Genomic DNA, 139,134 nt, shown 5'->3' with positions numbered 1-139,134 from the left:
CCGGCTGCTACTCTGTGCCCATGGAGAAAACACCTCCCGGCATAACTACAGGCACCTAGCCCAGCTTTGTGCTGTTCCAGGTCCCCGCAGCCACCCAGCCAGGGGCTGGGAGGCCCCAGAGGGCCCAAGGGGCTTAGAGCCCCTTCCTCGTGGCTCTACAACATGGCCACCTCTCCTACAACAACCAAAAACTACAACTCATCTCTTCCGGTCTGGTTGTGATATGTTTACATTTCTGCAGGAGCGCCCATTGGGCAGAACTTCAAAACTTCTAGGGGTTTCCACCCCTTGGGGTCTACCACTTCTCTTAGCCTCTGGGGGAAAATAAAGTCCAAACCACTACACTGAGCTAGAGGACAATGCTCTTCCACCCACTGGGGATGAAATGGGGCAGCACAAGAGGTCTGGGGCTCTCTGAGTGCAGCAGCAGCAGCTTTTGGAGTGAGGCAGAGCAGAGGGAGGACATTTCACTGGGTTATTCAGACCCACAGGACACCCACAGAGTCCCCTTTGCCACTTTCCAGCAGGGGGGATTGTGTGGATTGGTGAGACAAGAAGGATGCAAACTACAGGGAGAGGCACTGAGGCTGCTTCACGTGGGGGCCTTGTGTCACACCCAAGGGTGATCAGAAGGGTCGTGCCCTTCACCCCGAGAAAGACACTGAGGGGCTGGAGCGTGTCCAGGGAAGGGAACGGAGCTGGGGAAGGGGCTGGAGCACCAGGAGCAGCTGAGGGAGCTGGGGGGGCTCAGCCTGGAGAAAAGGAGGCTCAGGGGGGACCTTCTGGCTCTGCAACCCCCTGACAGGAGGGGGAAGCTGGGGAGGGATTGGGCTCTGCTCCCAGGGAACAAGGGACAGGAGGAGAGGGAATGGCCTCAAGTTGTGCCAGGGAAAGTTTAGACTGGATATTAGGGAATATTTCTCCTGGAAAGGGTTGTTAAGCACTGGCACAGACTGCCCAGGGCAGTGGTGGAGTCACCATCCCTGGGAGTGTTCAGAAAACTTCTGGATGTGGCACTTGTGCTTTAGTGGTGAACATGGTGGTGGTGCTGGCTGATGGTTGGACTTAGTGATCTTAGAGGGCTTTTCCAACCGTAATGATCCCATGATTCCATGATTCCTCTTCTTATTCTCTAAGGAAACTCTTCTTCCATCCTCCCTGTCCTCACCTTCTTGGCTCTCACACATAGACACCACACTTGGTGCTCAGCAGAAATACCCTCCCAAGTCTTTATTCCAGTGATGGGCTGAAGCTGAGCTGAGGATCTGCTCCTTCCAGGCCCAGATTTCCACTGTGAGAGAGTCCCATCCTCAAAACCTCACCTAGGGCTAGGTGTTTAAAGGAATACATCCTTTAGAATCCTCTTGATGTGAGAATAGAGACCTGAAATTTCATTTATTGTTCTGCAATTCTCCCCTTGAAGCCAGAGTAGGAAATTATAGCACCTCATTTAAAAAAATTAGCATTTGTGTGCCATTTCCGAGGTTTTCCACGTGTTTGCCCCTGCTGACATGGGGCAGGAATTTCACTGAATGCTTCAAGGTCAGTGAGAGTGAGAACCATCAGAAGGGTTTCATGGAGAATGATCAAAGATCCAAGGCATGAGAGTTTGAAGATAAACATCCAAACATCCAAAAATCAGTATTTGTGACACTTCTTAGTAGGGAAAAATTAAAGCAGATATTCATTGCAGTAGCTGTGCCTGTGTGGGAAAACAGCCCTTCAAATCTGCACAAATGAGGCTGAAAAAAGATGGGACAGGGAAAGAACTCTGGAGGAAGCTGTTAGTCCAGCTCACACACCAGGACTAAGAAAATTCTGGATTTAATCAGTTTTTTACCTCCTTTTCTACCTGATAGCAAAGGCTTCAAAAGCAGGGAGAACTGGGGAGGTTCCCCTGGAGAAGAGAAGGCTCCAGAGAGACCTGAGAGCCCCTTCCAGGGCCTAAAGGGGCTCCAGGAGAGCCGGAGAGGGACTTGGGACAAGGGATGGAGGGACAGGACACTGGGAATGGCTTCCCAGTGCCAGAGGGCAGGGTTAGATGGGATATTGGGAAGGAATTGTTGGCTGTGAGGGGGGGGAGGCCCTGGCCCAGGTTGCCCAGAGCAGCTGTGGCTGCCCCATCCCTGGAAGTGTCCAAGGCCAGGTTGGATGGGGCTTGGAGCAACCTGGGCTAGTGGGAAGTGTCCCTGCCCGTGGCAGGGGTGGAAGGAGATGGGCTTTAAGGTCCTTTCCAACCCAAACCATTTCATGATTCTGTGACAACAATTGGTGTAGGACCTGGGCAAACAGAAGCACAGCCTTTGGCACTGTGAGCAGGAACACAGAGACCTGCACACACATGGCTGGGGGGGTTTGGGGGTGTTCAGGAGTGTTTAGGTCCATTCAGGTGTGTTCAGGTGTGTTTAGTTGTGTTCAGGTGTGTTTAGGTATGTTCAGGTATGTTCAGGTGTATTTAGTGTCACACACACAAAACATTTTCTACACACAGCAGGGCACAAACCCCCCTGACAATCCTTGCACCTGCCCAAAGTGCCCCAGAGATGTAACTTTGCAGTTTGAAAGCTAAAAACCAAAATGCCCAAAGGGAAAACGAAGCTTCGCTTTGTTCTGACCATAAGTCACATTGTCCTTTGGAATCTGTTCAAAAGGAATATTTCCATCTTCCTTCCACGGACTTGCTGGGAAGAATGACCTCCCCAGATTCCCATTGTTTAATTTCCTCTCCATTTGAACTGCACCTATGAGACCAGTTTTCCCTGACATTGTTCTGGAGGAGTCTGTGACTGTGCTAAAGCATCTTGATCCCAGTGCCAGAGGGATCAACCAGAAACTATGGAACTGGGAGAACTCTGGAAGAAGTGTCCTTCTCCAGCAGTGTGAACTTCTAATTCCTTTTTATCCATCTGGCTTTGTCCATCCTTTTCTGAGCTCTGATCCCTGAGTGCAGGAGGGCAAAACAGGTTGGGAGTGGGAAATAAATGAGGCTCCTTGCAAGCCTTTGCTTGCTCTACTTTCAGCATCCAGAGAAGCAAGGTCAAAAATCCCTAAATTATAATGAAAAGAGCAGGAGTTCTTCTTAGGAAAAGTACTTGATTGAGAAAACCTAATTAAGCAAACCCAGAGGAGAGATTTTTCTTCATGTCTAAAGACAAAATAACAGACACGAATCAGATAATTTGACATGAAATCAGGATTAAACATTACAAAGTGGAATTTAATGTCCCCTCTAAAACATAGTTCCTGTAGTTTATTACCTTGGAATATAATCTGAAATATTCACTGTCCCATTGTTTGTTAAATTCCTTCTCTGACAGCAATTTTTTATATTACATCTCAAAAATATTTCCTTGCCTTTCACTTTCTGTATCTGAGCCTCTATAATTATTTCTGCTCTTACTTAACAACTCCTCCGACCCTTCTCCACCTTTGCAGCTCCTCCCAGTGTTGGTTTATTTGTGATTTTTCTGAATATGCCAAACCAGCTCGGGAGGTGTTAAAACAGGCTGCTCTAAATATCAAGTCGCAGACTTCAGTACAGTTTATTTTCTCTTTTCTGATTCTTTGCAGCTTTACAGTTGGGGAAACAGACTCTGAACCAGGTGATTTACTGTGTGATTCAATATCTGTCTTCCTGTGTCTGTTTTTAACCCATTTTTGGTCCATCAGACACTTTTTCCACCCTTTTTTCTCCCCGTATTGTTAAAACACAAACACACAGAACAAACCACTTTCCCCTTTTCCACTGATTGTAGGAGATGTTTTATCTTTTATTAATCACTGCAACCTTTTTTTTTTTCCACATCAGTACTTTCACTTTGCTTTCTTAAAGTGTTTGAATATTTAATGGTTAAGTTTTCCATTACAGTAGCTGGAGCAAGACAGTACTTTTTGTGATTCCCTTTTTCATTGCCACAAAGATCTTGAGTTCCTTCCTGAAGGAATGGCTTGCATAGCTTCTTAATAGCAAATAAAACTATTATTTCCCATAAGAAAATAAAAAGTAGAACATACTGTGTTAAAACTGCAGATTTAATGAGTATTTATTTTACATGAGTAGGACATTGCTGTGCAACAATGAGGCAAATTCCCAAAGGATTAGGTGAACTGTGTATTTCTGGAAGCACAGCTCTGGGGAGCAAAAATGCAGAGGGATAAATAAGAGGCAGAGATGGACATTCACACAGAATCATGGAATTATTAAGGTTGGAAAAGACCTCTAGGATTATCAGTGCAGCACCTCCACCATGTTCACTATTAAACTGTGTCCCCAGGTGCCACATCCACGTGTTTTTTGGACACTTCCAGGGATGGTGACTCCACTGCTGCCCTGGGCAGACCGTGCCAGTTCTTGAAAACCTTTCCTATGAAGAAATTTCCCTCATATCCAACCCAAACCTCCCCTGGTCCAACTTGAGGCTGTTTCCTCTTGTCCTGTCACTCATTACCTGGAAGAAGAGACCAAAGCCCACCTCACATATTTCTTCACACTTAGACAGGATTCTCTATTTCAGGTCCAGGGCTCTTGATTGTTTGTCATTTCAGCCTAATTCCCTGGATTCTGTCCAGGATGACACAGCACAGGGATGCTGCAGGTCTGGGGAAGGAGCTGCTTCACCACATCCCTGTTTCCAGCCTGCCAAAGGATGTGGCAACTGCTCCCCCTCTGCCATGGCCCTTCTCTACACCCACATGCTGCTCATTTACCCTGGGAGTCAATCACTTGGGTTGGATGGAAATTTTCCAACAGAAGACTTTTCCACCTGAAAATGCTGATTAGACAGAATTGAAGTGTTCCATGGAAAGCGTTTGATTCTGTCAAAGCTTTCAGTGGAAACAAAGCCAGGCTTCCTTGAACCCTGCCAGCCCACCCATCTGCCTGAATATTCCTGGACTTCCTGGCTCTGTGGGTGCAAGAATTCCCAGCTGGTGGATGAGCCCAACGCCCCAGCCAGGCCACCAAAGAAAAGCAGTTCCTTTACAGTAATTAAAACAGTAATGAATTCATGGATTAACTTCATAATAACACATATTTATGGAAGGAGTTGGTTATTTGACCTGTCAACACCCAGTGATTTCTCTGCTCCACGTGAGGATGTGTCAGTCTGTCCCAGAGTTACAGTGGAAGCCCAGGATGGAGGTCACAGGTAGGGAGGGCCTATGAGTGGACAAGATCGGGAGGATCACAGGATCCCAGAATCATTTAGGTTGGAAAAAACCTCCAAGACCATCAAGTCCAACCTGTGCCTGATCCCCACCTTGTCCCCCAGCCCAGAGCACTGAGTGCCAGTTCCAGTCGTTCCTTGAACACCTCCAGCAATGGGGTCTCCAAACCTCCCTGGGCAGCTCCTTTCAAGGTCTAATCCGCCTTTCTATGAAGAAATTTTTCCTAATGTCCAACCTAACCTCTCCAAGTGCAGCTTAACACTATATCCTCTCATCCTGGATAAGGGGGGAATCTCAGATCAAGAGCCAAATTCCTGGGTACTCACGAACCCTCCAGGCTACATTTCTGTGGACCCCAAACCTGCCCACAATGCCTTGGAGAGGCAGTGGGGACACCACCCCCCTTGCCCAGAGCTGCCCGTGCAGATGGAGCTGAACAGCACCTCACACTGACCAAACCTCGTCACTGAGGGCCACAGAAACCAGCTCAGAGAATCGGTTGAGGAAACCACCCATCACTGCCTGTGCTGGCAGCCAGAGACAAAACCAGCCTCTCCTGGTGACCCGGTGTGTGTCTGCTGCTCTCTGCACCTCCCGGCTCTGTGCAGGGCCTGGCTCGGTGCCCTGGCTCCAGTGGGGCAGGCAGGAGTGTCCCAGTGCTGTCCTCCCCCCACAGGGCTGCTCCTGCCCCCGGGTGGGATCGCTGCAAGCTGGAAGAGGTGAGTGAGGATGAATTTCATACCACTCTCCAACAGTATCACGGAATATCTCAAGTTGGAAGGGACCCATAAGGATCATCAAGTCCAGAACCAACACCTCTCTTATTTTCCAAGGTTTCCATTGCTGACCAAAGGAAAATACACCCGTGAAGAATATTTACAGTTTCTCCTGCCAGCCCAGAGATTTCTGACAGGCAAAACCAAGGTAACATTTGAAAACTAGAGACAAAAGGAGAAAAGGCCTTTTGGCTCAGTCCAAGTGTCACCTGCTCCCTTGGATTTCCTGGTGCAAACAAAGTGATTTCCTCCTGCTGTGAAATGGGAATTTCTTTTCCTCAGAACTTGGATATTTGTTGATAACTAAACCAGCCCCATTACATGCACTCCTCATGTCAGTGAAGAGCATCTAATTTGGCATCTTGGTTTGCATCTTCCAGTGCCTTGAACATTCTTTTTTCATCTTGTGTAGGGGGTTGATGGTAGAAGCTTCTGCAATAAGATTTGGCTAATTAGAATCCCAGAATGATTTGGGTTGGAAGGGAACTTAATGATCATCCAGTCCCGCCCCATGCCATGGGCAGCGACACCTTCCACTAGCCCAGGTTGCTCCAAGCCTGTCCAACCTGGCCTTGGACACTTCCAGGGATGGGTCACTTCCAGGGATGGCAGCCTGTGCCAGGGCCTCCCCACCCTCCCAGGGAAGAGTTTCTTCCCAATAGCCAATCTATATTCCCCCTGTTTCAGTTTAAACCCATTTCCCCTTGTCCTATCACTAAAATTCCTGATGAATAGTCCCTCTCTGGGTTCTTGTAGCCCCTTCTGATACTTGAAGGGGCTCTGAAGTCTCCACACAACCTTCTCTTCTGCAGGATGAACAGCCTCAACTCTCTCAGCCTGTCTCCATAGGGGAGGTGCTCCAGTCTTCTGTTCAACTTTGTGGCCTCCTCTGGACTTGCTCCAACAGTTCCATGTCCTTCTTATGTTGTTGGCACCAGACCTGTACACAGTATTCCAGGTGGGGTCTCAGGAGAGCAGAGGGGGCCACTGTTGAGTATTTGGATGCCTGTGATGGCTCTGAGTGTATTTTGGCTTCTCTGAACCATGAAGGCCTTTGAACATAAAAAGGAGACATCACCTAGAGAAGAAAGTATGAAAATAAAGGCAGATGGGAGCTTTTCTTCCAGGCCCCTGTGCAACAAATCCTTCTCTTCCCTTGCCTCTCCTTCTGATGTGTTTAGAAACAAGCTGATGTGTTTAGAAACAAGCTCCCTGTCATGGAGGGAGGGAAGGGGACAGTATAGGGTCAGTGATTGACCTGAGTTTCATGGAGATACCTGACATTTTGAGGTGTATTTCTGACAGCATTCTGTGCTTTAATGGTTGCCAGATATTTAAGTGCTAGGCAGGCTTGTGGGAGAAGACAACCCTGAGGAACATGAACATCAGGAGCAGCACTTCTTGGGGGGAGAGGGGAAAACAGCCATCACTGGCTTTGAAAATACACTTCTACACTGGTTCAGCAAATTATTTAGGGGTCTGGTACAATGTTCAGTGAGCCCAGAGCTGTGTGAGTCACATCTGGGCTGCTGAACAAAACAGAAGTTCCTGATACCTGGGAGAGATAGAAGGGTGGGTTTGTCCTTGTGTGACTTGCAACTGATAATGAGGCGTGTCCTGGTGATAAGATGGGTGTCCTGGTGATAAGATAGGTTGGAATGAGATAGATCAGCATGGGGGTATGATGGAGTGTTCCATGGTGTTGATCAGACGTGGTTGGTCACCAACACTTTGTCACGTCTCATGTTATCGCTGCGGGTGCTCAGTGAGAAGATGAAGTTCATCCTTTCCCTTGCAAGATGTAGAGTGAGAGAGCCAGGAGAGTTTGAAAGGTTCAGGTAAAACAGAGGGAGATGGATGAGTGGAGAGAAGGAGGTAAGGAGAAATCAGCAAGAGAAGAGAGGATTTGGGGAAGTTTTGGGGAGAGCAGCATGAGCCACAGAGCACCGAGCTCTGAGCCTGTGCCAGGTGCAGCTCCTGCCTTTATCTCAGCAGGGCCACAGCACTTGCTCTGACACCCAGAGACTCTGGGATCAGCCAGGAGGTCCAGGAGAGTGTTTTATTATTTGGAACCACCAGAAGGGAGCAAGGAGAGAGGACCTGGAGATGTGTCTTACTGAGGGGGCCGAGCCCCTGCTGTGATGGCACACTGGGGATGCCCAGGGCACTCCCCTCAGCCCCTGCACATCCCCAAAGCAGGAATCACAAAGACTCTTGAGCCACAGAGCCCTGTGACTTCAGGACCTGGTTGTCTCCCTCCTTTTTTTTCCCCTCCAGCAACTCCTGACATTTTGTGATATTCTTGGAACAGCCAGAACAACATCCACAGCCCAGACTGGAGGATAAACCCCTGCCCTTAGTCTTCTGGCATAACCTCAAGGGATTTATGTCCTCTCTGTCAGGGTGTGGATACACACACTCGCTTCAAATTGTCTCCAGCTAAACCAGAGGCCCCTCTGGGAATATGACTTTTCTGGTACTTTCCTTCAGCAGTGACCAGTTTGCTGAAAATTTAATATGAGAGATCATTTCAAACCAGAAGATGGACTTGTTTTGAAAGCAAGATCTAAGCAAAACCCTTTGGCAGTGGTTTTCAAGTAGAAAACACACTGAACCTTCTCTTTTCCAGCTTTCTCTGGGAGGAAAATATGACATAGAGAATAATTTTTTTCCTGTCTCTGCCACTGACTGGACAAACAGCAACAAGGCAGTTTCTCCTCTGATACCTGTTTTCCTCTCTGCTGGCAGGGATAATATGTCCATAATTCAACACACAGGACAAGCTCGTGGGATTGAGAGAGAAAATGCTTTGGCACATAAATAGTTGGTGCCACTGGAGGCTTCAGTCTAAGCAAGGAGAGGGCAACACTTGGTTTTCATCAAACCTGAGTTCTCTTAACAGGCTGTACCAGAGGTTAATTCAAGCCCCACACCTGATGCTCCCCAGGAACTTTGTCTTCAGACCAAATCCACCTCCCATCAGTGCTTTAGATGGGGGCTGTGCCCTTGGACTGCAGCTGTTTGCTTTGCCTCAGGACAAGGTGCTTTGTGTGAGCTGCTGTGTGGCTTCTCAGGCACCAGGAGATGGTGAGAGATAAGCTTCTGTAGTCACTGTACCTCGGGGCTCAGATCTTCTGCTTCCTCTGTTTCCCCAACTTTCACAACCCCCCTGGGCTCTGCAGCAGGGCAGGCCACAGTCCCCCCACCACGGGTCAACCAGGGGAGTTCCACAGGGGACTCAGCTGAGCTGCAACAAAACTGCAAGAAAAGACTCCATCCCTGCAGCAAAACCAGCCCAAGGGTCACCTGGTTGGTCAAGGAGACCATCAGGGAGTGAAATCCTGGCCTAGTAGAAGGAAATTATAAGTATTTAGTTGTCAGGTTGAAGCAGTTCAATAATCTGAGCTGTAGGTGTGTTAAAAAAAATTTAGAATAGTTTATTTAGAGGATGACCAGGCTTGAAGAACAAGATGCTCATTTCATCAGCACAGAGGGGCCAGGTGGGATCCAGGAGGTGAGGAATGGGCCCTGGAATTTAGATCTTTAGGAGCCATGACCACCTTGGAGGGTGTGTGAAGCCCTGCTCTGTGCTGAACAGGGCTGGCAGTGCCCAGGGGGATAAGAAGAGCCTGGCAGGGGCAGGAGGACAAGCCAGTGGGTCCCACTGCTCCTCCCCAGCCCAGCTGCTTCTCACCCTAAGCCAAGGGGGAAGGGGACTCAGTGGTTCCCTGTCCTGTGTCACACCCCACTCAAAGCTCACCAGAAATGCCACCTTGGTGGTTTCCTGTGAAAGAATTGTATGTGAAGGTGTCTGGAAAGATCCAGATCTGCTGGAGCTAACACAGTTCATCCTTGGTGAAACTGGTGAGCACAAAGCTCTGAGGTCACAGGATCACTGAATCAGAGAATTGTTAGGGTTGGAGGGGAGCTCTGGAGATCATCCAGCCCAACCCCCTTGCCAAGGCAGGGTCACCTGGAGCAGGTGACACAGGGATGTGTCCAGGTGGGTTTTGAAGGTCTCCATAGAGGGAAGGTCCTGGGATAGCTTTGGAACTGGGCAGGAAGAAGCTCTAATACTGTCTGTACCATCCTGTGCCAGGTCAGGCTGGAGGTGATCATGGCCTGCTGCTGACAGGAGGCACATGGTCCCAGCTGAGTGTCCCCTGTGCTGGGACAGCATCGTCTCCCAGGTGCTTCGGTCTGGAACTGCTTGAGAAACAAAACCAGCATTTGAGAGATTAAAGCAAAACTTCACAAGGAGCCTTTCCAGGTCCCATGCAGGTGGGGGTGTGTTGAGGAGCAGAGAAGGAAGTTCAGGGAAGAGCTGCTTTGGACTTGTCCTCTGTCTGTGGCCCATTTTCTGTCTTGGCAGCAATACTGTAGTAGTAGGAGCGGATTGTGTTTTCCACTTCTACAAATCCTGGACGTTCTTCCCACCTGAGAGGGCAGAGAGGAACAAGAAAGGTCAACAGAGGGGACAAGAGCAGACTGATGCAATGAGAAGATACCAAACACAGAGAACCTGGGGATGAGCAGCAGCCCAGTTGTACCAGGGCTTAGGAGGACAGCTCAGACTGTTCTGGGATGGAGAGGGTCAAAGACACAGAGCTTGGACAACTCCCAGGATTGGCACAGGCAAATGGAGGAGGATGGTAATAAAAGGTTCATCATGGAGCGGGGAGTGACACCAAGGCAGGAGAGACCAGTTGCTTTGTGTTGTCACCATTCAACGTGCTCCAGCTTGGCCTGGCGAAATGTGTCCCTGCTCATGGCAGGGCTTGGAACAAGATGATCTTTAAGGTCCCTTCCAAACCAAACCATTCTGGGATTCTGTGGTTCTGATGGACCTACCACCCAGCAAAGAGCTGAGCTGGTGAGAGCCTCACCTGTAGGTCCAGCACTGCTGCATGAGGGCGAACATCTCTGCGGGGCAGTCGCTGGGACAGTCCAGGCGCTTGCCCTGCTCAATGAAGCTGTTCACCTCCGGGCCCTTCATTTTCTAGGACAGGATGGAGTAGGAAATGCATTAATGTTCTTGGAGCTGCCACAGGGTTAGAGGAGACAGGTCAGAGCTGGGCTTGGGGCAAAGCTTTGGACCCATGGGCCACAGCTGCGTCACCGTTTCCAACCCCAGCACCCACAAACGGTGTCTCAGGCTGTGGCCCATCTTGCAGACCCCATCTTGTCCACCCCACAGACCCCATCACATCCATCCTGCCAACCCCATCCCACCCATCCTGCAGACCCCATCCTGCCCAGACTCCAGACCTCATGCTGCAGACCCATCCCACCCAGCCTAGAGACCCCATCCCCCCATCCTGCACACTCCATCCCACTCACCCTGCAGACCCCATCCTGCCCAGACTCCAGACTTTATCCTGCTGATCCCATCCCACCCACCCTGCAGACCCCACCCCAGGCATGGCAGTGGTTGAAAAGTGACTTTTCAGCTCTGCAAGTGAGCAGAAGGACCAAAGATCTCCTTTGACTCAAACCCAAATGTTTAGTTTGTTTTCTGTTTCTTCTCCCTTCAATGAACACAGAGCTGCAGGATCCAACCTCATCGTGCCTTCCATGAAGTGTAAGTGGACCTAAGCCCTTTCCCCTGTGTCCAACAATGGGAACACCAACTCAAGGAAATAGGAATTGTAGTTTCTGTGTGTGTCAGTTGTGACTGTGTCATCCACCTGTGTCATCCACCTGTGATGGACCCAGCTCTGCCTCACTTTGGAGGGTTCCATCCTCACCTTGAAGGGTGGAAGGTGCCTCATTTTGTGGAGTTTCTGCCTCATCTTGTGGAGTTTCTGCTCCACCTTGTAGGGTTTCTATCTCACCTTGTAGGGTTCCATCCTCACCTTGTAGGGTTTCTGCCCGTAGCTGAAGGCCTCCCACATGGTCACACCGTAGCTCCACACGTCGCTCTTGCTGGAGAACTTGTGGTAGTTGATGCACTCGGGGGCATACCACTTGAGGGGCCACTTCCCTGCTGTCCTGGCCTGGAGCAAAGCAAAGGGGAGCATTCCCACCCTGAGACACAGAGCTGGGAGCTGGGCCTGAATCCTGCTTTGCTAAATGTTTGTGTCCAGAGCAATCCAACGGTGCTGAAAAAATCCCCTAAATCCTGAGCTCCAAACTCCAGTCCTGGAGGCTGGAGCTTGTTGTGCAGGACACTGAGTGCAGGATGCTGACCTTCCTGCCACCCTGCTCCTGCACCCCAACCCCAGGGCTGTTTAATCACAGAATCATGGAATGCTTTGGGTGGGAAGGACCTTAAAGCCCATCCAGTGCCACCCCCTGCCACCCCACCTTCCACTAGCCCAGGTGGCTCCAAATCCCATCCAACCTGACCTTGGACACTTCCAGGGATGGGGCAGCCACAGCTGCTCTGGAAATTCCATCCCAGCCCCTCATCACCCTCACAGCCAAGAATTCCTTCCCAATATCCCATCTCACCCTGCCCTCTGGCACTGGGAAGCCATTCCCCTTGTTCTGTCCCTCCAGGCCCTTGTCCAAAGTCCCTCTCCAGCTCTCCTGGAGCCCCTTTAGGCAGTGGAAGGAGCTCTAAGGTCTCCTTGTATCCTTCTCCTCTCCAGCTGAACACCCCCAGCTCTCCCAGCCTGGCTCCAGCCCTGGGATAACTTGGTGGCCTTGTCTGGACTCATTCCAACAGGTATTTCTTTCTTGTGCTGGGGGCCCCAGAGCTGGACCCAGGATTCCAGGTGGGGTCTCTGGTTCTCACTGCTGGGAAGAGCAGCCCTGGCTCACTTTTCGTCCCCTTCTCTTCCCTGCTCTTTGCTCTGGCTCCTCTCATCCCACTGCACCACCTCCCCCTTGCTGCCTCTGCAGCCATTTGAATGCCCTCCTTGGGACCCAGAGCTTTGCAAACCCCCTTTTAGTGTCCCAGCAGTGAGACCAGCCAGAGTGTGATATTGTTGTGCAGCTCCTGAGGAGTCCAAAGCTTCTGTCTCTGGGGGTCTCAGCCCCCAGCCAGGAGGGCTCCTGCTCCTCACACTCACCTTGTAGTAACTGTCATCAGCACCAAGAGCCTTGGAGAGCCCAAAGTCACTGATCTTGGCATAGTGCTGGTTCACCAGCAGGACATTTCTGGCTGCCAGGTCCCTGTGGACAAAGTTCTTCTCCTCCAAGTACTTCATCCCCATGGACACTTGGTGCATCAGCTCCACGATATTGCTGATTGCAATCTCATCTCTGGGGAAGATGAAGGGACAATTCACTAATAAAGGACCTGCCATGGTCCCCTCTGAATTTTCCAGCTTCAAGGGAGAATGAAAAGGGCTGTCCTCTGCTCAGTCCCTCTTATCCCACACGAAGAGACATTGCAGCTTCTCTGCACCTCCAAAGCTCAGCTCACCCGGCAGCAGAAAATCAGCCAGAGACATTTAATTCAATACTCACTTCTTGGAGGCCAAGAACCTGTTGAGGGGCCCTCCAGAAGCCATCTCCATCACCAGCATCAGGGACTCTGCTTCGCAGACCCCGATCATGCGGACAATGTAGGGGTTGTCCAGCTGGTGCATAATCTGAGCTTCCTTCATCATCTCATCCTTCACTGTTTTCTCGTTGTTGCTCTTCAGCACCTTTATGGCCACATCAATCTGTTTCCTGCAAGAGGAACACGTGTGGGATGAGCTGAGCAGCAGCTGGATTCAGGTATTGCAGCCAGGAATGCAAAACACTTCTCGAGTGATGCTGTTGGACCTCTCAACAGACTGTTTTGGCAGAGCCCTGCACCATCCTGGTATCCCAGGCCAAAGAGGAAAGGATCACCTCACCCTTCTAAGGGGAAGGCCAGGAGTTTCCATATGTAGATCTGAGGGCACATCACCTCACACACCAAGATCTGTGTCATTGCTGCCACTCTTCAAGGAGGAAACTGAGGCACAAAGTAGGTGAAGACCATCTGTGTGGGCTCATAGACAAGAGCAAGAGAGCCAAAGATGGCACATCTCAGTCTCACTCCTTTGCCCTCACATGGACCTGACCTCAGGAACATGGACCTGCTCCTCTGAACCCATGAAGTACCTTCAGGTATTGGAATGAGATGATCTTTAAGGTCCCTCCCAACCCAAACCATTCTGGGATTCTTCAGAAGTGGCAGTGGTGTGCCCAGGAGTGTGTGGGGCAAGTTCACCCTCAGGGGGGTGAGGCTGTCACTGAAAACCCATGAAAAGTCATAGAATCATAGTATTGTGCCATAATATCATTGAATCATTAGGGTTGGGAAAGACCTCTAAGATCATCAATGAATCCCACCATCACCCACTAAACCACAGCATGAAGTGCCACATCCACTTGGTTTTTGACCACTTCCAGTGGTGCCAACTCCACCAGAGCCACCACCACTGACCTTCCAGACTATCTCTTATACCTCCACCCCATTATCATTTTAAGGTCCATCCAGCTAGAAACAGGATAACTGGGGACACCCCTGAGCCCAGCTCGGATCTCTCTCCTCCAGCTCCCTCCTCACCCCTCCGGGTAACACTCACTTCCTCATTTTGTAGACTCCTTTCTTGACACAGCCAAAGTTTCCTGCCCCCAGCTCCACTTCATCAATCATCAGGTGGTCCCTCTTGAGGAACAGTTTCTTGTCCTTCAGTTCCTCAGGGTCACTGTAGGGGCTCTCGTAGACACTGGTGTCCATGGGCAGCAGACGGGACTTCCCGGCACCTTCTCGGGGGACACAGTTGTTTAGAACCACCTGCCCTTCCCCATCCCTCTCTCCCTCACTGATTGGGAGGCCAATTCTCCTTCAAGCTCCAGCATGTATCCTCTCTCACTGACATTTCCCTTCCTTACACAACCCATGGCCTGTCCAGGTTCCAGCTGCTGAAGGAGCCAGGATGGGGAGAGGTGGTTGAGCATTCCCATTCCACATATCAGACTCTGCAGGGCTTGGGCATGGGCAGGACATCACCCCACTGAAATACAGCTGAATCCACGGATTATTTAGGAGGCAGGATGGAAGATGGGGATAGGACAGGGCTCGATGTACTGGGTAAAACAGGGAATGGGATAAGGCTGGATTTACTGGGAGTTCAAAACCCTGAAATGACTGGGATGCTCTTGGGTGCCTTTGTAAGAAAGGGGTCTACAGGCAACCCCTGTGGCTCCTGTGCCATCCCCAGGTCCTGTCCCCTGCCAGGACAGGCTCTCAGAGGTGCTCACCTACAGGCTCCGGTGTGTATCCGTCCGCATTGAGGGGCCCCAGGTTTCTCTGGAAAAGAAATGGGGATAAAGTAGATGAAGGAGCACAGGGAAACTGCCTCAGTTAGAAGTGGAAAGGGAAGGGACAGGGAGCCTCTGCACCCCAACAGAGCCCAGATGGTGATGCCCTTAAAAGGCCCTGAGGTGGCACAAGAGATGGGAGGGGTATCAAGCCAACATTCCTCTTCCAGTCCCGGCTGGCAGATCCCAAATCAGGGATCAGGCCTTGGGGGATCCAGAGCCAGGCCCCCTGAACACAGTACCCTCCTCCAGTACAGCAGAGATTGGCAAAGATGTGGGACATTCATCCAGCACAAGCACTGCTTGGAGTCACCAGGACATGGCAGTTTTGGACACCACAGTATAAGATCTGAAGCCATCAGAGAGTGTCCAAAGGAGGGCAGTGAAGATGGGGAAGGGCCTTGAAGGGCAGACCAAGGGCACTTGGTGTGTTCAGCTGGACAAGAGGAGACTGAGGGGAGACCTCACTGCAGTTCCAATTCCTGGGCAGGGACTGAGCTCTGCTCTGGGGGGACCAGGGACAGGACCCAGGGAAGGGCTGGAGCTGTGCCAGGGGGGTTGGGATGGATCTCAGGGAAAGGTTCTTCCCCCACAGGGTGCTGGGGCACTGCCCAGGCTCCCCAGGGCAGTGGGCACGGCCCCAAGGCTGCCAGAGCTCCAGGAGCGTTTGGACAACGCTCTGAGGGACAGGGTGGGATGGCTGGGGTGTCCTGGGCAGGGCCAGGAGTTGGACTGATGATCCCTGTGGGTCCCTTCCCACTCAGCATATTCTGTGATCCTGCGACGTGGGAGCCCAGCACGGATTGTGAAAGCTCCTGAGACAATGGGGGAGTGCTCAGGCCTCACTCAGCTCCACTGGGCTCTGGGAAGGGCTCCCAGCCCCCAGACTCCCTGGTTTCAACACAGCTCAGCTCTGGGAGCTGTGACTGAGCCCAGACATGCCCCGAGGCCAAGGGAGCACAAAGACCTGGCCAAGGGCCAGTGGGCTGAGTGTTCCCAGAATCCAACCACGTCCTCCTCACTCCTGCCTGGCAAGGAGGGCAGGGGCAGAGGCCCCCCCCCCCAAGGGTGTTGCAAGGAGCTCAGTATGAATGGAAACCATTTTCAGCTCCAACAGTAGCTGTGCCCAGTGATTCCTCATCCCCATCCGAGCTGGAAAAGGGACAATGTCACAGATGGTCCTAGTATAGTCCATTGGAGTTACCAAGTTTTAGGGAAAAGCAGAGTTTGGAGAGTAGAGTTTGATCAGCAAAGCTTGAAATGCAACAGCATTAAACCGCTGAGGAACCAATAAAAGAGACCCCCCCAAAAACTTACGCTCACAGAGGGGTGGGTTGGTGGAGCTGGTGCTGCAGATGCTGCAAATCAGGAGAGAGAAATTAGGAATTTGCCTAAGCCTTAGCAGGATCAGAGCAGCCCTTGAAGGGTTGTGTCTGATCACATCCCCTCCACCCCCCAAAGGACAGTTTTCGCAGCTTTAGACAAAAAAAAAAATGTGGAAATGTGCCTGGATATGGGTGTTATTCCCAAATCAGTGGGAATAATCAGTCTCCATCAGTCCCAGAGCAGAGACTGGCTGAGGAGAGCGAGGGTCCCATGGGCAGGCTCTGAAGGGACATTTGTGACACTTGGACCAGCACAAAGTGACCCACGGTTCGGATCGTTCAGCTCCAGGGACCCACCAGGACCCAGCCTTGCAGGACATGTTTCCTGCTGCCTGAAATGCAGGTGATTTTCAGAAGCCTTTTGGCTCACCAGGAGTCCCTGATCCATTTGAGGCGCTGGTTCTCCCCATCTGCTCCTGCCTTTGGGTGTCCTTAGGCCAGGCCAGGAGAGTGGCCACTTTGAGCAGACAACATGACATGAGACTTGCCCAGTTTGCCAGAGGAGCAGAGACCTCACTGCTCCCTGCCCAGCAAGGGCTCAGCAAGGTTGGACACAGCAAGGGAAATGCGGGTTGGCACCGCTCAGACTGGCACCACTTGGTAGCAACTCAGGCCAGGGGTGGCACTGGGAGACGTCAGCTCACCTGGCAGGTTGGGGTTGGGACAGGTTTCCTTCAGGTAGAAAATCAGCCCATCTGGTTTGAGTTTTAGGTATTCCACCAGCTGCAGAAGGAATCGGAGGAAAAAGAGATTATTGTGAGGAAAACATCACCTCTTTTTTTGTTGAAGACAACTTTTGTGGCTTATGGCAATGGTTCCTCTCAGATTTATGCAGGCAAGGACTAGAATGTTTCTCTCCTCTGTCTAAAAGGAGATCTGCTCACTCAGGGATGTCCTACAGTAAGTGCTTGTATATTTGGATATCTGCCAGAGCTGGGAAGAACTTTGGAAGTTAGATAAGGACCAAAAAAAGACAAAAGGAAATCTCCAGTATGGGATTTTCAGTGTAATATTATTGACCCAGCCAAAAAAGCCTGAGAGAAACAGGCTGATAAAGCCTGAGAGAAACATTTTGCTTTCCTAGAGGAACTCCAGGGTTAGCTCTGAGGATCCCAGGCAGCTTTTCCCTGCAGCACCACTGGTCCAAGCACAGTGGGGATTTGACTCTGGCTGGAGACAACCAGCCCAGCCCTGGCCATTGGACCACAGGGACACAAGGCTTTCTCTTCTCCTCCTGTCTGGCTCAGATTTCAGCTGCAATTGGGAGCCTGACATGGTTCTGTTGCCATAAAAATGCCCCCAGGCCTTTGTTTTCAATCAAACTCAGAGTGAAAACAGTCCTGGGAATTTGGAAAATTCAGCAAAACAGAGTTACTGTCCCCCCAGGCAGCCCTGCCCAGGGGGAAGCTCTGGGATCTGCTCCCTGGAGCAGGTCTGAGGTGGGTGTCAGGGGGCACAGCTGGGTTCTGGGGGGGACATGGACTCCCCAGCAGTGCCAAGAGTTGCTGGACCATGTGTCCCATTCCCTAAAAACCCACCCCACCTTCATAAGGATTGCTGGGTCATCGCAGCCATGTCCCCTTCCCACTCTCAGGGGTGACAGGATGTGTCTCCTGCCACTGGGATCTTCAGCCACATAAAGATTTCAGCAGTTGGCTCCAGATTTCTGCACTCCTCTACTCTCTGCACCAAAACCAGTCCCTCAGAACATGGTGTGGCAAATCATTGGCTAATGGTTTTGCCAATCTTGGAGCAGTCCGGGGAACACACAGGAGGGACTACATGGGATGAGCAATTTCAGGGTTTTCTGGAAGGGAAAACAACCCATACCACCACCACCACCCATGGATGCTCTTAAAGCCTTTAAAGGTCCATATGGCCTTTCCTGTCCCTCAAGGCAGCTACGGTTGGTCAGAGCCTGGTGCTGATCACACCAAGGCTGTGGTTTTGATCCATGTATGGGCCATTCACTTCAGAGTTGATGATCCTCGTGGGTCCCTTCTAACTCAGAATAACAAGTGAAAAATGCCTGTACTTTCTTAGACATCAGTTTTCAGCACCCCCAGCACTTTACCTGCCAGAGTGTGTCAAACTTGGTGCCCTCAGGGATGGAGTATTTGCCAGACTTGTCCTGGTCCACCCTGTAGTGATACACAGTCTTGCCATAGACGAGGGACAGGGCATAGGTGCCGTTTTCCTTCCTTTCTCTCAGCCTGGAAGGAAGGAGAACTATTAAAAGTAGCTCTAGAATTTGCCCTGCAAGTTGTCATGATTGCCAGGGGTGGGTGGGCACGTGGAAAGGTGTTCCTGAAGCCACTGTTGGAATTGCCACCTTCCCGACACCCCTCTGAAGATGCCAAGGGGGATCCTTCAGCTTCTGGTTTTTGCCTCTCTCATGGATTCTAAGAATAGTTTGGGTTGAAAGGGATCTTAAAGCTCATCCAGTTCCGCCCCTCTGCCATGGGCAGGGACACCTTCCACTAGCCCAGGTTGTTCCATCCCTGCCTTGGACACTTCCAGGGACGGGGCAGCCACAGCTGCTCTGGGCAACCTGTGCCAGGGCCCCCCCACCCTCACAGGGAAGGGTTCCTTCCCAATATCCAATCTAAATTTCCTCTCTTTCAGATTAAACCCATTCCCCCTTGTCCCATCACTAAAGTTCCTAATGAACTGTTCTCCAGCTAATTCTTCCTTTCCCTGACTCATTCAGGAGATAATTCAATTAAGAGCTGTCTCACCTTGGCAGAGATGCAAAGCAAATGCTTTCTCCTGTGTTTTATGGGCCATACATTGCCAAACTGTCAGTGTTAAATGCCTTCATCAACTGAACCCTGTATTTCATATCATCCAGTGCAGTGGAAAGCACATTTCATAGAGATATTTCAACATGAGAAATAAATAAAGCTCAAGATTGGCTCTTCATGGAGTCCAGACACTGTCTGGGCAATAACAGATTTGGGGTCTTAACCCCTGTCTTTGAAATATCTGTAACCAGCCTGACCATAATCAGCTAAACCTCCTCTCAGAACTGTCATGTGAAAGCAATAATTACAGGATGGTGGAGGTGGGGAAAGGGTGAAAAGCACAAGGATCACAGCATCTGCCAGGGTTTGGATACTCACAGGAATTTCCCGTCAGGTTGTGCCCCCGAGTAGAGCCTCCGCTCAGCCTCGTCCCGGGTGATGCTGCCGTGGTACCAGGCCATCCTCTCATGGGCTGTGGTGGCAACCAGCTTCTCCACCTGTGGAGCCTGGCTTATGATGGCCTGTTCCAGTGCATCCCCCTGGAAAAGAGTGGGAAAGGAGACCTCCTGCCATTCTGCTGCACCTTTGCAAGGCTTCAGCACAGCTGATTTTGCACCAGTTGGGGCAGATGACACAGGAAACTTGGACGGTTTCCTAATTAAAGGGACTGCGACCCAACAATGGGTCACAGCAGAATTCTGTTCTGCTGCAGAGCAGAATTCCTTTCTTCTCTCAGTTGACCTCATCCCTTGAATCCAGCTGAAGTCCATTGACTGACTGGTGAGGAAAGAGAAAATCATCACATTAATGTGACGGAACTTGATGCCAGGATTGTGGGGTGTCTTTCAGCCTTGCATTCCTTGGGAGGGGGTCCTGGTGGGTGGAAAGTTGGGTGTGAGTCAGCAGAGTGTCCTGGCAGCCCAAAGGGCCACCCTGTCCTGGGGGGTATCAGGCCCAGCATCGCCGGCCAGGCCAGGGAGGGGATCGTCCAACCCTGCTCTGACCTGGGGCGGCCTCACCTCGAGTCCTGGGGGCTGTTTGGGGGCCACAGTGTCAGAAACGTCTCATCAATGTCAGAAGGATGTTGGAGAGTGTCCAGAAGAAGCACATGGGGATGGGGAAGGGTCTGAGGAGCAGCTGAGGGCACTTGGCTGGTTCAGCTGGAGCAGAGGAGACTGAGGGGAGACTCCTCGGGGGCTGCAGCTCCTGCCGAGGGGAGGCGGAGGGGCAGGGACTGAGCTCTGCTCTGGGACCAGGGACAGGACCCAGGGAAGGGCTGGAGCTGTGCCAGGGGGGTTGGGATGGATCTCAGGGAAAGGTTCTTCCCCCACAGGGTGCTGGGGCACTGCCCAGGCTCCCCAGGGCAGTGGGCATGGCCTTGTGGGTCCCTTCAAACTCAGGAGAGTCCAGAATTCCATGATTTTCTTTAAAGCAGAACGTCTCTGGTGCTCCTGCCTTCTCAGCTGCTCACCAGCTCCAGACACCAGAACTGCAAGAGCAGCGCAGTCTGGAAATCAAGTGAAGGACCCTCAATTCATTTCCCTGGGCTCACACCTGCTCTAAACTGTTATTTTTCGTTGCCAGGAGGTGGCGATGTCCTTTGTGTTATCAGTCAGTGGCCACAGATCTGGTTCGTGGAGAAACCCCATAGAACACCTGCTTCTGGTATAGAATTCTGGCATGAAATAACTCATTCTGATCCAGAATACCTCATTCTGCTATAGAAACCCTATAGAATACCTCATTCTGTCAAATACCTTTGCTCTAAAATAGGCCAAATTTAGAGAGCCTTTGTAGAAAGGCTCCATAAGGACAATTCCTGAGCTGTATGTCTGCCAGGACTTGAATTAAAACATGGAATCACAGGATCAATTAGGTTGGAAAAGACCTCCAAGATCAACAATTCCAGCCTGTGACCAATCCCAACCTTGTGAACTGGCTCAGAGCACTGAGTGCCATGTCCAGTCATTCCTTGGACATCTCCAGGAATGGTGATTCCACCACCTTCCCGGGCAGCCCCTTCCAATGAAACAACAAAATCACACTTGGAGGAGTCTGAGTAGCCACTGTCAAGGTGACAGGAGGTAGAAGAAAATTAATTACAGGGCTGCCAGTGTGACCACTTAGAGAGTTTTGCTTTATTTATATATTATATATATTCTAGTCTGTAATAAAATACAGGAACCTGTCTGTAGTTATTTAGATACTACTGTTGTAGTATCTAAATTTAAATGAGAGACCTGATCCAGTACCAGCTACCTCAGGCTCATAGGTAAAAGGTCCATTGGCAAAAAAAAACCCTCTACGTAGGAAAAACCTTCAAATAGGCAAAGACTCCACTCCAAAGAGAGAGGAAGACCTGAGCAAAAGTCTAAGTCTGGTTTCATTCCATTTTCAGCACAACATTTGGAGGCATCTCATGTGAAGAGCACTGGTCTAAGGCAGGGAGCATCCCATGGGCTGCAGAGGAGAGAAGGACCTGTGGGGAAAAGCTGGCAAAGGGAAGTCTAGGTGTTCCAAAGGGGAGTCACAGAATCACAGAGTCAGAAGGGACCCACAAGGACCATCGAGTCCAACTCTTAGCCCTGCACAGGACCATCCCAAGAGTCACACCCTGTGCCCCAGAGGATCATCCAAATGCTCCTTGAGCTCTGGCAGGCTCTGTCAGAGCTCAAGAAGGCTTGGGAAGATGTTTAGACTTGTTTCTGAAGAAGGAACTGTGAAAGAGAGGAATTAAGACTGTTCTTAGTGCCATCAGCCTCCAAGAAGGACCTTGTTCTAGAGGGGGCAAGAACAAGGGGATGATGCAAGAGCAAGAGGGGGATGACAGTGGCTGTGAAGTAAGATAACACATAGGTACCCTCGAAATGCCAGGCAGTGGAAGGATTGTAGGAAAATTTATTTCCAGAGTCAAGAACACTGGACTTCCAAGGAAATTATCGTAATGGTGCTCTGAACACTGGGCCTGAGAAAAGCCTCACTCCTGTTCTTCTTTATCATCACTGGCCCCCTGACCCTCCCCACCCCAGAGGCCCTTAGCATGTCTGTGAGTTCTTATCTCTTTCCTCATACCAGAGAAAGTTTCTCTGGAATGCAGGAGGAGAAAACACCTAACATTTTCTCTGGGAAAGATGCTTCTTCTGTGCAGGAAAGCAAAGAACTCTAATCTCCTCGCCATAAATCTTCTGGCAGGGTGGCGGCGACAGAGGGGTCAGGGTGCAAGCAGCAGGGTGTGAGCACCCCTTGCACATTCCCACTCCTGGAAAAGGCCAGTACCTCCAGTTTCCACGTCTGCCGGACGTACTCCCGCACCATGTTGTCCCTCATGCTGTCGAACACCCCGGGCTGGGGCTCCACCCCGCTGGGCCGGTTGCAGGGTTTGCGGAGGGGGCAGCACAGCCCGTCGGCGTCCTTGGAGTAGAACTCGCAGAGCTCCTCGGGTCCGCAGTGGGCCTTGCCCCCCAGGATGGCGTAGGTGCCGTTCAGCTGGCGCTCGATGGGGTAGTGGTAGAACTGCAGGTCGAACACCACGGACAGCACGTACCCGCCCAGGCTGCGCAGGCACTGCCGCAGCAGGAACAGCCCGTCCGACATCCCCGCCAGCTTCAGGTGCTCCTCGGCCTCCGACCTGGCGATGCTGCCATAGTAGAAGGGCAGGTGAGCGGCGGCATCCGGCATCTCCGGGACTTTCCTGGGACTCCTCCGGGTGGTTCACGCACTGCTGGTGTTCAGCCTGGAAGAGAAAATTCATGGAATCACAGAATCACAGGATCAACCAGGTTGGAAAACACCTCTGAGATCATGGAGTCCAACCCACAACCCAACACCACCTCGTCACCCAGCCCATGGCACTGATGCCATGTCCAGTCTGTCCTCAAACACCTCCAGGGACGGTGACTCCACCCCCTCCCTGGGCAGCCCCTTCCAGTGGCTGATCCCTCTCTCTGAGAAGAATTTCTTCCTGATGTCCAACCTAAACTCCCCTGGCACAGCTAAAGGCTGTGCCCTCTCGTCCTACGGCTGGCTGCCCAGGAGAGGAGACCAATCCCCCCGGTTCCGCCTCCTGTCAGAGGGTTGTAGAGAGTGAGGAGGTCTCCCCTGAGCCTCTTCCTCTCCAGGCTGAGCCCCCCCAGCTCCCTCAGCCTCTCCTCACAGAACTTGTGCTCCAGACCCTTCCCCAGCCTCATTGCCCTGAATGTTCTTCACTGACACATAATTTTGCAAAAATGGTTAGTTGGAATTAAGACTCCTCTGTCTTGAGGTTCTTCAGCCCTCAGCTGACTCTCTGAGTCATTTCAAACCTCTTGTGGAGAGGAACATCAGAGATAAATGTTAGAGTACAATGTTAAAAAAAACCAAGCAAATAAAAAAACAAACAAACAAAAACCCACAACCTCACACTCAGGACTTTGACCAATGCTCTATGAAAAAACTAAAATCCTTTATTGCCTTTGCTTTTTCTGCCTGTTCTAGCACTGCAGGCAAGAACTGTTAGTTCAGATGCTTTCACTGCACTTACTTCCTGAGAAGGTCAGCACCTCTTCCTAAATACGCACTCTATCCATATCCCCATCCACAGCATCCCACAGGATTCCTCCACCCTGCCCTAAATAGAGCTACAAAGTATAAGTAAAACCCATCTGAGCTTGATTTAAAGATTCCAAGCAATAAAGAATGCACCAAATCCTGCAGTGAATCACTCCAAATGGTTAATTATCTTAATTTAATTAATTTAATGGTTAATTATCTTATTAAAAAAGTGCTTCTCACATCCATCCCGAAGTTTTCAGCCTTGACTTCCTACCATTTTCTCTCCAGCCCTCTTTTCACAATAAAAGGAAATTCTTTCACCTCTCTGAGTAAATTAGTTTTGTCATGGAGGTCTCTGAGGCCAGAATCTTAAATGCAGTAAGATTACAACATGAGATGTCTAAGAAGCATTTAGATACACGATTGCACCAAACACAACACAAGGAGATAGAGATAAGCCCAAGTGCTTCTGGGCAGACATCAACCATCAGTTGATGGGAACAAGAAGAAACTTTCCTCTAATTGTCCTTTGAACAATCTATGTTTTCTTTTCCCCACAATACCTGACTCTGGTGGTGTCTGAATTTGGCTGATACTCTGATTCCGCTGGCAGAAAGGGGCACGTTGTTGACCGAGTTGCTGCAGAGGCCCTTCTTCTGTATCTACACAAGTCCTGTATCTCTATCTTGAATCATCCAGAATCCCACCCAGAGGGTGTTGACAGAGGCCAGTGTGCTGTGATTCATGGAAACATCATCAGATCCGAAGGGTCTCATTTGTTCCCTGCGCAGACGATGACCCCAAGAAAGGTCAGAGTGGTTGTCCCCATCCCACAAACATGTCACTCGTGTTCAGAGTAAAGCAGACACTGGGAGAGTAAAGAGGACACTGGGTTTTTGGGCAATTTGCCTTGGTTCTTCCCAATTTGACCCTTATTTCTGAACACTGTGGGAGAAGTCTGTGTCTGGGCTGGTGGTCAGCCCTGCTGGGGCTCCCCCAGGCTCCTTCATCCCTCTCAGCACAACAGTGGCAGTGCTGCCTCCTGCCAGCCTCTGGGATCACTAGAGCTGGGAAGGGGTTGGCTGGATTTGTGCTCTGGATGGGCAGGAATGGGATAAGGGTGAGGAGGAAACTGCTGAGGAGGAACCAACCCTGCTCTGCAAAGACCCTCATGGAGCTGGGTTTATGGCAACCAGACCATTCTGTACCTATTTGTTTGTTGTCTCCATCAAGCCCCGAAATGGCCCTGATGAGAACAGGAAGGGAGAACAGGAGGCGTTTCAGCCAAGGCAGGAAACCACAACAGGAAGCCTCAGTGGTGTTCACAGCTTGGGTGAGGGACCAGTGAAACCCTGTCAGGCACAGCACAACTGTGGAGCCCCTTCCACCAAATCCATCCAACGGAGCAGAGTGGGGTCTTGGCAGAGCTGCCGGTCTGGGACACAAAGGAAAACACCCCATGGCTCAAACCCAGACTGGAGTCGGTGCTTGGAACCAAAGCAAATGTCCTAATCCTGTGATGCCTCCAGGCATCAAAGCAGCCCAGGCACTGGTTTCCAGACCTGGTTCCCAAACCTGGTTCCCTCAGATGACCAGGTCTTCCCAACCTCATCCTGTTCCCAGGACTGAAGGACATGAGACTGAGGATTGCAGCTCTTGGGTTTAACTGCAGTGAGCTCATGAGTCACGTTCAGGAGGAAGAGGAAGTGCTGAGTGAGCAGTGGGAGATCAATGGCCTTCTTTGTGTGTTGCTACTTTCCACTGCCCACCTGGGACAAACAGCAGGGAGGTACAAGGATGCTGCACCTAAACATGCTGATTCCCTCTCCTGGAAAGTCCAGGAGCAGAACATCACAGCAAACAAATTGTTCAGACAGGTGAAAATGAGGTGGCGGAAGCCATTGGTGACATTTGAGCTCTCACAAAATTTCCAGCTGCCTACACAGAGTGTTCTGTTATAAACAGGCTGGTTTTCCTCTCCAAACACAGAGCTGTGAGTGAAGGAACCCTCACGGAGTGATCCCAGGCCTTGGTTCAGGCTGTGCCACCCATCTCATCCAAGCCTCGCTGTCACAGGTGAACCCTAGTAGGAAATGACTCCTACTAGAAAAAACTTTTAAGTCCCCAGACATGAGGGAAAGTCACCTGCTGAAGTCACAGAGCAAACTTGAACAGGATAATTTATAGCCCCTCTTACTTTTAAAAGGTTTGTCCAACCATCCTGGCTCTTCCCAGTGCTCACACACCAGCCCAGGGTCTTCTGGGCATAACTCAGCTCCTCTTCCAAACTACAGCTCTGGTCACAGAACCACAGAATATGCTGAGTTGGAAGAGACCCACAAGGATCATCGAGTCCAACTCCTGGCCCTGCATAGGCCCATCCCCAAGAGTCACACCCTGTGTTCAAGAGTAACATCCAAACGCTCCTTGAGCTCTGTCCTTGGCACTGCATCTGGGTGGACCCGAGCAACCCTGAACAACCCCAACAGACTTCCACAAACCTCACACAACCTCCTTTTCCCAAAGCAGACAAAAGTTAGAACCAATTTCATGGACTGATTTGGTGAATGTAACAAATGCCCAGAAGAAGCTGTGCAAGGGACCCTCCCCCATCATTAATTTGAAGTGACAGGACCTGATTTTTCCAGCACCTGCCTAGTCTCTGGCCCTGGGTGTTCCTGTTGGGTTTGGGTGCTCCCCTCAGGCTAGACAGAGCCCTCGGGGCTGTCACCCAGGGCCCCTGTGGTGATGGCCACGTTTGCAAGTTGGTGTCATGACATGGAGATGTCCTGAAAAAAAAGAACCCCCATGTGAAACACAGTGGGATCTGTGCCCATGGCACCCAGGAAATGTCAGGCAATCACATCCATATATAGCTGGGTACTTATTTCACTCATCAGACAGGAACCAACAGGAACTGGTTTAATTTTGTAACTTCTCAGAACAGCAGAAGCACTTTGTGTGAATACAGAGCCAGTTCCCAGGAGCACTGGTGAAACTGGAGGCAGCACTGGCAAACTTCAGCATCCTGTTAGGACCATATTTTCTGTCCCATTGTCCTGGTAGCAATAATCCCATATAACACAAACAACCCCATATACCCCAAAACTTTCCATATACCACAAATAACCCCATATACCACAAAAAAATCCCATATAACATAAATAACCCCATATATCACAAATAATCCCATATAACACACATAAATCCCATATACCACAAACAATCCCATATACTACAAATAATTCCATATAACACAAATAATCCCATATACCACAAATAACCCCATATACCACAAAAATCACATAAAGCACAAATAATCCCTTATACCACAAATACCCCCATATACCAAAAATAATTCTATATAACACAAATAATCCCATATAACACAAATAATCCCTTATACCACAAATAATCCTTTAGATCACAGCCCTGGCTGGCTGAGCTGTCCCTTTAAGGTGGTTGGGTCACCCTGGGGGGGAGGAGGGACCTGCCCAGGGGAGATCAGGGGCTGGAGAGCGGGAACCAGCACAGAGAGGTCAGGGGATGCTTTGGAGGTGGTGCTGGGAGCTGCTGCCGAGGTTTGTGGGGGCAGTGTGGGGCAGGGGGTTTTTAACCACCCCCTACATGGGGTTTGACTGGGGAAGGGGAGCAGGGGCAGCTGGAAGTGCCTGGTAAATTTAGCATTGCTGAGAGGTGAGGTCAGCCTGGGGTGGGTGGTGGGGTCTTTCGGCTCCTCTGAGGTCTCTTCTGCTGCCCCTTAGGGTTGGGAGTGTCCTGTGGCACAGGGGGGGGGGGTTCCATGGGCAGCCCAGTTTAGCTGCTTGACCTGCAGCAGGTGAGTCAGCTGGGTGGGTGTGGAGGGAGCATCACTCTGCCCCGAGCTCCTCTGGCCTGGGGAGCCTCCTTGTCCATGTGAACTGGCCTCTTTGACCACCCCATGGGAAGGGAAGATGCTTCTCGTGGTGCCACCTGCGCTCCCTCAAAGAATAAACATGTGTGTCACGGTGCTGCTCCAGCCCCTTCTGACAGCGCTGCAGGAGAGCCCTGAGCACAGGTCTGTACCCAAGGTTATCCCAACCCTCCTGTTCCCTGAGCTCTCCAGGAGCCCTGATGGCCCCCACAGAGGGGTGGCTGGATGGAGGAGCAGGGCTGAGCCTTCTCTGTGGCACAGAGAAGGGGTGGGGAGGATTTAGGGCTGGGAGCTGGGGGTGAGGAGCAAAGGGTTGGCAGAGACAGAGTGATCTCAAGCAGCAGCCTCTTCCCTCTGGACTTGCATGTGCAGGGACCTTCTGGCTGTCCCCCATCCCTTCCCTGGATTCCATTCAGTTGTTCTTGATTTGACCTGAGAACTGGATTTATGGCTGAAGATAAGAAGGGCTGAAAAATGCCTCCAGCTGCCTTTCCAAGTCATTCATCCCAAGAGGAGCTGGCACTGTGCAGGAGGATGAACTGAAGAGCTGATTCCTGGAGCTCAGGCACATGTTTTGATTTGGTTTTTTTGTTTTGGTTTTTTTGGGTTTTTTAAATATTACATAACAGAAAGCTTTAAAATAACTTTGATTCAACATGAAATGCTTCTTAGTTCAAAGACAAACCTGACAAACTTAACTTTGGATTGACCTGGCTGCAGGTTCCCGATTAATGTTTAATTTTTATTTATGCACTCCATGGCAGCTCTTCCCAAGATTTCCTCCTGAGCACTCACATTTCTGGCCAGAGCTGCTTTTCTGACCTCCCAGCTCATTGAAACCTCAGCTACTCACCCATTTGTCAGCAACTGAGCTACGTGTGAGTGGGAGTTTACGAAAGCATGAGCCCGTTTGTGTTTGTGCTCACTAACAGGCTGTCTTCTGCTTGTATGTGGAGATAACCATCTCTTCTACTTCTCAGGGAGCAGCACTGACTCAGACCTGCCTGAAGTGGTGGCTTTTACAGAAACTCCACAGAAAAACCTGGTTGCCACTAAGGGCCTTGTGTGATCTTGGCCCTGAACGAAGCAGGGAAGTCCACAGTGCAGGAATGTTCCATATGGAATCACCAAGGTTGGAAAAGACCTCCAAAATCTTCCAGTCCAATTTTTGACCAAACACCACCTTGTTCCCCAGCCCAGAGCACTGAGTGCCACGTCCAGCCATTCCTTGAACATCTCCAGGGATGTGACTCCACCACCTCCCTGGGCAGCCCCTTCCAAAGCCTGACCACTCTTTCCAGGAAGAAATTCCTCCTGATGTTCTTCTCCCACATGAAGTGAAACACTGGAGCCATTTGGCCCTGGGGACAGTCCACAGTCCTTTTTGAAAGGAAAAATATTAAATTCCACAGCAACAATTCCACTTGCAAGGCTCACGAAGGGCTCTGGTGCCCCAGTGATATGTGAAGGCTCATGACAGTGACAGGACTGTACCAGACCCAGGGAAGAGCTCATGGAGATCAGTGCCCCTCTTTCCCTTTCTAAATCCGTGTCCAGAGACCTTGTGCCACCCAGTACAGTGTTACTGGAGGTCAAACACAGAGGGAGTGGCTCTGCTCAAATGCCTGTGGCCTTGATCTTAGAGAAAAGGAGGCTCAGGGGGCACCTTCTCACTCTCTACAACTCCCTGGCAGGAGGGAGGGCCCAAGTGGGGGTCACTATTTCCTCTTATCTGGGACAAGAGGAAACAGCCTCAAGTTGTGCCAGGGAAGACTTAATATGAATATTAGGGAAAATTACTTCACTGGAAGAGTTGTCCAGCCCTGGCACAGGCTGCCCAGGGCAGTGGTAGAGTCCCCATCCCTGGAAGGATTTAAAAAACATGTAGATGTGGCACTTGGCTTAGTGATGGCCTTGGCAGTGTTAGGCTTGCAGTGGAACTGGATGATCTTAAAGGCTTTTCCCACCTTAATGGTCCTGTGATTCTGTGTACTGGAAGCAGCCAGTGCCAAGCCAGTGGCAGGGGAATGGGTGACTGGTATTCTGTGCCACCTTCCACCCAGGACCTAAGCTGGACAGGCTGCCTTGGGTGCCCTCAGCTCTGGTAAACGTTTATTCCCACGAGCCAGTGCCCTTGCTGACAGTTCATGTTTGAGGGTCTGGCGCAGATACAAATCTGTGCCCAGAGGCTGAGAGGGTGCCATGTGCCACCTCTGCTCCCACCCTGCAGCTCTCAGACCCTCTCTTCTTGCTGCTCTGCTGTGGTTTGGCCGCTCGTGGTGCTCATCCTTCCCCGAGAGGCAGCACCGGTGCAGCAGAGCACGGAAAATCGATGACACGCCAGTTTGGAGCGGGGAGATGGTAACAAAGGCCTGAGCTCACTCAGATCCTGCTGGGGACTTGTTTTCCCTCCGTGGTTATTTGTCAGATGCTAATGAGCGGAAGCAATTAGCTCTGGGAGCGGGGGGAAGGGGAGGGGGCTGTGGAGGGACAGCTCTGCCTGCTCTGCTCAGGCTGGGTTTGGTCAACAGCTGGCACTGCCCAGCTCCCAGAAAGCAGCTTCTTGGGGTTACAAACCCTGCTTCCTCTGGGATTTTCACTCGTGAGCCCTCGGTGCAGGTGCTTTAGGGGGGCACAAGGGTGGGTTTGGAACCCTCCACAGGAGACCAGGGCAGATATTCCTGTGAGAAGGCAGAGCTCAGCCCCTGAGGAAAAGCACAGTGAGAACATTGTACCAACGGGTTTCTGAAAAATCACAGAATCACAGGATCAACCAGGTTGGAAAACACCTCTGAGATCATGGAGTCCAACCCACAACCCAACACCACCTCGTCACCCAGCCCATGGCACTGATGCCATGTCCAGTCTGTCCTCAAACACCTCCAGGGACGGGGACTCCACCCCCTCCCTGGGCAGCCCCTTCCAGTGGCTGATCCCTCTCTCTGAGAAGAATTTCTTCCTGATGTCCAACCTAAACTTCCCCTGGCACAGCTAAAGGCTGTGCCCTCTTGTCCTACTGCTGGTAGGAAGGGACCTCTGGAGATCACCCAGTCCAACCCCCCTGCCAGGGCAGGGTCACCTGGAGCAGGTCTCAAGCAAGGCCACCAGCTTTTGCAGGATGTCATCAAATCTCCCCTCTTGGCTCCCTTATTTACCTTTGAATAGGAATAAAAATTAGATCCAAGCCCCGTCCAACCTGGCCTTGGACACTTCCAGGGATGGGGCAGCCACAGCTTCTCTGGGCAACCCTGATGTCCAAACTTGTTGAACATCTTATATTTCCTGAGTATTTATCAGACCTTGATAAATCAGAATGTAAAGAACCATATTTTTCCTAAAATGCTGCAATGAGGGGCACAGAAAATTTAACTGAATGGGTTTATTTGTTTAACTCAAGCTGACATTAATATTTCAGGAACATCCAGTGGTGCAGACAGGCACAGGTACCCCGATGCCTGTTTCCTGCTCTGCCACAGGCTTCAGTGGCTGGATTAGCACAAGAACAGAAGCCCTTGGAGCTGCCCCTGGTTTGTAGCAGCATCTTCTCAGAAGCCAAATGCCCCTGCTGAGCAGTGGCCCTCTCAGGGCAGCTCTGGAATAGGTGGGTGCTGTCCCCACGTGCAGGGTGACACCACCGTGTGATGCTTTTGGGTAAAGGAAAGTCACCCTGTTGTCCTAAGGCAGCCTGTGCTCCTCTGTTGGATGTGGGTTTAGCTAGAAAGGCTGTGAAAACCCCCTGCTGATCCTTTGTGGAGCCACTGAAAACACTCCTGGCTCCAGAGCCCTCGAAGCTGACCAGCTGTTAATGAGGGGCTGAGGGGCAGAGTTAAACCCCTCACACCCGTTCCTGCCTGGCTGCCCGAGTGCTCCTGTGCTCTGGGAACGCAGCCACGGCTCCAAACAAGTGATGGCAGGATGTTTGTCCTGAGCACAGAGCTGTTCCTGCCACCAAGGGGTTGATGCCAGCAGGATCCTCTGGGTTTGAGATGGAGCAGGTGGTTCCATGGAGCCAATGACCAAAAACTGCAGTAGCCTGGGCGTAAGTTGGAGGAAAAGGGCTCTGGATTTTGCTTGCTTCTACCTGCCCTCCCTGCAAAACCCTGTGAGGGGCTTTTGCTGAAATAACAACTTATGCACAACATCACAGGCCTAGGGATTGACTCACAGAATCCCAGAATGTGCTGAGCTGGAAGGGACCCCCAAGGATCATCCAGTCCAACCCTCAGCCCTGCACAGGACCATCCCCGAGAGTCACACCCTGTGCCCCAGAGGATCATCCAAATACTCCTTGGGCTCTGCCAGCCTTCATGCTGTGACCACTTCTGCCAGAGCAGAGTGTTTAGGGAGTGTCAAACTGCAGGAAGATTAAATAAAGTATTTACCTGAGGGATTGATTGTGAGTTTGTGGCTTGAGTCCATTCCCTGGCCACTTACTACACTACTTCCCTATTTCCTACTACAAGTAGCACAGCCTTCAGCAGGTTGCAGGAGAGGTGACACAGAGGGCTTTGAGAGCACTAGGTGTGACACATCTTACTGGAAATGAGTTTATTATGACGTACACTGGCCTGGGTCCTTCTGATGGTGCTGGGCAGGTCCTTCTCTGGGAGGACTAAACCCACTGAGCAGGTTTGATGCTGCTCTGAGCAACGTGCCCTTCTTGCCTCCCTGCTCCAGGTGCTGGAGGGGCTGACAGCTCTATTTCCAACCACAAAATGACGGTGGCTTTGTTACATTAACAGCTGCATTTAGGCTTTGACTGTGCCGTTTAAAAATAAAGGTGACAGCTGAGCTCAAATTTTAGCACTGTGGTTGGGTTTCCGTCCTTGAGTTACTCTGCCTTCATTTAGTTTTGAGAGAAAATGGTCACTGTGTTGCCCTAAGTAACATCCTCCTAAGCATAAGCTCTCCTCTGATTTCATACGGTGGATTCTGTCAGACATGGGTTGATGTGTCCAAAACTCCCTGCCTTTTCTGTCTCTACAGAAGTATTTTTAAGGCATTCTCACTCTGGACAATATTTATGCAAATTTAGCAGTTGATACATTTATTTTGGTTTATAGTCTTCCTCTAAAGGCACCGCTGGAACTCTGCATGTCCCTCTGGGAGAGGAGGTGGATTGGAATGGGGAATCACAGAACCACAGAATGGTTTGGGTTGAAAGGGACCTTAAATCCCATCCAGTCCCACCCCCTGCCATGGGCAGGGACACCTTCTACTAGCCCAGGTTGCTCCAAGCCCTGTCCAAGCCCTTTGGACACTTCCAGGATGGGGCAGCCACAGCTTCTCTGGGCAACCTGTGCCAGGGCCTCACCACCCTCTGAGTAAAGAATTTCTCCCTATAATCTATTCCAAACCCAGCAGGCAGTTCCCATTCAGGCCAGTACTGAGCTTGGCCTTACTGGTGCTGCACCAGTGCCATGTGTTGGTCACCCCAGCTTGGATGAGACAAAGGTTTCCATGTGACCTGAGCTGCCCCAAGCCTAGGGACAGGGGCTTCTGCTTGGGGCAGTGCCAGGTGAATGTTCCAGCTCCCCTGTGAGGAGCCAGCGCTGCTGCAGGGCCTCCAACCATCTCTGAAGTGGCTCTTGGAGATGGTTTGTCTTCAATTAAACTGCCCCAGATTTGAGGCACAGTGGCTCCCGTGTTCCAAGTGCTGGCACAGCAGTGCCCAAAACAGGGAGACAACCTTCTGTAGCACTGCTGGAGGGGATTTAGGCAGCTTGTAAATATCCAACTCTGAAGTTGGCTGAGACACCAAAGCAACTTCTCCGTACTTGCAGTAAGTGCCACGGGCTCTGACGGCCGTGAGTCACAGGGCTGCTCAGTCTGGCTTTGAAAGCCCAGATGAAGGGGGAACCAGCAAATCCCAGCACGACAAGAGGAACGTGTTGGGCATCTGGTGCTCACCACTGGTGCTGCAGATATACCACTGGCCTTTATAATCAGAATATTGCTGTGAATAGAGGGGTGGAAGCTGCTGGCAGATCTCTGGGTGCACTCATTGCTCCTCAGGCACACGAAGGGGAGTTTAGTCTGCACAGAACAGACCAATGCATTTCCTGCAGTTTCAAAATGAAAAAGAAAATCAATACCACCCATGTGGCTCAGTACCAGTGGTGAACATGATCCCAGCACCTTGGTGTTACTGAAATGACTTATTTCAGTAGGTGATTTGATCTTAAGAGTGCTGGAATCATGACAAGTTCAGGAGAGAACAGTGAAAGAGATAAAGGGCCTGGCCAGGCTGATTAATGAGCACAGCTTGTGGGAGTGGAGGACACACAGTAATTGTGGACCAAAAATGATGGGGGGAAATCTGAGAGCAAAATAGAATTATCTAAGGAGCATAAGAGTCTTTCAGAGAGGAAAAACTCTTCTGGATGTGCAGATAAGATGATCTGGGGATAAAGCAGAAGATATTAATCAGTGGAAAGCAAGTCCAGTTCTCAAGAAACATTTCCGAGCAAGAAGGATCATCAGGATGTGGAACAGGGGAAAGAGTGAAAGTCCCATTGCCACTCACTTAGCACTGGATCAGAAATTGTGCTGTAGGGAACAGGAAGAACCTGGGATGAGCTCACAGGACTTTCCCCTCTCTCATTTTTGCAGTTATGGGTTCCGTTAGGGAAAATCCTACTTTCAGTTTCTTTCTGGGGCCAGAAATGTAATTTCCAGTTCACTCAGTGTTTTTTGGAAGACTGAAAAATGCTGAATGCAGGAGGATTTTTTCTTTTGCTGTTGACATTTTTGGTGGTCTTTCACTGAAATGAGAACGAAGCCCTTCACTTGCTCACAGACTGGGGTGACGTGCTCAGCACTGAGTATTCTCTGGCACATATTTATGATGTGGCTCAGTGATCATGACTAAGATGAGAAAATAGCTCATTCTGCATGGTCTGGTAAGTTCTTAGTGTTTGTCCTTCCTGTGCTGTCAAGGGGAGGTTGCATTAATCACTGTCTGCCCTGCTCAGGCTCTCCTTACACGGGCAAAATGTCTCCCCAGACCTTTCCACCAAGGAAAACCAGCTTTGAGGTGACCTTGCAGCTCATCCCATTGCAAGCACCCATCCTCATGTCCCTCTTGGATGTAAGACACTAAAAGGAGTAGTAGAAGGTTAGGAAAACCTTCTGGTCACTTGTCTTCTGCTTCCCCCTCCTGCAGCCTCCCCTTGTCACCTGAAAGTGCAGGACACCAATAACCCACTGACACAAATTCTGCAGGAGAACATTGTGGTCCAAGGAATTTTGTGCTGGAGATCCCTCTGGGCTCCTGGGCTGCATCCAACCATGGTGGGTGTTCCTGGCAGTGTTTGGGCACTGCCAAACAACCTGGCAGTGTTTGGGGCACTGGTGGCAGAGAGATTTCGCTCACAGCTGCCTCATAGCAGCGACAACAGTTGGAAATAGGTCTTTCTTCAGCACTTTCAGCACAGACAAAATGGAAATCCTTCCAAGTTCCAGGGAATCCAGGGCACTGGCAGCTGTGCAGAGCATGTCCTGCCCTGCTTGGCCCAGCTGAGTTCCCAGAAGTGCCTGGTGCTGTTTAACATGATTTGGGAGAGATGCAGACAGCACTGAACATCCCTGAAAGTTCTGCCTGTTCCTCTGGCTCCTGGTTTTGCTGTGGCTGTGGGGCTTTTCTCTAGACTACTGTCTGGTTTTGCATAAAATTATGTTCCTTGGGGCAGGATTTGCTGGCTCCTTTCCCAGCTCAGCCACAGCACTGGTGTCTGTGCTGAGTCTGTCCAGTTTGCCCTGGCAGGACCCTCTTTGATCCCCCTCTGTGCTTTGCATGATCCCCCTCGTCCTCCAGGACCTTGAACTTCTGATATGGAATTCAGGAGGATGTTTCCTCCACTGATTTCTAGACATGTGCACAGTCTCACACTTCTTTATTAATAAAATAAGGCTCTAGCTGTAAGATATTATTCAGGCTGGGTGCTCCCACCTCTGCTTTTGAGCTCTGTGCATGAGAGATTATAGTCTCAGATAAAAATTGAGGGGCAAACCATGTGTGTAAGTCTTCTTAACTAATCTTCAGGATCTGCACAAACATCTGACAGGAAAATGGTCATGATTTTCACTTCGAAAACCATAATTTTCCACCTGCCTTGCAGATCTCAACAGCAGATTTCACTGATCTGCTTCAGAGACCAGCACTGGGAGTTTTCTAGGGAGACGGAGAAGAGGCAAGAAGGAGCAGGAGACTCAAAAACTGTTCTTCACTAGCCCAACCTATCATAACTTTGTTATTTAATAAGTTTCTGCTGAGGGATTTTTGGAATTCCAAACTTCTGAAAATCTCTCTGCTTTTCAGAAGCATGAACAAGTTGTTTTTTTAAAACAAGTTGGTTCTTTAAAAAGACTTTAAAGGTCTCAGCTGGCTTCAGTTCTCTTCTCTTTTTGGCCAAAATGAGATAGAACCTGGGCAAAATGTGGTTGTGCTGGGCATCTGGAGGCAGAAGGACTTTCCATGAGATCTGAGCTCAGGGTTTGGGTCAATGACTGAATGTTGCTGGGTCTGGTGTCTCTTCCAGCTTTGTCTCTGCCATTGGGCTTTCTGGCCACTTAATTGTTGACAGGCAGCTCTAAGTGCTTGGGAGAGTGACTGGTTTGGGTCAAATAATCACAAAATAAGGTTTGAGACTATTTTCACTAATATTTTGCAGGTGCTGGAGTGCTCCTGGTTAGTGGAGGGAGTAACCCCAGAAGTGGCAGCATGGTGGTTTTGCTGCTCAGTTGTTTCTGCTTTGCAGTTTTGCAGCTCATCCCAGTGCTGCCCAACCCAGACCTTCCAGCAGCCCCGGGCAGAATCCAGTGTGCCATCGACTCCATGCCCTTGCCAGTGCTCCCGGTGGATGAAATGGAAGGCTCAGTGTTCTGCTTCGGGCTTTTAACTCTTGCAACAGAGGATTTTCTCAGTATTATATCATTGTAGAATGTCCTGAGTGGGAAGGGACCCACAAGGATCATCCAGTCCAACCCCTGGCCCTGCACAGACACCCCAGCCATCCCACCCTGTCCCTCAGAGCATTGTCCAAACAATCCTGGAGCTCTGGCAGCCTTGGGGCCGTGCCCACTGCCCTGGGGAGCCTGGGCAGTGCCCCAGCACCCTGTGGGGGAAGAACCTTTCCCTGAGATCCATCCCACCCCCTGGCACAGCTCCAGCCATTCTCTTAAGTAATAAAGCTTTAAAATTGCTCTTGTCTGCTTTGTAACCTTGGTGTGCCTCAGAGCTCTCACCTGGAACACCTGGTTCCTAAAAACCACAACTGTTCCCTGTCCCTTCAAAGGCTTTACCCCAGGCTTGGCCAGGGCTTTGCTCCTCAGAAATGTGCTGATGGTGCTCTGTACCCGGGTCCCATGTCTCAATTCTTTATTTCTAGGCAGCTGAGGGATGATGTTGATGATCCCTCTCCTGCAGATGAGGATGTTGAAGGAGGCAGAGGATGCCAAGGGCTGGAGTTCTCCCAAGTACCACACTGGCTGTCACATTACACTGCCCAGCACCATAAGAACATTGAATCTCTAGATGATCTATGGTGGGGCTTGAAAGAACAGTCACTTGGACATCTTTACACCTGCTTTATTATGGCCAACAGGACTCAGAAGTGAAGTTCTTGTGCTGTTTTATAACCCCATAGGATTTTCAGAAAAATACAGAAAAAAACCCAGCAAAAGCATTATCTGAAGCCTCTTCCCCCACTTCTTGCTCCAGACTCCTAAATCTGTTTGAATTATTAACTCACTGCAAGAATTGTATGTTGTCTCATCCCCTCAGGGGCACCCAGGACCTGAAGTGATTGCTTTTTTGATGTACTTCAAGATCATCCAGAATAAAAAAAACCCTGTGTGTATTTCCCAAGGTACAAGTGACAGGTCTTGCCTAAAGTTTCAGCTCCTTTAGCATTCGCCCTTTGTGGCTTTCGTGCATCTGGACCTGCCAAAGTAATGCTGTCACCAGCTGAGGGGCCCCTGGAGCCTGTTGGAAGCCAAAGGCTATTACAAGGTCTGGCTTAAGAGACTCCACTCCTCTGATTTATCAAAGTAAGTCTTGGCTAAGCTGCCCTGGTATGAACTGGGAGGTGATGGTGATTAACCTCCCTGTTCCTTTCGGTGGTCAGGAGCAGTTTGAGGTCCTGGTTCACCAGGGTCTGCTGACAATGTCCTGTTGGGTTGGGAATTTGAGGTCCCTACATTTGCTCTTTGGAAGTAGTTGTGCACAGGGAAGTGGGAGATGGCTTCTGTTTTGGCAAGGACATGTTTGACATCCCAGGAAATACCTTCCCAGAGCCAGAGCAGTGACAACCTGCACTGTGACTGATGGAGACCAGGGCACTGCACTGGCAGACCTGGATTTAAGGTCAGAAACTGGGCAAATAAAGTAGAAAGACTCAGAGCCCAACAGCCACCTGACAGCAAAGTTTACTGCGTTTTGACAGCAAAGTTTTCTGTTTGGAGTTTTAAAAGACTAAAGATGAGTCTAAGATTTAAATCTAATTTGCAACAAGGATGGAAATTTTGCAAGATCCCAAAATCATGTGTAAAATAATGTCCTGGTGGTTAGTGATGGTCTTGAAAGGTCTTCAGCAGAGTAGGAGCACAAGGTTTGCCTCATCAGGGCTGCTCAGGGTTGCTTTGAACACTGTTTACTGCTCTGTGTTGTGAGGATTAAACAGATTCAGACTGGGCAGGATTACAGGGTGGTCAGAGGAAAGTCCTGAAGAGGAAACTCTGAAGAGGAAAATCAATACAACTGGAGGCTGGGGAAGTTAAAGGCTTGGAGTTCAGCTCTGCTCTTGCAAAATCTCATCAGCTCTGAGGGGTGAGGATGTGTTTCCATGTGACCAGAGTGTGTTTGGGCACGTGTGTGACTCGTGAGGGGCAGTGGAAGTTTGTGTTCACATTTCCTATGTGAAAGGTCTGCTCTGGGTGTTGAAATGCTCCACTAACAGGCAGCTTGTGATATCCATTTTCCAAGTATAAAACTGTTCAGAGCAGAGAGAAATAATGGGCTAGATCTGCCCAGGGCTTTCAGTTCATTTTAAATTATAGCAGCAAAGGGGCTTTGTTTATTTGAATAGGATGTAGGGAAATGGAGTTATTTAAGACTAGTTCATGCTTTATCCTTAGTGCCTTCCTTACTGAGGCTGGAACTGTGTTTGCTGGCTGTGCATGGACTTTGTAAAAGCTGCCCATGTTCTCTGTGGCCCCTGGGATCTGTTTCATGTTCTGGGCTCTCTCCAGCCCAGGCCTGGTCTCTGCTGTGCCCATTCAGTCCCACACCCAGCTGGGCCTTCCCTGGAACCTCTGGGATGCTACAAAGCTAAATAAGCACATTCAGTGATCAAAACTGTGTTTAAAAATTCATATTCCTGCACTAAATACTAAGCAAGGATTATATACTTTGAGTCTGTATCATATTATATATATGTATATACTTTGAGCCTGTATTATATTATAGATATATATATATATTACTCTAAGCCTGTATCATGTTACCCAAGTATTATACTTTGGGGGTGTACATCTGGAGAAGAGAAACCTCCAGGGAGACCTGAGAGCCCCCTACAGTGCCTAAAGGGGCTCCAGGAGAGCTGGAGAGGGACTGGGGACAAGGGATGGAGGGACAGGACAAGAGGAATGGCTTCCCAGTGCCAGAGGGCAGGGATAGATGGGATATCAGGAAGGAATTCTTCCCTGTGAGGGTGGGGAGGCCCTGGCACAGGTTACCCAGAGAAGCTGTGGCTGCCCCAGCCCTGGAAGTGTCCAAGGCCAAGCTGGAGTACCCTGGGCTAGTGGGAGGTGTCCCTGCCCACGGCAGGAAGTGGAACAGGATGAGCTTTAAGATCCCTCCCAACCCAAACCATTCTGGGATTCCCAACCTGTCCATTTGATGGAACCCACCTAATGCTACTGTAGGAGTCAGCAGAGATTCCTGGAACAAACAAGTGCTAAACAAAGTTTGAGGGCTTTTAAATGCTTTTGTAACATCTATTTGGTACTTTTGGGTATTTCCAACCCTCCAGATGAATTTCCTGCATTACCTCATGAGCAGCTGCTTTGGGCACCTTTCTGTTCCCAGCCCTGTCACTGAATTCAAACCCACACACTGGTAGGGGGGAAAAATATCCTCTCTTTGGCTTCCCTTGCCCTTGGTATCTCTGGTTTTGTGCTGCCAGTCCCACCTGCTCGGGGTTTGTGTGAGTTAAGCCTGGCTTAACTGACACATCTGTTGTCCCTTCAGACTTTTCCTGCTCAAGCCAAGTTTTCTGTGTGTCACTGAGAAGGCTTAGATTGTGTCTGGAGCCTGGGAATTTCCAAGTTTTCTGCTCTTTTTGGAGCCTATTGCTTTACAGGACGGTACAGAGATTGGTAACATCCTGACAGCTTCCAGGAAACCCTCTTTCTGGTCAAGATTTTAATGGGAATTAACTTTTAAAGTTATGCAGATATGTGTGAATTCTAAATACTGCTGGGACACCATCCATGTTTCTTTAGGAAATCCTATTCCTGGGAGCATCAGGATTTTCAGGGACTTGGGTCCCTCTTCTCAAGAGGAAAAAGGATGAAGAAAGGTGGAAAATACAAGAATCATGAATATATCAGAAATCACAACCTTGTAGATTAGTTTGTTCATCCCTGTCAGCGAGGAACCTTCTGCCTGATCCCTTCTCCAGCCCCCTCTCCAGTTCTTCCCTATACGATGGGGTTTCCTTGTGTGCCTGTGGTATTTATTCCATATTCTAATAGATCTGTCCACTAGGAAATGTTTTCTGAGGTTCAGACTCAACTTTCATTTGTTCTAGTTTATTCCATAACACCATGGGCTGTGTTTGGATTGATGGGACCTGGACCTTTGCAGGGCAGGAACAGAGGGGATGACAAAGAAATCCAAGGAAATAAATGTGAGTTTGCCAGAGGCCTCTGTTTTTGGGTATATTTGCTGTTACATTGATCGGCAGCAAATCTCTGAAGTCCTCCTTGAGTATTCAGATCATTATCCAGCAGGTGCCAGGTATCCTAAATTTTCCCACAGTGCCACTGAGGCTCGCAGGCAGCTTAAAGAAAATCTCCCAAAGGAGACAAATTTTGATGTCACGTCTGTGCATAAAGGGAAGAGAATGGCTGGCTATGAGTATTGGACCTCAAACCACCATTTCAGCAAGTTCTGACCTATCTAAACCCCGCTCACCTTCAAAAAGAGTGTGATGTCCCCTGACTTAGACCTAAACTTGAACGGATGGAGTAACCGGCAGAGAGCGGTCACACAATGGATTCATTTGGGCCTGTTGACACCAGGGTTTCACCCTTATTAACTATTTGGGCCTGTTAACACCAAGGCTTTACAGGATCTTCCCTCTAAACCCCCAGTGCTATTGGGGTGGGCAGGAAGGCACAAGACAAGGAACAAAGCAGCCATGACGCGCAACCGCGACCGAAGATGCCGACAGCAAAAAAAAAGTGCCTCTTACCTGGTTTGCAGATGAGCCCGATGGCTTTGGAGGCTTCCTTACAGCAGGTGTGAAGGAAGAAAGGAACAAAGAGGGAAAATCTTCTTTGTTGAGTGAGAAATGTGTCGATTTTGGGAAACAGGAGGGGAATGGGCTGCACCATCCAGTGAGTGCTCAGGCATTCGCAAACCACCGTTGCTGGTTTCTTTGAAATGTGACCTATTTCCTTGTTGCACAGGAAAGGAAAGAAGAGAAAAGAAAAGCTGGGTAGCTCAGAAGAGTGAAAGAACTCTGAGATCATCTCAGTGCCGGGGCATGGGGCTGCTATGGGAGAAAACAAGTTCTCTTCTTGCCCATTGAACAGATGCTCATGGGGAAGTGAGTGTCTTTGCATGAGTGTCTCTGCCACAGAATCACAGAATTAATTAGGTTGGAAAAGACCTCCGAGATCACTGAGTCCAACCTGTGAATGATCACTAGTTATCAACTAGACCAGTGTCACTTCCAGTTGTTCCTTGAACACCTCCAGGGATGGGGACTCCACCACCTCCCTGGGCAGCCCCTTCCAATGTCTAATCACCCCTTCTGTGAAGAAATTCTTCCTAATGTGCAATGTAAACCTCTTCTGGCACAATTTAAGACTATGTCTTATCACTTAAGACTTATGCCTGGGAGAAGCAGCCAACCCCACCCTCCTGTCAGAGAGTTGTGCAGTAGTTGTCATGCCAGGCTGTGTCCTTGGAAGTCACCAGGGAATAAGGGAAACCTAATTTCTTTAGACATTCCACATCCAGGCCAGAGGCTACTGAGAAAGGCCCTCTGTGAAGGGCTGATCTGGAGTTGTGGTTTGTGAGGGACTCATAGCCTGTTTTCCTTGCCCTGCTTTCTGATGAATTCTCTGAGGTGCCAAAATAGCCGGAACACTCCCAGCTGGGCTGGGCACCATCCAGCACCAGTCCCACCAAACGGTGTTTATGTTTGGCAGGGTTTTCAGCTGCTCCTCAGGGGAATGTCTCTCTTTCCAGAAGGGAAAAATGTCCATGTTTCATCCCCAGGGCCACAGAATCATGGAACGATTTGGGTTGGAAAGGAACCTTAAAGACCATCTTGTTCCAGCCATAGGCAGGGACACCTTCCATGAGAATGGGATCTCCATGCCCTGTCCAACCTGGCCATGACCAATTGCTGCTAATGCAAAGATGAAACCCAAGAAGAAGCTGGGATTAAGACCCTGATTCCAGTAGGCTGAGCTTGCTGATGTTCAAGACTGGTTGGAATAAAAAAAAATTGGTAATAGGGTTAGATATTCAAAAACCAAGGTATCCTTGAGCATTACTCAACTCCATGGCATGTCAGTGCCAAAACCCCCTGAGGAGCCTTTTGTTTACATTTTGACATGGAGATGTTCATGGTGTTCACTCAGAAATCCATAACAAAGGTTTTCCCAAGGACAAAGTGAGATCCTGAGATAGAAAGATGAGTCACTTAGGAAGTTTACAGTGGTGAAAAAGCAGCATCCCAACACACCCAACCTCCCAGTGCCCTCAGCAATGTTCACCTATGTGTTTTTCCTTTGCCCAAAATCCCCACAACCTTTAGGGATGGTGTACAAAGATCTTCATGATCACTTTTTGATGGCTCTGCTTTCAAAGCCTGTGGCTCCTTCAAGCTGGAGCTTCAAGTTTGGGAAACATCAGCTCTACTTTATCTAACACCTGGGACTCATTGAACTGCAGTTTTAATGTTGGGCAATTAGTTTACATGTCTCTGCACTAGTGGAAAAACAAACCCATTTGTTTACACCTTATTTCACTCGCAGGTTCTCAACCTGCAGGACTTGGGCTCCAAACAAAGCCCAGTGGTTTGTTTATGGCAGCAGTAGCTGAAGGACTGAATGGAGCTTTGTTGTGCTGGGTGCTGAACAACCATAAAAAGGGTTAGTCTGTGGCCAAGGAGCTTGTCCCAACATGGACTTGGGGCCAGACTGTGATGTAGAGCCAGAGCTGGGAACTCTGCCCAGGCCCTGCAGTTTAGACATAGCAAGAGAGAGAGAGAATATTTTATTTTATGCACAAAATGCTCATACAAAATCACCCCATCAGGCCTCAGCACTGTTCCCCGTGTGTTATAACAGCAACCAGGACAGGGTTTGCAGCCTTTTCAAGCCTCAAAACGAGCACTGCCCTGGATGTCCTGCAGGCTGGTTCCTGGCTGGATGGGTTTGGGACCCCGCCAGCACCACCGGGAGCGGCGACGCCAAGTTGGCCTGGAAGTGTTGGGATTTGTGCTTCCCTGGGGTCCAGTCCATCATCCCAGCGGGGTTTCCATCAGCCTGGTGCTGAGCCCGGGCCTGACAGGGCCCAACGTGCAGCCTGTGCCGTGTGTAGCCACAGGAGGGTGCAGCGTCACCGGGATGGTCCCGCTCTGAGCTCGGGGTCCTCTCCATCCCAGGAGCGGGCGAGGATGCAGGGGAGCCGGGCAGAGAGGATTTCAAGTCTCTCCTGGAAGTTCAACCTCATCTGCTCATCCCAGGAAGAGGAAGCAGCTGGTTGGCGCTGTTTGATGTTGGAGATGAAGTGTGGAAGTCGTTGGTTGCCTGTGAAACCCTTTTTTTCAGGCAGAGTCTGAAAACCCTCTGCCTGTTTCCTGTGAGTATTTGGTCCTTTTACCTTTTCCTGTTTTCTGGGCTTTTGTGCAGGTGATGGAGGCTTTGGTTTGCCAAGGTGTACACAGCTCTGACGTGGCTCCTTCACCCCTTCAGAGACAGGTCGAGACTGGAGTAAGACCCAGTTTTGGAGCTGGTCTGGTACAAGATGAGGGTCCTCAGTGCTGGGTTTGGGTGCTGGGCTGGGGCAATTGGCCCCAAGCACTCACATTATGTGTCCTTGTATGTCTAACACTTTATTTACTGTCCAGGAGGGAGTGAAGACCCTGCATATGAAGGAAAACCAAGTTTCCCTGGGATGAGAGAGGGACTGGCAGCTTACTGTGGAAGGGAAGATGGGCTCGTGCCCCTCAGTCCCTCTTTATCCACACTGAATGTGTTTGGGGCAAGTTTCAGCAGACAGAACATCCCCGGGGTGGCACCAGGCCATGCTTGGAGCAATTAGTTTTTCCCTGGCCAGAAGTAGAACCATTCAATTAAACCCCAAATACTTTGTTTAGTTGCTCTTTTATGTGTGTGCTTTGGGGGCTCAGACAATGGCCAGCGTGGCCTGGGGAGGAAGGAAACCACTCTGTCCACCCAACCAGGGAACTGGCCAAAAGTCCAGCCCAGCAGCTCCAGCGCCTTTGAACTCAGTTTTGAACTGGAGAGCCAGGCCTTTCCAGTCTGAGTGCCAGTCAGGGAGAGTGCTCCGAGTGGAGCTGGGGGCTGTGATCCCCCACCATCAGACGGAACCACAGGATATTCTGGGTTGGAAGGGACACATATAGACTCGAAGATCATTGTGGGTCCCTTCCAGGCATCTCCTCCTGTGAGCAAAGGATGCTTTCCCTTCTTTCCTCAGGGCTGTTTGGATGAACACACCTGACAGGCAGCACAAAATACCTGGAGACCAGAGGATGCTCAGGAGGTCACTCCTGGCATCTCCTGCCCAGGTGACACTCCAACGAGTGGAGTCCAGAGGGCTTCAATGAGGGTTTAAACAAGTTCATGGATGACCATGAATTGTGGCTGTTACAGCTCCTGGCTCAGGCCCAGCCCTGCACTGAGTTTACTGATAGCAGAAGATGGAGGAGGATACACCACAAAGAGTGCCACGGCTTCTTGCTTTGTCCTTCATCCCTTTTCTGAGGTATCCATGGCCAGCATCCCATCAGGACACAGGGCTGGCCAGGCCTTTGTGGCTTTTTCCTCCTCCATCCCCATCTAATGGTCTGGTGGTTCCAGACTAGTGCTGGGTCAGCCTGGGTGGTACCCAGGGCCGTGGCCAAGAGCCCTGGCTGCCCGGGCCTGTCCCAGGGCTGGATCCTGTGGATTTGGCACTGTGTGTACCTACGAGGGTCAGGGGAGGACACGCAGTCTGGAGGGATGTTCTGCAGTCCTGGAATCCACACAACACTCCACAGGGCTGCAAACCCTCCATCCCAGAGCCCCCTGCAATCCCCTCCTGGGCACTGGGGTCTCATGTTCAGGGAGCTTGGTTTAATATATATATTTATACATATATATATATATAAAACATCTTTCCCTGGCAGCTTTTCACCCCCTTAAATCTTCATTTAAATCCTCTTAGATTAAAAGGTGCCTTGAGGTTGGTTTTGTGGTCTCTCTGTCCCCAGAGAGGGTCAGATAGGGGTTCCCCTGCCTAGTGCTGTTGTCCTTTCCCTGTGTGCTCCCCCAGGGCCCCTCTCTCTTCCCAGGGAAAAGCAGGGCAGCACATGGCAACCCAGAAAGGCTCATTTTTATAACATTTGCAGAACTGCCAGGTAATTCTCTCTCCACCAAGACTTACAAATGCAGCTTTCAAATCCCAAAGACGCCTTCAGAAGGAAGAAGGAAATGAGCTCCTGCCTTTTATTGTTGCTTATTGTTTTATACGTCCTGAGAGGGCTCTGTTTTTAAACAAGAAGTATTTTATTATTTACAATGTTTATTCTTTACTTTGGAGATGGATTGTCCTCTGTGGGACACTCCACGGTGGCAGGAGAACAAGAGAATTATGGCATCATAGGAGCCAGCGGGGCGAAAATGATGTAACTTGAGAGGGAAGGGACTTGTTAAAACATTAGTGAATTCTTAAGGGCTTTTTTTTTTTTTTAATTTAAAGCCAATACCTACCATTTCTGTGGAGCACAGCTGCCTTTTGGGCCATTTCCTCAGACTCACTGGGTTTTTAAAAGCGTTTTGAAAGCTACGGTTAAAATGTAGGATGGGAAAAATGTTTGTTGTCTGGGGGGAAAAAACCGAACCAAAACAAATCCTGGCTGGTTTATCTGCTTTGCCTGCCACTATCAGCGTGACCTCTTTGCTTTATCGCCTTTATTGGGATGTTTTATCTGCCAAGGAGCCTCCAGGGCTGCCCAGAGGTCTCTGCCTGCTCCTCCCCAGAAAGGCTGAGCTGATTAGTTTTATATTCTTTCAGGCAAGACCTGCCTTCTGCACTGATGTCAGCAGTCAGGGCGGGACTTTTCCAGCCTTGTGGGTTTGGGGATTTTTTTTTTCTTTTTTTTCTTTTTTTTTTTTTTTTGGATAATCCTGGCAAAATTCCTGAGCAGTTTTTTTTTTTTTCTTCTCTCTCTCTTTTTTTTTTTTTTTTTTGAGCAGCCCCTATACATGCTGCCTCCGAGCTGCTCTCTTATTACTGCTCACTTCCTGAAAGGAGACTTTTTAGCAAAGGCTCGAACTCCAGCTCTGCCTGGGTCTGACAGAAGAAGGTTATTGAGGAAGGCGACATAAACCCTGAGCCTGGAAACTTTCTGACACGCTGAGGGGGAGAGAGAAGCTTTTGGCTGCTGCTGGCAAAAAGAAGAGAAATAAAAAAAAGAAAAAAAGAGAAGCTGAAGAAATTAAAAGGGGGAAAAAAAGAAGAAAGAAGGGAAAACGCTAGAAAAGGTAAAACACTGTTTTAAAATACTTTTTCCGGAGGAGACTCTTTGAGGTTGGAGTGGGGTGGTCTGGGGTGGAGGGAAGGCGAGTGTTCTTTGAAATCAGAACCGTCTCCCTGGAGAAGGAATGAGCCCAAAGAGAGCATTGCACGCTGGAAAAACATTTATGAGAATGAAAACCATGTTCACCCTTCTCCAACATTCAGAGTTTCCATAAAAACGCAGGGTTGTGTTTCAAAGTGTCTGCAGGCAGCAGGAGTCAGGCATCTGCTCTCCTGCGCTGCCTCCCTCACCTCCCCCAGCCCCACTCAGCTCCACTCCACCTTTTTTTTATTGTATTAAGCATGTTTTCTGCTCTAAAATATCGTTCTCTTCAGCCCAGCTGCCCTGGGCAAAACTCTCAATTACAGAAAGCAACAGTTCTAATCCCCGTTGCAGAATGAAACGTTCCTTGCTGCCTTCATTCCTGAGAATAAACACATCTCGCGCTCCCTCTCCCTCTTTTCCCTGTCTCTCTCCATCTTCAGGAGCTGCAATGCCTCTCTCCCTCCTGCACGATGTGGTCAGAGGATTATAAACCGTCTGCCCTGAAAAAGTTGCAATGTCATTGACTCCCTGTGCATCCCCAGGATTTTGGCCCTGCTGCACTGGTCATATATTTCTTTGCTTTGATTATGTTTTAAAGGGCTTTTTAAAAAAACAACAACAACAACAAAAACAACAACAACAAAAAACCACAAGATCAATCTCTCAGAACATGTTATTTTAAACATCAAAGTAAATATTAGTGATGGTGAAATGCCAGAAGATTATCTCATTAGAGATGAAGGAGCTGGGCTATAAATAGAAAAGAGTTTATAAAATAACCTTGGCAAATATCTTCCAGAATCAACCAAGAGGGAAGTGTGGAGCAGTGCTTGAGGCAGGTACCCTCTGTGTCAAAATTTCACACAGAGGCTCATTTTTCGGGGATTTCTTTGGTCCAGATATAAATTTCGGGGGGAGTGTGTTTTCCTGTTTCAGTCCCTGCCACTCCCCGTGTTGGTGGGGACATCTCAGCCCCACCAGAGCTCTGTTCCTTGCTCAGCCCCACCAGGGATCTGTTTCTTGTTCTGCTAGTTAATACTCTCGTTAGCAGAGCTCATGTGGTGACAGCATGTGATGTAGGGCACGGTGGGCGATAGCAGGAAGAGTTTTGAAGTCTTTGTTCCTTTCTGGTCCCCCCCCGATGGGGATGGTAGAAGGGGAAATGCTTTGTGGGGTGCCCAGGTGGTTCCCCAGCCACTGGGATGTTCCCTCTGCCTTGCCGGGACTAGTCTGAAACGCCTCCGTCAGTGAGGCTTCCTCCAGTTCTCGGGAGGTTGTTCCAGTGTCACAAAGTTTCTCCATATATGGAACGTGCTGAGTGCTCCAGTTGCTCCATCCTCAGCCTCCCGTTGTTCCTGCTTCGCCCCACGGCAGCACCCTCTGCTTTCCTCCCCTCCTGAGATCCCCGAAACCTCCAGTGCTTGTTGGTGCATCTCCAGTTGCATTCCCTGAGTGGCTGCTTGTTGGGTGGAATGGGAAAGGTCCTGTCATCTCCTGTAAATCATGCTTTTCCCAGATAAGGTGGGGGGGGGGCTGAACTGTTTCATTTGGCACAGGAAGACCCTGATAAGCCCCAGCTGAGACGGTGAAGTGTCGCCCTGAGGGAAGTGTTACTGCTCGACATTAACAGTGTTTGCAAGTCATGTAAGAGAGGCCACAAACCTGTAACATGAGAGGCGCTGTTATCACTGATGGCTCCAGGCCACCCAGAGACTGTTGGAGAGGAGGGACTGTCCTTATCATCACGTGGAGCCCTGGGCTCCACTGCCAGGAGGAGCAGGTCCATGGAAGGCTCCTCAGCATAGGTTGCATCAGGCCCACCCAGGGGATGCAAACATTTATCTAAAGCTTATCTGAAACCCCCAACTCCAAAAACCACTTTTCTTGCCAAGTTTCCAGCAATTAGTTTGTTCCAAGCCAGAAGCACCACAGGATGTGTTTGTCACGTCCTGTCCTGCCTAGATCTCTAGTTAACACAAATTAACTTAAAACAAACAGAATTGGGACCAAATTCGTCAAGTTTTAAGAAACAATTCACTGGTGATGGGATGATGTCAGCTCAGATGTGCTGAAGATATGCAAGCCACAAAGATCTTCACTTGACCCCGTGTTTGCAGGGCAAGTAGTGACAAACATTTCTGGGAATCTGTAAGGTGGGATCTCATGCAGAGACTGCAGAGTGAGAAACATGGAAAACCACCAGCCTGGATACAGACCCATTTTCCAACACTGAAGGAGGTTTAAAGGGAGATCATGAAAGCAAGTTTTCCCATCTTGGTTACTATGAGTGCCTTCAGTTAAGTCTGCAACAAATTCAGGACTTGGGAGATTCTCCATGGAGAAACTCTGTCAGAATGTTTTAGCTCCATCTGACTTGAGTGGAGCAAAGTCAGTGGCATGTGTGAAGTGCAGGGTCTCCATCCAGTTCCTTCATTGCTGCTGCTCTCTTACCTTCTCTATCCTCCCAGGCCTTGGGGTGTTCCATGACTGACTGTTCCAGTGTGTTTCACAGAATCATGGAATGGTTGGGTTGGAAGGGACCTTAAGGTTCATCTCATCCCACCCCCTGCCATGGGCAGGGACACCTTCCTGTATCCCAGGTTGCTCCAAGCCCTGTCCAACCTGGCCTTGGACACTTCCAGGGATGGGGCAGCCACAGCTGCTCTGGCTCTATACTTCTGTTTATCGCTCCAATCCACTGTTATTGATGTTGTGTTTCCTACTCTTAAAGGGAAAATCAGTTAAAATGAATCTATTCCTGAACTCAAACACTCCTAAATGTTGAGCCCAGCTGAGCTGAACTTGCAGGTGAAATCCTGGCCTCCCACTGTGGGAGTTGTGACCTCAACAGGACCAGGACTCACTCTGAGGTGGCTTCAGTTAAAACAAAAGTGGAAAGATGAGCTCAGTCCTATCAGGGTTGATGGCTCTTCATTCCCTGGCCATGATCAAAGGAGCTCCTCCCCATCTGGGCACAGGGAAAAGCACTTGGTGGCTTTTTGGGCTGCAGTTTCCTCGCGGGGAAGCCACATGTGCTCGTGAGTCGGCATATTTTCTGCTGCACTGTGTCCTACCCCACCAAACCCAAACCAGCTGGGCCATGTGTTTCCCAGAGCAGAGAACCTGCAGGGAGGGAAAAAGGGCCCGTAAACTCTCTGCACAGCAGATCTCACAGAGTTTAAGAGACTTCAGGGAGCGGGGGCCTGGAAACAGTCTGCAGATCTGTGAGGGCTGGAGGGAGTCCACACCCGATGAGGTCTGCAAGGCTTCATCCCACAGGGTGCACCCTCTCCCTGCAGAGCTCTCCTGGCATGTGGCAATGTGTTTTGGGGTCTGTGGGTGCTCACTGTCATAGAATCATGGAATATGCTGAGTTAGAAGGGATCCACAAGGATCATCAGCCCAACTCCTGGCCCTGCACAGACACCCCAACAATCCCACCCTGTCCCTCAGAGCGTTGTCCAAACCCTCCTGGAGCTCTGGCAGCCTTGGGGCCGTGCCCACTGCCCTGGGGAGCCTGGGCAGTGCCCCAGCACCCTCTGGGGGAAGAACCTTTCCCTGGGATCCAACCTAAACACCCCTGACACAACTTCAGGCTGTTTTCTCGAGTCCTGCCCTTCACAAAGGGGACCCAGGGGTGGTTTCATGGGGTTCCCATGGTCTTGCACAGACCACCTGCTTGGCCATGTCACCAAATCACTTCTCCTTGGTTTGTCCTGCTGTGGAATAAAGCCAGTAACATTCACCTCACAGGGAGACTGAAAGGTGGGAGGCCATGGGGATGGCCAGGGCAGAGCTGAGCCGTGTGTTTGTTGTGCTCTCGCTGCCCCAGGAGGCTGGTGCTGCCTGAGGGAAGCACAGAGCCAAGCAGGCACAGCACATCAGGACAAGCCAACTCTCTGGCCATCTAGAGCTGCTCTCCCTGTCTCTGTGTCACCATGATGTCACTTCTCTGAGTGGTTTTGATTTCCAGGAAGGACAGTGAGGTCCAAACCAGCTTTACTGCTTTAGGGTCCCACTCCACAGCTCACAGCATTTCCTCCACTTCAGTGACTCCCTGAGACAGCCTGGGTTAGGTGATCCTGATCTAATGTCAAACTTAACCCTGTTCTGAGAGTGGGCTGGGATCAGTGACCCCCTTGAGTCCCTTCCAACCTCACTTTGATTCAGCCTGGCAGGACCAAATCAGCACAAGGGGAGCTGGAGATGGGCAGTGCTGTGGATCCCTTCCCCTGTCCAGGACTGGGCTCTTGCTGGGTGCAGAGTTAGATGATGCTGGGCCATGGTGGTGGTAGAAAGAGCTGCTGATCCCAGTGCTCACTGCAGCTCCCATGGTGCTTCTTACAGCCCTTCTGGGTAGCAGAAGCCACCTCAGATGCTCTTCTTAGGTGATGAGAGGGGCTGTAATGGGGCTTCGTCCTGCTCTGTAGCACTTCCAGTCTGATGACCAGACATGTCTTTGTCAGAGGCTCTCAGCACAGCACTACAGATGTTGCCCAGAGAAGCTGTGGTTGCCCCATCCCTGGAAGTGTCCAAGGCCAGGTTGGACAGGGCCTGGAGCAGCCTGGGCTAGTGGAAGGTGTCCCTGCCCATGGCAGGAGAAAGGAGATCTTTAAGGTCCCTTCCAATCCAAACCATTCTATGATTCTTTGATTCTGTGTGTAGGGTATGGCCCTGCCCTATGCCCAGACTGATGAAGAGTCAAATTTTGGTGTGTGTGGGCTGGGACAGGTCTCTGTGAGCTGTAACTGTATGAAACCTGCTACTGCCTCAACTGGGACCAGCAGCACGTCCCTTCCTCAGAGCAGATCCCTCCTGGGGAGGGCCGGTGGTGGTTGGGCAGGTGAGTGGAGCTGGGTTTTGGCATAGGAGGGTGTTTGTCTTTCTGCAAGCCCCGGGCTCAGCGCCGTGCATTGCTGAGTTGTGTAAGCACCGGGACTGCTGGAGGGGAGCTGCGGGAGCCAGCCCTGCTGGGATGCAGATGGCTGAGGCTGCTTCCCTGCCTGCCTTCCCTTCCCTCCCGAGGTGGGAGTGCTCCTGGCCTTTCCCAGAGCCTGGGGCAGTTTCCTGGCGTTCCAAGCCCATCAGAGCTTGGAACTATGTTGCTTGCTCCGTGCTGGGGAAAGCGGTAGGAGCACGGGGAGACCTGCTCGTGTGGAGTCCCAGGAGATGGGGGTTCTCTCCTGGCTGTGCTGAACCCCACAGAGAGAAGGAGCGGTTAAGAAGGTAGAAGGCAGCCACGGAGACGTGGAGATGTCAGATATAAAAATGGCATTTGCACATGGCATATCCACAGGTATTGGCAGAGCGTGATGGCACACAGGGGTGCGTGGGCATCAGCCACAGACGTGCCTGCAGGTAACGTGTATCCTCATGCAGATAGTGTGTACCCATGTGCACATAGTGTGTGTCCACGTGCAGGTGGTGTGTACTCGCGTGCAGATAACATATTTACATGAACAGATAGTGTGTATCCATGTACAGTGTGTATCCACATGCAGATAATATGTATCCATGTGCAGATAACGTGTCCACATGCACATAGCATATATCCATGTGCAGATAACATGCAGCCATGTGCACATAGTGCGTATCCATGTACAGATAGTCTGTCCATGTGCAGATAACATGCATCCATGTGCAGATCACATGAACCCAAATGCAGACAGTGTGTATCCATGTGCACAGTGTGTATCCATGTGCACAGCCACACACAAACAGCTGCAGCCATGCCCTGTTTGCACGTGGATGACACATGTGTACTTCCATGCACAGTCCATGTGTGTGTTTGGTGGGGCGAGATGCACTTTCTGTTAATGACTGCTCGGTCCTCTTTGTAATTGTGCTGTTTGTGCCTGGCTGGAGCCAGCAAGGAGAGTGGTGGCAGAGGTCCAGCAAGTCTGGGTCACATGGAGCAGCTCCAAACTATTGCATAAGTCCCGTCTGAAAGTGGACCTGCTTGGTGGAGTCATCTCCTTAAAGCTAAAGAAGTCCAAGGCTGGGAGCTCTGGGCTGCTTGGTGGCCACCTTCCTTCTGCCTGGAGCTGGCTGGTTCAGCAGCTCCATCAAGGCTTACCCTCGTGCCTGACACCCTTCCCTGCGGGTGATCCCAGCTGGCACTTCTCTCCCACTTTCCTGTTGAGGACCTCCGAGCATTTTACCACACTTGGAGCAGTGCAATGACCCCAGCTTTCAGATAGGGCCAGATCCTTATGTAACACAGAGATAGGATTTCCAGAAAGCAAAGCAGGCGGTGTCAGAGCAAGGTCGGTGCTCTCAGCTCTCCACTCACATGCCCTCACTTGGTCATGGGCTTCTTTTGCCCCTTTGCTGCCAAAATTAAAGACCCTGCTGAATTTTGGAGAGGAGCAAGGGGCTAATTCAGTCCTTTTCTCACTCAGATCACTGAATAGACTTGACTGTAAAACAATTCTCGTGTTTTAGAAAAAAAAACTACTCCCACACAGTGCTGGAGGGAGCCCAAACCCCTGTGAAGTTGTTGTACAAAGGGATGGAGGGTGTGCCCGACTTGAGCACAGCAGGGCCCAGCTGGGGCGGCACAGAGAGCCTGGGAGAGGGAGCTGGTGGTCTGAAGGCAGGGAAGGTGTTCACCCAGGCTGGCACCGGGGTGCTGGCAGGGGGGTGAACACCCCAGATCAGACCCCTCACTCCTCAGGTTCAGACTGGCAGCATCAGTCTGGATTTCCCACGTTGCCTGGTTGGCACCTTTGGATGGGGTTGGAGCTGATTTTAACAGTGTGAAAGCAGCATCTCTCCTTCTGGCAAGCTCTAAACTGGACCCCACAGTGGCTGGGATGGGTGTCTGCAAAAAACTGCTCTCAGGGTGAGGTGAAACAGCCCTTATGAGCAAGGTGGGCTGCAGGAGTGTTGTGGGTCCCCTCTCAACTAGCAAGGAAGGGAAAGGCAAAGCCCTTGTCCAGTGTGGGATTGGGATCATGAGCAACGCGAGGGATGGTGAGGGGATCCGAAAGGGTTGCTGTGCAGGCAAAAGCAGTCCCGTGGCTGGAGGCTGTTGTGTTCTGCTGAACAGTGATAACTACATGTTTCTAATTCTTTGCTCGCCGTGCCCCCAGAGAGGCCACGCTTGGAGCAGCAAAGCAGATTACGGTTCAATCCTTTGTTTTCTGTTCTGCAGACCTGTGACTTTAACCCATTTCTCGCAGTTTGCAGATGCTCCCAGCATGACCTGCACGGTTAATGCTGATTTCTGTGGGTTTAACCCATAGTGCTACTCTAGAGCTGAGAACTGACTTCCCAGTGGAAGTCCTGTCGTGCTGGCAAGATGACTGCAAAAAGACTTCTGCCATCTGCAACTCAGCATGTTTTGGACTTGGCAATCCAGCCAAATATTTTGTCAGGAATACCAGGACATTCTCTTGCTGAAAGCCAGGGAGGTCTCGGGAAGCTTTGCATCCACTGCTGACCCTGTGCTGCGGGAGGAGCAGAGTGATGGGAGAGCAGGGCTGTTTATTGTGTCCTCGGGAACGCGCAAGAACCTGCCAGGAGCTGGGAGCTGGGGTGGGGACTGCACACCATGAAACACCCACCGCCTCAGGGGAGTACAGAGGGTGAGAACCCCCAGCCCTAAGCAAACATAAAACTGCATCAGCAAGTGAGGGACCTGCCTTGTGCCATTCCCTGGGGTGAGCAGAGTCGAGGAGGTGAGTGGTGGAAGGGATGGAGAAATGGGGAGATGTGATTTAGGAGCAGTTTCAAGCATTGCTGGTCGGTTGAGGGAGGGGATTGTCATGCTTTGCTCTGACCTGGGGTGGCCTCACCTTGAGTTCTGGGGGCAGCTTGGGGACCACAGTGTCAGAAGGATCTAAAACTGTTGGGGAGTGTCCAAAGGAGGGACACAGGGATGGGAACAGGTCTGAGGAGCAGCTGAGGGCACTCGGCTGGTTCAGCTGGAGCAGAGGAAACTGAGGGGAGACTCCTTGGGGGCTGCAGCTCCTGCCGAGGGGAGGCGGAGGGGCAGGGACTGAGCTCTGCTCTGGGACCAGGGACAGGACCCAGGGAAGGGCTGGAGCTGTGCCAGGGGGGTTGGGATGGATCTCAGGGAAAGGTTCTTCCCCCAGAGGGTGCTGGGGCACTGCCCAGGCTCCCCAGGGCAGTGGGCACGGCCCCAAGGCTGCCAGAGCTCCAGGAGCGTTTGGACAACGCTCTGAGGGACAGGGTGGGATTGTTGGGGTGTCTGGGCAGGGTCAGGGGTTGGACTGGATGATCCCTGTGGGTCCCTTCCAGCTCAGAATATTCTGTGATTCTATGCACAAATCTTTGATTCTGTGATTGTGGAGCACAAGTCTGATGAGGAGCAGCTGAGGGAGCTGGGGGGGCTCAGCCTGGAGAAAAGGAGGCTCAGGTGGGACCTTCTGGCTCTGCAACCCCCTGACAGGAGGGGGGAGCCAGGTGGGAGTTGGTCCCTTCTCACAGGTAACAAGTTATGGGACAAGAAGACACAGCCTCAAGTTGCCCCAGGGGAAGTTTAGATTGGATATCAGGGAAAATTTCTTCACTGAAAGGCTGAAAATAGATTTCAGCTGAGATTTATGGCCAAAACTTGTGGGCCTTCATGAAGCAGCAACAGCAGGTGAGAAGGGGGCTGTTTTATCAGAAAACATGACTTTAAGATCAGCATCCAGGAGCTACAGGCACTGTGAGGTTTGTTGTGTGTCTGTGGTGAGCAGCTATGGCACCAGGCAGTGGGTAAGAGCCCACTGTGCAGAGCAGGGGATGTGTGAGTAGTGGGTAATCTGAAAAGCCTGTCAGTGCTGCTGCCAAGTGCCCCTCATTGCACTGGCATGGCCCCTGAGCCCATATCCCAGTTCCCACTCCATTTTAGTTTCCATAAGGCCCATGGAACAAACCATGTGTTCACAGCTCTTCCCCCCAGTGATAAATTTTGAACTGGTAGGACAACTCCCAGGTTGGAATGGCTGGAGGAGCAGAAATCCCTGCAGTACAGTTTGTAGGAGCTGTTCATTATGGCCACGTTGCTGCCCCTGTAGGGGCTGAAGTTCTGTTCAGCCCCTGGGAGGGTCAAGGGCAGCTGGGACTGAAGGTGACCACAGTGTGGGATGTGACATCACAATAACTCCAATAATCCCAGTGTGGTTATGGGGGGGGCAGTTCCCCATTTTAGAGAAGAAAAAAAATTAACCTTGAGGGCTGGTGATTTTTATTTCTTCATTAACACATTCATTAAAATAACACAGCTCAGAAATGCTGTTGGGGTGAGGTGGTGCAGCTGTGGGGTCCTGCTCCCACTGCTTTCCCACTGCTCTCACTGGGGTGTTGCTCCCACCTCCCGCTGCTTCCCAGTACTCCCAGTGCTCCCACTGGGGTGTTGCTCTCAATTATCCCACTTTTCCCACTGATTTCTCACTATTGTCACTATTCCCCCCCTTCCCCCCTACTCCCACTGCTCTCTCACTGCTCCCACTGTTTCCATTACTCTCTCACCCTTCCCACTGCTCCCAGTGCTTCCACTGGGGTGCTGCTCCCACTTCTCCCATTTCTCCCACTGGGGTGCTGCTCTCTGTTCTCCCACTTCTCCCACTGCTTTCTCAGTGCTCCCCTGTTTCCATTACTCTCTCAATGTTCCCACTGCTCCCAGTGCTCCCGCTGCTCCCAGTCACTGCATATCTGGAAGATGTCACTAGAAGGGCTGAGGGGGTGCCTGGCAAGTATTTCCCCCCCCAAGGGGGGAGATGGAAGCAGAAATCTGTGTTTGTATTTATTTTTCTGTCTAAAAAAAAAGGGGGGGGAGGGGGGAAAGGACACCTGAGCTCATAATTTGCAAAAGTTGGATGAGAAACCTGGAAGCCGCCGGGCCCTGCATCTTTAAAAACAGTTAAATTCCTCTTCTCTGCACTAGGAGGCACCTTGAACCTTCCTCTTGGCCCCGAGCAGAGCCCATCTGCTTCCTATTACCTTCCCAAAACGCTGCCTCTGGAGCCGGCCAAGGAGCCGGGCTTTCAGGGAATTCTGTCTGCAGCCCCGATGTTGAAATTAGTAACAGTTGTCATCCGCTTCGCTCTTTCTTCTCTTTTTGCTTTATCCCAGCTCGGATTTTAACCCCCCTCCCAGCCCCTTCCTTCCCGTGTGTTTTTGGGGTGGGAAGAGGAGACATCGATGGCTCCGGCGGCATCATTCCCAAAGTCCCTCATCCCGCCCGGGCCCGGCCCACGGGTTCACGCGGCGAAAGCCACCTTGGCACAGGGATCCGGGAGCGTCAGCCGCTCCCGCTGTGCCTGCCAAGGACAACGAATTCCTTGGGAAGGAGCGGATCGGAAGCGGCCCAAGCGAGGGAGGCACGAGACCGGAGAGGTCACGCCGTGCCCGGGGACCTGCCCGCGGCCCCTCCATCCCCCCGTGTCCTGCTGGGCCCTCCCGGCTGGTCTGGGCTCCTCGGCATTGTCCGGTGGCCGCAAAGTGAGGTTATGGAAAACTTGAAAGGCGTGGAAGCGGCCGCAGAGTCTCCAGCTCTGTCCTCCTTGCTCCGGGTGCTTCTCCTGCGGGACACGGGCCACCGGGGTCTCGGCAGGGAAGCGCCGCTGGGAAGGGGCCACGTTTTCCCTGCTGTGAGCGGGGAGGAATCGCAGCCGGGCCCTTCCCCCAGCCCGGCTCGCAGGAATTTTGCAGCTGTAATTCCTGACTTGCGCTGCTCCTTCCCCCCAAGGTCAAGGCTGCGGGGTCTTGGCGCCTGCGGCTCCCTCCCGGCTCCTGTTCCGGGGGATGCTGAGGAGCCGGGAATGAAGGGGACGGGCAGAGGGGAGGCGAGGGCACCGGCCCGGCTCCCACAGCGCAGGGTCGCGGAGGGGCGGAGGAAGGACGGGAAACAACGACAGCCTTGAGGAAGCGGGTTCAACAGCTGGAAAACAAGGAAAGTTAGTAGTGTGAAGCCCGGGAGAAAATACACTTCAGCTGAGCAGCTCTCTGCCCGCCGACCTTGGAGCCGTGACAGGATTTAAAGGCTGGAATCTCGAGCTTTAGTAGACGCTGAAAAATGCTGACTTAGGAGAGGGGTGCAGCACGCCCGGCTTTCCTTTCGCCGTCTCCCTTTTCCGGCTCACTTCCCACAGCCCTGGGGGAGCGGGCATAGAACAGCACCCTCAGCAGTGGGCTGTGCCTTGCTGTGACTCTGCCCTCTGTGCCACAGCCTGGGGGTCCTGGTGGGTGCCAGTTGTCCCTGAGTCAGCAGTGCCCTGGCACCCAGGAGGGACAACCCTGTCCTGGGGGCATCAGGGAGGGGATTGTCCTGCTCTGCTCTGCCCTGGGGCGGCCTCACCTCAACATTGGGGCAGTTTGGGGGGACACAGTGAAAAGAAGATCTGAAGCCATTCGAGAGTGTCCAGAGGAGGCCACAAGGATGGGGAAGGGCCTTGATTTGAAGCCGTGGGAGGACACTGAGGGCACTTGGTGTGTTCAGCTGGACAAGAGGAGACTGAGGGGAGACCTCAGTGCAGTTCCAACTGCCGGGGCAGGGGCAGAGGAGGGGCAGGGACTGAGCTCTGCTCTGGGGGGACCAGGGACAGCACCCAGGGAATGGCTGGAGCTGTGTCAGGGCAGGCTCAGGTTGGATCTCAGGAAAAGATTCTTCCCCCAGAAGCTGGTTGGGCACTGCCCAGGCTCCCCAGGGCAGTGGGCACAGCACCAAGGCTGCCAGAGCTCCAGGAGCATTTGGATGATCCTCTGGGGCATATGGTGAGACTCTTGGGGATGGGCCTGTGCAGGGCTAAGGGTTGGACTGGATGATCCTTGTGGGACCCTTCCAACTCGGTATATTCTGTGATTCTGTGACACTACAGATGTTTCTGTCACCCGGATGTGTCCTCATGGACCCACAGTGCTGATCTCAGCACCCTCATGTCGTGGTGGAACAGGGCAGAATTCCTGCCCAACCCGCTTGCCTCCCCCACTTGCTTCCCTTGACCTGTCACAGGGAAACACAGCAACCCAAGATGAGACTGAGTTTTTGCCCCATCAGGCAGTTTATTCTCATGGTGGCTCATAGGATGTACAATTTTTGAGGCCACCATTGTGTTGTGTCCAGGCTTTGCAGAAGAAAACCTGGCAAATGGCTCCAGATGTGACTGGGGAGACCAGTCCAAGGCCTCACTGATGGTCTTTGACCATTTTTAACTGTAAATAAGCACCTAAGTAAGTAAATAGGCTGTTTAGAATCTCAGTATTTAAAATGTGCAACTCCAAATTGTGATTTAAAGATGAACATTTCATCCTTCCAGTCACTCTGTCTAGTAGGGAAAAATCATTGACTTAGATTAATGGCTTTAAGCTGAAAGAAGGGAGATTTAGATTAGATATTAGGAAGAAATTCTTCCCTGTGAGGGTGATGAGGCCCTGGCACAGGTTGCCCAGAGAAGCTGTGGCTGCCCCATCCCTGGAAGTGTCCAAGGCCAGGTTGGATCAAAGGAGCAACCTGGGCTAGTGGAAGGTGTCCCTGCCCTGGCAAGGGTTGGAACAAAATGGTCTTTAAGATCCCTCCCAACTCAAACCATTCTGGGTTTCGATGATAATTATTGGGGCAAGAACCATCTCCCAGATTTCCTCTTACACCTCACCCATGCAGTCTGTGTCCTGTGATGGGTGTTATTCCAGGCCCCACAGCGCAAATTGCATGAATTGCGTAGTAAAGGTGGGAAAACAGAAGTAGAAATAAACTTTCAGGGTTTCAGACTCCCCTGAGGACACGAGGTGATGGGGAGCATGACAGAGCCCAGGAGGAACCAGACTGTGCTCTAGCCAGTTGGTAGCCTTCGCTGTTTAAAACATACAACAGCAGAGCAAGGCAGGGTCTAATAATGTTATTCCAAGTGTTTCCTTACTGGGATGAGGACCACACACATGCCATGGCTGTTGACACCTTTGCAATGAGCACCCTCCTCCCATCTCCATCCTCATCTTCCCAGCAGCTCAGGAGCGTCTGTCCTGCTTTTCCCAGCCATGCTCCAGCAAGTCGAGATTCAGGATATATTTATTTATCTGTCATCTTTGCAAGGAGGTTTATGTTTTGCTACAGGGCTGCTCTGGAGCAGAGCATCACTGCTCAGATATTTGGGATTCTCCGGGCTCTGGTGAGGTATGTGCTGTATTCATCACATACGTCATGGGATCACTGGATGGAAACAAAACCCACTGGCTTTACACAACTCTCCAGCATGATGTGAGTTTGTATAATTGCCTCAGACTGAGTGGGAATCATCTGCAAGCCAAAAATCTTTCACTGAAGCAATTAGCAAACCATTTTAAATAAAAAATGCAATTGGAATCTCAGGATCCATTTGTGGATGGGGCTGAGGGTGAGTTCACTGAATGGTTCCTTTGTTCTCCATCACTTTTTTATGGTTTGACCAATACACTCTGGGAGCAAGTGCTCTTCCTTCTGTGCAGTGACAGTCATTAGGGTGTGTTTTAAATCCAGGGAAACCAGTAGAGATGATTTCTTGGTTGCTGCTGATGCTGTTCTTTCCTGCTCCCCTTTAAGATATCAGGTAACCCAGACCAGGTCACTGTTTGATCTGTGCTTCCTCGTGGGTGTTGCCACAGGACAAAGGGTTCCCACTGATTCTGATCTCCTTTCCTCAGGTATAGGGTATATTCCAGCCCTTAGTGCTGCTGTTGGAGCAGTGCTGGCAGAGCCCCTGGGTGTGCAGTGTCCCTGGAGCAGGACAACGTGGTTTTGCAGTGCTGTGAGCTGATGTGGTTAATTATGGCTGCTTTCACTTTCCATCCTGTCCTCCTCTTTTGCACTCTTTCCATCTCACTCCTCCAGCATTGGGCTTTCCTCATTCCTGAACCCCGTGTTCTCCCTCATATCCTTCTCTCCCTTTGTGTCTCTCAGTTGCTTCCCTCATTCCTGCACCCCATGTTCTCCCTTGTGTCCTTCTCCTCCGTCGTTTGTCTGTCCCATTCAAAGCTTTTATTCCTGCACCCCACGTTCTTCATGTCCTTCTCCTCTATCCTTTGTCTCTCCCTTTCTCTCTCATTCAAGGCTTTCCTCAGTCCTGCACCCCATGTTCTCCCTTGTGTCCTTCTCCTCCTTTTTTTTCCCTTTGTCTCTCCCCTTCAAGGCTTTCCTCATTCACCCTTCACCCCATGTTCTCCCTCACATCCTTCTTGTCCATCCTTTGTCTGTCCCATTCAAAGCTTTTATTCCTGTACCCCACGTTCTCTGTCGTGTCTTTCTCCTCCATCCTTTGTCTGTCCCATTGCAGGCTTTCCTCATCCCTGCACCCCGTGTTCTCCCTGGTGCCCTCCTCCTCCATCCTTTTTCTCTCCCACTCACTCACCCCACCCTCTCCTCCGCAGGGGCAATGCCTGAGGTCCGGATTAGCCCGTGCTGACCCCGCTGTGCTGGCCCAGGCCCAGGCCCCTGCAGGGACACTCCGGCCTCGCTGCCCTGGGAAGAGCACAGAGCGGCCAAGGATGCCTGCGGAGGGACCGAGCACTCCTGTCTCCACATAAGCAGTGCCTGAGGGAGAGACATGTTGGGACAGCGCCCTCCCAGCTGGCACAATTCTCCCTGCACTGAGACAAGCAGCGCTGACCATGGCAGTGGCTTGGAGGCTTCTCATGTGGACTGTCATCCTCGCTGCGGCCGTGGGCACCTTCCCTGCTTACACCTTCCAGTCACAAGGTAGGGATCGGAGTTGGGAGGGGAGCTGGGTCCACCCACTGCTGCTGGCACAAACCCTACTGCTGCCCCGGGAAGTGTTGGGGTAATGTGCTGAGGAGTGGACGGAGATACCTCCACCCCTGCTGCACTGCTCCGGAGCTGCTCCTGCTGCATGTCCTATGTTTTCCATTGCCCTGCAAGGAAAGGATGTGTTTTTTTTCTTGGATGGGACTTTTTGCAGAATTCAGAGCAGTCAGGTCTGTGCAGGGCAAGAGACACAACAGGCTTAGGAAAGGAAGGCGATGTGGTGACAGCAGGGAAGCTCCCCTTCCACTTGGGTGGAGCAGTGCATCCTTGGATGAGTAGAAGCTTAGGAGGGTTGTGTGTGTGCAGCCAGCAGGTCCTTGGTGTGTGCAGGAATGGAGGGCAGTGCTGGAGCACCCAAACCGTCTGCCCAGCTGAGCCTGGACAGGCCTGTGCTGCTGGAGGAGCAGTTTTAGTTTGGACACATGTTTCTGTAAGTGATACCGGTAGTAACTGCTCAAACCTGCTCAGGCATGAGCACTTTGTACCCATCTTGTGTGTCTGTGTGGGATTGTTGGGGTGTCCTGTGCAAGGCCATCAGTTGGACTCCATGATCCTGATGAGTCCCTTCCAACTCAGCATATCCTGTGATTCTGTAATGGTCTTGTGTTTAAATACAGAGTCACACAATGTGTGACTGCAAGGAAAGCAGAATTTGGGTCTCTTGTACCTAGATTTGTGCTTTTGTGTCTGATTTTATTCCAGGTTAGGAGTGAATGGACTGGAAAGTGAGGTGGGCTGCTTTGTGCCAGCCTAGAGTACAAAACAGCACAGGCAGGTAGCACAGGGTAGTTAAACTACTTAGTGCTACTATTTTTATGATCATTTTTTAAGAAGTTTTAAGAACTCCCATCAGGCACCAGAGGTGAGAAGGAAGAGCTCTGAAATCAGACATTTATCAGTGCAAGGTGTTAAAACTTACTTAGGCAGCCACAATCCTGACATCTGACGTGTGCCCAGATCAATCCCAGCAGGGTGAAAGTGGGTGACATTCCCTGGCTGGAGCCGGGTGACATTCCCTGAGCAGTGTAGGATGGAGTTACCGTGTCCATGGGTTGTCTTGTGAAGCAGAACTGGAAAGAGGGACAAAGGCAACCAAAACCCCACACCATCCTGGAGCTGGGCACCATCTCAGTGCTGCCCATGGAGGCAGCACAAGGAGAAACAACCAAACCCTGCTGTGCAAAGTTATACAGGCAGATTTTCTTTTAAAAAGTCACCCATTTTCTGGTCCTGTTGGCCAAAGGCTCTGGCAGTTCCTGGAGGGACTGTTCTGGGTCTGGCAGTTCACACCTCCCTCCATGTGCAGCCCCACACTCTGACAGGGATGGTGCTGCCAGATCACCCCCATCCTGACTCACAGCACCCCAGACCCTCCCTGGGCATGAGTCCCCACTCTGTTTGTTAATATACCTCATTCTAAACCCAAGGGCTCTCCAAAATTAGTGCATTTGTGCTTTCCTAAATGCCCTGAGCTGGCCAGGGGATGAGCCTTAGCCCATGACATTGTTGGGAGTGTGGTGGTCCCAGGGATTGCAGTCTGTCCCCTCCCCAGTCCCTGTCCAGTCCCAAGGGTCACAGAATCACAGAATTTACCGAGTTGGAAGAGTCCCACAAGGCCCATCCCGTCCAACCCTTAGCCCTGCACAGACCCATCCCCAAGAGTCTCACCATATGCCCCAGAGGGTCATCCAAATGCTCCTGGAGCTCTGGCAGCCTTGGTGCTGTGCCCACTGCCCTGGGGAGCCTGGGCAGTGCCCAACCAGCTTCTGGGGGAAGAATCTTTTCCTGAGATCCAACCTGAGCCTGCCCTGACACAGCTCCAGCCATTCCCTGGGTGCTGTCCCTGGTCCCCCCAGAGCAGAGCTCAGTCCCTGCCCCTCCTCTGCCCCTGCCCCGGCAGTTGGAACTGCACTGAGGTCTCCCCTCAGTCTCCTCTTGTCCAGCTGAACACACCAAGTGCCCTCAGTGTCCTCCCACGGCTTCAAATCAAGGCCCTTCCCCATCCTTGTGGCCTCCTTTGGACACTCTCGAATGGCTTCAGATCTTCCTTTCACTGTGTCCCCCCAAACTGCCCCAATGTTGAGGTGAGGCTGCCCCAGGGCAGAGCAGAGCGGGACAATCCCCTCCCTGATGCCCCCAGGACAGGGTTGTCCCTCCTGGGTGCCAGGGCACTGCTGACTCAGGGACAACTGGCACCCACCAGGACCCCCAGGGCCCCTTCCCAGCACTGCTTTCCAGCCTCTCATTCCCAGTCTGTCCATCCGAGGTTTCCCCATCCCAGAATCCAGCACTTCCCCTTGTTCTTCACACGTTTGGTCACAGGCCCATGGGCCCCTCTTGCTGTCAGAGGCCTGTTTTAGTCTCCTGCATCCAAAACAGTGTTGGTGTTACTCAACACTTCACCACACTGCTGAGACAGTCAGGACATAATCCCCACAACACCTTCTCAAGAGAGTGAAATGCTGTTATCTCCTCTGAGCAGTTGGAGAACAAAGGCCAGTGTTTTCAACACGCCCCTGATCTCCACTGAGTGACTGTCCCCAGTCAGCAGCAGCAGGACTCATGTGCCCTGTGTGCACATGACTCCAGGTCGGGGTATTTGCTTTATGCAGGAGAAAGATTAAGGTATCATAGTCATGAGCTCTAATTATCTTTATGGGAAACAGCAGCTGGTGTTGAGGCCTCTGCAAGCCCAGGAAGTGTAACGAGGTTCCAATGTAACCGTGCAGGGAACAGCAGCTGAAATCGTTGGAACAGCTTGTCCAGAGCAGTTGTGGCTGCCCCATCCCTGGAAGTGTCCAAGGCCAGGTTGGACGGGGCTTGGAGCAACCTGGGCTGGTGGAAGGTGTCCCTGCCCACGGCAGGAGGTGGGACTGGATGGGCTTTAAGGTTCCTCCCAACGCAAACCATTTTATGATTCCATGATTGTGTGAATTGACCATGGATCCAGCATGTGCTCACCAGAGCTGAGTGGTTTTTGATCCAAAGGGAATTTTCTGTTAGGTCCTTAGTTTAACTACAGTGATAGATCAGACATTCCCATTTTATGGGACATTAGGTGGGGCTGATCTTACTGTTCCTGATTACTTGTAAACCAGTGGACCCTTGAAGGACATAGTGAGGCTGCCACAGTGCTGGGGCAGCCTGAAGCCAGGGGATTCCAGAGGACTTTCCACAGCCATCCCTTGGGAATCATGTCTGGGCTGCAGCTGGGGTTCCTCTTTGGTGACAAGACCAAAGAAAACATCTGCTTCCTCTACATCCTTGAAGCAGCTCAGTCATGAGTGAGGCAATGGTGAGGACACAGGAGGGAATAAAATCCTCCCTCCTCACCTTTCCTTCTTCTTCTGTTTATTCAGCTTCCCCCTCTGCCTGCCCCGTGCCCTTTCCCTTATTCTGCCATCCCTGCTCTCTTCCCACCAGAAATGGGACAATGAGGTACCTCTGCCCACATCCCATCCCTCCTCCTCCCCAGCTTTCTCCCTTGCTCTCTCCCAGGAGGTTTGTGGTCCTTCAGGGGTGCCCAGTGTCCCACACAGCCATGGGGAGGTTTTCCTGGAGAAAGGCTTTTTATAGCCTCTCTTCCACAGCAATTTGACAGGTCTCTGCAGACACCAAGTACTTATCTCCAGTGCAGACCCTTCTGGTCCAGTGGGTGCAGCAGAGCTCAGGCCAAGGTCTATTCATGGAGTGTGAAGTGGCTGAGGGTCAGAGGGCACCTGACAGAAGGGCCAAATGGAACTCCCAGTATGGTCTGTAATGTGGGGAGTGATGGAGAAATGAGGGATTTGGGGAACATCTGTGATGTAGGATGGAGTAGACAGGGTTGGAGAGTAAGAGATCTAAACCTCTTAGAGACTAAATTAATATTTTACATTTTTAGAGAAGAGGAGGAGGCAGCTGTGACTCTGGGTGAGGACAGTGACATCTTTCCTGTGTTGAAACTCTCTCTTCATTATCAACACTCTGCATGACTGTCAGCAGAACCGTCATGTATATAACATTAGATAGTGGGAATATTAGATCTAGATTGGATATATGGAAGAAATCCTTCCATGTGAGGGTGGTGAGGCCCTGGCACAGGTTGCCCAGAGAAGCTGTGGCTGCCCCATCCCTGGGAGTGTCTAAGGTCAGGTTGGACGGGGCTTGGAGCAACTTGGGCTAGTGGAAGGTGTCCCTGCCCATGGCAGGGGGTGGAATGAGATGATCTTTAAGATCCCTTCCCAGCAAAACTATTCCATGATTCTATCTTTGGTTATTTTTTCCATTTGTGGCATTCCCACTCGAAGGCATCACTTCCTAAAACATTCCTGTGACCAGGATACTGTTCCTAGGCTCTCCCTGTCCTTCATTTCCCAGGGTGACATCCCTGAGAAGATGCACAGTGACCAACACCACAACACAATCAGATTCTCACACACAGCTTCACCCTCAGGCTCTGGACACCTTTTTTCCTCCTAGATATGCTTCCAGGTCAGGATCAGAGACTCCAGCCCAGGCTCCTAGGACCTTTGTAGCCACAACATGCACAAACCTCCTTCTGATTCACTCTTTTTCAAGCCCACATGGGCTGCAAAGAGGGAAAAAGAAAAACAAGGCACTTCCCGTAACGAATTTTTCCAAGCCTGAAGTCATTGCTGAAGTGCAAATAGTCACCCTTGTTTGCATCACAGGGGATGCAGGAGAAGCTGGAGCACAGGAAGTTAAAAAACTAATAATTATTTCTGGCTTGTTGAGGCAAGGGAGAGGTGCCAGAAGTGCTCATGGTCGGGAAGGAGGAGCCAGGAGAAATGCAGCCACCCTGGAGCAGCCTGTTTGCTTAGGAAGCAACTCCAAATAGGTGCAGAAAGCACAGGAAGGCTCTTCCAGAATGAACAGAGGGTTCAGGACACTTAAGACCTCCAGACACGAGGGGTTCAGAAAACACAGTGTGGTGGAGAAGCTGTCCTGCCCAGCATACGATATTTTACATTTCCTACTGAAGCCTCTGGTGCTGAGGGCTGTCAGAGACGGCTCAGATCCAGCCTTGCAGTCCCTGGGACATTTTCCTTTGAAAAGGAGGGATTTCTGGGGAGGTTGTTCAGTGCCAAGTTGTTTGACAGGCAGAACTGTTGCATTACCAGGCAGATAGGTCAGACAGTGACCTTACAGAGCACATTTCAGAGCACTACAGGACAGGCCCAAAGCTCAAGTGCCCCAAGAGAAGGTGCTAATCCATGCTGATATGATAAAAAATATCACAAATCCAGTGAGCTGGGAAGGCAGGATGGTACCACAGACAGAGACCTGGCCGAGGAATAGAGATGTCTGACTTCTTTTCTTGCTGCCTTTTCAGCCCAGCTGGGGAATTCCGGTTGCCCTCTTTCTTCTTTTGATAGTTACCCTCTTTCTTGTTTTGGTATCAAGGTTGGCACTACAAGGACAGTGGCTTTATGCCCCTCAGGAGGATGCCCAGGACCTCCTGCACCGAGGCAGCTGTGACTGGGGAGGTTGGTGTGGTGCTGTGATTGTGTGAGTTATCAGCTGGCAGGTCCATTTGGCAGCTGTAGATGTTCTGAGGAACCCACAGATCCTCAGCAAGACTGATATTGTCACCCCAAGGCTTGTTCTGGTTCATTTTGGGGAGACCTTATTGCTGGGTTTGTTACTGAAACGATCCAGTTAAAATAACCCTTCAAACCACAGAGTGTAGCTCTGCACAGCCTGGAGTCCCTCTGCCCAGTGGAGATGGAGGATGGAGGGATGGATGGAGGGATGGATGGATGGATGGATGGATGGATGGATGGATGGATGGATGGATGGATGGATGGGGGATAGTCCAGGACCAGAGCCAGGTCCTGAAGGGCCCCTTTACATCATCTGCAGAGGAAGAAAATTAGACTCCATAGTGTTGCTATCCCAAGGCTCTGTGGGCTGCAGGGCTTTGGGAGTATCCCAAGGATCCTGCAGCCTCGGCAGAGCACACCCTGTGTGTCAGGCCCCTGTGCTGGCTGTGGCTGTGCTCAACATCACTGGGTGTTTGACTCAGGCTGTCCTTGCAGAACATCATTCCTCTGTGTTTCCTTCCCTCCCCAGAGGAGTTCCTCTCCAGCCTGGATCACTATGAGATCGCCTTCCCCATCCAAGTGGACCAAAATGGGGACTTCCTCACCTTTGACATGCGGAGGCAGCTGAAGCCGCGGCCCCGGCGCAGCCTGGGCTCCCTGGCCTACGAGCCCTCCGAGCAGCAGGTCTTCTACAAAGTCTCTGCCCACAGGACCCAGTTTCTGCTCAACCTGACCCTGCACTCCAACCTGCTGGCTGAGCACTTCACTGTGGAATACTGGAAGCGGGATGGCATGGACTGGCAGCACGACTTCCACGAGGACTGTCACTACGCTGGCCACCTGCAGGACCAGTACCTGAGCTCCAAGGTGGCCATCAGCAACTGCAACGGGCTGGTGAGTGTCTGTGCTTGGCAATGCCGACAACTAATTGCAGCCTCTTTGATCTCTGCAACCAGCTGTGTGTCCCAGCAGGTGGGTCCATGCGCTGGGAAAGGTCTGGGATTGGAGTCAAGCGGGAATATTGCACCAGTGTCCAAAATGGGTGGAAGGTGCAGACAGCACATCCCTCATCACATCTCCAGGGGTTCCTCATCCCTGTTCCACTTGCAGTCCTCTCCCTGCCAAAGGCAGTGGGCATTCTTCCACTGATTTTAATTGGAATGGGATAATCCATTATTTTGGCTCTCGAAGAGCTCTCCCCTCCCCTTCCAACAGCAACAGCAAAAAATGTTTTGCATGTGCTGAAAGAAAGGGAGAAGTGCAGGAGGGCAGGAATTTCACAGCACCACTGGAATGTCAAAAGTGCATTGAGGTCCTTACAAATGTAGATAGATTCTTGGGTTTCCCAGGCTTGATTTCAGGAGCTAAAAATGTGAATTATGTAGGAAAAACTGAAATAATCAGGTTTTCAGTATGAAAAAGAGAACAACAAAGATGCGTTCCTCAAAACCAGCTAGGCTGCTGGAAGGAGGGTGGGAATGATTGATTTTGCAAGTCTTAACAGCTTATAAAAGACATCATGGTCCTAAATATCAGTAAGAAAAGCTTAATGGTAACATCAGTGGTAAGGTTAGCTGAGGTCTGGACTAGATTGCTTGGAGAGTGGGAGATCTTTGGAGATCTTTAAGAACAGGCCAGATAAATGCCTCTCAAAAATCCTCCAGGTATGATTCATTACTTCTTCCAGCGCTGGGAATAGACTAAGGACTTCCATCCCTATTTTTCTGTGATTTTTCTGATATTTCTGGCTCCTAAAGCACATTTCATGACCTGCCAGATGGAGGGATGGAGCAAACATACCCCGTTAGTGAATCCCAAGGCTGATGGCTCCCTTGGAGGGATAACATGTAGAAAAAGACTCTGTAGGCCAGACTCATATTTAGGCTCCAGCCCCACCTCTGAGCACTATTCTGGCAGTGTGGAAGAGCATCCAAATGGGAATGAATTCACGTTTGATTTATTGCTGAATTACACTGCCAGAACAGTGCTGTGGGTTATTAACAGAAATGAGAATCTGAGTCATTATATCATAGAGTCTAATGTTTCCACCTCACAGCCAAAACTCAGAGCTGCATAAACTCCTGGTTCCCTTTGTTTAGACATGGGAACTCTGCTCAAGTCCCAGACAATTCCCTGGTATTCTCAAAGGCACTGAGGGGTGAGCTGGATGCTGCTGGATCCGGAGGGATCTAGCATCACCCTTCCCACTTCAGAGGGCAAGCAATGGCCCAGCAGCACTTTGAACTGGGATAATTCAGTCCACAGGCTGTGTTTAGCCCTGGAGAGATACCAAGGGCTGTCTGGAGGAAAATGCAGCCAGGTACAAAGAGGGACTGAGGGTCATCCAACAATGTCTCCTTTTCCTGAGCTCTGTCCCCCTGCCCCCGAGAGCTGTGGACATCGGGGAGGGTGGGGGAGGAGGTCTGCTGGGTCAGTGAGGACAACAGGGTTGGGAATTTGGGCAAGAGGAGCCCGGAATGTTTGTAGGTGGCAGAGAGGGAGCCGTGCTTACACCAGAGACCTTTGGTAGAGCTCTGGTTGCTCAGTAACAGCTGATTCACTTGTGCCATCCCTCATCCACAGCGTGCTCAGCTTCAGGCAGGAATCATCTGCTTTGGAGGGGACGGGCAGGGACAGAAGAGGGTCCCCAGTGGCTGAGGAGTCCAGGTTCGTGTTCCTGCTGTTGAGGAGGGACTGCACAAGGTGACCCATGTTTGCAGACCCGGCTCACTGAAGCTGCCCAGGGAGTTGTGGTGTTGAAAGGGCACAAGCAGGAACCAGGTGCTGGTTGTGGGGTGAGCTGTGCACGAGGAGGAGGGAAAGGGATAATTGTGTCCAACACAAAGCTGAGAAAATGGTAATGAGCCCTTAGCCATCCTCCTGTCCTCCAACTCCCACATCCCTCAGGAATTTCTGTGTCTGCAGGGTGCACCACTAAACTGCTTTGTTTTCAAACACCTCTGACACAACCCTCACCTCGCAACACATCAGCTTTGGATGCCAGTGTCTGGGCATGTCTTCCCAATATCCAGACACGCTCCCACTGTTTTTCTAGACCATAGGCCTGAGGGCACTTGGGCAGAGAGGCTCACCCCACACATCTCCCATGGAGGGCGAGCTGGGCTGGGCTTCAGGCTGAGCTTCAGGGGAAGTCACCCAGGCTTAAGTTCACAGAATCACAGAATATCCTGAGCAGGAAGGGACACACAGGGATCATCAAAGTCCAACCCCTGGCCTTGCTCAGGACACCCCAACAATCCTCTCCTGTCCCTCAGAGCATTGTCCAAACGTTCCTGGAGCTCTGGCAGCCTTGGGGCCGTGCCCACTGCCCTGGGGAGCCTGGGCAGTGCCAACCACCCTCTGGGGGAAGAACCTTTCCCTGAGATCCATCTCAACCCCCCTGGCACAGCTCCAGCCATTCCCTCAGGTCCTGTCCCTTGGTTCCCATTGTTTAGACATGAGAACTCTGGTCAAGGCCCAGGCAATTCCCTGGTGTTCTCTAAGGGACTGAGGCTGTTGGTTCCTTATCTATAAACATATAAAATGTTATTCTTCACCAGAGTATCTTTACTATACACATATATTTATATTTTCTCAACAACCCTTATGATTTTGACATAAAACAAAGCCATAACAAATTTTGTCCTTACACAGATAGAACTTGTTTTGGGTTACTTTTGACCACAGAAGGGTTTGGGTTGGAAGAGACCTTAAAGCTCATCCAGTCTCACCCCCTGCCGTGGGCAGGGACACCTTCCACTAGCCCAGGTTGCTCCAAGCCCCGTCCAACCTGGCCTTGGACACTTCCAGGGATGGGGCAGCCACAGCTTCCCTGTGTGTGCTGAAATCGTGTTTTCACCTGAAGAGCCCCCCCTGGGCCCAGCATGGACACAAATGCTTGGAGCAAGGCAGAGATGGTCCCTGCTGAGGCAAACAGCTCCTATGTCTGTATGAGGAGCTGGAAGAGCCAAATCCCAGTGTGAGGTTGTGCTTTTCTGAACCGTGGTTATAACTAAGAACACAAACCATCCTTGCTCTGCAGTTGACCTGGCTGAATCACGGACAGGATATCCAGTTTAGCTCCCCCACAAACCACAGGGATCTCCCTGAGGACTTCTCACCACCCCCTTTCACCAGGCCTGTGTCATGTCCAGCATCTGGACCTCAGAGCTGGGTCCTTGGGGTCACCCTCCCAGGATATCCAAGCTTCGTGGTGGGAGGTGGTGGTTTGAGGCTCCAGGTTTAAGTCAGAACATCCCTTTTGCAGCAGGACATGGGTTTGGGGCAGGAATTGCTCTTCCCCCTTGGTGCTCTGCCCCAGGCTGGTGGTGACCTCCTCCTCCCCGGCCCTCGGAGCCGACAGCCAGCTGGCTCTGCTGCCGGCACTCAGCTTTCCGCCGGAGCCCTGGCCAGGGTAACCTCACAGTACCTCACTTGTGTTTGAGAAGGTGGAGCCCAGCCAAGAGCAACAGAGCCTGGGGCAGGAGGAAATCCCCCGGCACTGGGGGTTTGGTGGCTTTGCCATGCACACACTGCCCCAGTTGAGCTCTGGGAGGGAGGGAGAGGGGCAGAGCCCGGCTGGGCTGGGAGGGTCCATCCTAGAGAGGCTTCCCCCAGAACACCCTCCACAGTGCTGTTACACAGGTGGGACCTTCCGTTCAAGGGCCTCAAGGGGTTTTACAGACACCGACTTCTCCTCTCTCTGCCACAGAATCCCAGAATATACCGAGTTGGAAGGGACCCACAAGGATCATCCAGTCCAACCTGTGGCCCTGCACAGACACCCCAACAATCCCACCCTGTGCCTCTCAGGATCATCCAAATGCTCCTGAAGCTCTGGCAGCCTTGGTGCTGTGCCCACTGCCCTGGGGAGCCTGGTCAGTGCCCAACCAGCCTCTGGGGGAAGAACCTTTTCCTGAGATCCAACCTGAGCCTGCCCTGACACAGCTCCAGCCATTCCCTGGGTGCTGTCCCTGATCCCCCCAGAGCAGAGCTCAGTCCCTGCCCCTCCTCTGCCCCTGCCCCGGCAGTTGGAACTGCACTGAGGTCTCCCCTCAGTCTCCTCTTGTCCAGCTGAACACACCAAGTGCCCTCAGTGTCCTGACATGGCTGCAAATCAAGGCCCTTCCCCATCCTTGTGGCCTCATTTGGACACCCTCTAATGGCTTCAGATCTTTCTTATATTGTGTCCCCCCAAACTGCCCTAGTATTGCAGGGGAGGCCACACCAGTCCTGGCAGAGCAGGGCTCCTGTTCCCTGGGCACAGAGGGAGATTTTAAAGTGCTGTGACATCCAAAGTGCTGTGACATCCAAAGGACAGCACCAGCGCTGAGCTGGTGGCAGGGCAGGGGTGTCTCTGCACACAGGGATGACCATTCCCCACCTCTGCTTGCACACAGGGAGTGGGAGGACAGCCAGGTAACATGGGTCTTGGACGTTTGGGATCGTGCCTGAACCATGCCAGGTGTATTTCTGTGCCTTGGTTGCTTGGTGGTGAAGTTCAGCTGGTGGCACAACCACCTTCCTTGGAGTTATTGGGAGATTCAGGAGTTGTTACAGTGATAGAGCTCATGTTGTGCTTCCAGAAACTTTTTTGGTTGCTCAGACCTTTCAGGTAAGGGGAAATCTTGCTGTGAGGATGGGACTGGCTGCAGAGGAGAGATCTTGCAAGCACCTGGTGGGTTTGGCTGCTCACCCCACTGGGATCTGCTCCTGCCTGGTCATCACTGTCTCACAAGTGGCTCCACTCAGAGAGAGCAAAGTCTGGGCTCACAGCTGAAATTCAGTCAGTCAAAGAATAAAAAAACCCAAACAAATAAGGGAGCAGAAACAAGATCATCTGACTGAGGTGGCCAGTCTGAGGTGTACAAGGTGAACAACCCAGGTTCCAGGCTGCAGAGGAGGGTTGTGGCTCCTGCTCGTTGCCTCCCTGCTTAATCAGACTTCGGATTTTAAAGATTTGGTGTGTTTCTCAAAAGCCTCTGAGTATTCACACTTCTCTGCAGCTCTGTGCCCCAGTTCCCAGCTGGTGGGAATGGTCCTGAGCTGCTTTGGAAGGTTCTCAGGTGAAGCTGAAGGCACAGGAGGCAGGTCTCACTGCTGAGCTGTGCTGCAGTTTCAATGTATGGTATTTAGGATCGCACAGGCAGCTCTCAATGAGACTGAGTGGGTGGAATAAGAAACAACTCATTCATAATTTTGCAAGGAAAGGCTGTGATTTCCAGAGGACTTTAGTGAACACAGATGTCTCAAGGCATCCAGGACCATCTGGCTGGGTTTTCTCTGCTCTGTATGTTCATACAGTTCAGAGTTTGTGTGTGAATGAAGGATTCCTTCACATCCTCCAAAGTATTTATCAGTCCCCAGAAATTATGGAGTTGATTTACAGAAAGCTCATTATGAGAAGCCACCAATTCAACCCCCAGTTCTCTCTCCATCTCTTTTATTGCCTTCCCTCTCTCTCTCTTTCCTTCTGCAGCACGGGGTGATCGTGGCAGATGAGGAGGAATATTTCATTGAACCCCTGAGCCCTGGAGCCAACGTCAGCACGGGGGGAGAGGGCAAGGGCAGCCCCCACGTCGTGTACAAGAGATCATCTCTCCAGTACCCCCACATAGATGCAGCCTGTGGAGTGCTAGGTACCCGTTCCCACCAACACCCCCTCAAGCCATCCCAGAAAAGGCTGGGAACGTCCTGTCAGACCAGGCTTTGAAGGTGCACACTGCTCTAGGTGTCAAAGAACCAAATTCATCTGCATTCAAGAAAGATTTCTGTTTACTTTGACCCATGCTGAGCACTTCCGGTGGCCTGGTCTTTGGAAAGGTCTTGTGCTCTCCTCTTCACAGCAGGGCTTTTAATTGTGTAAATAGATCATGGGATAGAAGAGAGAAAAATCCACCTCTTATTTTTACTCAGAAAAATCCTCCCAGATTTGGTCAAGTTACCATGTATTGAGAAATCACAGCTTACACATGCTCAGCAGAGACTTGCCTTTGGTTTTTAGCCACTGCAGGTTGTGTCCATGCTGAGATAACTCTGCTTCTGTTGGAGACCAGGTGGAAAGATGCCTTGGGGGTGGGATGTGGGACCTGGTTGGTCACAGAGGATGTTTACAGGGAATGGTAGCTGTACTTCTACCCCATTTCTATACCTGCAAACCTTTGACTCCCAGAGGGACTCACAGGTCTGTCCTGGCCTCTCCACAATTGCTTCTCATCATCTGTGTCCCAGAGTGTGGCTGAAATCCCTGGTCCTTGGGAATAGACTCCATCTACCCAAAATGTTGCAGGTACACAGGATGGCTCTCCCTCAGTTTACAGAGGTAAACTCCCTGGCTCTATAAGGATGAGAGGCCATCCCTGCAGAGGGGCTGGATGGCTTTCTGTGGATCAGTTTGGGGGGACAGAGCAGAGCTCTCCCCTGCTGCTCCTGGAGGTTTATGTGTCCCTTCAGGGTGTTCATTCACTGCCTCAGTGGTGACACTTAACCAGATGAGGGGTCACTGCTGGAAGGGGTGGGACACCTGGAGACACGGGGGCACTGCCACCCTGCTCTGGGCAGCTCTGAGTGTCCCCAGACCCACCAGCATCTCTGGAGACACTCTGTATTTCCCTGGCCCAGCTCCTCCCATCCCAGCTCCCAAAGCTGGGACAAAGTGCCAGCAGACTCCCCTTCTGTTGACTCTGTGCCACATTCCCCAGCTTCCAGAAAAAAAAATTTAGCCTGCTCCTAATTGCTTCTTGGAAAGCAAAGTCCGTGCAGTGGGAGCCATGGGGCAAACACAGTTCAGAACAACCACAGTGCAGCTGGCTCAGCAAAGCCACCCAGGCTGGACCTGTCCTCACCTGAGCACCCCCATGAGCTCCTGGGATGAGCCAGAGGAGCTGGAGCTGGCAGGTTGTGGGGTTGCCTGTGATCTGCCCGTCTTCCCAGTCTGGTAGATGTTTGATGATCCAGCATTAGAGCAGAGGAGGGGGATCCTGGCAGGGTCGGAGGGTGGCTGTGGTCTCCCAGTCAGCTCTTCTGCCCTGTGGTGGTCTCCAGGCTGAGGGATTGGAGCTTATGATCCTACGGAACCCTCCCTAGGGTCAGGTCAGCAGCACTTGGAGTCTGAAGCAAAGTCCTACAAATCTGCTGCTGCTGCTTTGGAGGCTGCAGCCATTTCTGTGGAGGAAAAGCTAAGTCCTAAATTGAGGTCCCGGCAGGAAAAGGAAAGAGGAAATGATCTGTAGTGGCTTTATTTTCAGGTTATATCTGTGCAGCCTCTAAATCCAACCTGGGACAGAGGTGAGGGCAGGGCTGGGCACATGGATGTGTGTGGGGATATGGTGGGATGGGCACACACTCCCTGGAAGCAGGAGGGGGCAGAAGGGGGCAGGAGGAGGCAGGAGGGTGCGTGTGGTGCCAACAGGGCTGGCAGGAGCACGGGGACAGCCCTGGGCTGCAGTGGGGCATTTGCTGGGTCCACACGAAGAGCCCCACAATGGTCTTTCCTCTCCCCTCATGCTGCACATCCCAGACCTCTGTGAGCTGCCGAGTTGCTGCTGGAGGGCAACAGGAACATCTCTTTCCCTCCTCAGATGAGAAGCCCTGGAAGGGGAGGCACTGGTGGCTGAGGACACTGAAACCCTCCCCTCTGAAGCCAGCGGGCAACCACAGCCAGCGGGGGCAGCTGCCCCTCAAGAGATCCGTGAGCACCGAGCGCTACGTGGAGACCCTGGTGGTGGCTGACAAGATGATGGTGGGGTACCACGGCAGGAGGGACATAGAGCAGTACATCCTGGCCATCATGAATATTGTAAGTGTTATAACCACACCAGGAACGTGAGGGGGACTCAGACACACACCCAGCAATGACTCCTGTTCATCACCCCCAATGTCTGGGCTTGGCAGAGGGTGCTGTGTGTTTTTCCTGCAAGAAAAGTGGGGTGAGAACGCAGTGGGGGAATCAGATCTGTTCAAGGAGGACAGCGGCTTCTCCTCGTGCTCAGAGCAACAGTTTTGGGTCAAAAATCCTGACATGCTGCTGCTGCAGATGAGCAGTGGTGCCCCAGAGCCTGCAGGGCCTCTGTTGTAAAGGAGAGGCACCACAGGAGAGGCAAACTCTGGCCTGTCTGAGCTCACCACAGGCCAGATCTGGGCTGGGAGAACAAAGGCCTTTCTTTGAACAGCATCTCTCATCTCAAATTAGCATTGCAAATAGGGCCAGCCAAGCTGAGAAACACATGGGAAAGCATAAGGACAGTGAGCTCTCACGCCTGGGGGCTGAGCAGCGTGAGGGGTCGGCAGAAACACCCTCCTTCTTCCACACCACACCGCCCGTGCCCCTGGGCTTGGGTCATTGCTGGTGGCAGGATACCAGGCTGGCTGCATTAACAGCCTGAATTGGCCACGCTGAATCCTCCTGTGAGGTGAGATGGGCTTGGAAATTATCCATCAATCCTCTGAAAGCCCCTCTGTGATGGCCCTTTGTCCTGTCCTCCACAGGATCTCCTTTCATGGCTCGCTCTGTTTGCATTTCTAAAGCAGACGCCAGATTTTAAAACAATAGCGGTTCTAACTGTTTCATCTGCTCTGACACACCAACCGTGTGCTGGCAGATTTCTCAGAGATGCTGTGCCTTTCCCTCAGCAGAGCTTCATCCTTGGGGCTGAGCGATTCCATGGTCGTGGGGCTTCCCCTCCTGAGCTCCAGGCAAGGAGCAAGTGCTGGGGGATCATCTTCCCTGCTGAGTGTCCCCAGAAGGAGACACCAAGGTCTCTCCCTTGTTTTTTCAAGCCTGGTTGTGAAGTCTGTGGGAATTAAGGCTTTTCCCTAACTGCCAAAGGGGAGTTTTTGTTCAGATCCCACAGCCCTGATTCTACCCACAGGGCCCAACTGAGGGCTCACCCCCTGATTCCAGTGCCACCCAGCCAGAGAGCTCATTTTTAAGACTCCTCTTTTCTTGTTTCTTGGAGGTCAGGTTGCCAAACTTTTCCAGGACTCGAGTCTGGGCAATATTGTCAACATCCTGGTGACCAGGCTAATTCTCCTCACTGAGGACCAGGTAAGCTGAGCTTTGCTGGGCCATTTCCATCACATGTCTGCACTTTCTTTGTGGGTCTGTGTGTTCCCCTTGGATTTCACCTCCAGGAAACCTCCCCTGTGCAGCCTGTTGGCTGCTCCACATCCTCCTAAAGGCACCTGGGGACTGGGTTCAGGCCATGGGCTGAGGAGACCTCAGAGACTCTGAGGATTTTTTCTATGATAAGGCGACTTTAGGGAAGTTTAGGTAGCTTTAGTCCTCTTAAAGTCACATTTTGCCTGCTTTCTGTGTAAAGTGGGGGCATCTAGACTGGTGTCAGTGCTCTGCTGGCGTGGAATAGGCAGTGCCTTCACATCAGAGCTCTCCTGGGAACACGCTGTCATGTTGCTTCCATTCCAGCCCACACTGGAGATCAACCATCATGCCGGGAAATCCCTGGACAGCTTCTGCAAGTGGCAGAAATCCATAGTGAACAGGAATGGCAATGGGAATGCTATCCCTGAGAACGGCATAGCCAACCACGACACTGCAGTGCTGATCACCAGGTGAGGCTGAGCCCAAGCCCACACCCAGCAGGGTTGTCCTTCATGTTGTCCTCTCTGGGGTTGTCCTCTGGGCATCTGTCTGTCCTCTGGGCATCTGTCTGTCCTCTGGGCATGTATCTGTCCTCTGCCTCTGTCCAAATGGATCATCCAAGGCTTCCATAACCCACGAATGGCCTGGCAGTGGCCATCCTTCAGTCTGGCCATGTGCCAATTCCCTCAGAGGGATGTGGATTATTGCAGTTCACACAGCTATCATCTTCCACTTCAGTCAGTTCTCATCCTCCAGCATCTTCCCTCGGTCTTTGTTGGGCTCTCAAGGAGCTTAGTTTGCAGCCACGGGCATTTGCACACCAGAAGGCAATGGCATGGGGCTGTTGGGTACCACCAGAGCCCATCCTGGAGTTGTGGAGCACTGGGTATCCTGGAGAGCCCTGTCTGCCTCTGCTGTAGAGGGTGAAGAGGATCCAAGTGGGACCTGAGCATTGTGACAGTGACAGTGCTCCAGCCAGTGCAGGATTTGGCTCATCTCATTTTAGATGAATACATGTAGGGCTGAACTCTCTCCTCAGTGGACATCCTTGGAGTAGTTACTTCATTCCAACTCCCTCAGGACTTCTGCCTGTGTCCCTGTGCTCCTGGAACAGCAGCTGAGGTCAGCAACATGACTTGGATGCTGGACTAGACCTCGAGAGCTGCAAGAAGGGAGTCTGAACCTTCATGTGGTGAAGGACATGTGAAGAACAAGTGAAGAACAAATAGCCCCCCATCAGGACAGATGGGGGCTTGAGCTTGAAGCAGCAGAGGATGGCAGGAGGGACAGCTGGAAGGACGGATGGATGGTCAGAAGGAGGGAAGATGAAGAGATGATAACAGGGACAGTAGAAGGAGGAGCAGAGCATCTGAAAGGACAAGATACTGAAGGGAGGGCTGGAAGGAGTCCCTGGAGGTTTTTTCTCTGTCCCTGGAGGTTTTTTAAGATAAAACTGGATGTGGCACTCAGTGCCATGGTCTGGCAACCGCAGCAGTGTTGGATCAAGGGTTGGAGTTGATGATCTCGAAGGTCCCTTCCAACCCAGCTGATTCTGTGATGGAGGGGAAAAGGGCACTGTGAGGCTGCTCTTTGAGGTGTTGCTGCTGTGTCCAGGACTGTCCAGTGTCCACACAAACCCTGCTTGGGCAGAGGGGAAGCATCCTGGGGAGAGGCCAAAGGCAAGCCCAAGGTTTGTTTGTGCCGTTTCTCCTCCTCTCTTGTGGAGTGGAAGAAAGTCATGAAATGTAAGTGCTGCAGAGGGGAGCCTCCAAGTGGGAGCCGGTTTCCTTGTCCACGTGCTGCTCTCCTACTCCAGTTCCCGGTGGCAGTGGGAACCTGGAACATCCCTCCTGGGGAGCTCATGGGATGAGAACCCACAAGCATCAGCAGAGGAGCAAGAAAAGGACCCCTGGGCTGCAGAATTTCCCTTTCCCGGGGCTGCAGCTCCACTTTTTCCTCCTTCCCACCACAGGTGGGATGCAAACCCCGGCTCCGAGTTTTTCATCCTCCCACCAGATGTTTGAGCCAACCCCAGCGAGTGGCTGGGCTGGGACAGCACCATCACATCCCTAATAAATTCTCTGTCTCTGATAACATCTTGCTGAGCTCCAGGCTTTTTTCTCTTGCAGGGACATGAAACCTGAGCCTCCAAAGGGCTTTAACAGTATTTGCTCAAAACAGAGCAACAAATGTTTTCCACTGCTGAGGGTGAGAGGTTTGGACACTTCCAGAGAGCCAAAGGAACAGGAGCATCACCAGGAATGTGTCATATTAACCCATCATGGGCTGGCGCTTGCTCAGTCTCTACTCTCATCCCTTGGGGTCACTGGGGTGAGCAGTGTCAGATGGTCCCAACACCACGGGGGTGTCCCCAAACCCACACTGGCACAAACACTTTTGTGTTTTGGGTTTGCTTTTGGCCTTTCCAGGATGTTTCCTCTCTGCCCAAGCAGGGTTTGTGTGGGCACTGGACAGACAGTCCTGGACACAACAGCAGCACCTCTGAGAGAGGCCACTTGGTGCCCTTTGTCCCCTCCGTCCTTCCAGCTCTCCCTTCAGCATCCTCTGTCCTTCCAGGTGCTCCAATGTTCCTTCCACTGTCCCTGTCATCCTCTCAGCATCCTCAGTGTAACACCCCAACTTGTGCCCCCTCCTGCCCACCCTGCTCAGATCTCAGCATTAGCCTGGCCCCTTTCAGCCCTGGCTTTACTAAACCAAGTCTGGGGTGTCTCTCCTTCTCGAGAAAGTGTTGGCCTCTGGAAAGAGGCAGGTGGGGCATGTGGTTTACCTCTGCAATTAAATGATAATATTCACTGTCTAACCCCAAACTGGTCTCTTTTGGAGCTGCCACCACATCCTATTGTGAGGGTGCTGCATTTCCATTTGAAGGAGATTTTTGCTCTCCTTGTTATAGCTCTTCCTTGTATCCAGCTAATGATGTGCAGACAGTGGGTTCCTTGATGCAATGGCTGGAAGTGGAGGCCAGGAACAGAGGGAAGAGTCACCTTGAATCAACCTTTACTGAATTTGTTGGGAAAATTCTCAGTAAAGAACTAAACTGAAAAAAAAAATATATATATATATAAAAAAATCACTTGAGCATTTTCATGAAACCACAGTGGATTTTGAAATGGAACATGTTTTCAAACTGAAATGTTTTCCTTAGTTTTTTTAAAAAAAATCAGAATTAAAACCCTGGCAGTGTCCAAGGCCAGGTTGGATGGGGCTTGGAGCGACCTGGACTTGTAGAAGATGTCCTTGCCCATGGCAGGGGGTGGAACGAGATGATCTTTAAGGTCCCTTCCAACCCAAACTATTCTGGGATTCTGTGATTCTCTGTTTGATTAATGCAATTTACTGCAAGGGACCTGAGTTTCCAGACCAGAAACTGCCCCTCTCCCACCCTGCCCTGCTGGGGAACATCCCTGTGCCTGATGCCTTCCAGGAGTGCACATGGAGCAGAGCTGGACCTCCCTCCCGAACCCAAAGAACTCTAAGTCTGGATTAGCATTGTCCCTGCTGATTTATAGGATCATTAAGGTTGGAAAAGACCTCCAAGATCATGAAGTCCAACCTTTGACTGAATCCTCCCATGCCCATGAAACCATATCATGAAGTGCCACATCTGCTGGTTTTTTGGGCAATTCCAGGGATGGTGACTCCACCACTGCCCTGGGCAGTCTGTACCAATGGCTGACCACCCTTCCCATGAAGCAATTTTTCATAATATCTGATCTAAACCTTCCCTGGAGCAACTTGAGGCCATTTCCTCCTGTCCTGTTCCCTGGGAGCAGAACCTGAACCCCCCAGCTCTCCCCTCCTGTCAGGGAGTTGCAGAGCCAGAAGGTCCCCCCTGAGCCTCCTTTTCTCCAGGCTGAGCCCCCCCAGCTCCCTCAGCTGCTCCTGCTGCTCCAGCCCCTTCCCCAGCCCCCTTCCCTTCTCTGGACATGTCCTACCACCACATTTCATCCAAACCAAACCTCTGCCCCAGCTCAGCACTGCCCATAGTTAAAGGACAGGAGATGTCACTGAAAACCCACAGTGAATCTCAGCCTGGGGAAAGTGAGTGTTGGACAACACAGATCAGAGGCATCTTACCTGCTGCCACTGGTACTTTCCATTCCAGAAGTGTTCCATGAGCCATGGGCTGGTTTGAAGTGTTTTGGGTGTGACCACATGGGTAAAATGGGGATGTGCTGCTTTGGAGGCACCTAAATTAGAAGCATATTTAACTCTGCCTCCTCTTCTTTGCAGATATGACATTTGCATCTACAAGAACAAACCCTGTGGCACCCTGGGTAGGTAGAATTTTGCCACCCCTTCAGCAGCACTTTTCACCAGCACAGAGAACTTTGGGGGCATGGTGAGGGTGGGCTGTGCCACCCCCTTTCCCAGGGAACAGGCCAAGGGGCAACACTTGCCCAACAGTACCACAAGGACCAGCAGCAGAGCCAGGAACAGCCCAGTGGTTTTCGGCCTCCTCACTTCTGTAAACACTAAAAACAGCAACCCAGAGGACAGATGGGCTCTGGAACACTTCTCTGTTATATGCCTGGGTCAGGTCCAACCTGATGATTAAGAACCACTCGCATCTAGGGCTGGTCCATGGCCTAGTGGAGTATTCCTGGCTTAGCAGAGAGAAATAAGCCTTTTTTGTGATGACTATAAAGGGAGTTCTTTATTGAAATGGCAAGACACAGACAGACCCTGCAGCTTTCTCTGGCTGCAGCTCCTAATTTATCTTACCCTGGTCTAGACTGAGCAGTCAGGGAGGGATTACTGCTCTGAATCACTGCAGTGAGAAGGGAAAACTTGGTGGATCTCTGACCTGATGCAACTGCAGATGAGGAGCCTGAGAGGGAGGTGAGACTGGAGGTGCTGTGATGGCTCAGTTCATTCCATGAACAGAGTCAGATCCTTCCCTGGCCCAATGGAGAGGGCATAGCCTGTGCTGGTCCATGGGCAGAGGGTTGGGAGAATCTGTTTCCACTATTCAGGGGAATTGCACTATTCCACTACTTGGGGGGCAGTTCTGATGATCCAGCCCTCCAGACTGAGTCAGGCTGGATTCCTGATCCTGGTGGGTGTCAGCCAGAACTAGGGTTGGATCTTGTCTTACTCTGTCCAGGCTGCCCTGCCTGAGTTTGGATTCCTAAGTGCTTGTACAGCCATTCCCAGGTTCCCCCACCAGTGTTTAGACAAGGACTGCTCCACTCTGTGCACAGTTTGGGATTTGGATATAAAATTCAGAGGATTTTGATCCATTCTCAGCATTTCTGAGCCTGTCAGTGTTAATTTAGCTGACAGTACTGAGCCACCACATACCCAGAGCCCATAGGAGCCATGAGTCCATCCCAAAGCCCAGTGGGAAGGAAGTGGTCACTGCCAGCAGGCTGTGCTGAGCATTAGTGAGAGCCCCCACACTCCTCCCCTGTCCCCTGCAGATGCTCTGTGGTGGCTCTGTGTGACAGCCCTATCTGCCTTCCCCAGGCCTGGCCCCCGTGGGCGGGATGTGCGAGCGGGAGCGGAGCTGCAGCATCAACGAGGACATCGGCCTGGCCACGGCCTTCACCATTGCCCACGAGATTGGCCACACGTGAGTACTGTGCCAGGACAGGCCCTGCGAGCAGCTGGCACAGGGAAGAGCCCCCCTCGGGTTTTTCCTGCCAAGAGGAGCTGAAAACCCTTCCTATGGATGACCCAGATGTATTGAAAACACAGCAGCTGATCACCTCTCTCTGCCTTGGTGGTGCTTCCCAGGTTTGGCATGAACCACGATGGGGTTGGCAACAGCTGTGGCTCCCGTGGGCAGGAGACAGCCAAGCTCATGGCTGCTCACATCACCATGAAGACCAACCCGTTCGTGTGGTCCACGTGCAGCAGAGATTACATCACCAGCTTCCTGGAGTAAGGAACCCACCTCACCCTGCCCTTCCTCCCACCTCGCAGCCACTACACGCCTCCAACCTCCTACAGTCACCTGTGGAGGGGGTAAAACCCAAGAAAAGCCCCCAAAGCACCCAGCCCTTCTGTCTTGTCTCCCAGCACCTCATCCTACCCCAAGAGGCATGTGCTCTCCTTCCTTCCTTTAGACATTCCCATGTTTTTCTTGCCTGATGAAGCTCTGACCCCTGTTATGACCTTTATTTAGGTTCCCCACACCCACAAGTAGATCAGTAGCTCCTGGAGGCATTTGGATGGTTCTGAAGTTCAGCTAGGGATTGCAGGGAAGGGTTGGTGTGGTGGGGAAGGAGGGTTTGGAGTCAGGACTGGGTCTGTGTGGTGTGCACACCCTCCAGGCACTGGGGAGGAGAGTTTCCAGTGGGAACGAGCAAAGTAGGAGAAAGGTTTTGTTGTGGTTTTTTTTCCAAAGCACCTTCAGGATTTAAGAGAAGGGACAGGACAAGAGGGGATAGATTCAAACTAAAAGAGAGTAGGTTTAGATTAGATATTAGGAGGAAGTTCTTCTCTGTGAGGGTGGTGAGGCCCTGGCACAGGTTGCTCAGAGAAGCTGTGGCTGCCCCATCCCTGGAAGTGTCCAAGACCAGGTTGGAGAGAGCTTGGAGCAACCTGGGCTAGTGGAAGGTGTCCCTTCCAAGTTTTAAGGTCCCTCCCAACCTAAACCTTTCTATGAATCTGTGATTTAGGGTCCTAAGTCCCAAATTTCAATATTGTCACCATGCCTAAGTCACATCTCTGCAGCCTGAAAGAGCTGCTTATCCAGGGTTCTAGCAGCTCCCAGGTTTCTGTCACAAAACAACCAGTCAGGATCAACTTGGGTGAGGATTTTGGTAGGATACAGGCACTGTGTAATAAAAGGACTGGATAGGATTTGAGTGATGACTGGAAGAAGCACGTGTGGAGGGGGTCAGTGTGGAGGGAAGCCCCCACGAAGTCTGAATATCAGACTTCAGCCAGTGATGCTGCAGTTGGAATACAGTGAGAGGAGCAATAAAGTCTCCTCCCAAGGGGCTTCACCTGCCCCACTGTCCTGCAAAGCTTGGCCAAACCCCATGGCTCATCCCCAAATCCCACATCTGGCAGCTGAGGTTTGGCCACAGCAAAACCTGTCCCCCTCAGTGAGCCCTGAACATTCCCCCCAGCCAGGCACGAGGCACGGACAGCCTGGGAAAGGCTGCCCTGTCCTCTGGTGACCCGAGGCCTCAACAGGGCTGGCAGAGGACAAAGAGTTCATGTTGGGTCCCTCTGAGGTCTGTACTGGCCACCCCAGGGAGCCTCCACCAGGACATAGTGTGGGCAAGACCCCAGAATTTGGGGCTGGGGGGTGGTGACAGGGGCTTGGATTTAGGGAGAGCTCAGAGAACAGCAAGGAAGGGGGAGGGAAAGGCGTGTTCCTTGCAAAATTTGGATGCTTCTACAAAGCTCTGGTGAGTAGAAAGTCAGGCTTGAGGCACGGGCATCTCCAGTTGCTCTGAGCTGGGGCTCAGTTGAGCAGAGGGCAGCCCCCTCTTCCCACCCACTGCCCACATGAGAGTCCTGGGCACAGACCTGCCCTGCTGGCCCCAGAACCCGCAGGGACAGCCAGGGGCTGGTGATACCCTGCAGAACAGCAGGAGCCATGCCAGGGGGGTTGGGATGGATCTCAGGGAAAGGTTCTTCCCCCAGAGGGTGCTGGGGCACTGCCCAGGCTCCCCAGGGCAGTGGGCACGGCCCCAAGGCTGCCAGAGCTCCAGGAGGGTTTGGACAACGCTCTGAGGGACAGGGTGGGATTGTTGGGGTGTCCTGGGCCAGGAGTTGGACTGAATGATCCCTGTGGGTCCCTTCCAACTCTGGGTATTCTGTGATTCTATGAACCCTCAGACGAACACTTCAGAGTTCCCTAGGAACCAGCATGTGCTTCCCAGCCCAGAGCACACAGGTAGAAGGATTCCAGAGCACTTTCTCAGCAGTGGTTCTGCCCAGAGGAGACCCAGGTTTATCCCCCCAGGCTCAGCTCTGTGCAGAGCAGGGAGTTGCACTGCTGATCCTCCACCTCAATGCCCTCCCTCCCACGAGCCTTTCTGAGCTCTGATTCTCCTCTCTTGTTTCCAGCTCTGGGATGGGACTGTGCCTGAACAACGCTCCTCCCAAGCAAGACTTTGTGTACCCCACAGTGGCTCCAGGCCAGGCCTACGATGCAGACGAGCAGTGCCGCTTCCAGTACGGAGTTAAATCTCGCCAGTGTAAATACGGGGTAGAGAGCCTTCCTGCTTTACTATCGGTTCCCAGGGGGTGGAGGATGGGGGGACAAGGACAAAGGGATGTGGGGCTGTTCCTCTGCAGCCCCATCACTTTGCTGTCCTGCCTCAAACTGGCATGTTCTCTGTGAGCTCGTTGACTTGCTTCCCTCTGAGAGGACAGAGATGGTTTCCCGTCCACAAAGGTTGAGCCCAGCTCTATTTTGGTCAGGTTAATCAATGGGAAGAGGTGTCTTGCCTCTGCCTGGTGCCTTGGCTACTGCTGGTCCCCAGGCCAAGCTGTGTTCTCCTCATCCAGACTCTGTTCACAGACATATTCTCCATAGTCCTTGCTAGAAGTCATTGTGCTGCTCAGTGTGCTCCTACAAACTTAGGAGGAGAACCATCTTTCTTCCAGGTGAGGTGGAGCAATATGCTGTAGGTACATTTGTAGGTACAGCTGCACATCTAAGCCTCCCCTGGTAGCCCCTGGTCTTTGGACCCAGCAAACCACTGAAAGGAAAGGGTGTTCCAGGAGAAAGGAGTCTTCTTGGATCTCAGCCTAACATTTTGTTGTTCTTAACCTACTGAAGGCTGGCAACTGTCTGAGCAGAGTGATGAGGGGAAGTGTCTGTGCTGAAGGGCTGATTGAGCTCCTTAACACATCCATGTTCCTCTAGAGAAAGCACAGGCAGCAGTGTTGTCTAATGGATACATATTTTTTCATGGAAAGGGTAATTAGGCATTGGAAGGGGCTACTCAGGGAGGTGGTGGAGTCACCATCCTTGGAGGAGTTCAAGGACATGGGACTCAGTGCTCTGATTTAGCCAAGGTGGAGATCAGTCACAGGTTAGACTCAATGACCTTGGAAGTTTTTTCCAACCTTAATGTTTCCATGATTCCATGTGCACCCACCCCAGTCCAAGCCCTGGAAAGCTGTGAAGGAGGAAACATATCAGTCCAGGATTTAGCTTCTCTTAAAACCATGTAAGCACAAGCCCAGCTCTGCCATTGAGGTGAACCAGGTCATCACTTTGAACGTTCATCTATCTATGGTTAAACACTAAACCACCTCCTGGTGGTCTCACCAGCTCATCCTGGTGAACAAAGAGCAAAGTTTGGCTCTCCCAGGCCCAAAGCCTATTGGATATGAGGCAGATGCAGCAGGAAAAGGCTGGGTCCAAATAACATGGTCGTGGTATCTGATGTCAGGTGATACCAGCTGGGGTTTGTGCCCCTCCTGAGCGGAGCCAGAGGCAGGGAATGGAAGCTTCCCACGTTTACATGCCTGTGTCCCAGCTGATTTTTAACTGGGGTGGACACTTCCTGTGTATACACAAAGACCACAAAAGCACAAAATGTCCTTGTGATGACCCAGCCTGTCATGAGTGTGGCTTGGGACAAACCCAAAGGGCACAAGGGCTTGGGTAAATCCAGGTAAATGTGTGAGTCCACCCATGCTGTGCCCACATAAACAACCTCCCTTCCTCCTCCATGCCAGAGAGAGCGGATGATTAATGGGAATAATAAGGACAGAGAGAGCAGATGTCACTGATTCAGGGCTGGGCTGGATGAGGCATTGAGCACCCTGGTCTAGTAGAAGGTGTCCCTGCCACAGCAGGGGGTTGGAACTGGATGATCTTTAAGGTCACTTCCAACCCAAACAATCCCATGATTCTGTGATTGAAGGTGGAAAGTCACCAGGAAGCCCTTGGTGACAGAGGGAAGGGTCACCCTGTGGCACTCCGCTAGTCCTTGATAGCCACACTTCAAATCCTGGGTCCAGTTTTGGGGCCCTCATGACAAAAAAAACCTTGAGGGGCTGGAGCGTGTCCAGAGAAGGGAATGGAGCTGGGAAGGGGCTGGAGCACCAGGAGCAGCTGAGGGAGCTGGGGGGGCTCAGCCTGGAGAAAAGGAGGCTCAGGGGGGACCTTCTGGCTCTGCAACCCCCTGACAGGAGGGGGGAGCTGGGGGGGGTCGGGCTCTACTGCCAGGGAACAAGGGACAGGAGGAGAGGGAACAGCCCCAAGTTGTGCCAGGGGAGGTTTAGATTGGATATTAGGGAAAATTCCTTCATGGAAGAGGTGGTCAGCCATTGGCACAGGCTGCCCAGGGCAGTGGTGGAGTCACCATCCCTGGAAGTGTTCAAACAATGTGTGGATGTGGCCCTTGGGGACAGGGGTTAGTGGTGACCATGACAGTGCTGAGGTAATGGTTGAACTAAATGATCTGAGAGGTGTTTCCAACCTTAATGATTCCATGATTCTATGACAGTGCTGGGAGTGCATTACTAGCAGCTGGGGCAGTTCAGGTTCTGCTGTCAGACCTCCAGAGTTTCCTTCATTGATATTGTGAACCTGTTTAATATTTCATGTAAACCTAAGTCATGTCCTAAGTCATGTCAAGCTGCTCCCTGAAAAGCAGCAAGTTTTCCGTAGTTTTTTTTCATTAGGAATAGGAGCAGGATGGTTACTGGGCAAGATACGAAGGAAACTGGATTTTGGGTTTTGCAGTTTGCAGGTGTTGAAGTCCAGCCTGGCTGGTTGAGTGACACAGCAGGTCCAAAGGGTCCGAATTTTCTGATTTAGCTGTCTCTGACACAGACCTAACTTTTGGGTGGGTCCTGGAACAGCCAAGGGAAGATTTGTGTTTGCTGAAGCTCTGAGAGATCAGGATGGGCTGAAGCTCAGGATCTGTGGCTCAGGAAATCTCCTGGAAAGACCTGGAGTCCTCAGCCCAGTGTCACTCATTGGACCCAACTGCACCAAGCAGAGACCAAGAGCAGAAGTGCCCAATTCTGAAGCTGCTTAAGGGCTGGCTCAGTATCTGGAAAATCTTCCAGAGGAGTCTTCCCTTTGGGACTGCTGGACTGGCTGGAGATGGTGGAGGTGCTTACACTGTGAGCTGCAGTGGGAGGTGACAGATGTGCCATGTTGATGCTCCCAGAGAGTCCTACATTCCTGCAGAGGCAGATCTAGGTCCATATGGAACAGGGCAGGTGCTGGGAATGGGGCCCTTGTGCTCATCCTCCATTGCACAGACCCAAAACTGGGAATATTCCTCATCTCTGTGGCTGTCTGGGCTTTGCTTTTACACCTTGAGACAGTTTCCCTCAGTGAGAGTGTGAACCTGTTAACACTTCCAGGTATAACCTAAGTCATGGTAAGCTGTTCCCTGCAAAGCAGCAAGTTTTCCATAAGTTATTTCATAAGGAATATGAGCAGGCAGAAAACTCAGCTGTGGATTTTAGGTGTCTCCCCTGGGGAGGGAGTCAGGATGGTGGGATTAGCTCAGACCTCCCTGGTCCAAGGAGAGGTGCCCTTTGTGCCACATGGAGCAGGTTTGGGCTGGTTGGGGAGTTGGCTCTGGCACCTGAGCTCAGTGAACTTCCACATCCAGAGAATCCCAGGCCTGGGAGAAGTGTTTAAGATTAGTCTAGAGAAGGGGGTGAGCAGTCAGGGTCCCTGGGGCAGGATTTGGTCTCCTTTTACCCCCACTAAGCTGAAAACACTTGTGTCCTGTGTCCCAGCCCAGCTGGTGCCTCCCAAGCACACTGAGGTGCTGCTGTACCAGCCTTGCAGGCCCTGGCACAAGCGAATCCTAACCTTGGTTTTGTTTCTTTGTCTCTTCCCTCCTCCCTCTCCCCCCCTCTCCCCCAAAATCTCTGTCTTTCCAGGAAGTCTGCAGTGAGTTATGGTGCCTGAGTAAGAGCAACCGCTGCATAACCAACAGCATCCCCGCTGCTGAGGGGACCATCTGCCAAACCAACACCATTGAGAAGGGGGTAAGGCAGCCCAGGGCACTGCAGAGAGTTGACAGGGAGTGGTTGAATCCTCTCCCAGCAGTAACTGGGATTATTGTTTGCACTGGGGAGTGAGGAGTTGATTTAAGAGCACCCACCAGCCTGTCCGACCCTGCCTCCCAGTCTGGAGCCATCCCTGCCCTCCCCGCTGCCATGGAGGGAGGCTGGGATGGGCCATGGAGCCCAGGGACCCGTAATCACCCCGAAGGACAGTTCAGCTTGGGTAGGGCTGGACCATGGAATATGTGCAATACTGGAATATGGAATATGAAATCCCTGCTCCAGCAGCTTCTTGGTCTCTCTTGAGGCACAGTAAAGTGACCTCAAACAACACCATATTCCTTAAATGAACATCTTGTCTTCAGGTCTGCTAGGATCTCCTGGCAGCCCTGAGAAAAAAGGGATTTTTCCCCCAGTTCTCCCAGGAGGGACAATGGGTTTGTAACATGTTTTCAGAGGAACTTGTGAAAAACTGGCTAAATATGATGAAACCTTTGTTTTTCACACTCAACTGAGAGAGAAGGGCAGGATTTTTCCTGACCATATATTTTTGAACTTGAATTTTGACTTGACTGCTCATAGAACTTCATTCTCTGCTCCTCCTACACCCATTTGCACCAGTATAAAGCAAATGGGTAGCACTGCTAAGACAAAGAGCCTTTACAAAGTGAATAATGGTTGGGACAATAGAGAATCAGGGCTGGGACATTCCCAATTCGATGGATGTGTTTTATAATTCCTGAGAAATTCGAGAAAATTTTCAAATCCTTAAGAAGGTGGAGAAGCTGATGTGCAGGAACAAGGATGTCTTTGACAAATTCATTATTCTTTGTGAACATTTCTCTGAAAATTAGGTCAGAGAGGAGCAGACAGCTCCTGGGGCTGGACACCCTCCTACTGCACACTCACCAGAGACAATGGCATTTTTTTCTTCCTAGTCATCTCTTTTTACCAGCTTTTCCCACTTTTAAATCTCCCTTTTCCACCCACTTACAAGTTGTTTTATAACCAGGGTTCTTCAAAAGCTTTGAGAGAAGTGAAGCAGACACAGCCCCCCAGAACTCACAGGAGCTATTCCCAGTGATTGACTCAGTTCCCTTCCTGGGCTGCTTCTTTTCCTTTTGTATTAATTCATATTTTGGAAGTGATTTGATATCCTTGGGTGGAAGAAGATGGACCTTTGTGTTAAGTTTCTGCATTGCTGGAGCTCCTGGCTGGTGGCCTCCAGACCTCAGCCCTTGGCTGGAGCAGCTCTCCAAGGTCTTTCCTAGCTTCTCCCTTTCTCCTGGGAAGAGCAGAGGGAAGGATCAGGGTATTTAAGGTATTTCAGGAATGCAAGATTAAAGGAGAGATTGAGTTCCTGTGCTCTGACACCCAACTGGGGAAGCAGTGAGGGGGGAAGGCTGAGACAAGTTCTGCTGGATGGTGGCTGTGCCCACATCCCAGACCTCTGTTGTTTCCTCCTCCAAAATTCTCCCTGTTTTGTTTTTTTTATTAACTGATCTCCTGTGGTTGTTTGGCTCCACCTTACCCAGAACCCACAGAGAGTGACTTCAGGTCTGGATCCTGCTGCCCTCGAGGTGCCCCAGCAGCCTGGCAGGTTCAGCATCCTGCTGGTTCCTTCCCTGCCTGGTTTGCTTTTCCTTTGTATTTTTGTTTTAATTTCCATTAATCCATCACTTATCACCCAGGTTATGGTCAGTGTACCCTGTGAGGATGCTTTTCTTTACATATCCTCTCTCCCCACGTGCCCCCTACTCACATCTGGTCTCTCAGCCTGCACAAGTCCATGTTTTCCACAGGAGAGGGAGCTGGGATCTGCTCCTGGAGCAAGGACAGAGCCCATCACTGGCTCACAGAATCATAGACTGTGCTGAGTTGGAAGGGACCCATCACTGGTGCTCTCAGGATCCCTGAGTGCCTGGGGGTTTGCAGGGGCTGGTGAACTCCTGGGCCCTGCCTGCAGAAGAAGGAGCCCCAGTCCCTCTGGTCTGGAGCAGGGAACTGGTCAGGCTGTGCCTGCAGAGCATCTCCTCCACCTGGGATCCTCCTTTGCAGAGCTGCTGGTGTGTAGGAGGTCTCTCCTGCACATTCTGGGAGGCATTTTTTCTGGCTGGCTGGGCTGCCCGTGGAGATCTTGGCTCAGAGGGAGCCGGGAGAGGCTGTGCCAGCAGCTCCAGGGTGGGTTATCAGCCCCTGGAAGGAGCACACAGCAGTTTCTTCCTTCCTGGGATTATCTCAGCCCCCAAGGCACAGTGTGGGCTCCGTGCCAGGGGAATGGCAGCGGCTCTGGCACCGTCCCACTCCTCTGGCACCGTCCCACTCCTCCCATCACTGGGGACTCCAGGGGGTGTGGGACGATTTCCAGGGCCGAGGGAAATGCTTCCTAGGCAAGTTTCCATGAGCATCTGTCTCCCAGTAGGACGGGGACAGGCAGGTTCTTTAAGGATCCTCAGTAACAACAAATTGCAATTTAAACGTTATTTTAACCTGGGCCCTTTGCAGGTCAGGTTGTTTTAACACATTAACCACAACTTGAGAGCCCAGTGCACACAAAGCTCACTCTGTCCTGGGAGAGAGCAGCTGGAAGTGGAGGTGTCCATGTCCCCCAGGGATCTTGGCTCTGCCCAGCAGCAGCAGCTCCAGTCCAACTCCCACCTGGGAATTACTGCCATGAGCTTTTGTAGGCAGTGGGGTGTGTGCTCTTAGGTGTCCCTGCTCACAACACTGGTCACCCTGATTGACCCAGGACCCTTTTAGAGGAGAATCCCAAAATGCTTTGGGTTAGAAGGAACCTTAAAGCTTATCCAGTTCCACCCCCTGCCATGGGCAGGGACACCTTCCACTACCCAGGTTGCTCCAAGACCCATCCAACCTGGCCTTGGAGACTTCCAGGGATGGGGCAGCCACAGCTTCTCTGGGCAACCTGTGCCAGTGCTTCACCACCCCACAGAGGTGGGGATGTGACCCCCTTGTCTGTGGCTGCCTGTCCCATGGGATGGTGCCCCGGGGCCTAGGAGTGGGGACACTGGTTCCAGCACCCCTGCAAACCCCAAGTACACTGTACAGAGCTGGTGACAATGTGACTTGGAGGAGAGGGTGCCCAGGGAGAGGTGAGTGCCCTGTGCCATGGAGAGCTCAGCTGGTCAGAGAATGGTGCTAAATAACTTCAACGTGGTGGGTTCAGTCCCTGTACAGACCATTCACATAAGAGTTGGATCTGATGATCCCTTCCGGAACATTATAAAATAATATATATTAAATATTATATATTTAAATAATAATATTTAAACTCAGAAGTTTCTGCGATTCTGTGATTCTGAAACTTGGCTCCAAGGTGTGTGCAGCTCCAAGTCCAGATTTCCCAGGATCAAATTGCATCCCAGCCCTGAACTGTCTGCCATGTCCGACGGAGGTTGGGGAGTACTCTGGGAGGTCAGACCATGTGCTCAGGGTGTTCAGAGCTCTCTCTCTCTCTCCACAGTGGTGCTACAAGAGGGAGTGTGTGCCTTTTGGAACCCGACCTGAGGGTGTGGATGGAGCCTGGGGGTCCTGGTCATCCTGGGGGGAATGCAGCAGGACGTGCGGCGGTGGCGTGTCCTCGTCCGTGCGCCACTGCGACAGCCCGCGGTACGTGGGGGTGCTGAGGGGGTCAGCCTGGCCCTACCATGGCCAACACTGCTCAGTCCCATGGAGAAGTGTTGCCTAAAATCAGAGAATAATTCTCTGGGCTATTTTGGAGTACTGAAAGGCAAAAAGCACTTCTTTATTGCGGTGCCGATGGTACACAAGAATATTTTGCACACGCCGATTACAGAGGCTTTTACAACTTTGTACTATCATCTAATTACAATATCCAGTTTCTAATTACAATATTCTGTTTCCAATCACAATCTTTGGGCATCACCTCATCTGTTGCACCCACTTCCAAAACCATCCCTCCCATAGCACCGCCCTCACCATGCCCCTGCCACACCTCAAATTTGACTCAGTGGTCCTAAAAAGACTATGCCTTCATCTTCTTGTCTTCCTCATCTCCTCTGACCCTTTTGGAATGGTTTCAAGGCCCCTGAGTAGCTTTGGCTACTTATATCAAGTGTTAGGTCTCTTTCTCAGTACATTTTTACAGGTAGAAAACTTCACCTCATTAAAATCCCTTGTCCTTTGAAATTCTTAACAAGGAATGTTCAACAGCACTTTTAGAAATCTTGTACAAAGCTAAAGGTACTAACAAGCTGTACTAAAACCTTATAAAATATAGATTTTAAGGTATCAGAAGGTACAGCCAGGTGCCTGTGCAGGTCTCTGCTCTGCTCACGGCTCCTGCATGTCCTGTTTTCCCAGCAGCTCAGTGCTTTGTGCTGGTGTTGGATCCACAGCCACAGACCCAAAAACACTTGTGCAACCCCACTGTGCACATCCAGCCCAGTGTGTGAGCCCTGCTGGAGGCTGCTCCTCCTCCCAGCCCATCCAGGCAGGATCAGCAGGGTTGGGAGAAGCCATGGTCCTCCTGCAGACTTGGGGCAACAAACACAACTCCCTGCCCCGAGCTGGTTCCACCATCTCATTCCTGGTTTTGGCAGGCCCACGATCGGAGGGAAGTACTGCCTGGGAGAGAGGAAGAGGTACCGGTCCTGCAACACCGACGTGAGTAGTGCTGGGCTGGCAGGGCTGTGTCCCAGCCAGGATTTGGGAGCCCTTCCCACACAATGCAGGGTGTTATGTGCAGCTGTGGGACCCACAGGAAGAGGAGGAGGCTGGGGGAGGCGAAAACAGGGTGTTCCAGCAGCAATCCCACAGGGGGGAACAGCGAGCAGGACCATGCACGTCTGCGAGCTGCTCCAAGGGTGGGTGGTTCGTACCTGTGGGGCTTCAGCATCAAGAGAGGCCCAAAAAGATAGAGAGGCAAGGGAGGAGAGATCAGAGGGTTCCAGCTCTGACATGGCAGGGATGCCTCTCACACACTCCATGAGTAGCTCATGAAATGCCAGGTAGGACTTTGCTTCCCAGGGCTGAGGGTTAAACCTCAAGGGGAGCAGAGAAAGAATTTTGCTGTAGGGATGATCAGTGAAGCTTTGGACCTGGGGAGTGGTAGTTTTAACTTCCACAGGCTGATGGTGAGGAAAATAGAGGGTTCTATTGCTTCCCTGGGCTTCCAAGTGACACATCTCTGTCAGAGCACCTGAGTGCTGTTGGTCTTAAATCATGTCCAGCTTTGCAGGAGGGATTCTCCTGCTGTCCTGCAGCAGTGCCCAGTGTCAGGGCTGGTGTCCCTATCCTCCAAGGGCTGGTGTCAGTGTGTCAGCAGCCCAGTGAGGCTGCCCCAGCCCTGCCCTGACCCCTGGTTGTGTCTCCAGGACTGCCCACCCGGCTCCCAGGACTTCCGAGAGCTCCAATGCGCCGAGTTCGACAACGTCCCCTTCCGAGGAAAGTACTACACCTGGAAAACCTACCGTGGGGGTGAGTGCTGGGCTGGGCTGGGCTGGGCTGGGCTGGGCTGAGCATCCCACCTGGAAAACCTACAGTGGGGGCGAGTGCTGGGCTGGGCTGAGCATCCCCCAGCTCAGACAGAGCTGACTTTGCTCTCTGTCACACTCTGGAGGGATGGGTCTTGTGGTCCAAGGGGTCTGACGGACAGTTAGTCAGGATTCCCACTAGCCCAGGGCCCGCAGGCTGCCCTTTCTGTGCTCCTGGGATGTGCTGCCACCCCCTCACCTGCCTGTGGATTGATGTGCACCCCTCCAGGCATCTGCTGTCCCCCCATCCTGGGTCGCCTACCCCTGTGCAACCTCCCCTTAAGTTCCTTGCTCTGCCAGAACCAACTCCAGCAGCACCAGAGCTGTTCAGCTTCTTCCCTCAGGTCTTGTTTCCTGAACTGCTGAGGGAGTAAAGAGGAGGATGGACAAGAGAAGGGAGTGATGGTGTCTGATGGGGAGGAAACAGGGCAGGCAGGTAAAGCTTTCAGCTGCTGCACAGGTGAAGGGATGGGAGCTGGTGGATCCTCCAAAGAGCAGCAATTCCCTCATCCCAAGAGCAATTCTGTGTCCTGCAGAAGGTCCAGTGAGGAGAGGGGGTGGGAGCAGGCCCCTGTGGCAGAAATCTCTTAATAATGAGAAGGAACAGTGAATCTCCTTCATACAGTTAATGAACTTGAGTGGGGAAATCCTCCCCAGCTGTGTAAATAACACAGCTCCTGCAGCTGGAGCAGATGTGCTGAGGCTGCAGGGGATGGATCAATAAAAATAGAATAATTGTGAAGCAGTAAGTCACACAAAGACCCCAATGGATGCCAAGGTGCAAGACAGCCCTGCAGGCTGGAGCTGCCCTCGCTCAGACCTCTCTATTGCCCAGGCATGGCCCCACGGTGGGAGTCCAGGGAATGGTTGGTCCAACATCAGCTCTTGAGTTTTAACCTGATTCTGACAAGGATTTTTGCTTTGGCTTTTAAAAAGAGCCCCTTTCTCTTTCTGCTTCAGCTCCCTCTGTCATAAAATAAGGTAACAAAACCTGTCCCCTTCCCAGGAGGCTACAAGTGTTGGCACATTCATGCCTTGAAGAGATCTGGGGATTCCCTCTCAGCTCTCCAGGTTGTCTGTGGGGAATGATCATCCCTGCAAGTGTTCAAGGCCAGGTTGGAAGGGGCTTGGAGCAACCTGGAATAGTGGAAGGTGTCCCTGCCCATGGCAGGGGGTTGGACTGGGTGGTCTTTGGAAGTCCCTTGTGACCCAAACCCCTCTGTGATTCTCTGATTTCAGCAGCATCTTCACATGCCTGTGGGATTTCGTGATACTTGGAGTCATTTGGGTGTCAGAGGTACATCTATGGGGGAGGTGCCTTGCACCCTCTTATCTTTCCCCTTGCCACTGATGGTTTGCTGCCAGGCCCTGTGTTTCTCCCTTGCAGCCCCTGTGCCATCAGACATCCCTGCCCAGCTCTGGGGAGGCGGTGAGGGCTGATCATCACCTCCCTCACTCCCTCTTGGGCTCTTCCAGTGGTGCCCAGAGAGCTCTGGTGTGGTGGGTGTCACTCCCTCCCTCCCCACTGGCACAAGCAGCCCCCCAGGATCCGTGTTGGCAGCCTCGTCCTTGGGCATTCCACCTCCAGCTGACAGCATATCTGCTCCTCAGGTTATTTTTGGGCACTCTTAGGGAGCTGTGTTCACCACCCTGATCCTCTGCTGAATCCCTTCCCCCTCTCAGCTCAGCATCCCTGAGCTTCCCAAAAAGGTGCAGTGGCTCAGGGCTGCTTGTGCCCTTTCCCCATCAGATGCTTGACCCCATAATTACTGGGGAAATACCCTGGGCATGGAGCACCCCCACCCCAAGACAAGGAGTTTGGAGGGGGAAGGCACCAATCCTGCAGGGAATTTGGGAAGGGAAGGAGCCACCCACTGACACCGCTGGGTCACCGGCACCGAGGTCGGGCTGTGCAGGGGCGGTACAGCCTGTTTTCCTGGCGCTGATTTCCAGTGCTCCCAGAGCCCAGACCCCGGGAGTGGGAGATGTTTGGAAGAGCTGAGCTCAGCCTTTCGGAGCTCAGCAGTCAGCAGATCCCTCCTGGAATGCGGCTTTGTTTGTTTGTTTGTTTATTTTGCTCGGTTTGCTCAGTTGTTGTTCTTGCTCTTGGCGTGTGCGGGAGTCACACGGGGCAGATCCTTGCAGAAAACAGGAGATTGCTAATCAGAAATTGTAATAAGCCTTAATTCCTCTATGGGAGAGGACAGGCAGGAGGAACAAAACACACTGAGAGGCAGCCAGCTGGAAATATTCTATTTTAATAGCTGCATTAAAGATTCGAAGGTGTAACTGAGGCTGTGCTGACCTGGGACTACAAACCAAAGTGAGGAGTGGGGGGTCAAAGTCTGCAGGATGATGCCTGGCTGGGGGGGTTCACCTCTCCAGGAGCAGAGGGCTGTAGACCTGAAGGAATGGCATGAAGATGTTTCAGGGAGGTTTAAGATGGATCTCAGGGAAAGGTTCTTCCCCCACAGGGTGCTGGGGCACTGCCCAGGCTCCCAAGGGCAGTGGGCACGGCCCCAAGGCTGCCAGAGCTCCAGGATTGTTTGGACAATGCTCTGAGGGACAGAGTGGGATTGTTGGGGTGTCTGTGCAGGGCCAGGAGTTGGAATTGATGATCCATGTGAATCCTTCCTACTCAGGATATTCTCTAATTAGTGACACTGGCTGGGCAGTACCCAGGCTGGGAGGTCTCACTCGTTCTGTGGAAGTCGCTCTTCTCTCGTGGTCGTGAACACACAACAGGCTCTACAGAGCTTGTGCTGAGCATCCCACTCAAGTCCTGTGGATTCAGGCACTGCTGGGCAGCACTGAGCCAGCCTGGGGGATACAGAGCCCTCAGGCTCCCACCCTAAAAAGTGCAGCTCCCACCAAACCACCCACACGCTGGGAGAGGCTGGATCCTGGTTGCTGATGAAAATAATTCCCATCTCCAGGAATTTCAAGGCATGTTGTGCTGTTTCAAAGGATCTTTCTGGGATCTGGGCTCACCCTTAGTCAGTGTTGCTGTCATGGGGACACACAGTTGTCACTGGAGCCACCTGAACGAGGACCAGGTGACCAAACCACCCGACTACCTTTTGGCTAGCTGAGTGATGAGGACACTCCAGCTCCCAACAGATGCTGGGCAGTGGTACCAGTCTCCTTTCCTCTGGTGGGTGGGATAGTGACCTGGCTGCCAAGGGCAAATCCTGACTGGAAATTGTCACCAGAGAGGGTGTGCTGAGGACTGTTCCAGCCCTCAGGACATAGGTACTAACTCAGGGTCACTCTTCTCTCCACTCCTTCCTCTTCCACTCTCCCGCTCCCCATTTTTCTTCCATAAGACTTTTAAGTGCAGAAGTCCACCACCTGCAAGCCTTTCCCAAGTGACTAGATGAGGTGAGCCAGCAGGGACTCATCCCACATGGAGCACGAGCTCCCAGACCCCAATCTCACCTCTGTGCAGGGACCCCCAAGTCCAGGCTCTGCTCTTGGCTCTCAAAGGCAGGACAGTGGTGGGTGCTGAGTTCCCCCTGCTCAGCAGCTGCTTCCCAGGCTCCCAGACCTTCTCCAGGGGCTTGTCCAGGCATCCTGCTCCACAACATGCCTCCAAGCTGCTGAATTCCCCTCTCATGTCTCCTCCTGCTCCTCCCTCTTCCGGCTTTGCTCTTCCTTCCCCACAGCTGCTCTTGGATGCTCCCAGGCACAGCTGGGCCTCCCCTCCCCCTGCCCCTTTGATGTGCTGTATCCAGTTGCAAGTTTTGCAGATTTTCTCCCATCCCAGGTGCTTCCCAGCTCTGGCACAGGGCTCAGGACTGTTGCTGGTGCCTGCAGGAGGGAACTGCCACAGCTCAAGCTTCTCTGCCAGGGTCATGCAGGCTGCTGGGTCTCCTTGGGATGCTCAGGAAATGCAGAAAATGGCTCAATCCACACCAGCATTTGATAAAATCTAATGGCAGGAGAGAGGGAACTGCTCTGCTTTGGTATCTCCTTCCATAACTGGTCCCACATCCTGCTCCCAGGCACTATAAGCCAATATCCACCTATCCAGCCTCTGTTCCTTACCTGATGCTTTGGCGAGGGGTGTTAGGGAACAGATATTTTAGCAGTAACCTGGGCATCCTTTCTCCTTCATCCTCACACTGCTGTCATCATCTTTGCTGTGAAGGACTCAGTATCCACCAGCGTCAAACACAAACAAATGGTTGCTCTGGCCTAGTAACTGGTGTAGGAGTTGAAAAACTTGATTGTTCTGGTCTGGGAGCTGAAAAAACCCTTGGACGATTCACTGAAGAGGTGCTGTCTCAGTTTCCCTGTCTGTAAAGTGGGCACAAGGAGCTGTAACGTGCCAGAAGACCCAGAAAAGAACCAGTTTGTTTCCTTCCCTGTCACATCCAGCCCCTGCCTCCCAGGCTGTGCAGGAGGGACAGTGTCTCACCGTGGGTCGGTGTCCATCTGAAGGGCCCTGACACAGTGCCTCTGTGGGTCTCTGCTCATCAGGGACATCCTCCTGCATCTCCACATCTTTCCTCTCTCCTTAGCAGCACCATTTGACCCTCTGCTCCTTCCCCAGGGGGTGTGAAGGCCTGTTCCCTCAACTGCCTGGCCGAGGGCTTCAACTTCTACACGGAGCGGGCGGCGGCCGTGGTGGACGGGACCCCGTGTCGGCAGGACTCTAATGACATCTGTGTCAACGGGGAGTGCAAGGTGCTGCTGGGACCTGGGACAGAGATGGGGAGGCAAGGATAGACCCCCAGGCATGGGAGCACTGCCCTCAACCTGCCCACACGGACATGGCAGAGGTGGAGGGCTGGGAGAGCTGGGGGGGTTCACCTGGAGAAGAGAAGGCTCCAGGGAGACCTAAGAGCCCTTTCCCAGGCCTAAAGGGGGCTGGAGAGGGGCAGGAGAGCTGGAGAGGGACTGGGGACGAGGGATGGAGGGACAGGACAAGGGGGAATGGCTTCCTACTGCCAGAGAGATATTCCCAATATCCCACGGTTAGATGGGATGTTGGGAAGGAATTCTTGGCTGTGAGGGTGGTCAGGCCCTGGCACAGGTTGCCCAGAGAAGCTGTGGCTGCTCCATCCCTGGAAGTGTCCAAGGCCAAATTGGACTTGGAGCAATCTAGGATAGTAGAAAGTGTCCCTGCCCATGGCAGGGGTTGGAACAAGATGACCTCTAAGATCCCTTCCAACCCAAACCATTCCATGACTCTGATTCCCAGTTCCACTGGGGGGTAGGAGCTCACCCACACTGGGCTTGTGCCTGTCCTGTCTCCAGGCCCTGGGTGTGCACATGGGCCTCTGCACTCACAGCCTGTGTAGCCCTGGGCATTTGATATTCCCCTTGAAATGGGATCTGGAGGGGCCATAAAAGTTTAATTATAAGCAAGCACTGTGGGAGTGGCCAATGTCCCCCAGCAGGCAGACAGACAGACAGGTTCTGTCTATGTCTGTCTCCCTTCCTGTGTCTCTGGGATCTCTTTGTCTCCGTGGGGCTGAACACACTGTGGAACAGGAGGGGCATTGCACTACAGGTGCTGGTGACCCCCATGATCCCCCTCGGACCGTGGCAGTGGGACAGAGCCAGAGGCTCCACAGGGACACCTGAGCTGCAGGGACATGGCTTCCCTTGGGCTGCTGCAGCTCCAGCAGCTCAACACAGGCATCCCAACCTCTGCCTTATCCCACAGTCATGGGATTTCTGCCTGCACCTTCTCAGCCTTGGAGAGCCCCAAGGGCTGTTCCTGGAGAGGTGATGCTGCTGAGCACTGTATGGTGTGGTGATGGGTGTGAGGTGGAGCCAGGGATGGCCTTCCTGGGATGCTGCAGGTCAGGTGTGCGGAGGAAAAGGTCCCACCAGGATGGCTAATTCCCTGCTGCCCCTTCCTCCAGCACGTGGGCTGTGACCGTGTCCTGGGCTCGGACTCGAAGGAGGACAAGTGTCGTGTATGTGGGGGCGACGGCAGCTCCTGTGAGACCATCGAGGGCGTCTTCAACCAGTCCCTGCCAGAGGGAGGTAGGGAGTGAGTGGCCTGGCCAGTGTCACCCACCCTCAAATCCCCTCTCAGCTTCACCCAGGACAGGCAGGGACGTATCCCAGAGAAACACCCCAAGGGGTAGGACCGGGCTGCCATCAGGGAGCAAACCCGCCCTGTCACTGACCAGGCTGTGCCCCCCTCAGTGCTGGCACCCAAATCCCTGACTCAGAGCTCCAAACTCCTTCCCTCCTCCCCAGCTCACGCTGCCCTTGAGCCAGGCTTGGGAGTTTCCCGTGGAGATCCCAGCTCCACAGCACCTTCCCAGCACAGCCAGTCCCATCACAGAGCCCAAACTGCAGAGCCAGCAGGGCACTGTCCTGGTGCTCAAAATGCTCTTTCCATCATTTAGCGTTTCCCCAGGGATAGGAGGGGGCTCACTCCCACCCAGCCCAGGGCAGGGCTGGCTCTGGGCTCGGAGGTTGAGCATTCCAACTCACCAGCCCTGGGTTGTCTCACAGGTTATGAGGAGGTGATCCAGATTCCCAAGGGCTCCGTCCACATCGACATCCGGGAGCTGAACCTCTCCATCAACTACCTGGGTGAGATGGGGCTGGGGGTGCTGAAATCCCAGCCTGGCACCTCTTGCTCTGCCATTTCCCTGTGGTTAATAGGGTGCAGGAAAGGTCCAGCAAGGAGAACTTCCCACTGCCACCAGGGATGGGGCCAGGGCTCCCAGGGTGGGATTTGGGAGCAGGAGAGGGCCGTGGGGTCTACTGGCAGGGCAGTGTATCCCAAGCCGTATCCAAGTGTCCCCTCTGTCCCTGTGGTGCTGCCTCTGTCTTGTGCACCATAACTCTGAGCAAATCCTACCATTCTTGGTGCTGCCTGTGGCTCCCTGGCATTCCCCTCTCTCCCAGCTTATTGGGCTGGGCATTAAAAATAGACCTGCTCACGTTTTCCTTGGGCTTGATTTTCCAGCTACGCTCTCTCTTGCTTTTACAAGGAGCATTTTCTTTGCCCTTGTCTTCCCTTTCTGCCGTCCCAGTGGTGGAGGGGTGGGCAGGGTGGGCACTGCAGCGGCTCTGCAGAAGCAGGAGCCTTCCTGGATCGCTGGCACTGGTGGGATTTCGCAGTGGGATTCTCCTGGATCATCCCCCCAGCCCAGCTGGGGGATCAGACATGCCGACATCCCCTCCTTTTCGGTGTATGGGGACTCCTTGTGTCCATCCACCCTGGATCTTTGTGCTCTGGGGCACAGCCCAAGCTCCCATCGCTATCACCTGCTGTCATCAGGCTCTCCCTGCCCAGGATCTCTCCTGGCACCCGAGGTGGAGGGAGCATCCTCATGAGCACGAAGGATCCTCCCTGCCCCGGAGCACGGTGGCACTGGAGTCGTTGCCAGCAGCGAGTGACACAGAGCTGATCCCAGAGTGCTGGTGGCAGAGGGCGAAGGGAGAGCGTGGGAATGCGCTGGGGAAGGAGCGAGCGGTCCGATCCCCCTCTAGCGACTCGCCCGGGCAAGCACAGCCCGGCTCGGGCCAAGCTCGCTGCCTCCATCAGCCCCGGCAGCCGGGACCCCGTTTGCACAGCCGGATTTGAGCCTGGCTTCGTGGCCACAGCTTTCACACTGCCAGGTGTCCCCACACTCTCCCAGCAGCTGGCTCAGCCCCCCAGGGCACCTCCTTCCCACAGTGAAGTGCTGGGCAGGCTGAGATGAGACACTGATTTTCTGTGTGACCCTGACCCACACCCCATCTCTCCCCTCCCTGTAAGATAAGGCTGATGCCATTTACCCTCTGTCATAGCACTGCAGGTGAGAAGCACCTGGCTGAAGTTGGTCCAGGTGCTTCCAGCCCTTCTGCTGACCTTCCCCCCCTGTCCCTGCAGCGCTGAGAGGGGAGAGCGGGGAGTATTTCCTCAACGGGAGGCTCTCCATCGATCCCCCCCGACGCTTTGACATCGCTGGCACGACATTCCACTACAGGAGATCCCCTGAGGAGCCCGAGTCGCTGGAGGCCTTGGGACCCACCAATATCACCCTCTTTGTCATGGTTGGTAACATGGTTCCTTTGTGCCCCACCTGGTCAGGGCTAAAGAGAATTTGCCATGCTACGTGGGAGTTCATAGAATCACAGAATATCCTCAGTGGGAAGGGACCCACAGGGATCATCCAGTCCAACTCCTGGCCCTGCACAGACACCCCAGCCATCCCACCCTGTCCCTCAGAGCATTGTCCAAACAATCCTGGAGCTCTGGCAGCCTTGGGGCCATGCCCACTGCCCTGGGGAGCCTGGGCAGTGCCCCAGCACCCTGTGGGGGAAGAACCTTTCCCTGAGATCCATCCTAAATCTCCCCTGGCTCAGCTTCAAGCTGCCGGACCTAATCAGCCCCTGCCCTTGCTGTCTGGAGTAAAGGGACACAGAAATCAGAGGCAAATTGGGCTAAATTCTCAGGTCTCCCTCCCAATTTGCCAGGCTTTGGGATGATTTAATCCTTAAGTGCATGGGAGCTTGTTCCCTGATTGTGTCACCTTCAAAGGTGACTGGCTACTGTGCCAATTCTGAGAAGGACTGGAAAAGGGAAAGGGGGGAAGATTTCAGCTACCCTTGATTTAAGAGAGCTCGTGGGATGATCCAGATGGTCATGCTGGACTTCAGTGGCACTGATGCCTTGGTGGTGCCTTTCTCTGCAGGTCCTGGTGCGGACGGAGCCGCAGGGGATCCGCTACAAGTTCAACGCACCTGTTGGCAGGGACGGCTCCAACCAGTATTCCTGGCACTACACCCCATGGACCAAATGCTCCGTGCTGTGTGCAGGGGGTGAGGTTTGATCCCATTTTAGTTGGGGGGCATACATGTCTGCACTTCTGGGACTCCCACTGTTGTGTCTGGGCTGCACGAGGCAGAGCACGGACAGTGGTGTCTGCTCTGCTCTGCTCTGCTCTGCTCTGCTCTGCTCTGCTCTCAAGGAGCTCTTGGGTCTCTCCATGTTCCCACCCTGCACTCAGCCAACACAACCCTGTGGGCAGAGTGCCAGGGCAAACAACCTGGGGGCCACTTGCAGCTGGAACACGTGTGGGTGGTGGAAGTGGTGGGAGGTGGCATATCATAGAATCATGGAATGGTTTGGGCTGGAAGGGATCTTAAAGCCCATCTTCTTCCACCCCTACCATGGGCAGGGACACCTTCCACTAGCCCAGGTTGCTCCAGCCCCATCCAACTTGGACTTGGACACTTCCAGGGATCCAGGGGCAGCCACAGCTGCTCTGGGCAACCTGTGCCAGGGCCTCCCCACCCTCACAGGGAAGAATTTCTTCCCAATAGCCCATCTAACCCTGCCCTCTGGCAGTATCAGAAGCCTTTCCCCCTTGTCCTGGCACTCCAGGCCCTTTTAAACCCATTTACTTATGCAATGCATCAAATCATGGAATGGCTTTAGATCAGGAGGGACCTTAAAGCTCATCCTGTTCCACCCCCTGCCATGGACAGGGACACCTTCCACTAGCCCAGGTTGCTCCAAGACCCATCCAACCTGGCCTTGGACAATTCCAGGGATGGGGCAAGGACATATTGGTCAATCACAATAGTCCCTCTGGCCTCAGATCCACATGTATGTGAACAGAAACACCACTAGTGCTTCCCTGAATCCCTTGAGCTGGTTCCCATGGGGATCGACACCAAGGTTTGGGCCATGTCTTGTGGCTCTAGAGATCCTGGCTGTGAGGGACTGAGCTGGTGTTCAGAAGAGAAGAGCTTAATAATGTTCCCCGTTTAAAGCTCGGGGCCCTGACCTGGTCTTGTGTGCTCGACCTCAACCAAGAGTTTGTCTCCCTTTGTTCCAATTATTCCCCCCAGTGCTGCCCAGAAAATGTCACAAGGCCAAGGTTAGAACAGGTTTATTTGAGGATGAGATCCTTGGAATGCTTTGATCCTCCATCCTGTGACATGCCCTGGCTGGTGACCTTTAGATTCACAGATTTATAGAATCATTAAGGTTGGAAAGGTCCAAGACCATCGAGTCCAAACTGTGACCAATCCCCACCTTGCCAACTAGCCCAGAGCACTGAGTGCCATGTCCAGTTGTTGACACCATCATTTCACACCCCCAGTTTTTACTGGAGATGTCAGAGGAGGCCTTGGTGATGAATAGAAAAGTAGGTTAAGGCTTGAGGTGCAGGGACAAGTGGCTGATCTGTCACATCCCCCCACGGGAGCAGAGCTGTGGGGCCAGTTCCATGTGAGCCCTCACCGTCCTCCTCTCTTTCCTCCTTTGCCTCTTTTCTCTTGGCAGGCAGCCAGATCCAGTCTGTGGTGTGCAGGAAACTTTCTGATGGCTCAGCTGTCTCCAACCATTTCTGCAGCCCTGAAAACAAACTGCTGGAGAGGCAGAGGCTGTGCAACACCGAGCCGTGTCCCCCAGCGTGAGTCCCGTGGCAGGGAGCAGGTGGAGGGAGGGAGGGTGGGAAAGCCAGTGTGGAAGAGGGTGAAATTCCCCCCTGTCTGCCATTCCCGGGTCAGAGTCCCCCACCACAGCAAAAAAAAAAAATCCTGTTGGTCAGGTAATACACAAAATTATCCAATTATTCCAAAATTATTCCAAAGGATCCTTTTCCACCTTCTACCAGTTTTAAACCAGGATGACACCAATGTGTGAGACACTGGTAGGGTATCCAGGGGTGTTACTGCCTGGCTAAAGCAGCTCTGTTGCAGAAGAGAGGAAGATTTCTCCTCCCAGATACTCAGTGAGTCCCTCCAAAGTTGTCTCAGCCCATCTCTATCTGTCCTTGCCCCTCCCTTGAAGGGAAGGGGAGATGCGGAGGAACTCTGTGGTTCAACCAGAGCTGCCTGGGAGGCTGTGACCAGAACAGGACCAAGGACTGAGTGCAGGAGCATGAGGACAAGGACAAGCCTGGCCCACTGAGCTCCTCCCAAGCTCTGCTGTTTGTCCTGTCTCCAGGTGGGTGATTGGGAACTGGTCCGAGTGCAGCCGGAGCTGCAACGAGGGTGTCCGCACGCGCAGCGTCTTCTGCAAGCGCAAGATCTCCGCCACTGAGGAGAAGACCTTGGATGATGCTTCTTGCTCCCACCCACGGCCAAAGATGCTGGAGCCCTGTAACAACCAGACATGCCCTCCAGAGTGGGTGGCCCTGGATTGGTCAGAGGTAAGAGCCAAAGGAGGGACAGGGAGATGGGGAAGGGTCTGAGGAGCAGCTGAGGGCACTCAGCTGGTTCAGCTGGAGCAGAGGAGACTGAGGGGAGACTCCTCGGGGGCTGCAGCTCCTGCCGAGGGGAGGCAGGGACTGAGCTCTGCTCTGGGACCAGGGACAGGACCCAGGGAAGGGCTGGAGCTGTGCCAGGGGGGTTGGGATGGATCTCAGGGAAAGGTTCTTCCCCCACAGGGTGCTGGGGCACTGCCCAGGCTCCCCAGGGCAGTGGGCACGGCCCCAAGGCTGCCAGAGCTCCAGGAGGGTTTGGACAACGCTCTGAGGGACAGGGTGGGATGGTTGGGGTGTCTGTGCAGGGCCAAGGGTTGGACTGGATGATCCCTGTGGGTCCCTTCCAGCTCAGAATATTCTGTAATTCTGTGATTCACAAGAGCCCTCACCCCTCAGAGGGCCCTGGTCTATGAGGCAGTGTCACTCACCAGGTCAGAGCTCACCATAGAGAGCATAACCTGGGGAATGGTCTTGTAGCTCAGGACACAGAAGGTGGGAGGACACATCAGGGAGCCAGAGTTGCCTGTCTCTGCTCCTTGCTGGACCCCCTGACCTGTGCCCCCTGTGTCCCCTCCCTGCAGTGCACCCCGAACTGCGGCCCCGGCTTCCGCCACCGCATCGTCCTGTGCAAGAGCGGCGACCACAGCGCGACCCTGCCCACGGCCCAGTGCCACGAGGCCTCCAAGCCCCCCACCAGCATGAGGTGCAACCTGCGGCGCTGCCCCCCGCCCCGCTGGGTCACCGGCGAGTGGGGAGAGGTAGGGACACTCCTCCCCGTGGAAAACTCCCCAGCCCCTCAAATCCTCGTGCACATGAGGCTTTTACCAGCCAGCACAACCCCATGTGGCCACCACAACTATCTGGAACCCTGTGGCAGGGTTCCTTGCTCCCTCCTGGCTCAGAAGGCCATGTGATGGTGGCCCAAGGGCACAGCTGACCCAGGAGTCTCCCAGGTCTAGCAGGGCCCCGTGGAGGTTGTGTGAGGGCCACCATGGGTACCTAGGGTCAGCAGGGCTGTAGTGGCCCAGCTCCATGTAGGGCCACTGCTGGTCCCCCCACCACAGCCCAGCAGGGCAGCACTGACAGTCCTTCCTTCCCTCAACACCCCTCGAGCTGCAGGGTGACATTGGGGTGCAGGAGGCCTGAGAACAGCCAGTGGTTTAGGGCAGGATGGAGAGATCCTCACTGAGTCCTGGAGATTCAAACCAAGCCTTTTGGGAAGTGGGGTAACAGCACTGTCATGCCAGGAGGTCCCTGGGGAGGGAAGGGATCACCACACCCAGCACCCTTTGCACCTCCCAACACCCAGCAGGTGTTCCTAAAGCCGTGCTGTCCCCACAGTGCTCGGCCCAGTGTGGCCTCGGCCAGCAGAGAAGATCCGTCCAGTGCCTGGCCCACACCGGGCAGCCGTCCAGTGAGTGTGTGGAGGCCCTGCAGCCCCCGGGGATGCAGCAGTGCGAGACCAAGTGCGAGTCGGGACCCACGGACAACCCTGAGGGTGAGGGGAACGGGATCTCTGGGATGGGAAACGTAGGGCGCTGCCAGCTCAGGGGCTGCGTGGTATAGGGACATCAGAGCCAGCACAGCCCGAGCTGGGCTCTGGGGTGAGGAGACCCCATCCCTGGAAGTGTCCAAGGCCATGTTGGACGGGGCTTGGAACAACCTGGGCTAGTGGAAGGTGTCTCTGCCCATGGCAGGGGGTGGGACTGGATAGTCTTTAATGTCCCTTCCAATCCAAATCATTCCACAGAGTGGTTTGGGTTGGAAGTGGGGCCATTCTGTGTTCCAGTGCTGTCTCCCACTGGGGGACAACCAGGTCAACCTGGTGTGCTGTGACCCTGAGAAATGGAGTAACTTAAGGCCTTGATTTGAAGCCGTGGGAGGACACTGAGGGCACTTGGTGTGTTCAGCTGGACAAGAGGAGACTGAGGGGAGACCTCACTGCAGTTCCAACTGCCTGGGGAGGGGCAGAGGAGGGGCAGGGACTGAGCTCTGCTCTGGGGGGATCAGGGACAGAACCCCAGGGAATGGCTGGAGCTGTGTCAGGGCAGGCTCAGGTTGGATCTCAGGAAAAGGTTCTTCCCCCAGAAGCTGGTTGGGCACTGCCCAGGCTCCCCAGGGCAGTGGTCACAGCACCAAGGCTGCCAGAGCTCCAGGAGTATTTGGATGATCCTCTGGGGCATATGGTGAGACTCTTGGGAATGATCCTGTGCAGGGCTGAGGGTTGGAATCAATGATCCATGGGGGTCCCTTTCAACTCAGCATGTTCTGTGAGTCTGTGAACTGCACCTTGGCAGACTGAGGTTTTCAGCAGTGAGGTTCTCAGTAGCTTCTTCATCACAGCATCTTGCTGCTTCCTGGCAAGAACACTCCCAGGAGCTGGACACTGGGGTTCTCCTCACCTTGAGGCAGCTGTAACTCTGCTTCCTTCCCTCTGTCTCCCCCCCAGAGTGCAAGGATGTCAACAAGGTTGCCTACTGCCCGCTCGTCCTGAAGTTCAAGTTCTGCAGCCGGACCTACTTCCGACAGATGTGCTGTAAAACCTGCCAGGGGCATTAGGGACACAGCCTGACCCCTGTGGGAAAACTGGAAGGCAAAAGCTATGCTGGAGGGTCACCGAGCCGGGCCCTTCCTCTCAACCTGGGAATCTCCCCTGGCTCCAACACAGACACTGCTCGTGCTTGGTGGCCAGCGCCACCCAAACCCCCAAAACCAGCAACCTTCGCCCCCTGAGCTTCACGATGGCAGGTTCCCAGTTAAACCACTGCAGCTCCCAGCATGGATGAGCGGTGGGAGAGTGGGAATGTGGGCAGGGACATTACTTGAAGTTCTGATGTTGTTATTTATTAGTCGTGGGCCCAGGTCCTGCCAGTGGGGGAAGTGGCACCACTCACCTCATCCTGTTCCATGCCCGCGTCCGAGGGTACCACAGAGCACCGTGGTCTGTAGTGGGAGCCTGAGCACACCCAGGGGTGCTGCCATTCCCTCGGGATCCCAGGGGAGACAGGGAGGAGGGTCTGGGTGCCTTGGGTGATGAGCGTGGCGTGTGGCTCCTGAAGAAGAGCCGCAGTGGGAAGTGGGGTTGGAGCAGGAATTTTGTTTGCATCCTGTCACCTTGGGACCTGCAGCAGGGGAGAGGGAGCAGGTCACTCCACGGTGACACCAGTTTAGCTGGGAGAGGGGGGTTATTCAAACACTCATAACGACCTACTTTGATTGGGGTGTCCCCCTATTTTTCCTGTCACTTTTATGGCCATGTCTATTCCTCGAAGCACGAGTGTGTGCTCAGGGTTACAGTCACTTCATGGGCATCAAGGCCATGCTGGGCTGCAGGGAGCAAAGCAAAGGAGATACAGGACACGAACTGTCCTGCCACGGTGTCCCCATGGCCCTGACTCAGGACCAGCCTGCAGGTCCTGCCCAGAGAATGCCAAAGCCTCTGAGGCTGCTTTGCCTCCAAAGGTGCTTTACTTCCAAAGGTGCTTTGCCTCCAAAAGGTGCTTTGCCTCCAAAAGGTGCTTTTCCTCCCAAAGGCAGCCTGGCCATGTGCCACTGTGGCCTCGGGGTGCCAGTCCCAATGCCACCCGCTCCTGTGCCCACAGGAGACCTCTGGTGACGGAAAAAGAGCAGGCTTGACATTCCTCCAGGTCACCTCCTGCCCAAATCTGGGCCAACACGTGTCTTCTCCATGCAGAGGAGATCTGACTTCAAATCTCCAAAGCACATTCTTTCTGTTACCATTATTGTTGTTATCACTACAATTTTCAGGCCTTTCCACATCCCAAAGATGGGAAATCTCATCCAAAGACGTTTTGTTCCTTTAGGGTCATCCCTACAGTGCGGGGAGGGGTCAGCCTTCTTTCCCCAGAGCAAACCTCTGCACCCTCCCAGCCTCCCTGTGTTACTCTACCACCTGTATTTTAATTTTCACCTGCTCCTCGGCCGATTCGCAGCTTCTCTGGTGCTCAGCAAACCCTGCCTGGCTGGGGGTCCTCATTTGTCTTCCTTCCTGGTGCCATGTTCCATTCTGACATTTTGGTGAAGGGAGGGGGGTGTTTTCACCTTTTTATATAGATATATATATAATGAAAAATGTTTAACATACTAACTCTGAGGAGGAGCGACGTTAACGGCATGATTTATAATAAAGGAGTAGCTACGATCCCGGGCACAGCTCCTGCTCCCAGTCGTGTCTCATCCCCACACCACCACGATTCTCGTGCCGAAGGAGGGGGCTGGGAGCAGGGGAGGTTTTTCCCAAGGGACTGGAGAAGGTCAGAGAGGTGGAGATCCACGTGTAGGACCCCAAGGTCACAGAGACCCCGTGTTGGTAATGCTGGTCTGGGCCAGCAGGTCAAGGGAGAGGATTCTGCCCCTCTGCCCCCCTCAGGTGAGACCCCACCTGCAGAGCTGCTCCCAGCTCTGGGGTCTCCAACATCAGAAGGATTTGGGGCTGCTGGAGTGAGTCCAGAGGAGGCCACGGAGCTGCTCTAGGGCTGGAGCCCCTCTGCTCTGGAGCCAGGCTGGGAGAGCTGGGGGGGTTCACCTGGAGAAGAGAAGGCTCCAGGGAGACCTGAGAGCCCCTTCCAGGGCCTAAAGGGGCTCCAGGAGAGCTGGAGAGGGACTGGGGACAAGGGATGGAGGGACAGGACAAGGGGAATGGCTTCCCAGTGCCAGAGGGCAGGGACAGATGGGATACTGGGAAGAAATTCTTCCCTGTGAGGGTGGTGAGGGGTTGGGATGGAATTCCCAGAGAAGCTGTGGCTGCCCCATCCCTGGAAGTGTCCAAGGCCAGGTTGGAGCTACCTGGGATAGTGGGAGGTGTCCCTGACCATGGCAGGGGGTTGGAATGAGATGAGCTTTAAGTTCCCTTCCAACTCAAACCATTCCACGATTCTGTGATCTCGGGATGGTGTGCCTTCAGGGGACAGAGGGGACATGGCAGTCACAACTCTCTCAGTCCTTGGCTTTCTGCCACAGCAATGGGTCATCTCTGCTCCTCAAGTGCAGCCTTTTTTATTTAAAAGACCTGAAAGAAAGAAAAGGCTCTGAGCATCCCTGGCAGACTGCACCAAGCATCCACCTGTTCACCCAGGTGAGTGGCCCCCACAACCATCAGCAGAGGTGGGGACAGTGTTGGACAGGGCCACCCCAAGGTCCCATGGCAGCAGAGCCACTCTTGTCCTCCCCACCCCCAGCAAACCCTCACGAAATGAGGAAGTGGGAGGAGAAAAAAAAAATTAGTCGCAATTTTAGTTGCAGCAGAAACACAAAGTGCTCCGGGATGGCACCAGAGCGTCGGTGACAGGAGCACGAGCACCCCCGGGGGCAGGACACAGGGACACCATGGTGAGTGCAAGAGGGGCCCTCCTGGCCCCCCCTCCATCCCCCTTAGGCACCCTGGGGATGTCACCCCCTCTTCCTGCCACCTCAGGGCCACCTCAGGCCTGTCCTGTCCTGCACCCACCGTGCTGCTTCCTGGGAAGTGCCAGGAGCCTGCCAGAGTCCCTGCTGGAGAGAGTGTTCCCAGGCTTGGGGACAGGGAGCAGGCTGGGGGAAGAGCTGGGTCAGGACACAGAGGTGAGGAGCAGCCAGGGATGGGTGCCAGTGCTGGGCGCAGGGTTGGTGTCCCCCAGAGCAGGATGGAGCCCACCAGGGGATGAGTCTGAGCTGACACAAAGTGTGTTTGATTTTGCTGTGGTACCCACGGGTGAACCTTGTGTTCCTCCCAGCCCAACTTCCCACCAGAGCTTCTGGGTTTGGGGTGCTGATGAGGTCAGTGGGGGGTGGGCAGAGCGTGGGGTGGTGGGTGCCAGCCCTGTGCCCCAGGCCAGGAGGGACCCTCTGGGTGTTTGCCCCCATGGCTGGACCTTGCCCCCTTGGCAGATGCAGGGAGCAGGGGCTGCAGGCAGCACATGGGGCTGCTGGAAGGCCAGTGGCCACATCTGGAAGTTGCTCCGGAGGCAGAAGAAGAAGATGAAAGCTCTGAAAATTAGGAAGATGCTCAGACATCGAGGGAGAGTCTCCACAGTGGGGTCACAGCCGTGTCCTCCAGCCCATGGCCTGCTCTTGGGGGGATGCTGTTCCCAGCCACCACCACCCAGACAGGAAGGGGACAGTGGCCAGGCTGGAATCAAAGCTTCTCCCACCCACGGCCGTGGCTGCCACCTCTGAGAGGCTGTTCAGCTGCTGTCCCCCAGAGACACGGCCACTGTCCCCTCCCCACCGCCACCCAACACCTGGAGATGTTTTGTGCCTTCTCCAAGGGCCGTGGGGCTGCACAGCCAAACCCCCAATCCCTTCCAGCCCCCATCCCAACCCTTGCCTGTGCCTGGCTGTGACAGTGATGTAACAGCCCTGCTGCTCTTCTCGAGGTTTCCGGTGCTTTTAAGGTGTTGCTGCTTCTGGGCCTGCCCTGTCTCAAGACAAACCACCTTGGGCTGCATCCGCTCCCTGCTCGGGGCTTACAGGTTTTTTTGGTGGTTTAGGCCTCAGCTTTGAAGAAAAACATGATGTTTTGCAAGTGCTGCTACAAGGCTGCTCCCTTCCCTGCCTCAGTGATCCTGTCTGAGCTCCAGGGGCATCCAGAGCTCCAGTGCTGACAGTCCCCATCCCACATGCCTGGGGATGCTGCTGGGCTCCTCACGTGTCACCTGCTGTGCATGGCATCACTGTTGGAGCAAAGTCCCTCAGGCACAGAGGCTGCAAAGGGCAGCTGGAAGGTCAGGGGTGGGCAAAAGCTTCTCCCTGCTTAGCATGAGGATGAAATGGTTTCCTGGAGGTGTTTGGTCCAGGCACCCTTCCCTGGGGACCTCAGCTCTCCAGTTCATCCCTAACTTCATCCTGGGGCAAAGGAGGAGACCTGGACAGAGGAGGGGACTGAGGAACTGCTGCCCTAAACCTCTAAAAGCAAATTTTGTGCCCCCACTCCCACAGGGTGCTGCCTGCAGCCCCATCCCCTGGGGGCTCACTGGGCACCAAGCTTGGGCAATGCCGTGGTTTTGAGGGATCATAATTCCTCTTCATCCTCCCCCAAGATTTTAGTGAGCCCCGGCCCTGCAAACCCCTTGGAACATGCTCAGGGAAGCCAGGCAGGCTCTATGATCCCACAAACAGGGTGGAAACACCCAGAGCCTTGCAGATGTCCAGGACAAACCCTTCATTGAAAGTGAGCCGGTGTTTTCCTTGCAGCTGAGAGCCAGGAAAACACCTGAGCTGGCCCAGAGGAAGAGGAGGTGGTGAAGGCACACACTCACCACTGACAGCTCTGAGCAGTCGTGTGACTGAAGGAGAAGCTCTGGGTGTCAGATCAAAATCTCCGAGCTTTCAGTGCAGGAAATGCTCATATTTGCCTTAATTTGGTGCCAGAAGCAGTGCCAGAGGGGTGGGATGATGGGGACACAGAACAGAGGTGTTTGGTCCCCCATGGGCTTTTCCTGGCTCTCTCCTCTCTGCCTGAAGCACAGGGTTTTGGTTGAAGCTGGGCAGCTCCTGGGGTCACTGGCAGCTCCCTGGGAGCTGAAATGGGTGACTGAGCCCACCTGCATTTTTCCAGGTGGATTTTCTAGGGGATGTTAAGATGGAGGGCAGGAACAGGAGGGGAAGGCAAGAAAAAGACTCATAAACAATAAACAGGAGGAAGAGGAGAAGCTCCCCCAGTGGTTTCAGGCTGTGTGAGCAGCCCCATTACCCCTTGGACCCCCAGAGCTGACCCAGCTCCAAAGCCAAAAGCCCCTTCACCAGCCATGGGGTTTGAGTTGGATTTGGGGTTTGGGGGGCCATGAGTGGTATTTTGGGTTGCAAAACCCAGCAAGGACGGAGGTGGACAGGGGGAGCAGCACGATGGTGCAGAGCTCCACGTCCCATGAGGGTCCCTCCGTCCCCCATCCCGATGGGTGATGAGCCCCCAAAGATATTGGGGTCCAGAGGCCTGAAATCTTGAGAGGCAGCAGGAAAATGAAGCAAAAGGGGAAGAGGAGAAAAGGGAAATGGAAAGAGTAACAGGCCAGGGGCGGCGGGGGAGAAGTGAAATCGGTGATGGAGCAGTGGGGGTAAAAGAGGAACCACGAGGGACAGGCCCAGAGGAGCCACGGGCAGGGCCAGACAGGGTGTCCCCTTCAGCACCTCACCAGGGGCCACACGGGCACCACAGCTGTGCCCAGCATGTTCCCCCTGCAGCATTGAGGGTGAGGGGAGCCCTCAGGGGAATTTCTGCACTGGGAAATCTCACCCTCCCGCTCCCAGGGTTAAACAAGGGCTTAAACCACAGCCCAGTTTTCCTGCTCTGCCCCAGAAACAGAGCTGGGCAAGTTGGAGGACAGCTGGAAAGAGGGTGCTGGTGTCGCCCTGGGCAGGGGGAAATGGTGATGGGCGACAGTGGCACCTCTGCCCTGATATGAAGAGGATGTGGGTGGGCAGAGGATGCCACCACCACCCTTCCCCTGCGTTATTCTGGTGCCCCTTTGACTCATAAGCAGAGCCTGTGCATCAGTTGCTTCCTTAGAGCTTTGTTAAGCTCTGCAAGGAGCAGGGGTGATGGTGCAGATGTGTCCACAGTCTCAGCACCCTGTCTGCTCCTTGTCCGGTGCCAGACCTGTGGTGGGGAGGGATGCAGCCAGAGGGGTGGGGTGAGGCCTGGTGCACTGGATTTGGAGCTTTGGGAGCTCCCAGCTTGGCCAAACCCCCTCATTGCACCTATTTTGGAGCCACAGCTGAGCTGGGGGCCAATCACAGCTCCCAGCAACTCCAGGGGAGTTTTGGAGCTCCACTCCCAGCAGTGGTGGCCCCTGTGACACATTCCCTGTGTCCCTGCAGGGCAGCAAGGAGCGCTTCCACTGGCAGAGCCAGAATGTCAAGCAGAGCGGTGTGGACGACATGGTGCTGCTCTCCAAGATCAACGAGGAGGCCATCGTGGAGAACCTCAAGAAGCGTTTCATGGATGACTTCATCTTTGTATCCTCCCCAGGGCAGCAGGATGGGGACAGGGAGCAGCAGGGATGGGCTCCAAGGCTTTGCCAGGGCATGGGACAAACTGGGGCTGCCCCAGTGCTTGCAGAGTGTCCTGTCCTCGCACTGGTGGGATCAGCTGGAGGAATGTTGCCATTCCCAAACTGACTTGCACTTGGCACACAGCAACCAAGACCCCCATCCTGCCATGCCCTGGGACCCACTTTGGTTCTTCCTTTGTGGCCACAAAGCCCTGAGCAAAGCCCCTCATCCGCTGTCTCCTGCTGCTCCTGCACACCTGAGACCCACCTGCCTGTGACAAGGGGACCAGACCTCGTGGCAGGAGTGACCATTGTCCCCTGTTGTGGTCACCACCCTCCCCAGTGCCCACAGTGTGGCTGCAAACCCAGGCAAACCCTGGGTGGAGCAGGAGCATCCATGCAGGCGGAGGTACCACCCCTCACTCCCACCGGTGTCAGGACACATGGGACATCCTCAACAGAACAGGGGGCAAAGCTCCCTCCCTGCCCAGTGTTGCCCTCCCGTGCCATCCCCAGCCCAGTCCCTGCTCCCATCCCAGAGCTGACACTCAGAGCACCAAGCACGAGGCTCTGTGGCTCTCAGGCCCGTGCTGTGGGTGGGGACGTGTCCTCAAGCCTTTCCTTGCTCACCCCTCACCTCCCTGGGGACGTGGCCGGCTCAGCACCACCATCCCAGCTTCCCCTACGCCCCAGAGCCCCAGGGGGCAGAGTGGGGCACGGTGGGGGCTCTCTGGGCTGACAGCAGGGCTGTCTCCTGCCCATGCCGCTGGATGTGGTTTCCCTGAAGATGCAGCTCTGTCCTTACAAGGCGATGCTGTGCTGGCCAGCCGTGACACAACCTCCTCCCCTGCAGCCCCGGGACTTCACGTGTATTTAGGGGCTGGCTTTGAGGTTGGCCTTTTTTTTTGTTTTGGAGGAAAAGGATACCCCACGCAGCGTCTTTCTTCCTTTTTTTTTGTGTTGCTGTCTGCAGGGCTCCATCCAGCCATGACTCAGCATCCTGCACTTCTGCATTTCCCAGAAAAGCCCCTCTCCTCCTGCCCTTTGGTCACTCTCCCCCTGCCCTGCTCTCAGGTGGGACAAAAATAAGACATCAAGGGTTCAAAGTAATCCCACTGGCACCACTCTGTCCCCAACCTCCATCTCCCCATGGTGCTGGGGGCTCATTCAAATCCTGCTGCTGCGTCGTTTCCAGGTGCAATTCCCTGATTTTCCATTCTCCTGCCCACACTGAGTTACCTGGGGATGCTGCAGGCAGGGGCTGAGGCAGCAGAGTGGCAGCAGGGAAAGGCAGGAGCCACAGTTTCTTCCCTCTCAGTGCCTCAGTTTCCCTGACTGGAAAACAGGGATGGGCTCCCGCTGCAGAGTGAGTGTGAGCAGAGTGTGAATTCCAGGAGACTGTGGGATGCTGGAGATGCCCCGTTTGGAGTGGATCCTCAGCCAGGCCAGGGAGCTGAGGGGATGCTCCTACTGTGCCCTGTTTCCCTCACACCACCAGGGACACCTCCAGGCTGAGGGGGCAAAGCCAAGTCATGGCAGCTTCCGAGTGGAAAACCCTCATGGCATTCCTGGTGCAGCTTCCAGGGCGTGGCAGGGACCCCAAAACCACCTTCCTGCCATTGCTCTGATGCTGCCTCCAGGGTGGGATTGGGCAGTGGGAAGGGAAAGGACACAGAGACCTTAACCTGCCACCCAGACCTACATTGGGCCTGTGCTCATCTCCGTGAACCCCTTCAAGCAGATGCCGTATTTCACCGACCGCGAGATCGAGCTGTACCAGGGCGCGGTGAGGCTGCCACGGGCTCTTTGGGTTCAAAACCCCTGGGGTGTCCCCTGAGGGTCCCCCTCCTCCCCAGCCCTTCAGCTGCTGCAGGGGTCAGTGCTCCCCAGCAGTGCTCCCCAGCACGTCAGTAACGAGGCTCAGCAGCAAACCCACATTCCTGGGAAATTCAGCTCATAAATCCACACCAAAGCAACCCAAACATGGTAAAATCCAGCCCAAGTGGCTCTGCCTGATGAGCTTCCCAGGGAGGAGGGGAGAGTCAAAAAACCTCAGACGTGCTGCTGATGAGCTCATGTTTGTGGGAAGGGACTAATTCCCATATGGGGAAAGTTAAGGGGATTTGGGGTGGGGGCTCAGGGCGGGGGGCTGGTGGCTGTTCTGTGCTCAGCATCACTGTCCCTGTCCCCTGTTTAGGCTCAGTATGAAAATCCCCCCCATATCTACGCCCTGACTGACAACATGTACCGGAACATGCTGATCGACGGGGAGAACCAGTGTGTCATCATCAGGTACTGGGGGACACTGGGCACAGCTGGGACCCCGTGTCACTGCTCTGGGACAGCATGCCCCCAGCACCCCTTCTCCCCACACCCAGGGACTTCCCAGTTAAACACAGCAACCATGTGATAGTAAGAAGTGGCTGGAGTGTCCTAGGGGGCATTGTGGTGTCTGGAGGGACCCCGATGTCCTGGGCCACTGGGTGGTCCCAGGCAGGGCCGGAGCCTTGTGCAATGCACCTTTCCGGTGGAGTGTTGCAAGGGAAATGGTCAGGATGTGGGGCAAGGCCAGAGACTTCCCCTTGAGGCTCCCAGGTCTCCCTCCTCCCCTCCAAAACCCAGCAACAAGAAATCCAACATCTCACCGAACAATGCTCTGGTCCCACTTACACCCCAGAGTGCCTGGGCAGCCCTGTCCCCAGGGGGAAGGTCACAGCCCCCAAAACTCGCTGTCACCCTCTGGTCCTGCTAAAGCATCACCCCCTGAAACCCCCCAGGGCAGGTGACTCTGGTGGGACCATCTCACAGCCTCCTCTGCTTTGGCATTTGCACAGCGGAGAAAGCGGGGCCGGCAAAACGGTAGCGGCAAAATACATCATGGGCTACATCTCCAAAGTGTCCGGGGGTGGGGACAAGGTGCAGGTAGGTCTGTGGTCACCCCTGCCACGGGGCACTTCACCTCCCAAGCTCTCCCCAGCCCCCGACCCCCCCAAAGAGCAGCCACTTCTGGGCTGGGGACATACAAAGTCCCCAACCCCAAGGCCGTGGGGCACAGCTGGATGGCCCCCACAGCTCAGACCTGTCCTTCCTCTGCCCCCAGCACGTGAAGGACATCATCCTGCAGTCCAACCCGCTGCTGGAAGCCTTTGGAAATGCCAAAACTGTCCGGAACAATAACTCCAGCCGCTTTGTGAGTGTTGCCAGGGCAGTGCAGAGGGTCACAGAATCACAAATTTAGGTTAAAAAAGACCTTTAAAACCATTAACACAGCACTGCCAAGGCCACCCCTAAACCATGTTCCCAGGTGCCACATCCACAGAGCTTTTAAATCCTTTCAGGGATAGTGACTCCACCACTGCACTGGGCAGCCTATGCCTGTGCCTGATCTCCCTTTCAGTGAAGGAATTTTTCCTAATATCCAACCTAAACCTTCCCTGGGACAATTTGAGGCTATTTCCTCTAGTCCTGTTGTCCTGTTGCTTATTACCTGGGAGGAGAGACTGACCTCCACCTGGCTTCAGGCAGTTGTAGAGAGCGAAGAGGTTTCCACATGAGCAGGGATACACATCCCGGCAATGCTCCTCACGTGGAGGGAAACAGAGGAGAGTGAGGGGGCTCGGGGGAGTGAGGAATCCCAGCAGGGCTGTGGCTCTGAGCAGCATCTGTGACGGGGCAGGGGAAGTACTTCGAGATCCAGTTCAGCCGGGGCGGAGAACCCGACGGGGGGAAGATCTCCAACTTCCTGCTGGAGAAGTCGCGGGTAGTGAGCCAGAACGAGTGCGAGAGGAATTTCCACATCTACTACCAGGTACTGGGGTGGTCAGGAGCTGCCGGGCTGGGAGGGGGAGCCAAAGACCAGGTAACTGCAGCTCCTCATTCCCTCGCAGCTCATCGAAGGGGCGTCCCAAGAGCAACGACAGAACCTGGGCATAATGAGCCCGGATTATTACTATTACCTGAACCAGACAGACACCTACCAGGTGGAGGGCACGGATGACCGCAGCGACTTCCATGAGACCATGGTGAGTGCCCGGGAAGGGGGTCCCTAAAGCCTCCGCGGCTGGGCGGGGGGTGATGGGCTCCCTGCCCTCCCCAGAATGCCATGCAGGTCATCGGCATCCGGGGCGAGGACCAGCAGCTGGTGCTGCAGATCGTGGCCGGGATCCTCCACCTGGGAAACATCAGTTTTCGGGAGGAAGGGAACTACGCCCGGGTGGAAAACGTGGACTGTGAGTAGCCAAGTAGCTCCAGGGGAGGGCGGGTGGTGATGGTCACAGAGACCCCTGGAAATGAGGGGCAAACTGTGTCACAAATTCCCTGGCAGAGGAGGGAGGCAGCATCACGTTAGAGATGGAGAAACTGAGGCAGCAAGCAAATGGCTCAACCAGGGTTTGATTAGCAAGGGGATGGATGGCAGGAGTCACTTGCTGCAATTTGGCAGAGGAAGGACCCACCCATGTCCCCATTCACTGCTGTCCTTGGCACTCGAACGGGACTGGGGGTTCCAGCCAGGGCTGTGGGTGTACAGGCAGCCCTGACCACCTCCCTGCTCTGCCCAGCTCTGGCCTTCCCTGCCTACCTGCTGGGGGTCGACCAGGACCGCCTGAACGAGAAGGTGACCAGCAGGAAGATGGACAGCAAGTGGGGCGGCCGCTCCGAGTCCATCACCGTCACCCTCAACGTGGAGCAGGCGGCCTACACCCGCGATGCCCTGGCCAAGGGGCTCTACGCCCGTGTCTTTGACTTCCTTGTGGAGGTGGGTGGTCCTCTGGGCATCACCATCTGCTCCAGAGTAAGCCAATCCCACTGCCTTGCACCTGTGGTGATGGCTTGTCCCCTCTCCCACAGTCCATCAACAGGGCCATGCAGAAGCCGTACGAGGAGTACAGCATTGGGGTGCTGGACATCTACGGCTTTGAGATATTCCAGGTGTGTGATCACAGAATGTCCTGAATTGGAAGGGACCCACATGGATCATCAGTCCAGCTCCTGGCCCTGCACAGGACACTCCAACAATTCCACCCTGTCCCTGAGAGCGTTACCCAAACTCTCCTTGAACTCTTTGCATGACCACTGCCCTGGGGAGCCTGTTTCAGTGCCTGACCACCTGCTGGGGGAGGAAGCTTTTCCTAATATCCAACCCAAACCTTCCCTGACACAACTTCAGGCCATTCCCTTGGGTTCTGTCATTGGTCACCACAGAGATCAGTGTCTGCCTCTCCTCCTCACGGGGAAGTTGTTGCTTTGCTGTAGGAGTCCAGCTGGGAATGTTCTTCCTTGCTCCTGCAGCAAGGAGAGCAGCTGGATTAGGGGTCTGTCAGACCCCAAGAAGGGTCCCTGGAGCAGCACCCAAAGGCTCTCTTGGTTGAGGTCCCTGGAATAAGCCAGTAGGGCCGAAGACAACTCAGCCCTGCTTTCTCTTTCATCTTTTATACCTTTGCAGAAAAATGGCTTTGAGCAATTCTGCATTAACTTTGTGAACGAGAAGCTGCAGCAGATCTTCATAGAGCTGACCCTGAAGGCAGAGCAGGTACAGGGGGTGTTGGGTTGAGGGGCAGCAGGGCTGTGCCAGCATCCCAATTCCTGCACCCTCCCTCCTCCCTGGCACAGCTGGAGCAGGAGGGCTGCAGTGTATCCCACGGGCTCAGGAGCCCACACAGCTCTCCCTGTGCTTCCCCAGGAGGAATATGTGCAGGAGGGGATCAAGTGGACCCAGATCCAGTATTTCAACAACAAGGTGGTGTGTGACCTAATAGAGAACAAGCTGGTGAGTGGGGTCCCCTCTGCCAGGGGAGGCTTTCTCGGGGAGCAGAGGCACCCAGGGAGCAGGGGCTGGGTGGGCTGAGTGCTGTCAAGGATGGGTGGCAGAAGCCAGTCCTGATGGGGAGCAGAGAATCACAGAATGGTTTGGGTTGGAAGGAACTTTAAAGCCCATCTCATTCCACCCCCTGCCGCGGGCAGGGACACCCTCCACTAGACCAGGTTGCTCCAGCCTGGACTTGAACCTTGACTCTCTTCTGCATCCTTAACCTAAGCTGAGGTTCAGTGTGAAACAGCTTTGACCAGCACAGCCAGGTGCAGGATTGGGACCTTTGGACACCCATGGCTTCCCTCTCCCTCTGCCAGAACCCTCCTGGGATCATGAGTGTCCTGGATGACGTCTGTGCCACCATGCATGCCACGGGCGAGGGCGCGGACCAGACCCTGCTGCAGAAGCTGCAGGCGGCCGTGGGCACTCACGAGCACTTCAACAGCTGGAGCTCGGGCTTCATCATCCACCACTATGCAGGCAAGGTACAGCACCCCAGACCCCACACTCTGCACCCCACACCCTTCACCTGGCCACCAGGGCGTGGGGCTGAGGTCCCCTCCTGTCCCCAGGTGTCCTACGACGTGAACGGCTTCTGCGAGCGCAACCGGGACGTGCTGTTCACCGACCTCATTGAGCTCATGCAGAGCAGTGAATTGTGAGTCCTGGCAGTTCTGGGGACACCCCAAAAGGGCTGGGGCACAGGGCAGCATCCTCAACATCCAGATCATAAGGGCTGATCCTGCTTTTGTGGGAACCACAGCTTCGGATGCTCAGCATCCTGCATCGCCCCACGGGTCCCCCAGGTGACATGCCCCCACATGACATCCCAGGGCTGCAGGGCTGGGAAAAGGGGGGCTCACCCACCAGCACTGACCCTGCTGAGCCTGGGGAGCCTGGCAGCTCTCACCTGGGGACTGTCACCTCCCTTCCAGCGGTTTCATCCGGATGCTTTTCCCAGAAAAACTTGATTCTGACAAAAAGGGACGACCAACCACGGCGGGCTCCAAAATCAAGGTACGTCCCACGGGCTGCAGGACAGTGGCTGCCCCTGGGTCAGCAGCAGGGTGATGGGCTCCCACCAACATCTTTAATGCTCCAGAGGTCAATCCTTGCAACAGAAACAGGCCAATGACCTGGTGAACACGCTAATGAAGTGCACCCCACACTACATCCGTTGCATCAAACCCAACGAGACCAAGAAACCCCGGGACTGGGAGGAGAGCAGGTAACATGGAGCCCACAGAGCCCAGGGAATGGGACACAGCCATGGAGAGGTGGCCAGGACTGGCTTTCCTCCAAAAACTGGTCCCTCTGAGCTGCCCACAGATCCAGGGCAGAACGAGGAGTGTGTGTAGGCACTCCATCCCCTTTAGGTGCATCACCCATCTGAGCCCCAAGAAGCTCTCATGTACATCCCCATGCAAACAGGTGCCAAAGGGCCCCAGCAGGTCCCACCGTGACCTGCCATCCCACACTGTCCCTCCTGGCTCCGCAGGGTGAAGCACCAAGTCGAGTACCTGGGGCTGAAGGAGAACATCCGGGTGCGCCGGGCGGGATTCGCCTACTGCCGGCTCTTCCACAAATTCCTGCAACGGTGAGTCACCGTGGGGAATTAATTTAATTATTTAGATAGTAATAGTAAATTTAATTATTTAGATAGTGTTTTATAAATTTAGGATAAATTAATGCAACCCCCTGCCATGGGCAGGGACACCTTCCACTAGCCTAGGTTGCTCCAAGCCCTGTCCAACCTGGCCTTGGACACTTCCAGGGATGGGGCAGCCACAGCTTCTCTGGGCAACCTGTGCCAGGGTCTCCCCACCCTCACAGGGAAGAATTTCTTCCCAAGATCCCATCTAAACCTTCTCTTTTTCAGTTTGAATCCCTTCCCCCTTGTCCTTTCCCCCTACCTGCTCTTGTGAAAAGCACTTTATGTTGCTGTGAAGTATCAGGGGTGGTGGGAGCCCCAGATATCCTTCTCTTGTACCCCAAGTTGGCCTCCCAGTGCTGTGGATCATGAAGACACAGCCAGGCAGCACCAGTACACACCTGTCTGAAGTGGGTCCCTCTCTTTATGGGATGGGGGATGGCAGATCCCCGCAGTCCAGCTGTGTCACGGCTTTTCATTAGGAAGAAACTCCTCCTTGTGAGGGTGCTGAGGCCCTGGCACAGGTTGCCCAGAGAAGCTGTGGCTGCCCCATCCCTGGAAGTGTCCAAGGCCAGGTTGGACAGGGCTTGGAGCAACCTGGGCTAGTGGAAGGTGTCCCTGCCCATGGCAGGGGGTGGCACTGGATGGGCTTTAAGATCCCTCCAACCCAACCCTGCCCGTTCCATGATTCCCTGATTCAGTGTCTCTCCCCACAGCTACGCCATCCTCACCCCCGAGACGTGGCCGTCGTGGCACGGGGACGAGCGCCAAGGGGTGCAGCACCTGCTGCGCTCTGTCCACATGGACCCCGACCAGTACCAGATGGGCCGGAGCAAAGTGTTCGTCAAGAACCCCGAGTCGGTGGGTGCCTCCCAGCCCTGCACCCCCAGGGACACTGCAGTGGGGTGTCCTGGACAGCCACACTCAGCACCCTGTGTCCCTCCCAGCTCTTCCTGCTCGAGGAGATGCGGGAGAGGAAATTTGACGGCTTCGCCCGCGTGATCCAGAAGGCCTGGCGCCGGCACGTCGCCATCAGGAAGTATGAGCAGATGAGAGAGGAGGGTAAGGCCAGGCAAGGACATGGACACCATCACCCCAGCACCCCTTTTAGGGTGTTTTTCATTAGGACAGCTCATCTACCAGAGTAGCATCCCGACTCCTAATCATGGCACTTAGGAGGAGGGGTGTGAAGAGGAACCAGACCATGAGATGGCCAGAGTCTTTTCCCACATCTTGAAGGAGGGCACAGATTTCTTGCTCTCATTTCCAGCCCTGGGAGGGGCCGTAAGACAGAAGCAGATCCTTGTGCTGTCTCGTTCTGCATTTTATTACCTGCACAAGGATGGAGAGGAGTAGCTGGGAGTCAGCGTTGGCAGAGGGATGGGAAAGCCCAGTGGTCCCTGCCTGACCCCCTACAGGGGTTTTCCCACCTTCCCAAACGTGCAGTGAAAAATCAAGGAGGAAAATCCAGAAAGCAGCTATTACCATCCCTCCTTCCCACAGCACAGGGATTTTTGAAGGCAATGAATGGGTTTCAAAGCCAGCCCGGCTCAAGCAGCTGGGATTCTTCCCATGGCATATAACAAGCCCCACTTCTTGCTGCCATGATCCGTGTGACAGATCCCACAGCTGGTTTGGCAGCTGTGAAAGAATCCCAAAGCAACTCTGGTCAGACAGGGCTCTGTGCTGGTGGCTCAGAGCCCTGTCTGACCAGAGTTGCTTTGGGATTCTTTCACAGCTGCCAGCATCCTCTACAACTTCAAGGAGCGGAGGAGGAACAGCATCAACAGGAATTTCGTGGGCGATTACCTGGGCATGGAGGAGCGGCCGGAGCTGCGCCAGTTCCTGGCCAAGCGGGAGCGGATCGACTTCGCTGACTCCGTCACCAAATACGACCGGAGGTTCAAGGTACACGGACACACCTGTGGCTTGGGATGGCCATGGTGGCTTTCCTTGGGTGTGATGTGTGTGTGGGGCAGGTGCCCCCCAGCAAACACCGCTCACCCCCCTCTCCTGTCCCTTTCCCAGCCCATCAAGCGGGATTTCATCCTCACCCCCAAGTACTTCTACCTGATCGGGCGGGAGAAGGTGAAGAAGGGCCCTGAGAAGGGGCAGATCAAGGAGGTGCTCAAGAAGAAGGTGGAGCTCCAGGCAGTGAGCGGAGTCTCGCTGAGGTGTGTCCCTTAGCTTGGGCTCCACAGGGGTGGTCACCTCAACCTCCACCGGCCTCCCCATCCCCTGCTGTCCCTCAGCCCCTTGTCCATGGTGCCCCCAGCCCCTTGTCCATGGAGGCACCAGATCATTGAGCTGTGAGGAGGAGGCTCCCCACAGGATGCTTTGCAGATGGGGCTTTGGAGGTCTTGAAGTTTTCCAGCCAAATCACCCTCTAAATTTCCTTGGGATGGACCCAAGCCCAGCAGGGCCCCCAGTGCCAGCTGGCACCAGCCTTGCCTCCTACTGACACCCCCTCAAACTGGGGTTGCTCCCCCAGCACCAGGCAGGATGACTTCTTCATCCTCCATGAGAAGGACGCCGACAACTTCTTGGAGTCCATCTTCAAGACGGAGCTGATCAGCCTTTTGTGCAAACGCTTTGAGGAGCTTACCCGTTCCAAGCTGCCCCTCTCCTTCAAGGATACGTAAGGATGGGGGCCAGGAGAGGTGACAAAGCAGGACAGGGCCCTGTCACTGTGGTCTCATGGCCCTCTCTCTCCCCTAGACTACAGTTTCGGGTGAAGAAGGAGGGCTGGGGTGGTGGTGGCACCCGCAACGTCACCTTCATCAGAGGACAGGGCGACACGGCCGCCCTCAAAGCTGGAGGCAAAACCCTTATGGTCAGCATCGGGGATGGGCTCCCCAGGAATGCCAGTGAGTGCCAGGGTACCCAGGGGGTGGCAGGGGGGGCACACAGGAGCGCTGGGGCTGCAGGGCACAGCTGGAGGCCTGGGAATATTGGAGTGAGCCGGTGTGTGCCCAACCCTGCTGGGTTTGTGTCTCACCCAGGAGGGACCCACTTCTGCTGGGGTGATAGGGCAGCACAGGGAGCTTTGGGAACAGGACAGCTGGGTATAAATGGGGGGGAAGCCCCCTCAGCTGGCTCTGAGGACAGTCACCTAACAGGGGGCTTGTGTCCCCCCAGAGCCCACAAGGAAGGGGGCAGCACAGAGCAGAGGTGGCAGCAGGGTCCCAGCACCCTCCCGGACCGCCCCACCAGCACCCAGAGGTGAGGAGGGGGGTGCCAGGGAGGGGAGACCCCAGCCTGGATCCAGCCAGTGCTGCACTCCCAGGGGGTGCAGGCTGAGCGTGGACCCCCCGTAATGCACCATCCTGGGATGGGATCTTCCAGGAGCTTGCAGGAACGGGGCACCCCAGTTCCCACAGGGTGATGGGCGGCCACAGAGGGACACCTACAAAGTGCCCCAGAAGCAGACACGGGGCCCACCGGCCACGGCACTGCCCCCCCCGAACACTGGCCACCAGCCCAGGACACGGCCCCCATCTGAGCACAACATGGATTTCCTCAACGTGCCTGACCAGGGGGTAGCTGGGTAGGTCCTGTCCCATGTCCCACTCCCTGACATATCCTCCCCTCCCACTTCCACCAGCACCAGGAGATGCTCTTTCCCCTCTGAGGAGCAGACCGAGTTGGGGCAACCTGCCTTCGCTGGCAGGACACATCTCCCAGGCTCTTGTGTATCCCAGTTCTCCCAGTCCCTGCCCTGGAAGACCCACCTGCAAGCACAGAGCATCCCATGGGTGTGGGGCAGCAGGATAGGAAGGAGGGTGCAGCACATCCTGGCCGAGTTGTCCCAGTCCCTGCACTAGGAGGACCCACCTCCTAGTAGACACGGAGCATCCCAGGGCTGTGGGAGAGCAGGGTGGGAAGGAGGGAGCAGCACACCCCCCACCCTCCTGCCCTCCCCATATGGACCCCGTTCCTCCCACCCCTCAGGATGCAGCGCCGGCGCAGTGTGAGCCAGCGGCCGCCCCCAGCCCGGAGGCCCAAGGCCCAGCCCAAGGCGGTGCCGCGGTGCCGGGCGCTCTACCAGTACGTTGGGCAGGACGTGGACGAGCTCAGCTTCAATGTGGGGGACATCATCGACATCCTGCTGGAAGGTACCAACCTCTGTCTTGCCCACCTTCTCTCCCCGCTGTGGCAGCACCACCCCTGACCTGGCTGGTTCTCCCCTTTCCCAGATATCTCGGGCTGGTGGAAAGGCCGCCTGCACGGCAAGGAAGGGCTTTTCCCTGGGAACTACGTGCAGAAGATCTGAGCTGGGCGCAGCAACCATGTGGCCGGAGGCGAGGAGGGGGTCACTACCCTCCCAGCCCACCTCTGTGAGGCTGTGCCACGTGGATCCATGGTAGTTCTCCACCAATGTTTATTATGGAGCAAGCGCTTCCCGCTGTGCTGGTGCCGACCAACGAATCCCACAGCTACTTTAGCTGGTGGCATTCCCACAGCAAGGACAGGCTCTTTGCTGCTTGTTCATACCCTGGGACTGAAACTATCATGGGATATAAATAGGATTGTTGTTAATAATTATGGTAAATAGTCAGACTCGGCAGATCTGACTCAGAAATTGGGTTTGGGGGTTGTGTTTCACACCAGTGCCATCCCATGGCTCCCACTGCCCCCATGACAAGAACTCTGATGTGGACAGACACTTACAGGAGGCAGCCCCATTCCACCCACATTAAACCCTCCAGAAGAGGTTGAATACAGAAACCAGCTCACCCAGGAATTCAGCCCAGGCATCTCCACATCCCGGCATGGCTCTGGATCACTCACAGCCAGTGGGAGCTGCCAGGGCAGTAGCAAAGCAGGACCAAGGCACCATCACCAATCCCTAATTTCTCACAGGTAAAGCTCCAAGGATCAATTAGACAAAGTCCATGGAGCTGTGACACGTTTTTCTGATGGTGGTCAGAAGAGTGCTGGGCCCCCCCAGTTTGCAGAGTAGGAGTCTCATCTATGGGGGGCCAGGGTCGATGCGTGGGGTGGAAATCACCATCCTTGGGATTCAGGGACACTCTACATCCCGAACTCCCAGGAGAGGATTCAGGAACACTCTCCACCCCAAACCCCAGGACAGTGGGACAGCTGTGGCTGTGTGAAGGGTGTTGGATGGGGGCTGATTCCGACCCAGGGCTGTTCCAGGAGGTTTGCAGCAGGGGAAGGGATGGACGGGACCGACATGTCAGGGCTCCTGTCGGCCCTCCCCGCCCTTCCCTCTCCCCCCCTCCGGAGGAAGTGACGACAGCCCTGATCCCACATGGCCCTGCCTCAGCCTCACATCCCAGCCCTCCTCTTCCTCTCTCCCGCTTCCCGCTGCCCCAGCACAGACCTGCTGTCCCACAGATGGGACCCCAGGGTGGGGGTGGCAGAGGGCAGGAATGCGCTGGGATAGGCAGTTCCCCATGACCCCACACTGAAAATGGTTCTTGCCCCCCAGCCCCAGTATGGGGTTTTACCACCCCTGTGGTCCTTGGGGTGATTTTTCCTCCAAATCACAGGTTTTCAGGATCCTTGCACTGCAAAGTTTTTTTTCCTTTGGTGGGGGGGTGGGAGCAGGCAGAGCCTTTGTTTTTATTTTAATGAAAAATAATGGCTTTGGAAACTGGGGATTTAGGAAACTCCTTCCTGCACGTTCCAGCCCTTCCTTGGGACTGAAGTGGGGGGAATGGGGGCAGCACCCCAGCAGTGGGTGCTGTCAAGTGGGATGTTCCCACTCAGCCCTACAGGCAGGTAGGAGTTGGAGCAGCTCAGGCACTCACTGGGATGTTCCAGAGGGCTCCAGGGGCTCTGAGGGGCTCACAGGTCTCTCAGGAGTTTTGGGGTCTCTCAGGAGCTCCAGTTGTTCTGAGGGTCCTGGAGGCCCCAAGGGGCTTGGGTTGCTCTTGGGGGCCACTCAGGAGCTGACAGGGTGTCCCAGGAGTCCAGGGTGTTCCAAGGGTGTCCCAGAGGGCTCTGGGATGCTCTAAGGGGGATCAAAGTGCCCTGAGGGGTTTGGGGAGCTCCAAAAGGCTTGGGGCGCCTTGGGATGCTTCAAGGGGTCCAGGGCTTCCCAAGGGGCTCAGAGTGCTCTGAGGGCTGTGGGATTCCATGAAGGTCCCCAGGATGCCCTGAGGATTCAGGATGAGACTGCTTCAAAGCCCTGAGATGCTCCAAAGGGCCTGGGATGCCCTAAAACCTCCAGGATGCTCAGAGGCCACTGGGATGTTCTAAGGCCCCAGGATACTCCAAGGCCCCCAGGATGCTCCAAAGGCCCTGGGAATGCTCCAAGGCCCCCGGGATGCTCCAAGCCCCCCAGGATGCTCCGAAGGTCCTGGGATGCTCCAAAGACCCGAGGATGCTCTGACACCACCACCACCCCCCCTCAGATGTTCTGAAGCCCCGGGATGCTCCAAGCCCTGGGGATGCTCCGAAGCTCCCGGGATGCTCCAGCCTCCCTCGGGCGCTGAGATGCGGAGTGACTGGAATCACCCGGGAAAAAACAGGCGGGGGGGGCACCGGGGCGGGGCCGGGTTCCGCCCCGCGGCCCCCGCTCCCCCTTCCGCACACTCCTTCCTCCCTCCCCCCCGCCATCCTCCTCCTCCTCCTCCTCCTCCCCCCGCTCTCGCGACAGCTCCGCACAGAAAATGGCCCCGCGGCCGCCCCGCCGCTGATGCGCGACCCGGGCGGCGCCGCAGCCCCGGTACGGCCGGGGGGGACCGGGAGGGCCCAGGGGGAGCGCCTGGCACTGGGGGGACCGGGGCAACGAGGGGTGACGGGGGGCGGCACCGAGAGGGGAGCACCGATATTGGGGGTTCGGGGCATGTACCGGTACATGGGGGGTGTGCCGGTATCGGGGCATGTACCGGTATCGGGGGGTGTACCGGTATGGGGAGTGTGCCGGTATCGGGGGTGGAGCGGCACAGAGGGGATGTAGAGGCACCGGGGGTGGACCGGCACCGGTGGATATGCCGATATCGGGGGGTGTACCGGCACCGGGGGGGAACACCGGACACCGACGGGAGCACCGGACACCGGTCCCCCGGGGGGCTGGGGCCGGCAGGGAACCGAGTGGGGGGGCGTCACCGGGAAAGGAGCACCAGCACCGGTGTCGGGGGATGTACTGGCAGCGGGGGTACCGGCACAGGGGGGCTGTAGCGGCACCGGGAGTGGACCGGCACACAGCGGGTGTACCGGTATTGGGGGCTGTGCTGGCACCGCCGATTGTGATGTACCGGCACCGGGAGCTGTCCTGGCGCCTGGGACAGTATCGGCACCGGGGATATACCGGCACGGGGGGTGCACAGGCAGCGGGGGCTTTACCGGCACCGGGGTTAGAGCAGCACCGGGAATGTACCAGCGATGGGGAGAGAGGTACCAGTACGTGAGGCGTACCCCAGCGTGGGGGCTGTACCGACACCAGGGGCTGTGCTGACACTGGGCATGTACTGGGCAGGTACCAGTAAATGGGGTGGACCAGCACTGGAAACCTGCTCCTGAATGGAGCTGAGACCTGACCAGGTGGGTACCAGCCATGGGGCTGCTGCCCACGCGGGCTCCAGATCCGTGTGGGTGCTTCCCGTGGCTCTGCTACCCCCAGGACTAGTAGCCATGGCTGCCCATGGGGGGCTACAGAAACCACTGCCCATGGGGGGCTACCCAATGGGGCTGGAACCCATGGGGTTACCTGTGGGGCTGGTAGCCCAGGGACAGCTGGCCAAGGAAGCCACTAGCCCCGGGTCTTTGCAGGCCTGTGTGGCCCGTGGGAGCACCAGGGTGCCCCAGGTATCCCAGGATGCACCTGCTGGGTTCTCCCCATGGTCCCTCCACATTCCCACTCCCGTGGGAACTGCTTTGTTGCTGTCAGAGACGGGAGATGCTGCTGCTGGAGCAAGGGGGCTCTTGGCCTTGGCTGTGCTATTAACTTGGCTGGAGCCAGCCAGAGCTGCTGCTCAGGAACAGCTTTATCCAGGCTCAGGGATGAAGCTTCAAACTCCCCAGTTGGCTCCCGAAGGGAAAGAGGGTTTTTTCCAGCTGCAGAGCTGATGTAGCTGTGGGTGGATCAGCCAGCCATGGGCAGGCAGGTAAAGGTGGGCACCAGGATGGTGTGGGGGCAGGGGGGAATGGCAGCAGGGCTCTTCCCCATTCAGTGGCTTGGAGCAAGCTGGGGGGATGAAGCAAGCTGGGGGGGGGAGATGGCAGGGACCCCTGGGCTGCCCAGAGCAGCTTTGCAGGAAGAAAGGCCTCAGCTGAGCTGCCCCCACATCCACCACAGGGACGTGACACCGAGGCCACGCGTGAGACTCAGCATTCACCCCCATGGATGCCCATGCTGTCACTGGGCTCAGGGTGGGCTCCACAGGCTCTCCAGGCAGATTCTCTGAGTTGGAAAGCAGGGAAAACACCCTGGGAGGTGTAAAACACCAAGGCAGAGGCTTTGCCCCAGCCCACACCGGGATTAGGGCACCCACGTCGTGTCGGGTATCACAACACCACGAAAATACCCAGAGCTTTTTCCCCCCACCAACACCCCAACTCTCTGAGGGCTCCTTGTGATATCTGAAGGCACCAGGAGGATTCACAATGTGTATTTTAATGTAGGACATGGGTTTGAACCCGGTGGTGGGGGCTGGTGGCACGGGCAGGAGCGGTTGCCGCTGGCACAGCCGGAGCTTCCTCCCTCCTCGCTCGCCGGCTGCGCGATCACATGAGCCCCTTGTTCCCAGCCTTTGTCTCGTAGGAGACGCTTGGGGAATCCTCCTCATCCTCATCCTCTGGCCTCAGAGCGCACACAGAGATGCTCAAATCGGATTATTTGACCCGTTTATCCTCCCTGGGTGGGTTTATAGAAGTCTTGGAGATGTGGATAAACCCCCCGGATCGTTGGAGGGAGATGAGCTGTATTAATTATTCACTGATTCAGCAACAGAGCCTGCTCGGGGTGACCAGCAGCTGCAAAGCCTCCTACTCACCCTCATGGCTTAAAGGATTTTTTGGGATCCCTGTTCACTGCAGGGGTTGGGGTGAGGGGGTTTGGTGTCAGCAGGTTTTTGGGGAGACTGAATCTGTGGCAGGAAAACCCTGGGAATAGTGACAGGTGGCTCTAGGATTTGAGTTTCCAGGGCAGGCTTGCACTGGTGTTGAGGGGGGTCAGATCTCTGAGGGAGTCATATCACTGAGAGAATCACATTTCTGGGGGCATCCCATCTCTGGGGGAATCATGTCTCTGGGGGAGTCACATCTCTGGTGGCCACAGGAGGTCACTAGGGACAGTGGCAGGTCAGCGGCTCCTGGACCAGAGTGTCGCTCTCAGGGTTGCAGAACAGAAGGTCCTGGAGGATGGGAAGTGTTGGCCACTGTCCCATGGGAGGTGACAAATGACAGCAAGATGATACAGGTGCCACCTGCTCCCCAAAAACCCATCCCTGGGCCGAGCCCAGCGCAATGCTGCAGTTGCCACCGTTGTGTCCTCTGTGTGCATCCTGCCTGGCCTCATGGGATCTGCCCATAGCATCTGCTCAGGAGGCATTTTCCCAGTGGAAAAAAATCAGCTTAAAATGCATCACTGGGGTATTGCCTGTAACGGGGAAATGGAGAGAGGCGTCAAAGAGGGAGAGGAGGGGGGTTCCAATGTCCAAAGGCACTGCTGGGTTTGACCCTGGAGCACCAGGAGCTCCCTGCCCAGGAGTTGACAGCCCTGCTGCGATGCTGCTGAGGAAGAATTTCCTGGTTTCTTGGAAAAACTTCCTTGTGCTCCAACTGAGCTCCTGGTGCCATGGGTGTCCTGCTCCTTTAAATGGCTTGTCTGGCGGCCATCAGTGCCCTGGGGGCTGTCAATCCAGGCAGTGGCAGCCAAGATTGATCCAGAGCCAGTGATTCCAGCAGGGAAGCAGGAAGCTGGTTCACTGATCTCAAGGACTGACATTGCCAGGAAATGCTCCAGCAGCTCTGTAGCTCCAACACTTCAGGTACAGACATCCCTGAGCAGGCAGACACAGTGCTGCCTCGACCCTTTTAGTGATTTCTGCCCCAGAAGAAGATTCCCAAGACTTTTTTTCCCAGCAAAAACTGCATTTCCCCCTGATAAAACAAAGCTCCATCAAAGCTGCTGTGAAGTTTCTGCTCAGTGTTTACCCAGAGTCACACAGAGATGAAGGATGGAGACGGAGCATCCCCTCCAGCCAGGGCTGGATTTCCCCTCCTGGGACACAATCAGTCCCAGTCTTGCCCCACATTCTCTGCTCCATGGCCAACTGATCCCGGCCTCGGTGCTGATTCCATCCCAAAGCCACCGAGCTGAGAAAACAACAACAAAAAAAGCAACACAACCCCCAGAAAAAGCCTGGAGCCTGGGGGCAGCCACAGGAATAATCCCACATAGATTTCCCCCCCCTCTGATTTGTTGCCCGCTGGGCTGCAGTCCCAGTGTGCTGGGTACTGCAGGAACAGCTGCTGAGCCTGGCTTGGCCAGGCTGAGCCCTGCTGGGTGAGACCCCCCGGAGCTGAAAGCTGGGAGAATGCCTCTGGAGCAGATGATAGCGGGAAGGTCTGGCAAGGCTGGGAGGGATGGGATGCACCATCCAGAAGAGCTGATCTCCAGGGAGATGTTTCCTTCAGGAGTCATTGAGCTCTTGGGGAAATATTGACCTTCTAAATAATGGCCAATGTGCTCGTGGCAGCCACTCCACAGCCTCAGCACTGATGATATTATTATTATTATTATTATTATCATTATCAGCTTTATTATCATTATCAGCATTTTTACCATTTTTATTATTATTATTTTAAAATTTTGTCATTATTTTCAGCATTGCTTGTTATTTATTAACACTGTTATTATTACCATTATTATTATTTCCTTTTTCACTTCGACATTAAGACACTATTCAGAAATCTCCCAAAGTGGGGGCTTTTTTTGGATCCTTCTCACTGGGAATTAGTGTTTGGCTTTTCCATGTTGAAGCCTCGTGCCAAAGTGTGCTGAGGCCAAGCCAATATAATTTTGGTGACCAGGAACTGTCCCCACATGCCAAACAGCATCTCCTGGTCATGCAGTGGAACCTGCTCCCCTTGGCTGGAAAACCCTTTGGAACTGTGGGAGGAGCATCCAGTGAGATCCCCCAGCCCAGCTGGGAGCAGGGAGGGGCTGAAGCAGCTCCAGCAATCCCTTCAGCCATGCCTTGGCCTGTAGTTTGGGAGGAATTTTTGGATATACAGATGCCATGGGCTGGGAACAAAGCAGGATCCTGGTAATGCCTGGAGGGGGCTGTGCAGCTGAGGGGGCCTTTGGGGACTTTGTGGATCACCCTGGTGTGGGAGAAGCAGGAGGGGACAATGAAGCTCCGAGTCCAAAGCCCCCCCAAGCAGAGACACTTCCAAGGCCCCTTGAAGCTGGGATCTCCTGCTGGCTTGGTCCCCAGGGTGGGAGGTCTGGTCTCAAGGCCACAGGGCACTGAGGGGAGGAGGAGGAGAATCTGACCTCTCGCCCTTGCTCTCGGTGCAGCATCACCAGGAGGAGCCTCCGTGGGCACATCCCTCACCCCGTGCCCTGCACCGCCAGGCCATGAAGACAGAGAAGGACGAGGCTGTGCCCACCTTCTCCCTGCGGGGTAAATACGGTGGAGAGGGGACAGGTGAGTCCCCTGTACCACGGGGTGGGGGGTGGGGAGAGGAGTCGGGGCAGGAGCAGGAGGAGAAGCCTTTGGTCCCATTGCTGTGAGGTCTCTTTGGCCACATCCCGCCCCAGAGATGGCTGGGAGCGCCATGGGGATGTGCACAGGTGTGCATGGATGTGCTTGGATATGCACAGGTGTACAGGGAAGGTACAGGATTCTTGGGGTGTCCTGTGCAGGGCCAGGAGTTGGACTCGGTGATCCTGGTGGGTGCCTTCCAACTCACCCTATTCTGTGATTCTATGAGTGTGCAGGGATGGCCCAGGTGAACACGTGGCATCACCCAGTGTGTCCCAGTCACCACCAGGCTTCACCTTCACATCAACAACTTTTCCTGCAGGAAAGCCCCTCCCAACTCTCACACCCTGGAGGGCTCCAGCCCCTCTAGCCCCCTCCAGCCACACCTCCCATACCCTCCATTGGCTGCCCCCCTATTTTTGAGGGAGGGAGGAGGGCAGAGGGAGGTGGTTGGGCAGGGCTGAGCCTTGTCGCTGTCTCATGGTCTCTCCCCACAGGCTGCAGTGAGGTGGCTCTGCCCGGTGCCCCAGTGTTGGTGGCTGGAGGGACCCCAGCCCAGGACCTGCGGCCCCTGAAGCGCAGACCTGTCCCAGGTGAGCCCCAGCCCTGCCCCAGGGAGGGAACAGTGACAACCAGGGCAGGAACGAGGCCAACGGATCTGTCTCCTTCCAGGGAAGCACTACCAGTGCTCGAGCTACGGCTGCAAACTGGCCTTCCCCAGCATGCAGGAGCTGATGGACCACCTGAAGGTCCACTACAGACCCACACAGTCCCTCGAGGGTAAGGCCAAGACACCCCACATGCCCCTTTTTTTGTCTGGGAGGGGGCAGAGCGGGGCTTGAAGCAGAGGCAGTACTGGTGGTGGTGCTGGTACCTCTAGGAGATGGGAGTTAAGGGTGGTGTGGGAAGTGCTGCAGACCCACCAGTGGGGCTGTTCCCAGCTGGGATGTTGCTGAATCCCTACCTCTGAATTGCTTCACTCAGGCAAAACCTTCCACTGCCCCACGCTGGGCTGCACCGAGACCTTCCCCAGCATGCAGGACCTCATGGCCCACATGAAGGTGCACTACAAGCCAAACCGCTACTTCAAGTGAGTCCCTCTGGTCCCTGTCCCCATCCCACTTCCTCCCTGGGGGGCACCTGGCTGATCCCAGAGAGCCCTGAGCACGTGGGCTCCCACATCCACAGACCCCGATCCCAGCGGCAGCCCCCGGGGTTGGAATGGGGGTGGTGTGGAGGGATCGTCATGGGGGTGATGTGGAGGGAGCGCCACCACTGAGGGTGCCTCCCCAACCCCCCCAGGTGTGAGAACTGCCTGCTGCGCTTCCGAACACACCGCTCCCTCTTCAAGCACCTGCACGTCTGCTCCGACAGCGCCAGCAGCCCCGCGCCGCCCCCCAGAGCCGACAAGCCCCTCCTGCCTCCTGCTGCCTCCGCCGTGGACAAGGAGCCCCCGGCCAAGCCGCACACCGAGGGGCTCCCCAAGCTCCCGCGTGCTCTCCCACGGCCCCTGGAGAAGGAAGCCCTCCTGCCCGGCGCGGACTCTGCCGCGGCGCCGGCCGCGCTGCCCACCAGCCTGCCCGAGCTGCCCGGCTCGCTCGAGGCGCTGCCGCTGGTGCCGCCGGCCCCGCACCCCTTCCCGCTGCTGGAGCCCGGCCTTTTCGGCCCTTCGTCCTTGACTCGGTTCTCGGGGCCACCCCCGTCCTCGATGCCGGGGCCGTTCCTGTCCTACGTGCCCCCCTCGCCCTACGCGCTGCCCCAGCCCCCGGCGCAGCACCGCCTGCGGCCCTTCCTACCGGGCCACGGCCCCGCCGTGTCCAACGCCGTCTGGAAAAAAAGCCAAGGTGAGCGTTCGGGCAAAAAAAAACAACTTCTGCTCCCGCCTTCACCAGCAGCTCTCCCCGGAGGAGGACCCGCCGCCGCCCAGCCGAGGATCCATCCCCCTCCTGCGGAGCCGCCCCGGCCCGCCCCCCAAGCCCCGTCCCATCTCCTCCGCCCCCTCCATCCATGTTCAATTGGGACAAAGCACCGGCGACCACCAGAAAAAACGCCTCCAAATTTTCCCGGCCCTGCTGCTCCCCGGCGTGCTGGGGGTGCGAGGCGGGGGGGCCAGGCCAGGCCTGCCCCCCCACGTGTCCCCCCACCCCAGGGAGGGGAGGACCTAATGTTTGTCTTGCCCCTCGATTCCCTCCGCAGGTGTGAGTGTCAGCCCACTCCTCCCATGCTTTGGCTCAGGAGTGACTCCAGGTTAGTTTGGCACCTACTGGTTGGGGGCTGCTTTCTGTCACCGGGGGGGTTTGGGGGCGGCGGGGGGGCCACAGGGGGATGGGAGAAGCCCCACGGGGCACCACGGTGCTCCAGGGAGAGCAGAGGGGGAGGGCAGGCTCCCTCATTGTTTTTGGGAGCCACACAGAGAGGGAATGTGGCCCAGGTAGGCTCGGAGGCAGGGGGGTCGCTGGCTGTGCCCCCCCAAAGCCCCCCAGCCTTGTCCTGAGGGCAGAAGCAGCAGGATGAGGAGCTGCAGCAGCTCCGTGGGCTCCAGTCCCCCCAGTCCTGAGGCCAAACTGGAACCCTTTGCTCCGTGTGGCACGGAGAGGAGACACAAGGGGAGGTCGTGCCCAGGGGGCACAGCCTCGCTCCCTGCTCCCAGATTTGAGGTCCCTCCCTCGGGAAGGGAACCCCCCGTGCATGTAGGGCTGGGAGCCCCCGGCCCATCCGAGCCCCCCACGGCACCCGGGAGCGGCCGCTGGGGGTGATCCCTGTGCTTCCCTGCCCGCCCGTCCTTGCAGGGCACTCCTCCAACAGCCGCATCGTGTGGGAGCACACGCGGGGCCGCTACTCCTGCACCCAGTGCCCCTTCTCGGCCGCCTCCCGCGAGGAGATGACCCTGCACATCGAGGACCACCGCAAGAACCCCCCACCCGGGCGCCTGGACGCCGAGATGGGTACGGAGGGGACCCCGAACTGCCGGGATGCTCGCGGGAATGGGGTCAGTCTGTCCCGCAGGGATAACGCGGATCCTCCTCCGTCTGTCCTGGTGGGGGATGACCGGCCCTGGAGTGGATCCTGGGCTGCAGCTTCTGCCCCCGCCCCAGCCTGTTGCAATGCCCCGGGGTGGGGGGGGGTCTATGTCCCCTCTCTGTGCCCTCTAGCCTCTGGTCCCCCCCAGCCCATAGGAATGTTCCTGGCGGAGGCAATAAATGACCTGGAGAGGTCTGCGTGCCCTCCCAGTGCCCTCCTTCCCTGTGCCCCCTCCCCTGCAGTAATGCCTCTGGCGGTTTGTGTGCCCCCCAGCCCTTTGCCCCCCAGCCCGCATCAATGACCTGGAGGGGTCTGTGTGCCCTCCCAGTGCCCCCCAGCCTCTTCAATGCCCTGGGGAGGGCCATGTTCCCTCCCTGCAGCCCCCAGCCCCCGAGCCCCTGGGTACGAGGGACTCCACAGTGCTGACAGCTCTCCCCCCTCTCCCTGCAGATTTCGGGGTGGGTCTCGCCTCCTTCCACACCAAGATGACGCCGGAGATGGAGAACTCCCTGTACTCCCAGCTCTGATGCCCCGGCTCTCACGGGACTGCTCCTGCTCCTGCTCCTCCCCATCCCTCCCCCCGAGCCGGGCGGGGGCACCGCCCAGCCCCTGCCACTGGGCTGGGACAGGGATCCCTCCCTGGGCACCGGGAGCACCCCCAGCCCAGCCCGGGGTGCCAGAAGGACGGATGTTTCCTCTGGAATTTTCTCCCCTCCCTTTTATTTTCGGAAACTCTTAAGCACCCGAACCCCCTCGTTCTCCCTCCCCCTAAAGGTTTCATTGCTTCAGCCCCCGTGGCTCTGGTAGGAGCCGGGTAGGTTGCTCAGGAGTTAGTGGACTTCTCTGGAATGAAACCTCGGAATAATAAATGGGAATTGTACAGGAGTGGTGGCCGGGAGAGGCTCTGTCAGTGCCTGTGGTGGCTGGGGGTGAGGGGAGAGTGGGGCCACCCCTAAGGATGCCCCTCCAAAACTAAAGGTGAGGAGATGGGGGAATACAGGGAAGTCTGTGTGTCACTCTGCTCTGGGCAGGTCTGGGGAAGAGGAAGGTTTGAGGAAGGGAAAGGAGGTGCTCCCTTCCCCCTCAGATCTGTCAGCACATTGCAGACCATGAAGGGCTCCTGAGAAGCAGAGCTGGAGCTTCTGCCAGCTGCATCCCAGCACCCAAACTTGGCACCCAAAACAGGGTGGGACCCCAGCCCCCTGCCAGCCTCGGTGCACAGGCAGAGGTGCCAGGAAAAGGGCATGGACAACCTTTGGGGTGGAGTAGGGCCCCTGTGCCCGGCCCTGAGGGGGCTGCACCCCCCGTGGGAGCCGAGCGGCCGCACATTCCCAGCCCGGGGCTCCCCAGGTCCTGCTTTGCCTGATCCCATCCCAGCAGGGTGAAAAGTTTGCTCCAAACTGGTTTGGGGAAGGCGTGCTGGAACATGCTGGGATGTGCTGGTGCCCACACTGGCCCTGGGATGGGAGTCGTGGGAGCATCGGCACCCCCTGCTCTGCACCCCGGGGTCGGGGGCTGCTGCAGCCCCAGGAGGGGACACAGCCCTGGGATAGGCCTCAGGGGGTCCCCTTGGCCAGGCTGGAGATCCCTTCCTCCTGCTGGGATCCCTGCACATGGAGAGCAGCACCCTGGGATGCCCCAGCTCTCTCCTGCTGTCACCCCTGTATTGGGTGGGCTCATGGCATGGGGGTCTGTGCCCCTGTGCCCTCCCCAATCCAGCACAGACCCTCCCTCACCCCGGTCCTGAGCAGGAGGGTGGACATACTGAAGTGTCCCTCAGCTGTAGCCCTGGCTGCTGAGACCTGACAGAGCGACAACTCATCACAGAGCCGGTGCAGAATCAGAGCCCTGGCGAGGGGAGGGACCTCCCAGCCCCCAGAGTGGGGGGGCACTGTGGCACTGCCACAGCTCCCTGCGGGCACAGGCAGCTTCCCTGGCCCCCCAGCCCACCCTGCCCTGCTGAACACCCATATTCCTCCTCCAGGGCAGGTGCCCACCCCAAAAGGCAGCAGTGGGACCCTTCCCAACCTGTCCCTGATCCTGATCCAGCTACAGCCACCTC

The 139,134-nt window shown here is 53.8% G+C and overlaps 4 protein-coding genes across 6 annotated transcripts; 3 read left to right on the top strand and 1 right to left on the bottom strand.

Moving 5' to 3' along the window:
• Positions 1 to 9,342: 9,342 nt before the first annotated feature.
• On the bottom strand, positions 9,343 to 23,051 carry LOC135403294 (tyrosine-protein kinase ZAP-70). The gene is made up of 12 exons (XM_064637185.1): positions 22,597 to 23,051; positions 19,699 to 19,859; positions 18,651 to 18,789; positions 17,221 to 17,299; positions 16,509 to 16,549; positions 15,132 to 15,180; positions 14,453 to 14,633; positions 13,359 to 13,565; positions 12,959 to 13,151; positions 11,798 to 11,938; positions 10,829 to 10,941; positions 9,343 to 10,379 (listed from the first exon to the last, which is right to left on the bottom strand). The coding sequence occupies exons 1-12, from the start codon at positions 22,996 to 22,998 to the stop codon at positions 10,256 to 10,258; spliced, it is 1,830 nt and encodes a 609-aa protein (XP_064493255.1). The 5' UTR covers positions 22,999 to 23,051; the 3' UTR covers positions 9,343 to 10,255.
• A 30,948-nt stretch (positions 23,052 to 53,999) lies between these two features.
• ADAMTS10 (ADAM metallopeptidase with thrombospondin type 1 motif 10) lies at positions 54,000 to 110,084 on the top strand. Its single transcript, XM_064637658.1, has 25 exons — positions 54,000 to 54,539; positions 61,210 to 61,537; positions 67,679 to 68,043; positions 73,628 to 73,787; positions 75,729 to 75,946; positions 77,111 to 77,194; positions 77,573 to 77,718; positions 81,503 to 81,546; positions 82,739 to 82,844; positions 83,009 to 83,155; positions 85,301 to 85,442; positions 89,102 to 89,209; positions 92,712 to 92,857; positions 93,811 to 93,874; positions 94,585 to 94,687; positions 99,299 to 99,432; positions 100,620 to 100,743; positions 101,224 to 101,304; positions 102,593 to 102,756; positions 103,398 to 103,524; positions 104,996 to 105,125; positions 105,662 to 105,866; positions 106,502 to 106,678; positions 107,262 to 107,418; positions 108,370 to 110,084. Exons 2-25 carry the CDS (start codon positions 61,450 to 61,452, stop codon positions 108,477 to 108,479), a joined length of 3,330 nt encoding a protein of 1,109 aa, XP_064493728.1. The 5' UTR covers positions 54,000 to 54,539; positions 61,210 to 61,449; the 3' UTR covers positions 108,480 to 110,084.
• A 1,078-nt stretch (positions 110,085 to 111,162) lies between these two features.
• MYO1F (myosin IF) lies at positions 111,163 to 126,949 on the top strand. Its single transcript, XM_064637016.1, has 28 exons — positions 111,163 to 111,269; positions 114,735 to 114,872; positions 116,604 to 116,693; positions 117,105 to 117,199; positions 117,742 to 117,829; positions 118,008 to 118,097; positions 118,584 to 118,715; positions 118,795 to 118,929; positions 119,004 to 119,136; positions 119,467 to 119,663; positions 119,756 to 119,836; positions 120,351 to 120,437; positions 120,588 to 120,674; positions 121,034 to 121,201; positions 121,289 to 121,374; positions 121,652 to 121,733; positions 121,838 to 121,944; positions 122,215 to 122,313; positions 123,084 to 123,228; positions 123,315 to 123,429; positions 124,106 to 124,275; positions 124,396 to 124,541; positions 124,859 to 125,005; positions 125,086 to 125,234; positions 125,506 to 125,589; positions 125,713 to 125,914; positions 126,319 to 126,482; positions 126,564 to 126,949. Exons 1-28 carry the CDS (start codon positions 111,267 to 111,269, stop codon positions 126,638 to 126,640), a joined length of 3,297 nt encoding a protein of 1,098 aa, XP_064493086.1. The 5' UTR covers positions 111,163 to 111,266; the 3' UTR covers positions 126,641 to 126,949.
• Positions 126,950 to 128,943: 1,994 nt separating this feature from the next.
• On the top strand, positions 128,944 to 137,957 carry ZNF414 (zinc finger protein 414). 3 transcript variants are annotated; one of them, XM_064637487.1, is made up of 9 exons: positions 128,944 to 129,064; positions 133,865 to 133,994; positions 134,549 to 134,644; positions 134,724 to 134,831; positions 135,036 to 135,141; positions 135,354 to 135,895; positions 136,248 to 136,298; positions 136,841 to 136,996; positions 137,523 to 137,957. In XM_064637487.1, the coding sequence occupies exons 1-9, from the start codon at positions 129,035 to 129,037 to the stop codon at positions 137,597 to 137,599; spliced, it is 1,296 nt and encodes a 431-aa protein (XP_064493557.1). In that variant the 5' UTR covers positions 128,944 to 129,034; the 3' UTR covers positions 137,600 to 137,957. The 3 variants fall into 3 exon arrangements, with proteins under 3 accessions (XP_064493557.1, XP_064493559.1, XP_064493558.1); XM_064637488.1 differs by lacking the exon at positions 128,944 to 129,064 and adding an exon at positions 129,376 to 129,735; XM_064637489.1 differs by lacking the exon at positions 136,248 to 136,298.
• Positions 137,958 to 139,134: the final 1,177 nt, after the last annotated feature.

This window comes from Pseudopipra pipra, chromosome 27, assembly GCF_036250125.1.
Source record: "Pseudopipra pipra isolate bDixPip1 chromosome 27, bDixPip1.hap1, whole genome shotgun sequence".
In the NCBI taxonomy this organism is placed as follows: domain Eukaryota; kingdom Metazoa; phylum Chordata; class Aves; order Passeriformes; family Pipridae; genus Pseudopipra; species Pseudopipra pipra.
Note: the sequence above shows the minus strand (reverse complement) of the source record. Positions and strands in the feature narration are given on the sequence as shown.

Coding starts and splice junctions, on each gene's coding strand:
- LOC135403294 (XM_064637185.1), bottom strand. CDS start 22,998: ATGCCGGATGCCGCCGCTCACCTGCCCTTCTACTATGGCAGCATCGCC. Junction 19,860..22,596: donor GGCAGACGTGGAAACTGGAG/GTACTGGCCTTT, acceptor ACTCTTTTCCAG/GGGGATGCACTGGAACAGGC. Junction 13,152..13,358: donor AGGTTCTTGGCCTCCAAGAA/GTGAGTATTGAA, acceptor CATCTTCCCCAG/AGATGAGATTGCAATCAGCA.
- ADAMTS10 (XM_064637658.1), top strand. CDS start 61,450: ATGGCAGTGGCTTGGAGGCTTCTCATGTGGACTGTCATCCTCGCTGCG. Junction 92,858..93,810: donor CGCCACTGCGACAGCCCGCG/GTACGTGGGGGT, acceptor TGGTTTTGGCAG/GCCCACGATCGGAGGGAAGT. Junction 107,419..108,369: donor ACCCACGGACAACCCTGAGG/GTGAGGGGAACG, acceptor TCTCCCCCCCAG/AGTGCAAGGATGTCAACAAG.
- MYO1F (XM_064637016.1), top strand. Junction 116,694..117,104: donor TCGAGCTGTACCAGGGCGCG/GTGAGGCTGCCA, acceptor TCCCCTGTTTAG/GCTCAGTATGAAAATCCCCC. Junction 121,734..121,837: donor CGGCGGGCTCCAAAATCAAG/GTACGTCCCACG, acceptor TCCTTGCAACAG/AAACAGGCCAATGACCTGGT.
- ZNF414 (XM_064637487.1), top strand. CDS start 129,035: ATGCGCGACCCGGGCGGCGCCGCAGCCCCG. Junction 134,645..134,723: donor GAAGCGCAGACCTGTCCCAG/GTGAGCCCCAGC, acceptor GTCTCCTTCCAG/GGAAGCACTACCAGTGCTCG. Junction 134,832..135,035: donor ACCCACACAGTCCCTCGAGG/GTAAGGCCAAGA, acceptor TGCTTCACTCAG/GCAAAACCTTCCACTGCCCC.